The following is a 141,646-nucleotide window of genomic DNA, read 5'->3' as shown; positions in this document are numbered from 1 at the left end:
CACTCGTATACACACCCACCCACTCGTATACTCACCCACCCACTCGTATACACACCCACCCACTCGTATACACACCCACCCACTCGTATACTCACCCACCCACTCGTATACACCCACACCCTCTCGTATACACACCCACCCACTCGTATACACACCCACCCACTCGTATACACACACACCCACTCGTATACACACCCACCCACTCGTATACACACACACCCATTCGTATTCACACACACCCACTCGTATACACACCCACCCACTTGTATACACACCCACCCACTCGTATACACACCCACCCACTTGTATACACACCCACCCACTCGTATACACACCCACCCACTTGTATACACACCCACCCACTCGTATAAATACGCTCCCACTCGTATACACACACACACACCCACTCGTATACAAACCCACCTAATCATATAAACACCCACCCACTCGTATACACACCCACCCACTTGTATACACAACCACCCACTCGTATATACACACACCCTCTCGTATACACACCCACCCACTCGTATACACACACACACCCACTCGTATACACACCCACCCACTCGTATACACACCCACCCACTTGTATACACACCCACCCACTCGTATATACACACACCCACTCGTATTCACACCCACCCACTCGTATACACACCCACCCACTCGTATACACACACACACCCACTCGTATACAACCCCACCCACTCATATAAACACCCACCGACTCGTATACACACACACCCACTCGTATACAAACCCACCCACTCATATAAACACCCACCCACTCGTATACACACACACCCGCTCGTATACACACACACCCACTCGAATACACACCCACCCACTCGTATACACATCCACCCACTCGTATTCACTCCCACCCACTTGTATAGACACCCACCCATCATATAAACACCCACTCACTCATATTCACACCCACCCACTCGTATTCACACACACCCACTCGTATACACACCCACCTACTCGTATACTCACCCACCCACTCGTATACACACCCACCCACTCGTATACACACCCACCCACTCGTATACTCACCCACCCACTCGTATACACACACACCCACTCATATACACACCCACCCACTCGTAAACACACCCACCCACTCGTATACACACACACACACTCGTATACACACCCACCCACTCGTATATACACCCACCCACTCGTATTTAAACACACCCACTCGTATACACACACACTCACTCGTATACACACCCACCCACTCGTATACACACCCACCCACTTGTATACACACCCACCCACTCATATACACACCCACCCACTTGTATGCACACCCACCCACTCTTATAAATACCCACCCTCTCGTATACACACACACCCACTCGTATACAAACCCACCCACTCATATAAACACCCACCCACTCGTATACACACCCACCCACTTGTATACACACCCACCCACTCGTATATACACACACCCACTCGTATTCACACCCACCCACTCGTATACGCACCCACCCACTCGTATACACACACACCCACTCGTATACAAACCCACCCACTCATATAAACACCCACCCACTCGTATACACACACATCCACTCGTATACACACACACCCACTCGTATACACACCCACCCACTCGTATACACACCAACCCACTCGTATTCACACCCACCCACTCGTATAGACACCCACCCATCATATAAACACCCACCCACTCATATTCACACCCACCCACTCGTATTCACACACACCCACTCGTATACACACCCACCCACTCGTATACTCACCCACCCACTCGTATACACACCCACCCACTCGTATACACACCCACCCACTCGTATACTCACCCACCCACTCGTATACACCCACACCCTCTCGTATACACACCCACCCACTCGTATACACACCCACCCACTCGTATACACACACACCCACTCGTATACACACCCACCCACTCGTATACACACCCACCCATTCGTATTCACACACACCCACTCGTATACACACCCACCCACTTGTATACACACCCACCCACTCGTATACACACCCACCCACTTGTATACACACCCACCCACTCGTATACACACCCACCCACTTGTATACACACCCACCCACTCGTATAAATACGCTCCCACTCGTATACACACACACACACCCACTCGTATACAAACCCACCTAATCATATAAACACCCACCCACTCGTATACACACCCACCCACTTGTATACACAACCACCCACTCGTATATAGACACACCCACTCGTATTCACACCCACCCACTCGTATACTCATCCACCCACTCGTATACACCCACACCCACTCGTATACACACCCACCCACTCGTATACACACCCACCCACTCGTATACACACACACCCACTCGTATACAAACCCACCCACTCATATAAACACCCACCCACTCGTATACACACACACCCACTCGTATACACACACACCTACTCGTATACACACACACCCACTCGTATACACACACACCCACTCGTATTCACACCCACCCACTCGTATACACACCCACCCTTCATATAAACACCCACCCACTCATATTCCCACCCACCCACTCGTATACACACACACCCACTCGTATACACACCCACCCACTCGTATACTCACCCACCCACTCGTATGCACACCCACCCACTCGTATACACACCCACCCACTCGTATACTCACCCACCCACTCGTATACACACCCACCCACTCGCATTCACACGCACTCACTCATATAAACACCCACCCGCTCGTATACACACCCACCCACTCGTATACTCACCCACCCACTCGTATACACACCTACCCACTCGTATACACACCCACCCACTCGTATACTCACCCACCTACTCGTATACACACCCACCCACTCGTATACACACCCACCCACTTGTATACACACCCACCCACTCGTATATACACACACCCACTCGTATTCACACCCACCCACTCGTATACACACCCACCCACTCGTATACACACACACACCCACTCGTATACAAACCCACCCACTCATATAAACACCCACCCACTCGTATACACACACACCCACTCGTATACAAACCCACCCACTCATATAAACACCTACCCACTCGTATACACACACACCCGCTCGTATACACACACACCCACTCGTATACACACCCACCCACTCGTATTCACATCCACCCACTCGTATTCACACCCACCCACTTGTATACACACCCACCCATCATATAAACACCCACCCACTCATATTCAGACCCACCCACTCGTATTCACACACACCCACTCGTATGCACACCCACCTATTCGTATACTCACCCACCCACTCGTATACACACCCACCCACTCGTATACACACCCACCCACTCGTATACTCACCCACCCACTCGTATACACACACACCCACTCATATACACACCCACCCACTCGTATACACACCCACCCACTCGTATACACACACACACTCGTATACACACCCACCCACTCGTATACACACTCACCCACTCGTATTTACACACACCCACTCGTATACACACACACCCACTCGTATACACACCCACCCACTCGTATACACACCCACCCACTTGTATACACACCCACCCACTCATATACACACCCACCCACTTGTATGCACACCCACCCACTCTTATAAATACCCACCCACTCGTATACACACACACCCACTCGTATACAAACCCACCCACTCATATAAAGACCCACCCACTCGTATACACACCCACCCACTTGTATACACACCCACCCACTCGTATATACACACACCCACTCGTATTCACACCCACCCACTCGTATACACACCCACCCACTCGTATACACACACACCCACTCGTATACAAACCCACCCACTCATATAAACACCCACCCACTCGTATACACACCCACCTACTCGTATACACACACACCCACTCGTATACACACCCACCCACTCGTATACACACCCACCCATTCGTATTCACACACACCCACTCGTATACACACCCACCCACTTGTATACACACCCACCCACTCGTATACACACCCACCCACTTGTATACACACCCACCCACTCGTATACACACCCACCCACTTGTATACACATCCACCCACTCGTATAAATACGCACCCACTCGTATACACACACACCCACTCGTATACAAACCCACCTACTCATATAAACACCCACCCACTCGTATACACACCCACCCACATGTATACACACCCACCCACTCGTATATACACACACCCACTCGTATTCACACCCACCCACTCGTATACACACCCACCAACTCGTATACACACACACACCCACTCGTATACAAACCCACCCACTCATATAAACACCCAGCCACTCGTATACACACACACCCAATCGTATACAAACCCACCCACTCATATAAACACCCACCCACTCGTATACACACACACCCGCTCGTATACACACACACCCACTCGTATACACACCCACCCACTCGTATACACATCCACCCACTCGTATTCACACCCACCCACTTGTATACACACCCACCCATCATATAAACACCCACCCACTCATTTTCACACCCACCCACTCGTATTCACACACACCCACTCGTATACACACCCACCTACTCGTATACTCACCCACCCACTCGTATACACACCCACCCACTCGTATACACACCCACCCACTCGTATACTCACCCACCCACTCGTATACACACACCCACTCATATACACACCCACCCACTCGTATACACACCTACCCACTCGTATACACACACACACACTCGTATACAAACCCACCCACTCATATAAACACCCACCCACTCGTATACACACACATCCACTCGTATACACACACACCCACTCGTATACACACCCACCCACTCGTATACACACCAACCCACTCGTATTCACACCCACCCACTCGTATACACACCCACCCACCATATAAACACCCACCCACTCACATTCACACCCACCCACTCGTATACTCACCCACCCACTCGTATACACACACACCCACTCGTATACACACCCACCCACTCGTATACACACCCACCTACTCGTATACACACACACCCACTCGTATACACACCCACCCACTCGTATACACACCCACCCATTCGTATTCACACACACCCACTCGTATACACACCCACCCACTTGTATACACACCCACCCACTCGTATACACACCCACCCACTTGTATACATACCCACCCACTCGTATACACACCCACCCACTTGTATACACACCCACCCACTCGTATAAATACGCACCCACTCGTATACACACACACCCACTCGTATACAAACCCACCTACTCATATAAACACCCACCCACTCGTATACACACCCACCCACTTGTATAAACACCCACCCACTCGTATATACACACACCTACTCGTATTCACACCCACCCACTCGTATACACACCCACCCACTCGTATACACACACACACCCACTCGTATACAAACCCACCCACTCATATAAACACCCACCCACTCGTATACACACACACCCACTCGTATACAAACCCACCCACTCGTATACACACCCACCCACTCGTATACACACACACACCCACTCGTATACAAACCCACCCACTCATATAAACACCCACCCACTCGTATACACACACACACCCACTCGTATACAAACACACCCACTCATATAAACACCCACCCACTCGTATACACACACACCCGCTCGTATACACACACACCCACTCGTATACACACCCACCCACTCGTATACACATCCACCCACTCGTATTCACACCCACCCACTTGTATACACACCCACCCATCATATAAACACCCACCCACTCATATTCACACCCACCCACTCGTATTCACACACACCCACTCGTTTACACACCCACCTACTCGTATACTCACCCACCCACTCGTATACACACCCACCCACTCGTATACACACCCACACACTCGTATACTCACCCACCCACTCGTATACACACACACCCACGTATATACACACCCACCCACTCTTATACACACCCACCCACTCGTATACACACACACACACTCGTATACACACCCACCCACTCGTATACACACCCACCCACTCGTATTTACACACACCCACTCGTATACACACACACCCACTCGTATACACACCCACCCACTCGTATACACACCCGCCCACTTGTATACACACCCACCCACTCATATACACACCCACCCACTTGTATGCACACCCACCCACTCTTATAAATACCCACCCACTCGTATACACACACACCCACTCGTATACAAACCCACCCACTCATATAAACACCCACCCACTCGTATACACACCCACCCACTTGTATACACACCCACCCACTCGTATATACACACACCCACTCGTATTCACACCCACCCACTCGTATACACACCCACCCACTCGTATACACACACACCCACTCGTATACAAACCCACCCACTCATATAAACACCCACCCACTCGTATACACACACATCCACTCGTATACACACACACCCACTCGTATACACACCCACCCACTCGTATACACACCAACCCACTCGTATTCACACCCACCCACTCGTATACACACCCACCCATCATATAAATACCCACCCACTCATATTCACACCCACCCACTCGTATTCACACACACCCACTCGTATACACACCCACCCACTCGTATACTCACCCACCCACTCGTATACACACCCACCCACTCGTATACACACCCACCCACTCGTATACTCACCCACCCACTCGTATACACCCACACCCACTCGTATACACACCCACCCACTCGTATACACACCCACCCACTCGTATACACACACACCCACTCGTATACACACCCACCCACTCGTATACACACCCACCCATTCGTATTCACACACACCCACTCGTATACACACCCACCCACTTGTATACACACCCACCCACTCGTATACACACCCACCCACTTGTATACACACCCACCCACTCGTATACACACCCACCCACTTGTATACACACCCACCCACTCGTATAAATACGCTCCCACTCGTATACACACACACCCACTCGTATACAAACCCACCTAATCATATAAACACCCACCCACTCGTATACACACCCACCCACTTGTATACACAACCACCCACTCGTATATACACACACCCACTCGTATTCACACCCACCCACTCGTATACTCACCCACCCACTCGTATACACCCACACCCACTCGTATACACACCCGCCCACTCGTATACACACCCACCCACTCGTATACACACACACCCACTCGTATACAAACCCACCCACTCATATAAACACCCACCCACTCGTATACACACACACCCACTCGTATACACACACACCTACTCGTATACACACACACCCACTCGTATACACACACACCCACTCGTATTCACACCCACCCACTCGTATACACACCCACCCTTCATATAAACACCCACCCACTCATATTCCCACCCACCCACTCGTATACACACACACCCACTCGTATACACACCCACCCACTTGTATACTCACCCACCCACTCGTATGCACACCCACCCACTCGTATACACACCCACCCACTCGTATACTCACCCACCCACTCGTATACACACCCACCCACTCGTATTCACACGCACTCACTCATATAAACACCCACCCGCTCGTATACACACCCACCCACTCGTATACACACATACCCACTCGTAAACACATACACCTACTCGTATACACACCCACCCACTCGTATACTCACCCACCCACTCGTATGCACACCCACCCACTCGTATACACACCCACCCACTCGTATACTCACCCACCCACTCGAATACACACCCACCCACTCGTATTCACACCCACTCACTCATATAAACACCCACCCGCTCGTATACACACCCACCCACTCGTATACACACACACCCACTCGTATTCACACCCACTCACTCGTATAAACACCCACCCGCTCGTATTCACACACACCCACTCATATACACACCCACCCACTCGTATTCACACCCAATCACTCATATCAACACCCACCCGCTCGTATACACACCCACCCACTCGTATACACACATACCCACTCGTATACACACCCACCCACTCGTATACACACCCACCCACTCGTATACACACACACACACTCGTATACACACAAACCCACTCGTATAAACACCCACCCACTTGTATACACACCCACCCACTCGTATACACACACACCCACTCGTATAAAAACCCACACACTCGTATTCACACCCACCCACTCGTATAAACACCCACCCACTTGTATACACACACACCCTCTCGTATACACACACACCCACTCGTATACACACCCACCCACTCGTATACACACATACCCACTCGTATACACTCCCACCCACTTGTATAAACACCCACCCACTTGTATACACAGACACCCACTCGTATAAAAACCCACACACTCGTATAAACACCCACCCACTCGTATAAACACACACCCACTCGTATACACACCCACCCACTTGTATAAACACCCACCCACTCGTATAAACACACACCCACTCGTATACACACCCACCCACTCGTATAAACACACACCCACTCGTATACACACACACCCACTCGTATACACACCCACCCACTCGTATACACACCCACCCACTCGTATAAATACCCACCCACTTGTATACACACACACCCACTCGTATAAAAACCCACACACTCGTATAAACATCCACCCACTCGTATAAACACACACCCACTCGTATTCACACCCACTCACTCGTATACATACACACCCACTCACTCGTATACTCACCCACCCACTCACTCGTATACTCACCCACCCACTCGTATACACACCCACCCACTCGTATGCACACACACCCACTCGTATACACACCCACCCACTCGTATACTCACCCACCCACCCAGTCGTATACTCACACACCCACTCGTATACACACACACTAACTCGTATAAACACTCACCCACTCGTATACACACCCACCTACTCGTATACACACCCACACACACGGTACCACACGACCACACACTCACAGTAACACTGGTGAGGTTTTTTTATTATTATTATTCACTACCACAGACGTGGCCACACATTTACAATGCTAACCAGCATATATACATTTTCTTCTGTCCTCCATGGACAGAGTTAGAGAAGTGTTAAACATACAGTTCAGGGATTTATTGAACAATCAACCACAGAAGGTGATTCGGTGCTTTTAAAATGCTAAGCTAACCTACAAACGTAAATACACAGATTTACTTTTGTCCTCCATAAAGTGTTTTATGTGTCTTTTACATAGTGTCATTAATGTGCAGTTACAAAGGTGAAATGTAATTCTGATCAGCTTCCATATATACTTTATGCACATACACACACACATATACGTGTATATACATATATATATACTCACACATGCATTCACATTCATTTGTCTCTTCTACTCTGACATGGTGAGATAGCTGATAGAGAAACTAGTGTGCAATTAAGCACTTAATCACTGAAGGTGATTAAGGTGCCTTTACAAGCTCAGGTTATATAGTTACATCACATACATACATTGTATAATTGATACATTACATGGTCAATCTTGGATACAAGTCCAATATATCATCAAGTGTTCCAGTTCTCATATAGTAATTACACAGTTCAGCATACCTTAGCCCAGGAGGGCGAAAGTCAGTCAGTATGGGACATTCTACAATATAATGTTGAAGTGAGTGCATGTTTTCTTTTTCACAAAGTTGACACATTGTGTATTCGACATTTGGGTTTTGAGAAAGCTGCCAGATACGTCTATATCCCAGGCGTATTCTGGCCACTATAACATCACATTGCCGGGTTCTTGTTCTATTAGTCCCATATGTGAATGTCTCCTCACGATATCTATCATAATATTTAATGCTAACTCTTTCAGGTCTTTGTGAATTTGTTAGGTCGGTGAGATCTTCATTAGATATTTGTTTAAGTATTCTCTTTGTCACTGCTAATGAAACACCCATACCAATGTCTACCACTGGTTTTCTACAGGCTGTCTTAGCAAGCATATCAACAGTGTCATGCCTTGAGATGCCAACATGTGATGGTATCCATAGGAATTTAATTTCAAATCTGTTTTCTTTAACAGCTAAAACATTCATTCGAATATCACTGACTATTTTCTGGGTGTCACTACTATGTGCGTTCAATGCCAGGAGTGCACTCTGCGAGTCACAGTATATAAGTCCACTGCCTTTGTCTTTTAAAAATTTAGTGGCAAGGTATATTACCTGCAAGTTCGGTTTGAGTTGTACTTGCCCAGTCACTGACGCGCTTCATTGCTGTATGAACGAGAGAAGATTGTTCAAATATATTACATGCACATCCGGTACATCGTCCACCTTCTTTTAAAGAGCCGTCGGTATAGCACTGATACACATCGTTACCCATACTCTGAGTACTTTCAGTAATGCTTTTCAGTGTTAACTGTTTTAATAATGTAGAGTGTACACTATCTTTCTTGCATTTACAAAATCAACTGATAGATCCCAGTTATCCCATGGAGTAATTGGTTGATTAATCAATAATTGAGATGGGTACATATTTAATATTTTAATGGAGTTGGCTACCTAGTAGAACCAAAATACATAATCAGATTTCGTTCTTCTTCTATAAACCTCAGGTGACTGCAGCATATTAAAATGTTTAACTTGAAACTTCATGTGTTGTCCAGATCTACTCAATGCCTTCACGCCGAAAACTGTGCTAATAGACAGAATTTTCTCACTTATGGTTGGTAATTTTAACTCTGCTCTCATATTGACTATTCTCGTGGACTTTGGAGCCGCAAGGATGAGACGCATAGCTTCATTTTGCAAGGTTTCAAGAGATTTCAGCTCTTTGTCAGTATACAGTGTGAGATGTAGAGCATTGTAGTCAATCACAGAGCGTATAAATGATACATAAAACATGCTAGCAAGTCTCACGTTAATTCCATGATTGACACCAACAAGGTCCCGCAAGGGTTTTAATCTCTCTCACAGTCTCCTCTTGAGAGAAGAAAGGTACCCGGGGTCGTTAATGGGGACACCAAGGTATCTGTAAGACTCGCAGTTCTCAAGTGCTCGCCCATCTATATGATAATTGAGTGGTGGAATACCACATGGAATGAGGGCACGAGTTTTCTGTACAGAGATAAGGAGGCCACATTCCTCAGCTCTAGTAGCAAAAGCGTCGAGCAGAACTTGCATTCTAGGCTCGGAGGCAGCCTGTAAACATATATCATCAGCATAACAAATGACAGTGTCTTCATTAGTAGTTGGAAGATCTTTAATAAGTTTATGCATCAGAACGGTGAACAACAAGGGGCTGAGGACCCCTCCTTGTGGAGTTCCCAGTTCAAAGTGTTTGCTCTTTGTGCTTTTAACACCATTAAACAAAACATATGCTGTTCGATTAGACAAATAGCCCTTTATCCATTTCAGTAATTTGTGCGGGCAGTTCTTGTTTGAATACTCGGGTGGATTTTATTGTACGTAAACAGTTTTGTTTTTAATTGTTTTTTAAAACTATAATATCAATATAGCTATAGGTTAAGTAGTAATTGTCATTAAGAAGCAATAAAATGCTTATCTTCAAAAACTAAGACGGTTAGGTTAGGTCGTAGTTTTCTATTCAGCTTTTCAGGTAAACTCAAACATTCACAATATATTTACCTGTACGGTTTAATACTTAAGTGAAAATAAGTACAATTCCTGATTGTCATACATAGTACATAATTGCACTTATTGGGCTGTTACATTTACCTCCCCATTTTTGAAGGACGGGCTGGTTATTGTTACCATGTGGCTGAGGGGGGGGGGGTGAGAGTAGGGGCAGGTGTTATTGTGAGTATGAGGGCGAGGTAAGGTAATTATGAGGCGAAAACACTAAACTATTACTACTATATAACACTTGGAGACGATAGATAAGTATTTGGGAAGGTATGGGGGTAGTAACGGAGAACAACCACTTCGACTGGAAGGTTAATTAACTATCTAGATTCATGCAGGTCGGAGTTTAATCCCCGACCGTCCTAGTGGTTAGGAACCATTCCTGTCTTAATCATTACCCCTCACACACTCACAGTAATACCCGCTCACACACTCACAATAATACCCACTCACACTCACAATAATACCCAATCACACACTTACAATAATACCCACACACACACTCACAATAATGCCCATTCATATACACTCACAATAATACCCAGTCACACACTCACAATTTTGTTAGACTGTGGAAAAGCCTATGACACAGTACCCCATAAAAGGCTGATCCATAAGCTGGAGAAACAGGCAGGAGTAACTGGTAGGGCGCTCCAGTGGATAAGGGAGTACCTAAGCAATAGAAAGCAGAGAGTTACAGTGAGGGGTGAGACCTGAGATTAGCGTGAAGTCACCAGTGGAGTCCCACAGGGCTCTACTCGGTCCTATCCTGTTTCTGATATACGTGAACGATCTCCCAGAGGGTATAGACTCATTCCTCTCAATGTTTGCTGACGATGCCAAAATTATGAGAAGGATTAAGACAGAGGAGAACAGCTTGAGGCTTCAAGAAGACCTGACCAAGCCGCAGGAATGGTCGAACAAATGGTTGTTAGAGTTTAACACAAGCAAATGCAATGTAATGAAGATAGGTATAGGGAGCAGGAGACCAGATACTAGGTATCATCTGGGAGATGAAATATTTCAAGAGTCGAAAAGAGAGAAAGACCTGGGGGTTGATATCACGCCAGACCTGTCCCCTGAAGCTCATATCAAGAGGATAATATCAGCGGCATATGCCAGGTTGGCTAACATAAGAACGGCATTTAGAAACTTTTGTAAGGAATCTTTTAGAACTTTGTATACCACATATGTCAGACCAATCCTGGAGTATGTGGCTCCAGCATGGAGTCCATATCTAGTCAAGCATAAGACTAAACTGGAAAAGGTTCAAAGGTTTACTTCAAGACTAGTACCCGAACTGAGGGGTATGAGCTACGAGGAGAGACTACGGGAATTAAACCTCACGTCACTGGAAGACAAAAAAGCAAGAGGGGACATGATCACCACATACAAAATTCCCAGAGGAAATGATAGGATAAATAAAGACAGACTATTTACCACAAGGGGCACACACACTAGGGGACACGGGGTGGAAATTGAGTTCCCAAATGAGCCATAGAGACGCTAGAAAGAATTTTGTCAGGGTCAGAGTAGTAGACAAATGGAATGCATTAGGCAGTGATGTGGTGGAGGCTGACTCCATACACAGCTTCAAGAGTAAATATGATAGAGCCCAATTGGCTCAGGAACCTGTATAATAGTTGATTGACAGTTGAGAGGCGGGACCAAAGAGCCAGAGCTCAACCCCCGCAAGCACAACTAGGTAAGAACAATTAGGTAAGTAGAATAGTACCCACACGCACACACACACACAATAATACCCACACACACACTCACAATAATACCCACTCACACACTCACAATAATACCCACACACACACTCACAATAATACCCACACACACACACTCACAATAATACCCACACACACACTCACATTAATACCCACTCACACACTCCCAATAATACCCACTCACACACTCACAATAATACCCACTCACACACTCACAATAATACCCACACACACACTCACAATAATACCCACACACACACCCACAATAATACCCACTCACACACTCACAATAATACCCACACACACACTCACAATAATACCCACTCACACACTCACAATAATACCCACTCACACACTCACAATAATACCCACTCACACACTCACAATAATACCCACTCACACTCTCACAATAATACCCACTCACACACTCACAATAATACCCACTCACACACTCACAATAATACCCACACACACACTCACAATAATACCCACACACACACTCACAATAATACCCACACACACACTCACAATAATGCCCACACTCACACTCACAATAATACCCACACACACACTCACAATAATACCCACTCACACACTCATCGCCATCTAGTGAGGCTGTTCACACCCTTCTCCAGGAAGACGTTTATCTCAACCAATCACGTGTCAGGGATTTGGAGGACTGAGGTAAGCGTCGCAGTCCTGGCAACACGATTGGCTGTAAGAGAAATGTGCGGTAACGTGATTGGCTGAGAGAGAAATGTGATGAGCTGGGATTCCAGTTTCAGTGGTTAATCATTCATCACTTTCGATCAATGGTCGTGAAGGTCTTTGGGGAGAGAGAGAGAGAGAGAGAGAGAGAGAGAGAGAGAGAGAGAGAGAGAGAGAGAGAGAGAGAGAGAGAGAGAGAGGTAGAGAGAGACAGAGAGAGAGACAGAGAGAGAGAGAGAGACAGAGAGAGAGAGAGAGAGAGAGAGAGAGAGAGAGAGAGAGAGAGAGAGAGAGAGAGAGAGAGAGAGAGAGAGAGAGAGAGAGAGAGAGAGAGAGAGAGAGAGAGACAGACAGACAGACAGAGAGAGAGAGAGAGAGAGAGAGAGAGAGAGAGAGAGAGAGAGAGAGAGAGAGAGAGAGAGAGAGAGAGAGAGAGAGAGAGAGAGAGAGAGAGAGAGAGAGAGAGAGAGAGAATGGTATCTACTTCTGAGCCTGTATCCTCTTCTCCTGGTCCCCTCATGTGTCCTCTTCTCCTGGTCCCTTCATGTGTCCTCTTCTCCTGGTCCCCTCATGTGTCCTCTTCTCCTGGTCCCCTCATGTGTCCTCTTCTCGTGGTCCCTCCATGTGTCCTCTTCTCCTGGTCCCCTCATGTGTCCTCTTCTCCTGGTCCCCTCATGTGTCCTCTTTTCCTGGTCCCCTTACGTATCCTCTTCTCCTGGTCCCCTCATGTGTCCTCTTCTCGTGGTCCCTCCATGTGTCCTCTTCTCCTGGTCCCCTCATGTGTCCTCTTCTCCTGGTCCCTTCATGTGTCGTCTTCTCCTGGTCCCCTCATGTGTCCTCCTCTCCTGGTCCCCTCATGTGTCCTCTTCTCCTGGTCTCCTCATGTGTCCTCTTCTCCTGGTCCCCCATGTGTCCTCTTCTCCTGGTCCCCTCATGTGTCCTCTTCTCCTGGTCCCCTTATGTGTCCTCTTCTCCTGGTCCCCTCACGTATCCTCTTCTCCTGGTCCCCTCATGTGTCCTCTTCTCCTGGTCCCCTCATGTGTCTTCTTCTCCTGGTCCCCCCATGTGTCCTCTTCTCCTGGTCCCCTCATGTGTCCTCTTCTCCTGGTCCCCTCATGTGTCCTCTTCTCCTGGACTCCCATGTGTCCTCTTCTCCTGGTCCCCTCATGTGTCCTCTTCTGGTCCCCTCATGTGTCCTCTTCTCCTGGTCCCCTCATGTGTCCTCTTCTCCTGGACCCCCATGTGTCCTCTTCTCCTGGTCCCCTCATGTGTCCTCTTCTCCTGGTCCACTCATGTGTCCTCTTCTCCTGGTCCCCTCATGTGTCCTCTTCTCCTGGTCCCCTCATGTGTCCTCTTCTCCTGGTCCCCTCATGTGTCCTCTTCTCCTGGTCCCCTCATGTGTCCTCTTCTCCTGGTCCCCTCATGTGTTCTCTTCTGGTCCCCTCATGTGTCATCTTCTGATCCCATCATGTGTCCTCTTCTCCTGGTCCCCTCATGTGTCCTCTTCTCCTGGTCCCCTCATGTGTCCTCTTCTCCTGGTCCCCTCATGTGTCCTCTTCTCCTGGTCCCCTCATGTGTCCTCTTCTCCTGGACCCCCATGTGTCCTCTTCTCCTGGTCCCCTCATGTGTCCTCTTCTCCTGGTCCCCTCATGTGTCCTCTTCTGATCCCATCATGTGTCCTCTTCTCCTGGTCCCCTCATGTGTCCTCTTCTCCAGGACCCCCCATGTGTCCTCTTCTCCTGGTCCCCTCATGTGTCCTCTCCTGGTCCCCTCATGTGTCCTCTTCTCCTGGTCCCCTCATGTGTCCTCTTCTCCTGGTCCCCTCATGTGTCCTCTTCTCCTGGTCCCCTCATGTGTCTTCTTCTCCTGGTCCCCCCATGTGTCCTCTTCTCCTGGTCCCCTCATGTGTCCTCTTCTCCTGGTCCCCTCATGTGTCCTCTTCTCCTGGACTCCCATGTGTCCTCTTCTCCTGGTCCCCTCATGTGTCCTCTTCTGGTCCCCTCATGTGTCCTCTTCTCCTGGTCCCCTCATGTGTCCTCTTCTCCTGGACCCCCATGTGTCCTCTTCTCCTGGTCCCCTCATGTGTCCTCTTCTCCTGGTCCACTCATGTGTCCTCTTCTCCTGGTCCCCTCATGTGTCCTCTTCTCCTGGTCCCCTCATGTGTCCTCTTCTCCTGGTCCCCTCATGTGTCCTCTTCTCCTGGTCCCCTCATGTGTTCTCTTCTGGTCCCCTCATGTGTCCTCTTCTGATCCCATCATGTGTCCTCTTCTCCTGGTCCCCTCATGTGTCCTCTTCTCCTGGTCCCCTCATGTGTCCTCTTCTCCTGGTCCTCTCATGTGTCCTCTTCTCCTGGACCCCCATGTGTCCTCTTCTCCTGGTCCCCTCATGTGTCCTCTTCTCCTGGTCCCCTCATGTGTCCTCTTCTGATCCCATCATGTGTCCTCTTCTCCTGGTCCCCTCATGTGTCCTCTTCTCCAGGACCCCCCATGTGTCCTCTTCTCCTGGTCCCCTCATGTGTCCTCTCCTGGTCCCCTCATGTGTCCTCTTCTCCTGGTCCCCTCATGTGTCCTCTTCTCCTGGTCCCCTCATGTGTCCTCTTCTCCTGGTCCCTTCATGTGTCCTCTTCTCCTGGTCCCTTCATGTGTCCTCTTCTCCTGGTCCCCTTATGTGTCCTCTTCTCCTGGTCCCTTCATGTGTCCTCTTCTCCTGGTCCCATTATGTGTCCTCTTCTCCTGGTCCCCTCATGAGTCCTCTTCTCCTGGTCCCTTCATGTGTCCTCTTCTCCTGGTCCCCTCATGTGTCCTCTTCTCCTGGTCCCCTTATGTGTCCTCTTCTCCTGGTCCCTTCATGTGTCCTCTTCTCCTGGTCCCCTTATGTGTCCTCTTCTCCTGGTCCCTTCATGTGTCCTCTTCTCCTGGTCCCCTTATGTGTCCTCTTCTCCTGGTCCCTTCATGTGTCCTCTTCTCCTGGTCCCCACATGTGTCCTCTTCTCCTGGTCCCTTCATGTGTCCTCTTCTCCTGGTCAGCTTATGTGTCCTCTTCTCCTGGTCTCCTCATGTGTCCTCTTCTCCTGGTCCCCCATGTGTCCTCTTCTCCTGGTCCCCTCATGTGTCCTCTTCTCCTGGTCCCCTCATGTGTCCTCTTCTCCTGGTCCCCTCACGTATCCTCTTCTCCTGGTCCCCTCATGTGTCCTCTTCTCCTGGTCCCCTCATGTGTCTTCTTCTCCTGGTCCCCCCATGTGTCCTCTTCTCCTGGTCCCCTCATGTGTCCTCTTCTCCTGGTCCCCTTATGTGTCCTCTTCTCCTGGACTCCCATGTGTCCTCTTCTCCTGGTCCCCTCATGTGTCCTCTTCTGGTCCCCTCATGTGTCCTCTTCTCCTGGTCCCCTCATGTGTCCTCTTCTCCTGGACCCCCATGTGTCCTCTTCTCCTGGTCCCCTCATGTGTCCTCTTCTCCTGGTCCACTCATGTGTCCTCTTCTCCTGGTCCCTTCATGTGTCCTCTTCTCCTGGTCCCCTCATGTGTCCTCTTCTCCTGGTCCCCTCATGTGTCCTCTTCTCCTGGTCCCCTCATGTGTCCTCTTCTCCTGGTCCCCTCATGTGTTCTCTTCTGGTCCCCTCATGTGTCCTCTTCTGATCCCATCATGTGTCCTCTTCTCCTGGTCCCCTCATGTGTCCTCTTCTCCTGGTCCCCTCATGTGTCCTCTTCTCCTGGTCCCCTCATGTGTCCTCTTCTCCTGGACCCCCATGTGTCCTCTTCTCCTGGTCCCCTCATGTGTCCTCTTCTCCTGGTCCCCTCATGTGTCCTCTTCTGATCCCATCATGTGTCCTCTTCTCCTGGTCCCCTCATGTGTCCTCTTCTCCAGGACCCCCCATGTGTCCTCTTCTCCTGGTCCCCTCATGTGTCCTCTCCTGGTCCCCTCATGTGTCCTCTTCTCCTGGTCCCCTCATGTGTCCTCTTCTCCTGGTCCCCTCATGTGTCCTCTTCTCCTGGTCTCCTCATGTGTCATCTTCTCCTGGTCCCCCCATGTGTCCTCTTCTCCTGGTCCCCTCATGTGTCCTCTTCTCCTGGTCCCCTCATGTGTCCTCTTCTCCTGGTCCCCTCATGTGTCCTCTTCTCCTGGTCCCCTCATGTGTCCTCTTCTGGTCCCCTCATGTGTCCTCTTCTCCTGGTCCCCTCATGTGTCCTCTTCTCCTGGACCCCCATGTGTCCTCTTCTCCTGGTCCCCTCATGTGTCCTCTTCTCCTGGTCCACTCATGTGTCCTCTTCTCCTGTTCCCCTCATGTGTCCTCTTCTCCTGGTCCCCTCATGTGTCCTCTTCTCCTGGTCCCCTCATGTGTCCTCTTCTCCTGGTCCCCTCATGTGTCCTCTTCTCCTGGTCCCCTCATGTGTCCTCTTCTCCTGGACCCCCATGTGTCCTCTTCTCCTGGTCCCCTCATGTGTCCTCTTCTCCTGGTCCACTCATGTGTCCTCTTCTCCTGTTCCCCTCATGTGTCCTCTTCTCCTGGTCCCCTCATGTGTCCTCTTCTCCTGGTCCCCTCATGTGTCCTCTTCTCCTGGTCCCCTCATGTGTCCTCTTCTCCTGGTCCCCTCATGTGTTCTCTTCTGGTCCCCTCATGTGTCCTCTTCTGATCCCATCATGTGTCCTCTTCTCCTGGTCCCCTCATGTGTTCTCTTCTGGTCCCCTCATGTGTCCTCTTCTGATCCCATCATGTGTCCTCTTCTCCTGGTCCCCTCATGTGTTCTCTTCTGGTCCCCTCATGTGTCCTCTTCTGATCCCATCATGTGTCCTCTTCTCCTGGTCCCCTCATGTGTCCTCCTCTCCTGGTCCCCTCATGTGTCCTCTTCTCCTGGTCTCCTCATGTGTCCTCTTCTCCTGGTCCCCCATGTGTCCTCTTCTCCTGGTCCCCTCATGTGTCCTCTTCTCCTGGTCCCCTTATGTGTCCTCTTCTCCTGGTCCCCTCACGTATCCTCTTCTCCTGGTCCCCTCATGTGTCCTCTTCTCCTGGTCCCCTCATGTGTCTTCTTCTCCTGGTCCCCCCATGTGTCCTCTTCTCCTGGTCCCCTCATGTGTCCTCTTCTCCTGGTCCCCTCATGTGTCCTCTTCTCCTGGACTCCCATGTGTCCTCTTCTCCTGGTCCCCTCATGTGTCCTCTTCTGGTCCCCTCATGTGTCCTCTTCTCCTGGTCCCCTCATGTGTCCTCTTCTCCTGGACCCCCATGTGTCCTCTTCTCCTGGTCCCCTCATGTGTCCTCTTCTCCTGGTCCACTCATGTGTCCTCTTCTCCTGGTCCCCTCATGTGTCCTCTTCTCCTGGTCCCCTCATGTGTCCTCTTCTCCTGGTCCCCTCATGTGTCCTCTTCTCCTGGTCCCCTCATGTGTCCTCTTCTCCTGGTCCCCTCATGTGTTCTCTTCTGGTCCCCTCATGTGTCATCTTCTGATCCCATCATGTGTCCTCTTCTCCTGGTCCCCTCATGTGTCCTCTTCTCCTGGTCCCCTCATGTGTCCTCTTCTCCTGGTCCCCTCATGTGTCCTCTTCTCCTGGTCCCCTCATGTGTCCTCTTCTCCTGGACCCCCATGTGTCCTCTTCTCCTGGTCCCCTCATGTGTCCTCTTCTCCTGGTCCCCTCATGTGTCCTCTTCTGATCCCATCATGTGTCCTCTTCTCCTGGTCCCCTCATGTGTCCTCTTCTCCAGGACCCCCCATGTGTCCTCTTCTCCTGGTCCCCTCATGTGTCCTCTCCTGGTCCCCTCATGTGTCCTCTTCTCCTGGTCCCCTCATGTGTCCTCTTCTCCTGGTCCCCTCATGTGTCCTCTTCTCCTGGTCCCCTCATGTGTCTTCTTCTCCTGGTCCCCCCATGTGTCCTCTTCTCCTGGTCCCCTCATGTGTCCTCTTCTCCTGGTCCCCTCATGTGTCCTCTTCTCCTGGACTCCCATGTGTCCTCTTCTCCTGGTCCCCTCATGTGTCCTCTTCTGGTCCCCTCATGTGTCCTCTTCTCCTGGTCCCCTCATGTGTCCTCTTCTCCTGGACCCCCATGTGTCCTCTTCTCCTGGTCCCCTCATGTGTCCTCTTCTCCTGGTCCACTCATGTGTCCTCTTCTCCTGGTCCCCTCATGTGTCCTCTTCTCCTGGTCCCCTCATGTGTCCTCTTCTCCTGGTCCCCTCATGTGTCCTCTTCTCCTGGTCCCCTCATGTGTCATCTTCTCCTGGTCCCCTCATGTGTTCTCTTCTGGTCCCCTCATGTGTCCTCTTCTGATCCCATCATGTGTCCTCTTCTCCTGGTCCCCTCATGTGTCCTCTTCTCCTGGTCCCCTCATGTGTCCTCTTCTCCTGGTCCTCTCATGTGTCCTCTTCTCCTGGACCCCCATGTGTCCTCTTCTCCTGGTCCCCTCATGTGTCCTCTTCTCCTGGTCCCCTCATGTGTCCTCTTCTGATCCCATCATGTGTCCTCTTCTCCTGGTCCCCTCATGTGTCCTCTTCTCCAGGACCCCCCATGTGTCCTCTTCTCCTGGTCCCCTCATGTGTCCTCTCCTGGTCCCCTCATGTGTCCTCTTCTCCTGGTCCCCTCATGTGTCCTCTTCTCCTGGTCCCCTCATGTGTCCTCTTCTCCTGGTCCCTTCATGTGTCCTCTTCTCCTGGTCCCTTCATGTGTCCTCTTCTCCTGGTCCCCTTATGTGTCCTCTTCTCCTGGTCCCTTCATGTGTCCTCTTCTCCTGGTCCCATTATGTGTCCTCTTCTCCTGGTCCCCTCATGAGTCCTCTTCTCCTGGTCCCTTCATGTGTCCTCTTCTCCTGGTCCCCTCATGTGTCCTCTTCTCCTGGTCCCCTTATGTGTCCTCTTCTCCTGGTCCCTTCATGTGTCCTCTTCTCCTGGTCCCCTTATGTGTCCTCTTCTCCTGGTCCCTTCATGTGTCCTCTTCTCCTGGTCCCCTTATGTGTCCTCTTCTCCTGGTCCCTTCATGTGTCCTCTTCTCCTGGTCCCCACATGTGTCCTCTTCTCCTGGTCCCTTCATGTGTCCTCTTCTCCTGGTCAGCTTATGTGTCCTCTTCTCCTGGTCTCCTCATGTGTCCTCTTCTCCTGGTCCCCCATGTGTCCTCTTCTCCTGGTCCCCTCATGTGTCCTCTTCTCCTGGTCCCCTCATGTGTCCTCTTCTCCTGGTCCCCTCACGTATCCTCTTCTCCTGGTCCCCTCATGTGTCCTCTTCTCCTGGTCCCCTCATGTGTCTTCTTCTCCTGGTCCCCCCATGTGTCCTCTTCTCCTGGTCCCCTCATGTGTCCTCTTCTCCTGGTCCCCTTATGTGTCCTCTTCTCCTGGACTCCCATGTGTCCTCTTCTCCTGGTCCCCTCATGTGTCCTCTTCTGGTCCCCTCATGTGTCCTCTTCTCCTGGTCCCCTCATGTGTCCTCTTCTCCTGGACCCCCATGTGTCCTCTTCTCCTGGTCCCCTCATGTGTCCTCTTCTCCTGGTCCACTCATGTGTCCTCTTCTCCTGGTCCCTTCATGTGTCCTCTTCTCCTGGTCCCCTCATGTGTCCTCTTCTCCTGGTCCCCTCATGTGTCCTCTTCTCCTGGTCCCCTCATGTGTCCTCTTCTCCTGGTCCCCTCATGTGTTCTCTTCTGGTCCCCTCATGTGTCCTCTTCTGATCCCATCATGTGTCCTCTTCTCCTGGTCCCCTCATGTGTCCTCTTCTCCTGGTCCCCTCATGTGTCCTCTTCTCCTGGTCCCCTCATGTGTCCTCTTCTCCTGGACCCCCATGTGTCCTCTTCTCCTGGTCCCCTCATGTGTCCTCTTCTCCTGGTCCCCTCATGTGTCCTCTTCTGATCCCATCATGTGTCCTCTTCTCCTGGTCCCCTCATGTGTCCTCTTCTCCAGGACCCCCCATGTGTCCTCTTCTCCTGGTCCCCTCATGTGTCCTCTCCTGGTCCCCTCATGTGTCCTCTTCTCCTGGTCCCCTCATGTGTCCTCTTCTCCTGGTCCCCTCATGTGTCCTCTTCTCCTGGTCTCCTCATGTGTCATCTTCTCCTGGTCCCCCCATGTGTCCTCTTCTCCTGGTCCCCTCATGTGTCCTCTTCTCCTGGTCCCCTCATGTGTCCTCTTCTCCTGGTCCCCTCATGTGTCCTCTTCTCCTGGTCCCCTCATGTGTCCTCTTCTGGTCCCCTCATGTGTCCTCTTCTCCTGGTCCCCTCATGTGTCCTCTTCTCCTGGACCCCCATGTGTCCTCTTCTCCTGGTCCCCTCATGTGTCCTCTTCTCCTGGTCCACTCATGTGTCCTCTTCTCCTGTTCCCCTCATGTGTCCTCTTCTCCTGGTCCCCTCATGTGTCCTCTTCTCCTGGTCCCCTCATGTGTCCTCTTCTCCTGGTCCCCTCATGTGTCCTCTTCTCCTGGTCCCCTCATGTGTCCTCTTCTCCTGGACCCCCATGTGTCCTCTTCTCCTGGTCCCCTCATGTGTCCTCTTCTCCTGGTCCACTCATGTGTCCTCTTCTCCTGTTCCCCTCATGTGTCCTCTTCTCCTGGTCCCCTCATGTGTCCTCTTCTCCTGGTCCCCTCATGTGTCCTCTTCTCCTGGTCCCCTCATGTGTCCTCTTCTCCTGGTCCCCTCATGTGTTCTCTTCTGGTCCCCTCATGTGTCCTCTTCTGATCCCATCATGTGTCCTCTTCTCCTGGTCCCCTCATGTGTCCTCTTCTCCTGGTCCCCTCATGTGTCCTCTTCTCCTGGTCCCCTCATGTGTCCTCTTCTCCTGGACCCCCATGTGTCCTCTTCTCCTGGTCCCCTCATGTGTCCTCTTCTCCTGGTCCCCTCATGTGTCCTCTTCTGATCCCATCATGTGTCCTCTTCTCCTGGTCCCCTCATGTGTCCTCTTCTCCAGGACCCCCCATGTGTCCTCTTCTCCTGGTCCCCTCATGTGTCCTCTCCTGGTCCCCTCATGTGTCCTCTTCTCCTGGTCCCCTCATGTGTCCTCTTCTCCTGGTCCCCTCATGTGTCCTCTTCTCCTGGTCCCTTCATGTGTCCTCTTCTCCTGGTCCCTTCATGTGTCCTCTTCTCCTGGTCCCCTTATGTGTCTTCTTCTCCTGGTCCCTTCATGTGTCCTCTTCTCCTGGTCCCATTATGTGTCCTCTTCTCCTGGTCCCCTCATGTGTCCTCTTCTCCTGGTCCCTTCATGTGTCCTCTTCTCCTGGTCCCCTCATGTGTCCTCTTCTCCTGGTCCCCTTATGTGTCCTCTTCTCCTGGTCCCTCCATGTGTCCTCTTCTCCTGGTCCCCTTATGTGTCCTCTTCTCCTGGTCCCTTCATGTGTCCTCTTCTCCTGGTCCCCTCATGTGTTCTCTTCTCCTGGTCCCTTCATGTGTCCTCTTCTCCTGGTCCCCTCATGTGTCCTCTTCTCCTGGTCCCTTCATGTGTTCTCTTCTCCTGGTCCCTTCATGTGTCCTCTTCTCCTGGTCCCCTCATGTGTCCTCTTCTCCTGGTCCCTTCATGTGTTCTCTTCTGGTCCCTTCATGTGTCCTCTTCTCCTGGTCCCCTCATGTGTCCTCTTCTCCTGGTCCCTTCATGTGTTCTCTTCTCCTGGTCCCCTCTCATCAGTCAGTGCCCGTTTGTTCCTCCGTTCAGTTCCCAACACCTCACAGCACACACTATGTCCCCATCTCCTCCCTCCCTGCCCACACATACCCTTCAACAGCCTCCTCCCTCCCTCCCTGCCCACACATACCCTTCAATAGCCTCCTCCCTCCCTCCCTGCCCACACATACCTTCAATAGCCTCCTCCCTCCCTCCCTGCCCACACATACCTTCAATAGCCTCCTCCCTCCCTCCCTGCCCACACATACCCTTCAACAGCCTCCTCCCTCCCTCCCTCCCTGCCCACACATGCCCTTCAACAGCCTCCTCCCTCCCTCCCTGCCCACACATACCCTTCAATAGCCTCCTCCATCCCTCCCTACCCACACATACCCTTCAATAGCCTCCTCCCTCCCTCCCTACCCACACATACCCTTCAATAGCCTCCTCCCTCCCTCCCTGCCCACACATACCCTTCAACAGCCTCCTCCCTCCCTCCCTCCCTGCCCACACATGCCCTTCAACAGCCTCCTCCCTCCCTCCCTGCCCACACATACCCTTCAACAGCCTCCTCCCTCCCTCCCTGCCCACACATGCCCTTCAACAGCCTCCTCCCTCCCTCCCTGCCCACACATACCCTTCAACAGCCTCCTCCCTCCCTCCCTGCCCACACATACCCCTCAATAGTCTCCTCCCTCCCTCCCTGCCCACACATACCCTTCAACAGCCTCCTCCCTCCCTCCCTGCCCACACATGCCCTTCAATAGTCTCCTCCCTCCCTGCCCACACATGACCTTCCCTCATCAATGTAACACAAAGGTTGCACCCATAACAAAGGTGCCATCTGAACATATATTTTGACAACTGTTATCTCCTCAACACGTCCTGCTGATGGCAGTAACTCTGGTAACTGTGAGCACCATCGTACACATGTCGCTGGACCACACACTTCAACCATTGTACAGACACACAATAGAATTGGGAACTATTTATTTAACAGCCTGCAAATATATAGCTAAAAACAAACTAAAATATTACTAGGCCTAATAAAGCTCTAATATATATATATATATATATATATATATATATATATATATATATATATATATATATATATATATATATATATATATATATATATATATATATAAATATATATATACTATAAGCTATAGTTTAGTATTAGATATACTATCTAATACTATAAGCATGTTGTGACAACCGCAATTGTAAGGACTTTCCTGTTTGTCCAAGGTACACAGAATCACAATCATTGCAGGGAATCGAATACACACAACCTGCTGTATCAGGGGAGTTTTTTATTAAATTGGATTTGATCGTACTATTAGTAAACACCAAATTTATATTAAGTTTCTTAAAAATCAGAGACAATTTTTCAAGTCCACTCGCATAAGGTACCACCAATGAGTTAATAATTTTTGGTTTCGCCTTAAGGACGTGATTATAAAACGTACGCTTGGCTTGTACAAACGAGAAATCTGGTGTTGACAAAGGCTTTAACAAAGCCGAAACGTTCACCTCATTTCATATTTCTCTGTGGATTTTCCGCATATATATATATATATATATATATATATATATATATATATATATATATATATATATATATATATATATATATATATATATATAATATTTATATATATATATATATATATATATATATATATATATATATATATATATATATATATATATATATATATATATATATATATAATATATATATATATAATATATATATATATATTGTTGGGGTTTCAGCTCTCTATTATTCTCTACCCTTACTCTGGGGTGAGCAATAGTTATGCTCAAGGTAACTCACCGTAGCCCTGCGGGTCTTCCCTCGATCCTCACGGCGCCACTGCACGCCAAGAGAGTCTCCCAGTCAATCTTAACGGCCTCTTATTAAGAAAGAGTGAGAACACGACTCGATCACATCGACCGTCGTGTGCCCTCCCCAACAATAGGGCTCTACGGTTAATCACAAAGTCGCCAACTGGTGTTTAAGGTGGCCAGTAACACCATCAGTGGACTGGTGTATTCAGTGGTAGCCTTGGCAAGGACACACTCAAAAGATCAGGAATCAGGCAGGTACTTATTGTTATCACTCTAGGTTTACCAGTATAATATAGCCACAAGATCAATGGAGGGGATGATAAAACACTAAGATAGTTTTGTATTTTACTTAAAATGTATGAAAGATGTCACAAAGCCAAACAACAACAAATAAATCAGCAAATCCTGACGCGGCCGGAAGTTCCCACGAATAGTCCGCGATCATTAGGTGGCAACACCTCCCCCTCCTCATCAAGTGTCAAGAACAGCTGATCGCAATGGACTCTCCGCGCTAAATTTGCTTGTTTGCTAGATTCACGCGCGCGGTTTCTTTAAATTCTCCAATATTACTAGAAACTCGCACACTCGATATTGGCACAAATAAACCGAATTACTTAGTTACACTGTACTCAGGCTCAGACAGTCTTTTCTACAATCAATTCTACAATGATTCACTGTAATGGTCTTACACTGTTATTTATCCAACAATATATTATGAAATATTAACACTGGAGTTTTCAATACTTTCTCTCGTGGGCGATAACGCAATAATTCACTGTACTCACAAATGATTATTCACTGAATGAACATAGACATATATATGGTATATAAATCAATCATCAATACATGGAAAATAAATAGTTTCTGGGCACATAGCCTAACCTCCAAATACTGGCATAATATTATATATAATTCACCACTATATGTTCATATCAAAATCTATAGAAAGATATACACAACACAGTAAATTTATCACTGGTTCCTGGTGCCTGCACACACCAATAATCAACATGAATATTACAAGTACTCTTGATAGTACTGTCTAGCACACTGGTGCTTTATCGTGACATAGGTGAGACTTGCTCACGACATATAAAATCTTCAGGCTAGATAATATGGCCAAATAATATAGCTAACTAAAGGGGAATGGGGAGGGAACTAGAACCACCTACTTCACTCTATCCTCCGATGAGAGTCGAGATGTAGCTCCTGGTCCTCGTGTCGGGAACGCCCCCACACTACACGTCGTCGTGTCCTACCAGAGCCTCTCGTCGTCCCACCGTTTAGCGCGTCGTCTCCGTGCCTCCTCACTGCAGGTCCGTCCTCCTCCTTGACTTCTTGAAGGTTGGAGTCGGTCTCCTGGCCGTCGTCTTCTCCCAGCAACGGCTGTCGCCTACGTCTCAGCTCCAGTCGTCCGGTTCCCCAAATAGTCCTCTCTTCCTCAGCTACCCAGTGGCTCTGTCAGCCACTACGCTGTCACGAACTGGTGAATTGCCACAGACGTCACGTACGTCACTGCACGGCTTCACTGCTACTGGCACAGTACCTGACTGGAGCACTTGTTGCTCAAATAACCGTCAACTCCCTCTTCTGGTTCAACACATGAACTAGGGAAGACTTCTCAGAGTACTGGCGGACTTCAGGTGACGCGTAAATCCACGGGAGGGAGGTACAACTGTCCTACTGACAAGACCATCCGTCGCACGTCCGACCTCTATGACGTGTTGTGTCTGACTGCTGGCGCCAGCCCGGCGCGCTGGCCGGACCTCCTTCCTTCGTGACGTCACTTTTACTATGGGAGGTTTTCATTGGCTCCCGGTGCCACACTGCTGTCGGTGACCAATCCGGTGCCACTGACGTCACACGGTTTTGGCGGGAGATCAGAGAGGTAAGCGCCATCTTGGCTCCCTAAAGGGCCTAAACCACAGGCCAAAATATTACTATTTCACAAATTTCTCGGCTCTCCGAGAACACTTCACTCTCTCCCATATATCAAATTGTAGCCTGCAACGTAGAGAACGCTTGGGAAAAGTAGACATGACTCTTACTGCAGGCGTGGGAGAATTATAAAGGGGGGGAACACCGTCACAATATATATATTATATTTATATATATAAATATATATATATATATATATATATATTATATTTATATATATATATATATATATATATATATATATATATATATATATATATATATATATATGCAAACAAGCCTGAATGGTTCCCAGGACTATATGCAACTGAAAACTCACACCCCAGATGTGACTCGAATCCATACTGCCAGGAGCACTCTGCTGGCGTACAGGATCCCTTAACTGCTCGACCAACACGACCGGACAAAAGAGGATTTCAAGTTCATGTCGAAACCGGCCATATACTGCAGGTATGTTGACAACATTTTTACACAGGTACCTGATGTCAGACATCTGCAGGAGCTGAAGGAGGCATTTGAGCAGAATTCTGTGTTGCGTTTCACTTACGAGATGGAGAAGGATGGGAAGCTGCCCTTTCTAGATGTAACAGTCATGGAAAGGAGCGGAGTTTTCCACACTGCAGTCTACACTAAGGAAACAAACATAGGAATGTGCCTGAATGCATACAGTGACTGCCCGGACAGGTACAAGAGGAGTGTTGTTAACGCTTATGTCGACCGTGCCCTCAGCCACAGCTCAGAATGGAAGCAAGTCGACGAAGAACTCTGTAGGGTAAGGCAGGTCCTAGTCAACAACGGCTTCTCCAATGGTTTTGTGGAAGACATCATAAGAAGGAAAGTGAAACGCCATGCAACCTCTGAAGAGACAACTAACACAACACCTATACCCCCTATTAGACTATTTTACAGGAACTTCTTTTCCACAGCCCATAAAACGGAGGAAAGGGTCCTGAAAGATATTGTCAGTAGAAACGTTATCCCTACAGACAAAAATCAGAATATACAACTGACGATTTACTATAAAACCAGAAAAACGGCCAGCCTAGTTATGAGAAACTCTCCAGACACAAAGCAGAACGCTTTAAAAGAGACCAACGTCGTCTATGCCTTCAAATGCCCTCTTGGGGACTGTAAGCCTCAAAAAACCCAGTATATAGGCAAGACAACAACATCTCTTTCCAGGCGTTTAACGATGCATAAGCAACAGGGCTCCATTAAGGAACATATAATCTCTTCCCACAAACAAACCATCACCAGAGAAATCTTAGCAAACAACACAGAAATCATCGATAGACACAACGATAGCAGGCGGCTTGACGTCTGCGAGGCACTACACACCAAGAAGTCAACTCCAGCAATCAACAACCAATTAATGCACAACTATATTCTACCCACTTCAAGACTCCACTCCAATATAGAAGCATCAAGAAATATGGACCAATAGGCTTTCTACAATTACTTCCATTCAATACCCATTGTTTCGTGTTCTGTCTTGTGTTTGAATTTAATACTCATTCTATACCCATTGTTGAAAGTTTGTTTTCACCTCATCCACCTCACCCAAATGTAGATATAAAATCGAAGATGTGTAAGCTTTATTCAGTTTCAGTTGTGTGTTTGTAAACTAAAGTCTTTGAAAATGTAATTAGTTTTACGAAACGCGCTCAAGTGTCGCGTCAGACTAGAAATAAAAATGAATTTTGGAGAATTGATCTTTGAATTACCATCAACAGTGAAAAGAAACGTAAGAAAGATCGAGAAAATTCGTGTTAGAATTATTAATGTTACTTTTTCGGTCATATTTAATAATATATGTCTATATATATATATATATATATATATATATATATATATATATATATATATATATATATATATATACATATATATATATATATATATATATATATATATATATATATATATATATATATATATATATATATATATATATACATATATATATATATATCGTCATCTTATTCTCAAATGTATCCGTCCCATCTGGGTCATCTCTCCATCCTTCCTCTCTCTTCCCCTTTACACCATCTCCCCTTCATTTAAAATCCAAGAGGAAATTAAGAATTAAAGTCTCGAGGAAATGGGATGAGATTTCCCCTCATCAGTGACTCATCTTCCATTACTGATTCCTCTCTGGGGGGGTGTATCACTCATGATTCATCATCATGAGTGATACACCCCTCCCCCCCAAAAGGATCAACCAGGCTATGGTGGCTGTGGCAGGCAGCGAGTTGCAAGCAACAACAGGCTGGTTGAGAAGGGAGGCCTAGTCAAATCCGGAATTACTCTCTTTTTCTCTATTACTCATCCCAATTATTGACTCAACTTGCAGTACTGACTCATCTTCCTCACTGGTATCCCAATTACTGACTCATCTCTCTCACTGAACTATAACCCAACACTGACTCATCCCGCTACTACAGCATCATCTCCTATCACAGACTCATTCCCCATCATTGATTCATCACCCCATCACTTACTCATCTCCCAATTTCTGACTCATTCTTAATCACTGACTCGTCCCCTGAAACTGACTCATCCCCTATCGTTGATTCATCCTCCAGTCACTCACCTATTCATCACACAAGAGTGTCGCTACTCATCTACGCCCAGACGACAAGAGCACCGGGATTAACAGGGATTCGAACGAGTGTGTTTATTTCCCCTCGTAACTACCTGAGAGAGAGGGGAAAGAGAGGGAGGAGGCGACCCACAGTGGTGGGACGAGAGTGGAGGCGACCCACAGTGGTGGGACGAGAGTGGAGGCCACCCACAGTGGTGGGACGAGGGTGGAGGCCACCCACAGTGGTGGGACGAGGGTGGAGGCCACCCACAGTGGTGGGACGAGGGTGGAGGCCACCCACAGTGGTGGGACGAGGGTGGAGGCCACCCACAGTGGTGGGACGAGGGTGGAGGCCACCCACAGTGGTGGGACGAGGGTGGAGGCCACCCACAGTGGTGGGACGAGGGTGGAGGCCACCCACAGTGGTGGGACGAGGGTGGAGGCCACCCACAGTGGTGGGACGAGGGTGGAGGCCACCCACAGAGCAGTCTCAAGGCGCGGCTTCGTAGCCATCATCATTGTCTGCTTATAATCCTAAGATCAATATCATTCAAAAAGCCAGAAATGAACATGATTATAAATTATTATTAACCATCCATACATCCAACTATATATCAAAATATCCGTCCATCTATATATAGCAATATATCCGTCCATCTATATATAGCAATATATCCGTCCATCTATATATAGCAATATATCCGTCCATCTATCAATCCGTCCATCAATTTACCTGTCCGTTCATGTAACCGACTCTCTCCACCAAGAGACACCACTCAGGTATCCAACTGAGACTTTAACCCTCTCCCGGGGTACCACTTGAGTCTAGTGACCCACGTGTCAGTCATAAATTGTAAACCTCTATAAACATCGAACTCAGACAGCCAAGCTTGTTAGCATTAGTGCTGGTCACGTAGCCCCACAAAGTGAGGTGACTTGGTGAAATAACTATGGCCAAGTTGACCACCGAGCACTGTCGTATCTTGGATAAATAGTCTCACGACTACCAAGATTTTTGTACAGTCATGTAGTCTAGTGGTTAAGGTATATATATATATATATATCCATATAAATAAAAATGTAAATGTTCGTTTGTTTGAAATCGCTGATCTGCGAAAGTTTTTCACCGATTGCTTTGAAATTTTCACTGAACTTTCCATTCGAATCCGAACGGGTTTATATATACATACTATACAGATGTCACGTCTAGGACGGGAAAACTGTTTTTTTTTTTATTTTACGAACCGAGTGCCGGCGGGGGGATCGAAATAGCCTCGGATACCATCCTCTTTTGTCCGGTCGTGTTGAGTATCTATATATATATATATATATATATATATATATATATATATATATATATATATATATATATATATATATATATATATATATATATATATATATATAATTAAATATGACCGAAAAAGTAAGATTAATAATTCTAACACGAATTTTCTCAATCTTTCGTACATTTCTTTTCACTGCTGGTGGTAATTCAAAAATCAATTCTCCAAAATTCATTTTTATTTCTAGTCTGACGCGACACTTGAGCGCGTTTCGTAAAACTTATTACATTTTCAAAGACTTTAGTTTACACATACACAACTGAATAGAACTTACACATCTTCGATTTGTTTATATCTACATTTGAGTGAGGTGGATGGGTGAGGTGGTATTAATAGGGTATTAAATTCCTAAACACAAGACAGAACACGAAACAATGGGTATTGAATGGAAGTGATTGCAGAAAGCCTATTGGTCCATATTTCTTGATGCTTCTATATTGGAGCGGAGTCTTGAGGTGGGTAGAATATAGTTGGGCATTAATTGGCTGTTGATTGCTGGTGTTGACTTCTTGATGTGTAGTGCCTCGCAGACGTCAAGCCGCCTGCTATCGCTGTATCTATCGATGATTTCTGTGTTGTTTACTAGGATTTCTCTGGCGATGGTTTGGTTGTGGGAAGAGATTATATGTTCCTTAATGGAGCTCTGTTGCTTATGCATCGTTAAACGCATAGAAAGAGATGTTGTTGTCTTGCCTATATACTGGGTTTTTTGGAGCTTACAGTCCCCAAGAGGGCATTTGAAGGCATAGACGACGTTGGTCTCTTTTAAAGTGTTCTGCTTTGTGTCTGGAGAGTTTCTCATAACTAGGCTGGCCGTTTTTCTGGTTTTATAGTAAATCGTCAGTTGTAGCCTCTGATTTTTGTCTGTAGGGATAACGTTTCTATTAACAATATCTTTCAGGACCCTTTCCTCCGTTTTATGAGCTGTGGAAAAGAAGTTCCTGTAAAATAGTCTAATAGGGGTTATAGGTGTTGTGTTAGTTGTCTCTTCAGAGGTTGCATGGCGTTTCACTTTCCTTCTTATGATGTCTTCGACGAAACCATTGGAGAAGCCGTTGTTGACTAGGACCTGCCTTATCCTACAAAGTTCTTCGTCGACTTGCTTCCATTCTGAGCTGTGGCTGAGAGCACGGTCGACATAAGCGTTAACAACACTCCTCTTGTACCTGTCTGGGCAGTCGCTGTTGGCATTTAGGCACATTCCTATGTTCGTTTCCTTAGTGTAGATTGCAGTGTGGAAACCTCCGCTCTTTTCCATGACTGTTACATCTAGAAAGGGCAGCTTCCCATCCTTTTCCATCTCGTAAGTGAAACGCAGCACGGAACTCTGCTCAAATGCCTCCTTCAGCTCCTGCAGATGTCTGACATCAGGTACCCGTGTAAAAATGTCGTCAACATACCTGCAGTATATGGCCGGTTTCAAGTTCATGTCGACTAAGACTTTTTTGCTCAATGGTACCCATGTAGAAGTTTGCAAACAGGACACCTAGGGGAGAACCCATGGCGACCCCATCTACTTGCTTATACATGTGCCTATCCGGGCTCAAGAAGGGTGCCTCTTTAGTACAAGCTTAGAGTAGTTTCCTTAGAATATTTTCTGGTATGTCAAGAGGAGTACAGGCCGGATCACGATACACTCTGTCGGCTATCATCCCGATTGTCTCGTCCACAGGTACGTTGGTAAACAGTGATTCTACATCCAACGAGGCTCTTATCCCTGTGGCCCGTGTGCCCCGCAGTAAGTCAACAAATTCCTTTGGAGACTTCAGGCTGAAGGCGCAAGGGACATAAGGAGTCAGCAGGCCGTTGAGTCGCTTCGCCAGTCTGTACGTGGGTGTGGGTATCTGGCTAATGATTGGCCGAAGTGGGTTTCCAGACTTGTGTGTCTTGACATTTCCATACGCATATCCAGGTTTATATTCCCCAATAATCTTTGGCCGGTGGAGTCCGGATTTCTTGGCATTCACAGTTTCAATCAGTTTGTTGACCTTTGCTTTCAATTCGGCTGTAGTGTCCTTCGTTACCCTTTGGAATTTAGTTTGGTCAGAGAGTATGAGGTTCATTTTCGCCAGATATTCGTCTTTTTTAAGAATGACATATATTGGCGACTTGTCACCTCTCCTGACAACTATCTCCTTGTTCTCATGAAGGCTTTTAGCTGCCGCTTTGAGCTCGGGGGACAGTATGGTGCTACTGTAATTGCCTCGATTCTTTCCTCCTTCCGCAATAAGTCCTGCTTGTAAGGTATCTTTGGTAGTGACCTTCTTTTGTGTCTCGAGGTCGAATATGTCGTCCAACACAATTTCCAACTCCACTTTCCGGGCCATCTCACTCGGTCTGGACATAACGTGACAGTTTATGCCCAGATTTAGGAGAGTGACTTGGTCCTCAGTGAGGTTAATTCCTGCAAGGTTCAGGAAGCCATCTCTTGGTCGTGGAATTGTCATAGGTCCTCCATATAATGTTGTTAGTTTCTTGATAATCCTTGTTTCAGTGCTGAGGTGTTGTCGGTCTGTGAGGATGTCGAGGTGTTGTTCAATGCGGGTACGGATACTTTCGTCGATGTTGCTATTTCTCCACTCGTTTGTGGCATGAAGTAGTTGCGTTTTGTTGTCTTTGATTTCATCCTCTGCCTTGTATATCTGATCACGAATCAGATCCTGGCGATATTTTATCGTGAAGGCTTGATTCCTTGCTGCTGGGTCGTGCGTTTTAATATTCGTATATTTTGGTAGCAGTCTTTCCTATAGACATATATTATTAAATATGACCGAAAAAGTAAGATTAATAATTCTAACACAAATTTTCTCAATCTTTGGTACATTTCTTTTCACTGTTGGTGGTAATTCAAAAATCAATTCTCCAAAATTCATTTTTATTTCTAGTCTGACGCGACACTTGAGCACGTTTCGTAAAACTTATTACATTTTCAAAGACTTTAGTTAGACATACACAACTGAATAGAACTTACACATCTCCGATTTGTTTATATCTACATTTGAGTGAGGTGGATGGGGTGAGGTGGTATTTAATAGGGTATTAATTTCATCAACACAAGACAAGACACGAAACAATGGGTATTGAATAGAAGTGATTGTTGAAAGCCTATTGGTCCATATTTCTTGATGCTTCTATATTGGAGCGGAGTCTTGAGGTGGGTAGAATATAGTTGTGCATTAATTGGCTGTTGATTGCTGGTGTTGACTTTTTAATGTGTAGTGCCTCGCAAACGTCAAGCCGTCTGCTATCGCTGTATCTATCGATGATTTCTGTGTTGTTTACTAGGATTTCTCGGGCGATGGTTTGGTTGTGGGAAGAGATTATATGTTCCTTAATGGAGCCCTGTTGCTTATGCATCGTTAAACGCCTAGAAAGAGATGTTGTTGTCTTGCCTATATACTGGGTTTTTTGGAGCTTACAATCCCCAAGTGGGCATTTGAAGGCATAGACGACGTTGGTCTCTTTTAAAGCGTTCTGCTTTGTGTCTGGAGAGTTTCTCATGAGTAGGCTGGCCATTTTTCTGGTTTTATAGTAAATCGTCAATTGTATCCTCTGATTTTTGTCTGTAGGGATAACGTTTCTATTAACAATATCTTTCAGGACCCTTTCCTCCGTTTTATGAGCTGTGGAAACGAAGTTCCTGTAAAATAGTCTAATAGGGGGTATAGGTGTTGTGTTAGTTGCCTCTTCAGAGGTTGCATGGCGTTTCACTTTCCTTCTTATGATGTCTTCGACGAAACCATTGGAGAACCCGTTGTTGACTAGGACCTGCCTTACCCTACAGAGTTCTTCGGCGACTTGCTTCCATTCTGAGCTGTGGCTGAGAGCACGGTCGACATATGCGTTAACAACACTCCTCTTGTACCTGTCTGGGCAGTCGCTGTTGGCATTTAGGCACATTCCTATGTTCGTTTCCTTAGTGTAGACTGCAGTGTGGAAACCTCCGCTCTTTTCCATGACTGTTACATCTAGAAAGGGCAGCTTCCCATCCTTTTCCATCTCGTAAGTGAAACGCAGCACGGAACTCTGCTCAAATGCCTCCTTCAGCTCCTGCAGATGTCTGACATCAGGTGCCCGTGTAAAAATGTCGTCAACATACCTGCAGTATATGGCCGGTTTCAAGTTCATGTCGACTAAGACTTTTTGCTCGATGGTACCCATGTAGAAGTTTGCAAACAGGACACCTAGGGGAGAACCCATGGCGACCCCATCCACTTGCTTATACATGTGCCCATCCGGGCTCAAGAAGGGTGCCTCTTTAGTACAAGCATGGAGTAGTTTCCTTAGAATATTCTCTGGTATGTGAAGAGGAGTACAGGCTGGATCACGATACACTCTGTTGGCTATCATCCCGATTGTCTCGTCCACAGGTACGTTGGTGAACAGTGATTCTACGTTGAACGAGGCTCTTATCCCTGTGGCCCGTGTGCCCCGCAGTAAGTCAACAAGTTCTTTTGGAGACTTCAGGCTGAAGGCGCAAGGGACATAAGGAGTCAGCAGGCCGTTGAGTCGCTTCGCCAGTCTGTACGTGGGTGTGGTTATCTGGCTAATGATTGGCCGAAGTGGGTTTCCCGGCTTGTGTGTCTTGACATTTCCATACGCAAATCCAGGTTTATATTCCCCAATAATCTTTGGCCGGTGGAGTCCGGATTTCTTGGCATTCACAGTTTCAATCAGTTTGTTGACCTTTGCTTTCAATTCGGCTGTAGTGTCCTTCGTTACCCTTTGGAATTTAGTTTGGTCAGAGAGTATGAGGTTCATTTTCGCCAGATATTCGTCTTTTTTAAGAATGACATATATTGGCGACTTGTCACCTCTCCTGACAACTATCTCCTTGTTCTCACGAAGGCTTTTAGCTGCCGCTTTGAGCTCGGGGGACAGTATGGTGCTTCTGTAATTGCCTCGATTCTTTCCTCCTTCCGCAATAAGTTCTGCTTGTAAGGTATCTTTGGTAGTGACCTTCTTTTGTGTCTCGAGGTCGAATATGTCGTCCAACACAATTTCCAACTCCACTTTCCGGGCCATCTCACTCGGTCTGGACATAAGGTGACAGTTTATGCCCAGATTTAGGAGAGTGACTTGGTCTTCAGTGAGGTTAATTCCTGCAAGGGTTCAGGAAGCCATCTCTTGGTCGTGGAATTGCCATAGGTCCTCCATATAATGTTGTTAGTTTCTTGATAATCCTTGTTTCAGTGCTGAGGTGTTGTCGGTCTGTGAGGATATCGAGGTGTTGTTCAATGCGGGTACGGATACTTTCGTCGATGTTGCTATTTCTCCACTCGTTTGTGGCATGAAGTAGTTGCGTTTTGTTGTCTTTGATTTCATTCTCTGCCTTGTATATCTGATCACGAATCAGATCCTGGCGATATTTTATCGTGAATGCTTGATTCCTTGCTGCTGGGTCGTGCGGTTTAATATTAGTATATTTTGGTAGCAGTCTTTCCTGTAGACATATATTATTAAATATGACCGAAAAAGTAAGATTAATAATTCTAACACGAATTTTCTCAATCTTTCGTACATTTCTTTTCACTGTTGGTGGTAATTCAAAAATCAATTCTCCAAAATTCATTTTTATTTTTAGTCTGACGCGACACTTGAAAGCGTTTCTTAACACTTATTACATTTTCAAAGACTTTACTTACACATACACAACTGAATAGAACTTACACATCTCTGATTTGTTTATATCTACATTTGAGTGAGGTGGATGGGGTGAGGTGGTATTTAATAGGGTATTAATTTCATCAACACAAGACAGAACACGAAACAATGGGTATTGAATAGAAGTGATTGTAGAAAGCCTATTGGTCCATATTTCTTGATGCTTCTATATTGGAGCGGAGTCTTGAGGTGGGTAGAATATAGTTGGGCATTAATTGGCTGTTGATTGCTGGTGTTGACTTTTTAATGTGTAGTGCCTCGCAAACGTCAAGCCGTCTGCTATCGCTGTATCTATCGGTGATTTCTGTGTTGTTTACTAGAATTTCTCGGGCGATGGTTTGGTTGTGGGAAGAGATTATATGTTCCTTAATGGAGCCCTGTTGCTTATGCATCGTTAAACGCCTAGAAAGAGATGTTGTTGTCTTGCCTATATACTGGGTTTTTTGGAGCTTACAATCCCCAAGTGGGCATTTGAAGGCATAGACGACGTTGGTCTCTTTTAAAGCGTTCTGCTTTGTGTCTGGAGAGTTTCTCATGAGTAGGCTGGCCATTTTTCTAGTTTTATAGTAAATCGTCAATTGTATCCTCTGATTTTTGTCTGTAGGGATAACGTTTCTATTAACAATATCTTTCAGGACCCTTTCCTCCGTTTTATGAGCTGTGGAAACGAAGTTCCTGTAAAATAGTCTAATAGGGGGTATAGGTGTTGTGTTAGTTGCCTCTTCAGAGGTTGCATGGCGTTTCACTTTCCTTCTTATGATGTCTTCGACGAAACCATTGGAGAACCCGTTGTTGACTAGGACCTGCCTTACCCTACAGAGTTCTTCGGCGACTTGCTTCCATTCTGAGCTGTGGCTGAGAGCACGGTCGACATATGCGTTAACAACACTCCTCTTGTACCTGTCTGGGCAGTCGCTGTTGGCATTTAGGCACATTCCTATGTTCGTTTCCTTAGTGTAGACTGCAGTGTGGAAACCTCCGCTCTTTTCCATGACTGTTACATCTAGAAAGGGCAGCTTCCCATCCTTTTCCATCTCGTAAGTGAAACGCAGCACGGAACTCTGCTCAAATGCCTCCTTCAGCTCCTGCAGATGTCTGACATCAGGTGCCCGTGTAAAAATGTCGTCAACATACCTGCAGTATATGGCCGGTTTCAAGTTCATGTCGACTAAGACTTTTTGCTCGATGGTACCCATGTAGAAGTTTGCAAACAGGACACCTAGGGGAGAACCCATGGCGACCCCATCCACTTGCTTATACATGTGCCCATCCGGGCTCAAGAAGGGTGCCTCTTTAGTACAAGCATGGAGTAGTTTCCTTAGAATATTCTCTGGTATGTGAAGAGGAGTACAGGCTGGATCACGATACACTCTGTTGGCTATCATCCCGATTGTCTCGTCCACAGGTACGTTGGTGAACAGTGATTCTACGTCGAACGAGGCTCTTATCCCTGTGGCCCGTGTGCCCCGCAGTAAGTCAACAAGTTCTTTTGGAGACTTCAGGCTGAAGGCGCAAGGGACATAAGGAGTCAGCAGGCCGTTGAGTCGCTTCGCCAGTCTGTACGTGGGTGTGGTTATCTGGCTAATGATTGGCCGAAGTGGGTTTCCCGGCTTGTGTGTCTTGACATTTCCATACGCAAATCCAGGTTTATATTCCCCAATAATCTTTGGCCGGTGGAGTCCGGATTTCTTGGCATTCACAGTTTCAATCAGTTTGTTGACCTTTGCTTTCAATTCGGCTGTAGTGTCCTTCGTTACCCTTTGGAATTTAGTTTGGTCAGAGAGTATGAGGTTCATTTTCGCCAGATATTCGTCTTTTTTAAGAATGACATATATTGGCGACTTGTCACCTCTCCTGACAACTATCTCCTTGTTCTCACGAAGGCTTTTAGCTGCCGCTTTGAGCTCGGGGGACAGTATGGTGCTTCTGTAATTGCCTCGATTCTTTCCTCCTTCCGCAATAAGTTCTGCTTGTAAGGTATCTTTGGTAGTGACCTTCTTTTGTGTCTCGAGGTCGAATATGTCGTCCAACACAATTTCCAACTCCACTTTCCGGGCCATCTCACTCGGTCTGGACATAAGGTGACAGTTTATGCCCAGATTTAGGAGAGTGACTTGGTCTTCAGTGAGGTTAATTCCTGCAAGGGTTCAGGAAGCCATCTCTTGGTCGTGGAATTGCCATAGGTCCTCCATATAATGTTGTTAGTTTCTTGATAATCCTTGTTTCAGTGCTGAGGTGTTGTCGGTCTGTGAGGATATCGAGGTGTTGTTCAATGCGGGTACGGATACTTTCGTCGATGTTGCTATTTCTCCACTCGTTTGTGGCATGAAGTAGTTGCGTTTTGTTGTCTTTGATTTCATTCTCTGCCTTGTATATCTGATCACGAATCAGATCCTGGCGATATTTTATCGTGAAGGCTTGATTCCTTGCTGCTGGGTCGTGCGGTTTAATATTAGTATATTTTGGTAGCAGTCTTTCCTGTAGACATATATTATTAAATATGACCGAAAAAGTAAGATTAATAATTCTAACACGAATTTTCTCAATCTTTCGTACATTTCTTTTCACTGTTGGTGGTAATTCAAAAATCAATTCTCCAAAATTCATTTTTATTTTTAGTCTGACGCGACACTTGAACGCGTTTCTTAACACTTATTACATTTTCAAAGACTTTACTTACACATACACAACTGAATAGAACTTACACATCTCTGATTTGTTTATATCTACATTTGAGTGAGGTGGATGGGGTGAGGTGGTATTTAATAGGGTATTAATTTCATCAACACAAGACAGAACACGAAACAATGGGTATTGAATAGAAGTGATTGTAGAAAGCCTATTGGTCCATATTTCTTGATGCTTCTATATTGGAGCGGAGTCTTGAGGTGGGTAGAATATAGTTGGGCATTAATTGGCTGTTGATTGCTGGTGTTGACTTTTTAATGTGTAGTGCCTCGCAAACGTCAAGCCATCTGCTATTGCTGTATCTATCGATGATTTCTGTGTTGTTTACTAGGATTTCTCGGGCGATGGTTTGGTTGTGGGAAGAGATTATATGTTCCTTAATGGAGCCCTGTTGCTTATGCATCGTTAAACGCCTAGAAAGAGATGTTGTTGTCTTGCCTATATACTGGTTTTTTTGGAGCTTACAATCCCCAAGTGGGCATTTGAAGGCATAGACGACGTTGGTCTCTTTTAAAGCGTTCTGCTTTGTGTCTGGAGAGTTTCTCATGAGTAGGCTGGCCATTTTTCTAGTTTTATAGTAAATCGTCAATTGTATCCTCTGATTTTTGTCTGTTGGGATAACGTTTCTATTAACAATATCTTTCAGGACCCTTTCCTCCGTTTTATGAGCTGTGGAAACGAAGTTCCTGTAAAATAGTCTAATAGGGGGTATAGGTGTTGTGTTAGTTGCCTCTTCAGAGGTTGCATGGCGTTTCACTTTCCTTCTTATGATGTCTTCGACGAAACCATTGGAGAACCCGTTGTTGACTAGGACCTGCCTTACCCTACAGAGTTCTTCGGCGACTTGCTTCCATTCTGAGCTGTGGCTGAGAGCACGGTCGACATATGCGTTAACAACACTCCTCTTGTACCTGTCTGGGCAGTCGCTGTTGGCATTTAGGCACATTCCTATGTTCGTTTCCTTAGTGTAGACTGCAGTGTGGAAACCTCCGCTCTTTTCCATGACTGTTACATCTAGAAAGGGCAGCTTCCCATCCTTTTCCATCTCGTAAGTAAAACGCAGCACGGAACTCTGCTCAAATGCCTCCTTCAGCTCCTGCAGATGTCTGACATCAGGTGCCCGTGTAAAAATGTCGTCAACATACCTGCAGTATATGGCCGGTTTCAAGTTCATGTCGACTAAGACTTTTTGCTCGATGGTACCCATGTAGAAGTTTGCAAACAGGACACCTAGGGGAGAACCCATGGCGACCCCATCCACTTGCTTATACATGTGCCCATCCGGGCTCAAGAAGGGTGCCTCTTTAGTACAAGCATGGAGTAGTTTCCTTAGAATATTCTCTGGTATGTGAAGAGGAGTACAGGCTGGATCACGATACACTCTGTTGGCTATCATCCCGATTGTCTCGTCCACAGGTACGTTGGTGAACAGTGATTCTACGTCGAACGAGGCTCTTATCCCTGTGGCCCGTGTGCCCCGCAGTAAGTCAACAAGTTCTTTTGGAGACTTCAGGCTGAAGGCGCAAGGGACATAAGGAGTCAGCAGGCCGTTGAGTCGCTTCGCCAGTCTGTACATGGGTGTGGTTATCTGGCTAATGATTGGCCGAAGTGGGTTTCCCGGCTTGTGTGTCTTGACATTTCCATACGCAAATCCAGGTTTATATTCCCCAATAATCTTTGGCCGGTGGAGTCCGGATTTCTTGGCATTCACAGTTTCAATCAGTTTGTTGACCTTTGCTTTCAATTCGGCTGTAGTGTCCTTCGTTACCCTTTGGAATTTAGTTTGGTCAGAGAGTATGAGGTTCATTTTCGCCAGATATTCGTCTTTTTTAAGAATGACATATATTGGCGACTTGTCACCTCTCCTGACAACTATCTCCTTGTTCTCACGAAGGCTTTTAGCTGCCGCTTTGAGCTCGGGGGACAGTATGGTGCTTCTGTAATTGCCTCGATTCTTTCCTCCTTCCGCAATAAGTTCTGCTTGTAAGGTATCTTTGGTAGTGACCTTCTTTTGTGTCTCGAGGTCGAATATGTCGTCCAACACAATTTCCAACTCCACTTTCCGGGCCATCTCACTCGGTCTGGACATAAGGTGACAGTTTATGCCCAGATTTAGGAGAGTGACTTGGTCTTCAGTGAGGTTAATTCCTGCAAGGGTTCAGGAAGCCATCTCTTGGTCGTGGAATTGCCATAGGTCCTCCATATAATGTTGTTAGTTTCTTGATAATCCTTGTTTCAGTGCTGAGGTGTTGTCGGTCTGTGAGGATATCGAGGTGTTGTTCAATGCGGGTACGGATACTTTCGTCGATGTTGCTATTTCTCCACTCGTTTGTGGCATGAAGTAGTTGCGTTTTGTTGTCTTTGATTTCATTCTCTGCCTTGTATATCTGATCACGAATCAGATCCTGGCGATATTTTATCGTGAAGGCTTGATTCCTTGCTGCTGGGTCGTGCGGTTTAATATTAGTATATTTTGGTAGCAGTCTTTCCTGTAGACATATATTATTAAATATGACCGAAAAAGTAAGATTAATAATTCTAACACGAATTTTCTCAATCTTTCGTACATTTCTTTTCACTGTTGGTGGTAATTCAAAAATCAATTCTCCAAAATTCATTTTTATTTTTAGTCTGACGCGACACTTGAACGCGTTTCTTAACACTTATTACATTTTCAAAGACTTTACTTACACATACACAACTGAATAGAACTTACACATCTCTGATTTGTTTATATCTACATTTGAGTGAGGTGGATGGGGTGAGGTGGTATTTAATAGGGTATTAATTTCATCAACACAAGACAGAACACGAAACAATGGGTATTGAATAGAAGTGATTGTAGAAAGCCTATTGGTCCATATTTCTTGATGCTTCTATATTGGAGCGGAGTCTTGAGGTGGGTAGAATATAGTTGGGCATTAATTGGCTGTTGATTGCTGGTGTTGACTTTTTAATGTGTAGTGCCTCGCAAACGTCAAGCCATCTGCTATTGCTGTATCTATCGATGATTTCTGTGTTGTTTACTAGGATTTCTCGGGCGATGGTTTGGTTGTGGGAAGAGATTATATGTTCCTTAATGGAGCCCTGTTGCTTATGCATCGTTAAACGCCTAGAAAGAGATGTTGTTGTCTTGCCTATATACTGGTTTTTTTGGAGCTTACAATCCCCAAGTGGGCATTTGAAGGCATAGACGACGTTGGTCTCTTTTAAAGCGTTCTGCTTTGTGTCTGGAGAGTTTCTCATGAGTAGGCTGGCCGTTTTTCTGGTTTTATAGTAAATCGTCAGTTGTATCCTCTGATTTTTGTCTGTAAGGATAACGTTTCTATTAACAATATCTTTCAGGACCCTTTCCTCCGTTTTATGAGCTGTGGAAAAGAAGTTCCTGTAAAATAGTCTAATAGGGGTTATAGGTGTTGTGTTAGTTGTCTCTTCAGAGGTTGCATGGCGTTTCACTTTCCTTCTTATGATGTCTTCGACGAAACCATTGGAGAAGCCGTTGTTGACTAGGACCTGCCTTATCCTACAAAGTTCTTCGTCGACTTGCTTCCATTCTGAGCTGTGGCTGAGAGCACGGTCGACATAAGCGTTAACAACACTCCTCTTGTACCTGTCTGGGCAGTCGCTGTTGGCATTTAGGCACATTCCTATGTTCGTTTCCTTAGTGTAGACTGCAGTGTGGAAACCTCCGCTCTTTTCCATGACTGTTACATCTAGAAAGGGCAGCTTCCCATCCTTTTCCATCTCGTAAGTGAAACACAGCACGGAACTCTGCTCAAATGCCTCCTTCAGCTCCTGCAGATGTCTGACATCAGGTACCCGTGTAAAAATGTCGTCAACATACCTGCAGTATATGGCCGGTTTCAAGTTCATGTCGACTAAGACTTTTTGCTCGATGGTACCCATGTAGAAGTTTGCAAACAGGACACCTAGGGGAGAACCCATGGCGACCCCATCCACTTGCTTATACATGTGCCCATCTGGGCTCAAGAAGGGTGCCTCTTTAGTACAAGCATGGAGTAGTTTCCTTAGAATATTCTCTGGTATGTGAAGAGGAGTACAGGCTGGATCACGATACACTCTGTTGGCTATCATCCCGATTGTCTCGTCCACAGGTACGTTGGTGAACAGTGATTCTACGTCGAACGAGGCTCTTATCCCTGTGGCCCGTGTGCCCCGCAGTAAGTCAACAAGTTCTTTTGGAGACTTCAGGCTGAAGGCGCAAGGGACATAAGGAGTCAGCAGGCCGTTGAGTCGCTTCGCCAGTCTGTACGTGGGTGTGGTTATCTGGCTAATGATTGGCCGAAGTGGGTTTCCCGGCTTGTGTGTCTTGACATTTCCATACGCAAATCCAGGTTTATATTCCCCAATAATCTTTGGCCGGTGGAGTCCGGATTTCTTGGCATTCACAGTTTCAATCAGTTTGTTGACCTTTGCTTTCAATTCGGCTGTAGTGTACTTCGTTACCCTTTGGAATTTAGTTTGGTCAGAGAGTATGAGGTTCATTTTCGCCAGATATTCGTCTTTTTTAAGAATGACATATATTGGCGACTTGTCACCTCTCCTGACAACTATCTCCTTGTTCTCACGAAGGCTTTTAGCTGCCGCTTTGAGCTCGGGGGACAGTATGGTGCTTCTGTAATTGCCTCGATTCTTTCCTCCTTCCGCAATAAGTTCCGCTTGTAAGGTATCTTTGGTAGTGACCTTCTTTTGTGTCTCGAGGTCGAATATGTCGTCCAACACAATTTCCAACTCCACTTTCCGGGCCATCTCACTCGGTCTGGACATAAGGTGACAGTTTATGCCCAGATTTAGGAGAGTGACTTGGTCTTCAGTGAGGTTAATTCCTGCAAGGGTTCAGGAAGCCATCTCTTGGTCGTGGAATTGCCATAGGTCCTCCATATAATGTTGTTAGTTTCTTGATAATCCTTGTTTCAGTGCTGAGGTGTTGTCGGTCTGTGAGGATATCGAGGTGTTGTTCAATGCGGGTACGGATACTTTCGTCGATGTTGCTATTTCTCCACTCGTTTGTGGCATGAAGTAGTTGCGTTTTGTTGTCTTTGATTTCATTCTCTGCCTTGTATATCTGATCACGAATCAGATCCTGGCGATATTTTATCGTGAAGGCTTGATTCCTTGCTGCTGGGTCGTGCGTTTTAATATTAGTATATTTTGGTAGCAGTCTTTCCTGTAGACATATATTATTAAATATGACCGAAAAAGTAAGATTAATAATTCTAACACGAATTTTCTCAATCTTTCGTACATTTCTTTTCACTGTTGGTGGTAATTCAAAAATCAATTCTCCAAAATTCATTTTTATTTTTAGTCTGACGCGACACTTGAACGCGTTTCTTAACACTTATTACATTTTCAAAGACTTTAGTTACACATACACAACTGAATAGAACTTACACATCTCTGATTTGTTTATATCTACATTTGAGTGAGGTGGATGGGGTGAGGTGGTATTTAATAGGGTATTAATTTCATCAACACAAGACAGAACACGAAACAATGGGTATTGAATAGAAGTGATTGTAGAAAGCCTATTGGTCCATATTTCTTGATGCTTCTATATTGGAGCGGAGTCTTGAGGTGGGTAGAATATAGTTGGGCATTAATTAGCTGTTGATTGCTGGTGTTGACTTTTTAATGTGTAGTGCCTCGCAAACGTCAAGCCATCTGCTATTGCTGTATCTATCGATGATTTCTGTGTTGTTTACTAGGATTTCTCGGGCGATGGTTTGGTTGTGGGAAGAGATTATATGTTCCTTAATGGAGCCCTGTTGCTTATGCATCGTTAAACGCCTAGAAAGAGATGTTGTTGTCTTGCCTATATACTGGCTTTTTTGGAGCTTACAATCCCCAAGTGGGCATTTGAAGGCATAGACGACGTTGGTCTCTTTTAAAGCGTTCTGCTTTGTGTCTGGAGAGTTTCTCATGAGTAGGCTGGCCGTTTTTCTGGTTTTATAGTAAATCGTCAGTTGTATCCTCTGATTTTTGTCTGTAAGGATAACGTTTCTATTAACAATATCTTTCAGGACCCTTTCCTCCGTTTTATGAGCTGTGGAAAAGAATTTCCTTTAAAATAGTCTAATAGGGGGTATAGGTGTTGTGTTAGTTGTCTCTTCAGAGGTTGCATGGCATTTCACTTTCCTTCTAATGATGTCTTCGACGAAACCATTGGAGAAGCCGTTGTTGACTAGGACCTGCCTTACCCTACAGAGTTCTTCGTCGACTTGCTTCCATTCTGAGCTGTGGCTGAGAGCACGGTCGACATATGCGTTAACAACACTCCTCTTGTACCTGTCTGGGCAGTCGCTGTTGGCATTTAGGCACATTCCTATGTTCGTTTCCTTAGTGTAGACTGCAGTGTGGAAACCTCCGCTCTTTTCCATGACTGTTACATCTAGAAAGGGCAGCTTCCCATCCTTTTCCATCTCGTAAGTGAAACGCAGCACGGAACTCAGCTCAAACGCCTCCTTCAGCTCCTGCAGATGTCTGACATCAGGTACCCGTGTAAAAATGTCGTCAACATACCTGCAGTGTATGGCCGGTTTCAAGTTCATGTCAACTAAGACTTTTTGCTCGATGGTACCCATGTAGAAGTTTGCAAACAGGACACCTAGGGGAGAACCCATGGCGACCCCATCCACTTGCTTATACATGTGCCCATCCGGGCTCAAGAAGGGTGCCTCTTTAGTACAAGCTTGGAGTAGTTTCCTTAGAATATTCTCTGGTAAGTCAAGAGGAATACAGGCTGGATCACAATACACTCTGTCGGCTATCATCCCGATTGTCTCGTCCACAGGTACGTTGGTGAACAGTGATTCTACGTCCAACGAGGCTCTTATCCCTGTGGCCCGTGTGCCACTTACCTTGAGGTTACCTTGAGGTGCTTCCGGGGCTTAGCGTCCCCGCGGCCCGGTCGTCGACCAGGCCTCCTGGTTGCCGGACTAATCAACCAGGCTGTTGGATGCGGCTGCTCGCAGCCTGACGTACGAGTCACAGCCTGGTTGATCAGGTATCCTTTGGAAGTGCTTATATAGTTCTCTCTTGAACACTGTGAGGGGTCGGCCAGTTATGCCCCTTATGTGTAGTGGAAGCGTGTTGAACAGTCTCGGACCTCTGATGTTGATAGAGTTCTCTCTCAGAGTACTAGTTGCACCTCTGTTTTTCAACGGGGGTATTCAGCACATCCTGCCATGTCTTCTGGTCTCATGTGATGTTATTTCTGTGTGCAGGTTTGGGACCAGCCCTGCAGGTTTGGGACCAGCCCCGCAGTAAGTCAACAAATTCTTTTGGAGACTTCAGGCTGACGGTGCAAGGGACATAAGGAGTCAGCAGGCCGTTGAGTCACTTCGCCAGTCTGTACGTGGGTGTGGGTATCTGGCTAATGATTGGCCGAAGTGGGTTTCCAGTCTTGTGTGTCTTGACATTTCCATACGCATATCCAGGTTTATATTCCCCAATAATCTTTGGCAGGTGGAGTCTGGATTTCTTGGCGTTCTCAGTTTCAATCAGTTTGTTGACCTTTGCTTTCAATTCGGCTGTAGTGTCCTTCGTTACCCTTTGGAATTTAGTTTGGTCAGAGAGTATGAGGTTCATTTTCGCCAGATATTCGTCTTTTTTAAGAATGACATATATTGGCGACTTGTCACCTCTCCTGACAACTATCTCCTTGTTCTCACGAAGGCTTTTAGCTGCCGCTTTGAGCTCGGGGGACAGTATGGTGCTTCTGTAATTGCCTCGATTCTTTCCTCCTTCCGCAATAAGTTCTGCTTGTAAGGTATCTTTGGTAGTGACCTTCTTTTGTGTCTCGAGGTCGAATATGTCGTCCAACACAATTTCCAACTCCACTTTCCGGGCCATCTCACCCGGTCTGGACATAACGTGACAGTTTATGCCCAGATTTAGGAGAGTGACTTGGTCCTCAGTGAGGTTAATTCCTGCAAGGTTCAGGAAGCCATCTCTTGGTCGTGGAATTGCCATAGGTCCTCCATATAATGTTGTTAGTTTCTTGATAATCCTTGTTTCAATGCTGAGGTGTTGTCGGTCTGTGAGGATGTCGAGGTGTTGTTCAATGCGGGTACGGATACTTTCGTCGATGTTGCTATTTCTCCACGCGTTTGTGGCATGAAGTAGTTGCGTTTTGTTGTCTTTGATTTCATTCTCTGCCTTGTATATCTGATCACGAATCAGATCCTGGCGATATTTTATCGTGAAGGCTTGATTCCTTGCTGCTGGGTCGTGCGTTTTAATATTAGTATATTTTGGTAGCAGTGTTTCCTGTAGACATATATTATTAAATATTACCGAAAAAGTAAGATTAATAATTCTAACACGAATTTTCTCAATCTTTCGTACATTTCTTTTCACTGTTGGTGGTAATTCAAAAATCAATTCTCCAAAATTCATTTTTATTTCTAGTCTGACGCGACACTTGAGCGCGTTTCGAAACTTTATTACATTTTCAAAGACTTTAGTTACACATACACAACTGAATAGAACTTACACATCTCCGATTTGTTTATATCTACATTTGAGTGAGGTGGATGGGGTGAGGTGGTATTTAATAGGGTATTAATTTCATCAACACAAGACAGAACACGAAACAATGGGCATTGAATAGAAGTGATTGTAGAAAGCCTATTGGTCCATATTTCTTGATGCTTCTATATTGGAGCGGAGTCTTGAGGTGGGTAGAATATAGTTGTGCATTAATTGGCTGTTGACTTTTTAATGTGTAGTGCCTCGCAAACGTCAAGCCGTCTGCTATCGCTGTATCTATCGATGATTTCTGTGTTGTTTACTAGGATTTCTCGGGCGATGGTTTGGTTGTGGGAAGAGATTATATGTTCCTTAATGGAGCCCTGTTGCTTATGCATCGTTAAACGCCTAGAAAGAGATGTTGTTGTCTTGCCTATATTCTGGGTTTTTTGGAGCTTACAATCCCCAAGTGGGCATTTGAAGGCATAGACGACGTTGGTCTCTTTTAAAGCGTTCTGCTTTGTGTCTGGAGAGTTTCTCATGAGTAGGCTGGCCGTTTTTCTGGTTTTATAGTAAATCGTCAGTTTTATCCTCTGATTTTTGTCTGTAGTGATAACGTTTCTATTAACAATATCTTTCAGGACCCTTTCCTCCGTTTTATGAGCTGTGGAAAAGAAGTTCCTGTAAAATAGTCTAATAGGGGGTATAGGTGTTGTGTTAGTTGTCTCTTCAGAGGTTGCATGGCGTTTCACTTTCCTTCTTATGATGTCTTCGATGAAACCATTGGAGAAGCCGTTGTTGACTAGGACCTGCCTTACCCTACAGAGTTCTTCGTCGACTTGCTTCCATTCTGAGCTGTGGCTGAGAGCACGGTCGACATATGCGTTAACAACACTCCTCTTGTACCTGTCTGGGCAGTCGTTGTTGGCATTTAGGCACATTCCTATGTTCGTTTCCTTAGTGTAGACTGCAGTGTGGAAACCTCCGCTCTTTTCCATGACTGTTACATCTAGAAAGGGCAGCTTCCCATCCTTTTCCATCTCGTAAGTGAAACGCAGCACGGAACTCAGCTCAAACGCCTCCTTCAGCTCCTGCAGATGTCTCACATCAGGTACCCGTGTAAAAATGTCGTCAACATACCTGCAGTATATGGCCGGTTTCAAGTTCATGTCGACTAAGACTTTTTGCTCGATGGTACCCATGTAGAAGTTTGCAAACAGGACACCTAGGGGAGAACCCATGGCGACCCCATCCACTTGCTTATACATGTGCCCATCCGGGCTCAAGAAGGGTGCCTCTTTAGTACAAGCTTGGAGTAGTTTCCTTAGAATATTCTCTGGTATGTCAAGAGGAGTACAGGCTGGATCACGATACATTCTGTCGGCTATCATCCCGATTGTCTCGTCCACAGGTACGTTGGTGAACAGTGATTCTACGTCCAACGAGGCTCTTATCCCTGTGGCCCGTGTGCCCCGCAGTAAGTCAACAAATTCTTTTGGAGACTTCAGGCTAAAGGCGCAAGGGACATAAGGAGCCAGCAGGCCGTTGAGTCGCTTCGCCAGTCTGTACGTGGGTGTGGGTATCTGGCTAATGATTGGCCGAAGTGGGTTTCCAGGCTTGTGTGTCTTGACATTTCCATACGCATATCCAGGTTTATATTCCCCAATAATCTTTGGCAGGTGGAGTCTGGATTTCTTGGCGTTCACAGTTTCAATCAGTTTGTTAACCTTTGCTTTCAATTCGGCTGTAGTGTCCTTCGTTACCCTTTGGAATTTAGTTTGGTCAGAGAGTATGAGGTTCATTTTCGCCAGATATTCGTCTTTTTTAAGAATGACATATATTGGCGACTTGTCACCTCTCCTGACAACTATCTCCTTGTTCTCACGAAGGCTTTTAGCTGCCGCTTTGAGCTCGGGGGACAGTATGGTGCTTCTGTAATTGCCTCGATTCTTTCCTCCTTCCGCAATAAGTTCTGCTTGTAAGGTATCTTTGGAAGTGACCTTCTTTTGTGTCTCGAGGTCGAATATGTCGTCCAACACAATTTCCAACTCCACTTTCCGGGCCATCTCACCCGGTCTGGACATAACGTGACAGTTTATGCCCAGATTTAGGAGAGTGACTTGGTCCTCAGTGAGGTTAATTCCTGCAAGGTTCAGGAAGCCATCTCTTGGTCGTAGAATTGCCATAGGTCCTCCATATAATGTTGTTAGTTTCTTGATAATCCTTGTTTGAGTGCTGAGGTGTTGTCGGTCTGTGAGGATGTCGAGGTGTTGTTCAATGCGGGTACGGATACTTTCGTCGATGTTGCTATTTCTCCACTCGTTTGTGGCATGAAGTAGTTGCGTTTTGCTGTCTTTGATTTCATTCTCTGCCTTGTATATCTGATCACGAATCAGATCCTGGCGATATTTTGTCGTGAAGGCTTGATTCCTTGCTGCTGGGTCGTGCGTTTTAATATTAGTATATTTTGGTAGCAGTCTTTCCTGTAGACATATATTATTAAATATGACCGAAAAAGTAAGATTAATAATTCTAACACGAATTTTCTCAATCTTTCGTACATTTCTTTTCACTGTTGATTGTAATTCAAAAATCAATTCTCCAAAATTCATTTTTATTTCTAGTCTGACACGACACTTGAGCGCGTTTCGTTAAACTTATTACATTTTCAAAGACTTTAGTTACACATACACAACTGAATAGAACTTACACATCTCCGATTTGTTTATATCTACATTTGAGTGAGATGGATGGGGTGAGGTGGTATTTAATAGGGTATTAATTTCATCAACACAAGACAGAACACGAAACAATGGGTATTGAATAGAAGTGATTGTAGAAAGGCTATTGGTCCATATTTCTTGATGCTTCTATATTGGATATATACAAGGCAGAGAATGAAATCAAAGACAACAAAACGCAACTACTTCATGCCACAAACGAGTGGAGAAATAGCAACATCGACGAAAGTATCCGTACCCGCATTGAACAACACCTCGACATCCTCACAGACCGACATCACCTCAGCACTGAAAGTCACTCTCCTAAATCTGGGCATAAACTGTCACCTTATGTCCAGACCGAGTGAGATGGCCCGGAAAGTGGAGTTGGAAATTGTGTTGGACGACATATTCGACCTCGAGACACAAAAGAAGGTCACTACTAAAGATACCTTACAAGCAGAACTTATTGCGGAAGGAGGAAAGAATCGAGGCAATTACAGAAGCACCATACTGTTCCCCGAGCTCAAAGCGGCAGCTAAAAGCCTTCGTGAGAACAAGGAGATAGTTGTCAGGAGAGGTGACAAGTCGCCAATATATGTCATTCTTAAAAAAGACGAATATATGGCGAAAATGAACCTCATACTCTCTGACCAAACTAAATTCCAAAGGGTAACGAAGGACACTACAGCCGAATTGAAAGCAAAGGTCAACAAACTGATTGAAACTGTGTACGCCAAGAAATCCAGACTCCACCTGCTAAAGATTATTGGGGAATATAAACCTGGATATGCGTATGGAAATGTCAAGACACACAAGCCTGGAAACCCACTTCGGCCAATCATTAGCCAGATACCCACACCCATGTACAGACTGGCGAAGCGACTCAACGGCCTGCTGACTCCTTATGTCCCTTGCGCCTTCAGCCAGAAGTCTCCAAAAGAATTTGTTGACTTACTGCGGGGCACACGGGCCACAGGGATAAGAGCCTCGTTGGACGTAGAATCACTGTTCACCAACGTACCTGTGGACGAGACAATCGGAATGATAGCCGACAGAGTGTATCGTGATCCAGCCTGTACTCCTCTTGACATACCAGAGAATATTCTAAGGAAACTACTCCAAGCTTGTACTAAAGAGGCACCCTTCTTGAGCCCGGTTGGGCACATGTATAAGGAAGTTAATGGGGTCGCCATGGGTTCTCCCCTAGGTGTCCTGTTTGCAACCTTCTACATGGGTACCATCGAGCAAAAAGTCTTAGTCGACATGAACTTGAAACCGGCCATATACTGCAGATATGCTGACAACATTTTTACACGGGTACCTGATGTCAGACATCTGCAGGAGCTGAAGGGGGCGTTTGAGCTGAGTTCCGTGCTGCGTTTCACTTACGAGATGGAAAAGAATGGGAAGCTGCCCTTTCTAGATGTAACAGTCATGGAAAAGAGCGGAGGTTTCCACACTGCAGTCTACACTAAGGAAGAGAACATAGGAATGTGCCTAAATGCCAACAGCGACTGCCCAGACAGGTACAAGAGGAGTGTTGTTAACGCATATGTCGACCGTGCTCTCAGCCACAGCTCAGAATGGAAGCAAGTCGACGAAGAACTCTGTAGGGTAAGGCAGGTCCTAGTCAACAACGGCTTCTCCAATGGTTTCGTCGAAGACATCATAAGAAGGAAAGTGAAACGCCATGCAACCTCTGAAGAGACAACTAACACAACACCTATACCCCCTATTAGACTATTTTACAGGAACTTCTTTTCCACAGCTCATAAAACGGAGGAAAGGGTCCTGAAAGATATTGTTAATAGAAACGTTATCCCTACAGACAAAAATCAGAGGATACAACTGACGATTTACTATAAAACCAGAAAAACGGCCAGCCTACTCATGAGAATCTCTCCAGACACAAAGCAGAACGCTTTAAAAGAGACCAACGTCGTCTATGCCTTCAAATGCCCACTTGAGGATTGTAAGCTCCAAAAAACCCTGTATATAGGCAAGACAACAACATCTCTTTCTAGGCGTTTAACGATGCATAAGCAACAGGGCTCCATTAAGGAACATATAATCTCTTCCCACAACCAAACCATCGCCAGAGAAATCCTAGTAAACAACACAGAAATCATCGATAGATAAAGCGATAGCAGACGGCTTGACGTTTGCGAGGCACTACACATTAAAAAGTCAACACCAGCAATCAACAGCCAATTAATGCACAACTATATTCTACCCACCTCAAGACTCCGCTCCAATATAGAAGCATCAAGAAATATGGACCAATAGGCTTTCTACAATCACTTCTATTCAATACCCATTGTTTCGTGTTCTGTCTTGTGTTGATGAAATTAATACCCTATTAAATACCACCTCACCCCATCCACCTCACTCAAATGTAGATATAAACAAATCGGAGATGTGTAAGTTCTATTCAGTTGTGTATGTGTAACTAAAGTCTTTGAAAATGTAATAAGTTTTACGAAACGCGCTCAAGTGTCGCGTCAGACTAGAAATAAAAATGAATTTTGGAGAATTGATTTTTGAATTACCACCAACAGTGAAAAGAAATGTACGAGAGATTGAGAAAATTCGTGTTAGAATTATTAATCTTACTTTTTCGGTCATATTTAATAATATATGTCTACAGGAAAGACTGCTACCAAAATATATATATATATATATATATATATATATATATATATATATATATATATATATATATATATATATATATATATATATATATATATATATATATATATATATATATATATGTTAACTTAAATACAAAATAAAAATTAAACTGTGAACAGCGAGGCAAATTTGGCGTAAAGAAAACACATAATATGGAAACATTTCAGAAGTTCAATGCTTTTCGATAACGAGTTTTGGCCAAATGTTACCAACGAGGTTCCAAAAATGTTGCTCCGGCTTTTGTTTAGTCTGCAAACATTTTTGGCATTTTGTCATTTATTTTTAGTTACAAGTAAGGAAAATAGGATATAGTTGCTAGTTTTATATAATTGTAAAGTCGCGGATGTGATGTTCGTGCTGTGGAACGAAATGTTCCACATGCTTACTGCCTCTCATCTACCACGTGTTCCACCTGCTGACTGCCTCTCATCTACCACATGTTCCACCTGCTCACTGCCTCTCATCTTCCACGTGTTCCATCTGCTCACTGCCTCTCATCTACCACGTGTTCCACTTGCTCACTGCCTCTCATCTCTCACGTGTTCCACCTGCTTACTGCCTCTCATCTACCACGTGTTCCATCTGCTCATTGCCTCTCATCTACCACGTGTTCCACCTGCTTACTGCCTCTCATCTACCACATGTTCCACCTACTCACTGCCTCTCATCTACCACGTGTTCCACCTGCTCATTGCCTCTCATCTACCACATGTTCCACCTGCTCATTGCCTCTCATCTACCACGTGTTCCACCTGCTCATTGCCTCTCATCTACCACATGTTCCACCTGCTCATTGCCTCTCATCTACCACATGTTCCACCTACTCACTGCCTCTCATCTACCACGTGTTCCACCTGCTCATTGCCTCTCATCTACCACATGTTCCACCTGCTCACTGCCTCTCATCTACCACATGTTCCACCTACTCACTGCCTCTCATCTACCACATGTTCCACCTACTCACTGCCTCTCATCTACCACGTGTTCCACCTACTCACTGCCTCTCATCTACCACGTGTTCCACCTACTCACTGCCTCTCATCTACCACATGTTCCACCTACTCACTGCCTCTTATCTTTCTCAACTTGTACAAACTAAAAATTGTGTGTCCAACTTCATGAAAAATTAAGTAGATTATTTATTTCACTGAATGTAAAGACGACCACCTAAAAACTAAATATTATTTTTGGAGAGCCTGAATAATATCAGGAAAAAATAAAAAAAAAATAGCATAACGGTAAAAAAATCTTTAATTGATATTACGCCTAATTTTTATATTTTCCAGTATAAGCAAATTTCTTAGTAAAAAAAAATAGAGCATAAAAACAGTCATCGCCTCAGCGCTGTTTTATGAGGGAATTATGCTGAGTTGGAGGCTCTCAGGACCCGAGCTCAGCCTGATTCCCGTTTTCTTTGCCTGGCAGCGAGCCGCGCATGCGCAGTGTTTACCTCGGCCCTCTTCCCGGGGCTAAGCTTTCCTAAGCTTAAGCAGACTCAAGGACATGGACCCGCTTTTACACAAATTACATTTACCAATAATTTTAACCATCGATGCCAGAATAATTTGGTCTCAGTACTGGATAAGTTTAGCGATAATGTATCTAGACATTTGCTGGTTTTTATTGAGAGGGTTGAGGCGAGCGAAGGGGGGGGGGGGGGTGAAACGTTGCTGGTAACTATATTACTTGTATAGGAATGTAATGCTGGAATTTATGTTGTGGTTGTGCACGCTCACTAAACATGTACACTGATGACTATTGTGGGGAATTCTGACACGCAGGATTTTATTATCTATTTTAATGAATTTAATTAATAATTTATAATTAATTTATTAGTATATTATGATATATTTAATATCATATATATTTAATTTATATTTATTTTATTAGTATATTATGTGTATATTTAACTGAGTGGAATATATGTTATTAAATTTTTCCACAAGTCCTATCTCAACAGAAGTAGTTGGGGGGGGGGGGGTAATTAATTATAGCCTATCAATCAAACAATTATCGAATGATATGAAAATTTGTACTAATTGGTTAGTAGGATATTTTACTTGGGTTAATTTGAGAACTTAATAGCTTTATCTGGTTTGAAGGCTTCAATATGGGTACTAGTGTGGTACAGGTGGACACTCAGCCAGGCACGGCCCTCGTGACTGTGGCGTCGAGGCGTCCTCACGTGATGCAACAGGTTGATGTCACAAATTTCTTTAGGTTGCCACAGAAGACCTGACGGAAGAACACAGTAGAACTATAGCAAATAACCACAGTTATTATCTGGTAAATATTAAGTTAAATGATTGTGAGAGACTCTGCCTATATTGGGTGTTGTCGCGCCTCATCACCGGTTGTCTGTAAAATGTAAGAAAATGTAAATTATTTTGACAACCAGAAAGGAGACACTCCCGTGACGATGATGTTGCGACAGCTGAGGAAGGTAAAGATGGCTGGGATTAACGAGTATTAACGTGGCTGGCAAGAGAGCCCCGTCACCAGAGAGTCACTGGGTGTACACTGGCCTCCTCCATCTTCCCCCGCTATAGTGACGCCACTAAGAACGGTTCGGTTTGCTGTCCAATTATGGACGAAGGTCGGGAAGGCGTTGACTTAATTTATTAATTTATTTGATCGTGTCATAACATTTGTGTTATTAAATTTAATGTTAGACTGGGGATTTTAAGTAATTGATTTATATTGATTGTAGATATTTTAATGACGTGGCAATAATATCCTTTGTTTAAGGGAAATTTCCACTGTAATCTCGTTTTCTTTGTGTTAAAAGTATTGGTTAATTGATTAGTACAAGAACAGCAACGCAGTTAGTTACCAATTGTATTAAAGAATATATAAATGGTGCCATTATTTTCCTGACACATGTCTGTAAGAGACAATGTTATTTTTGTTCGAGGTTAGACCAGACGCCTGTGGTTAGCCTCACGAAACTTTGCAGGTTCATATGAGGTTGAATGAGGAGTTCCCCGGGGGGGGGGGGGGGCAGACTGCCTTTCCCCTTTTTAAGAAGATTCGGCTCCTATTCCAAACCCAGAGATTCCTACTATGGATGGAAAGTGGGGTTGATGTTCCATAACAAAAAGATTTTACGGCTATTATTGATGTTGCAATATGGTAAACACTGAGTCATCTTTGATAATGTGGCAACAATATGTTTGATCCAAGATGATAGTTTTAAGTGGTGCTGCTGGAGCTCCCGGTGCTGAGGGGTACTGCTGGAGCTCCCGGTGCTTAGTGGTGCTGCTGGAGCTCCCGGTGCTGAGTGGTGCTGCTGGAGGTCCCGGTGCTGATTGGTGCTGCTGGAGCTCCCGGTGCTGAGTGGTGTTGCTGGAGGTCCCGGTGCTGATTGGTGCTGCTGGAGCTACCGGTGCTTAGTGGTGCTGCTGGAGGTCCCGGTGCTGAGTGGTGCTGCTAGAGCTCCCGGTGCTGAGTGGTGCTGCTGGAGCTCCCGGTGCTTAGTGGTGCTGCTGGAGGTCCCGGTGCTGAGTGGTGCTGCTGGAGGTCCCGGTGCTGATTGGTGCTGCTGGAGCTCCCGGTGCTGAGTGGTGTTGCTGGAGGTCCCGGTGCTGATTGGTGCTGCTGGAGCTACCGGTGCTTAGTGGTGCTGCTGGAGGTCCCGGTGCTGAGTGGTGCTGCTAGAGCTCCCGGTGCTGAGTGGTGCTGCTGGAGCTCCCGGTGCTTAGTGGTGCTGCTGGAGGTCCCGGTGCTGAGTGGTGCTGCTGGAGCTCCCGGTGCTGAGTGGTGCTGCTGGAGTTCCCGGTGCTGAGTGGTGCTGCTGGAGCTCCCGGTGCTTAGTGGTGCTGCTGGAGGTCCCGGTGCTGAGTGGTGCTGCTGGAGCTCCCGGTGCTGAGTGGTGCTGCTGGAGGTCCCGGTGCTGAGTGGTGCTGCTGGAGCTCCTGGTGCTGAGTAGTGCTGCTGGAGCTCCGGGTGCTGAGTGGTGCTGTTGGAGCTCCCGGTGCTTAGTGGTGCTGCTGGAGCTCCTGGTGCTTAGTGGTGCTGCTGGAGCTCCCGGTGCTTAGTGGTGCTGCTGGAGCTCCCGGTGTTGAGTGGTGCTGCTGGAGCTCCCGGTGCTGAGTGGTGCTGCTGGAGCTGCTGGTGCTTAGTGATGCTGCTGGAGGTCCCGGTGCTACTGGAGCTCCCGGTGCTGAGTGATGCTGCTGGAGTTCCCGGTGCTGAGTGATGCTGCTGGAGGTCCCGGTGCTGAGTGGTGCTGTTGGAGCTCCCGGTGCTGAGTGATGCTGCTGGAGCTCCCGGTGCTGAGTCATGCTGCTGGAGCTCCGGGTGCTGAGTGGTGCTGTTGGAGCTCCCGGTGCTGAGTGATGCTGCTGGAGCTCCCGGTGCTGAGTGCAGGTGCTGCTGGAGCTCCCGGTGCTTAGTGGTGCTGCTGGAGGTCCCGGTGCTGAGTGGTGCTGCTGGAGCTCCTGGTGCTGAGTGGTGCTGCTGGAGCTCCCGGTACTGAGTGATGCTACTGGAGGTCCCGGTGCTGAGTGATGCTGCTGGAGCCCCCGGTGCTGAGTGGTGCTGCTGGAGCTCCCGGTGCTGAGTGGTGCTGCTGGAGCTCCCGGTACTGAGTGATGCTGTTGGAGCTCCCGGTGCTGAGTGGTGCTGTTGGAGCTCCCGGTGCTGAGTGGTGCTGCTGGAGCTCCCGGTGCTTAGTGGTGCTGCTGGAGGTCCCGGTGCTGAGTGGTGCTGCTGGAGCTCCCGGTGCTGAGTGGTGCTGCTGGAGGTCCCGGTGCTGAGTGGTGCTGCTGGAGGTCCCGGTGCTGAGTGGTGCTGCTGGAGCTCCCGGTGCTGAGTGGTGCTGCTGGATCTCCCGGTGCTGTGTAGTGCTGCTGGAGGTCCCGGTGCTTAGTGGTGCTGCTGGAGCTCCCGGTGCTGAGTGGTGCTGCTGGAGGTCCCGGTGTTGAGTGGTGCTGCTGGAGCTCCTGGTGCTGAGTGGTGCTGCTGGAGCTCCCGGTGTTGAGTGGTGCTGCTGGAGCTCCCGGTGCTGAGTGGTGCTGCTGGAGCTCCCGGTGCTGCTGGAGCTCCCGGTGCTTAGTGGTGCTGCTGGAGCTCCCGGTGCTGAGTGGTGCTGCTGGAGCTCCCGGTGTTGAGTGGTGCTGCTGGAGCTCCTGGTGCTTAGTGGTGCTGCTGGAGCTCCCGGTGCTGCTGGAGCTCCCGGTGCTGCTGGAGCTCCCGGTGCTGCTGGAGCTCCCGGTGCTGAGTGGTGCTGCTGGAGCTCCCGGTGCTGAGTTGTGCTGCTGGAGCTCCCGGTGCTGAGTGGTGCTGCTGGAGCTCCCGGTGTTGAGTGGTGCTGCTGGAGCTCCCGGTGCTGAGTGGTGCTGCTGGAGCTCCCGGTGCTGCTGGAGCACCCGGTGCTGAGTGGTGCTGCTGGAGCTCCCGGTGCTGAGTGGTGCTGCTGGAGCTCCCGGTGCTGAGTGGTGCTGCTGGAGCTCCCGGTGCTGCGGGAGCTCCCGGTGCTGCTGGAGCTCCCGGTGCTGAGTGGTGCTGCTGGAGCTCCCGGTGCTGAGTGGTGCTGCTGGAGCTCCCGGTGCTGCTGGAGCACCCGGTGCTGAGTGGTGCTGCTGGAGCTTCTGGTGCTGCTGGAGCTCCCGGTGCTTAGTGGTGCTGTTGGAGCTCCCGGTGCTGAGTGGTGCTGCTGGAGCTCCCGGTGCTGAGTGGTGCTGCTGGAGCTCCCGGTGCTGCTGGAGCTCCCGGTGCTGAGTGGTGCTGCTGGAGCTTCTGATGCTGCTGGAGCTCCCGGTGCTTAGTGGTGCTGTTGGAGCTCCTGGTGCTGCTGGAGCTCCCGGTGCTGCTGGAGCTCCCGGTGCTGAGTGGTGCTGCTGGAGCTTCTGATGCTGCTGGAGCTCCCGGTGCTGAGTGGTGCTGCTGGAGGTCTCGGTGCTTAGTGGTGCTGCTGGAGGTCCCAGTGCTGAGTGGTGCTGCTGGAGCTCCCGGTGCTGCTGGAGCTCCCGGTGCTTAGTGGTGCTGCTGGAGCTTCTGAAGCTGCTGGAGCTCCCGGTGCTTAGTGGTGCTGCTGGAGCTCCCGGTGCTGAGTGGTGCTGCTGGAGCTCCCGGTGCTGCTGGAGCTCCCGGTGCTGAGTGGTGCTGCTGGAGCTTCTGATGCTGCTGGAGCTCCCGGTGCTTAGTGGTGCTGTTGGAGCTCCTGGTGCTGCTGGAGCTCCCGGTGCTGCTGGAGCTCCCGGTGCTGAGTGGTGCTGCTGGAGCTTCTGATGCTGCTGGAGCTCCCGGTGCTGAGTGGTGCTGCTGGAGGTCTCGGTGCTTAGTGGTGCTGCTGGAGGTCCCGGTGCTGAGTGGTGCTGCTGGAGCTCCCGGTGCTGCTGGAGCTCCCGGTGCTTAGTGGTGCTGCTGGAGCTTCTGAAGCTGCTGGAGCTCCCGGTGCTTAGTGGTGCTGCTGGAGGTCCCGGTGCTGAGTGGTGCTGCTGGAGCTCCCGGTACTGAGTGATGCTGTTGGAGCTCCCGGTGCTGAGTGGTGCTGCTGGAGGTCCCGGTGCTGAGTGGTGCTGTTGGAGCTCCCGGTGCTGAGTGGTGCTGCTGGAGCTCCCGGTGCTGAGTGGTGCTGCTGGAGCTCCCGGTGCTGAGTGATGCTTTTGGAGCTCCTGGTGCTGAGTGGTGCTGCTGGAGCTCCCGGTGCTTAGTGGTGCTGCTGGAGGTCCCGGTGCTGAGTGGTGCTGCTGGAGCTCCCGGTGCTGAGTGGTGCTGCTGGAGCTCCCGGTGCTGAGTGGTGCTGCTGGAGCTCCCGGTGCTTAGTGGTGCTGCTGGAGGTCCCGGTGCTGAGTGGTGCTGCTGGAGCTCCCGGTGCTGAGTGGTGCTGCTGGAGGTCCCGGTGCTGAGTGGTGCTGCTGGAGCTCCCGGTGCTGAGTAGTGCTGCTGGAGCTCCCGGTACTGAGTGATGCTGTTGGAGCTCCCGGTGCTGAGTGGTGCAGCTGGAGATCCTGGTGCTTAGTGGTGCTGCTGGAGCTCCCGGTGCTTAGTGGTGCTGCTGGAGGTTCCGGTGCTGAGTGGTGCTGCTGGAGCTCCCGGTGCTGCTGGAGCTCCCGGTGCTGAGTGGTGCTGCTGAAGCTCCTGGTGTTTAGTGGTGCTGCTGGAGGTCCCGGTGCTGCTGGAGCTCCCGGTGCTGAGTGATGCTGCTGGAGCTCCCGGTGCTGAGTGGTGCTGTTGGAGCTCCCGGTGCTGAGTGATGCTGCTGGAGGTCCCGGTGCTGAGTCATGCTGCTGGAGCTCCCGGTGCTGAGTGGTGCTGTTGGAGCTCCCGGTGCTGAGTGATGCTGCTGGAGCTCCCGGTGCTGAGTGGTGCTGCTGGAGCTCCCGGTGCTTAGTGGTGCTGCTGGAGGTCCCGGTGCTGAGTGGTGCTGCTGGAGCTCCCGGTGCTGAGTGGTGCTGCTGGAGCTCCCGGTACTGAGTGATGCTGCTGGAGGTCCCGGTGCTGAGTGATGCTGCTGGAGCTCCCGGTGCTGAGTGGTGCTGCTGGAGCTCCCGGTCCTGAGTGGTGCTGCTGGAGCTCCCGGTACTGAGTGATGCTGTTGGAGCTCCCGGTGCTGAGTGGTGCTGCTGGAGGTCCCGGTGCTGAGTGGTGCTGCTGGAGCTCCCGATGCTTAGTGGTGCTGCTGGAGGTCCCGGTGCTGAGTGGTGCTGCTGGAGCTCCCGGTGCTGAGTGGTGCTGCTGGAGGTCCCGGTGCTGAGTGGTGCTGCTGGAGGTCCCGGTGCTGAGTGGTGCTGCTGGAGCTCCTGGTGCTGAGTGGTGCTGCTGGAGCTCCCGGTGCTTAGTGGTGCTGTTGGAGCTCCCGGTGCTGAGTGGTGCTGTTGCAGTTCCCGGTGCTGAGTGGTGGTGCTGGAGCTCCCGGTGCTGCAGGAGCTCCCGGTGCTGCTGGAGCTCCCGATGCTGAGTCGTGCTGCTGGAGCTCCCACTGCTTAGTGGTGCTGTTGGAGTTCCCGGTGCTTAGTGGTGCTGCTGGAGCTCCCGGTTCTTAGTGGTGCTGCTGGAGGTCCCGGTGCTGAGTGGTGCTGCTGGAGCTCCCGGTGCTTAGTGGTGCTGCTGGAGCTCCCGGTGCTGAGTGGTGCTGCTGGAGCTCCTGGTGCTGAGTGGTGCTGCTGGAGCTCCCGGTGTTGAGTGGTGCTGCTGGAGGTTCCGGTGCTGAGTGGTGCTCCTGGAGCTCCTGGTGCTGAGTGGTGCTGCTGGAGCTCCTGGTGCTGAGTGGTGCTGCTGGAGGTCCCGGTGCTGAGTGGTGCTCCTGGAGCTCCGGGTGCTGAGTGGTGCTGCTGGAGGTCTCGGTGTTGAGTGGTGCTGCTGGAGCTCCTGGTGCTTAGTGGTGCTCCTGGAGCTCCCGGTGCTGCTGGAGCTCCCTGTGCTTAGTGGTGCTGCTGGAGCTCCCGGTGCTGCTGGAGCTCCCGTTGCTGAGTGGTGCTGCTGGAGCTCCCGGTGCTGAGTGGTGCTGCTGGAGCTCCCGGTGCTGAGTGGTGCTGCTGGAGCTCACGGTGCTGAGTGGTGCTCCGGGAGCTCCTGGTGCTTAGTGGTGCTGTTGGAGGTCCAGGTGCTGAGTGGTGCTGCTGGAGCTCCCGGTGCTGAGTGGTGCTGCTGGAGCTCCCGGTGCTGAGTGGTGCTGCTGGAGCTTCTGATGCTGCTGGAGCTCCCGGTGCTTAGTGGTGCTGTTGGAGCTCCCGGTGCTGCTGGAGCTCCCGGTGCTGAGTGGTGCTGCTGGAGCTCCCGGTGCTGCTGGAGCTCCCGGTGCTGAGTGGTGCTGCTGGACCTTCTGATGCTGCTGGAGCTCCCAGTGCTTAGTGGTGCTGTTGGAGCTCCTGGTGCTGCTGGAGTTCCCGGTGCTGCTGGAGCTCCCGGTGCTGAGTGGTGCTGCTGGAGCTTCTGATGCTGCTGGAGCTCCCGGTGCTGAGTGGTGCTGCTGGAGGTCCCGGTGCTTAGTGGTGCTGCTGGAGGTCCCGGTGCTGAGTGGTGCTGCTGGAGCTCCCGGTACTGAGTGATGCTGTTGGAGCTCCCGGTGCTGAGTGGTGCTGCTGGAGGTCCCGGTGCTGAGTGGTGCTGTTGGAGCTCCCGGTGCTGAGTGGTGCTGCTGGAGCTCCCGGTGCTTAGTGGTGCTGCTGGAGGTCCCGGTGCTGAGTGGTGCTGCTGGAGCTCCCGGTGCTGAGTGATGCTTTTGGAGCTCCTGGTGCTGAATGGTGCTGCTGGAGCTCCCGGTGCTGAGTGGTGCTCCTGGAGCTCCCGGTGCTGAGTGGTGCTGCTGCAGTTCCCGGTGCTGAGTGGTGTTGCTGGAGCTCCCGGTGCTGCTGGAGCTCCCGGTGTTGAGTCGTGCTGCTGGAGCTCTCGGTGCTTAGTGGTGCTGTTGGAGCTCCCGGTGCTTAGTGGTGCTGCTGGAGCTCCCGGTGCTTAGTGGTGCTGCTGGAGGCCCCGGTGCTGAGTGGTGCTGCTGGAGCTCCCGGTGCTGAGTGGTGCTCCTGGAGCTCCCGGTGCTAAGTGGTGCTGCTGGAGCTCCCGGTGCTGAGTGGTGCTACTGGAGCTCCCGGTGCTGAGTGGTGCTGTTGGAGCTCCCGGTGCTGCTGAAGCTCCCGGTGCTGATTGGTGCTCCTGGAGCTCCCGGTGCTGAGTGGTGCTGCTGGAGCTCCCGGTGCTGAGTGGTGCTGCTGGAGCTCCCGGTGCTGAGTGGTGCTGCTGGAGCTCCCAGTGCTTAGTGGTGCTGCTGGAGGTCCCGGTGCTGAGTGGTGCTGCTGGAGCTCCCGGTGCTGAGTGGTGCTGCTGGAGGTCCCAGTGCTGAGTGGTGCTGCTGGAGCTCCTGGTGCTGAGTGGTGCTGCTGGAGCTCCCGGTGCTTATTGGTGCTGTTGGAGCTCCCGGTGCTGAGTGGTGCTGTTGCAGCTCCCGGTGCTTAGTGGTGCTGCTGGAGCTCCCGGTGCTGAGTCGTGCTGCTGGAGCTCCCGGTGCTTAGTGATGCTGTTGGAGCTCCCGGTGCTTAGTGGTGCTGCTGGAGCTCTCGGTGCTTAGTGGTGCTGCTGGAGCTCCCGGTGTTGAGTGGTGCTGCTGGAGCTCCCGGTGCTTAGTGGTGCTGCTGGAGCTCCCGGTGCTGAGTGGTGCTGCTGGAGGTCCCGGTGTTGAGTGGTGCTGCTGGAGCTCCCGGTGCTGAGTGGTGCTGTTGGAGGTCCCGGTGCTGAGTGGTGCTGCTGGAGGTCCCGGTGCTGAGTGGTGCTGCTGGAGCTCCCGGTGCTTAGTGGTGCTGCTGGAGCTCCTGGTGCTGAGTGGTGCTGCTGGAGCTACCGGTGCTTAGTGGTGCTGTTGGAGCTCCCGGTGCTGAGTGGTGCTGTTGCAGCTCCCGGTGCTGAGTGGTGCTGCTGGAGCTCCCGGTGCTGCTGGAGCTCCCGGTGCTGCTGGAGCTCCCGGTGCTGAGTCGTGCTGCTGGAGCTCCCGGTGCTTAGTGATGCTGTTGGAGCTCCCGGTGCTTAGTGGTGCTGCTGGAGGTTCCGGTGCTGAGTGGTGCTGCTGGAGCTCCCGGTGTTGAGTGGTGCTGCTGGAGCTCCCGGTGCTGCTGGAGCTCCCGGTGCTGAGTGGTGCTGCTGAAGCTCCTGGTGCTTAGTGGTGCTGCTGGAGGTCCCGGTGCTGCTGGAGCTCCCGGTGCTGAGTGATGCTGCTGGAGCTACCGGTGCTGAGTGGTGCTGTTGGAGCTCCCGGTGCTGAGTGATGCTGCTGGAGGTCCCGGTGCTGAGTCATGCTGCTGGAGCTCCCGGTGCTGAGTGGTGCTGTTGGAGCTCCCGGTGCTGAGTGGTGCTGCTGGAGGTCCCGGTGCTGAGTGGTGCTGCTGGAGCTCCCGGTGCTGAGTGGTGCTGTTGGAGCTCCAGGTGCTGAGTGGTGCTGCTGGAGGTCCCGGTGCTGAGTGGTGCTGTTGGAGCTCCCGGTGCTTAGTGGTGCTGCTGGAGGTCCCGGTGCTGAGTGGTGCTGCTGGAGCTCCCGGTGCTGAGTGGTGCTGCTGGAGCTCCCGGTACTGAGTGATGCTGCTGGAGGTCCCGGTGCTGAGTGATGCTGCTGGAGCTCCCGGTGCTGAGTGGTGCTGCTGGAGCTCCCGGTCCTGAGTGGTGCTGCTGGAGCTCCCGGTACTGAGTGATGCTGTTGGAGCTCCCGGTGCTGAGTGGTGCTGCTGGAGGTCCCGGTGCTGAGTGGTGCTGCTGGAGCTCCCGATGCTTAGTGGTGCTGCTGGAGGTCCCGGTGCTGAGTGGTGCTGCTGGAGCTCCCGGTGCTGAGTGGTGCTGCTGGAGGTCCCGGTGCTGAGTGGTGCTGCTGGAGGTCCCGGTGCTGAGTGGTGCTGCTGGAGCTCCTGGTGCTGAGTGGTGCTGCTGGAGCTCCCGGTGCTGAGTGGTGCTGTTGGAGCTCCCGGTGCTGAGTGGTGCTGCTGGAGCTCCCGGTGCTGCTGGAGCTCCCGGTGCTGAGTCGTGCTGCTGGAGCTCCCGGTGCTTAGTGATGCTGTTGGAGCTCCCGGTGCTTAGTGGTGTTGCTGGAGGTTCCGGTGCTGAGTGGTGCTGCTGGAGCTCCCGGTGTTGAGTGGTGCTGCTGGAGCTCCCGGTGCTGAGTGGTGCTGCTGAAGCTCCTGGTGCTTAGTGGTGCTGCTGGAGGTCCCGGTGCTGCTGGAGCTCCCGGTGCTGAGTGATGCTGCTGGAGCTCCCGGTGCTGAGTGGTGCTGTTGGAGCTCCCGGTGCTGAGTGATGCTGCTGGAGGTCCCGGTGCTGAGTCATGCTGCTGGAGGTCCCGGTGCTGAGTGGTGCTGTTGGAGCTCCCGGTGCTTAGTGGTGCTGCTGGAGGTCCCGGTGCTGAGTGGTGCTGCTGGAGCTCCCGGTGCTGAGTGGTGCTGCTGGAGCTCCCGGTACTGAGTGATGCTGCTGGAGGTCCCGGTGATGAGTGATGCTGCTGGAGCTCCCGGTGCTGAGTGGTGCTGCCGGAGCTCCCGGTCCTGAGTGGTGCTGCTGGAGCTCCCGGTACTGAGTGATGCTGTTGGAGCTCCCGGTGCTGAGTGGTGCTGCTGGAGGTCCCGGTGCTGAGTGGTGCTGCTGGAGCTCCCGATGCTTAGTGGTGCTGCTGGAGGTCCCGGTGCTGAGTGGTGCTGCTGGAGCTCCCGGTGCTGAGTGGTGCTGCTGGAGGTCCCGGTGCTGAGTGGTGCTGCTGGAGGTCCCGGTGCTGAGTGGTGCTGCTGGAGCTCCTGGTGCTGAGTGGTGCTGCTGGAGCTCCCGGTGCTTAGTGGTGCTGTTGGAGCTCCCGGTGCTGAGTGGTGCTGTTGCAGCTCCCGGTGCTGAGTGGTGGTGCTGGAGCTCCCGGTGCTGCAGGAGCTCCCGGTGCTGCTGGAGCTCCCGATGCTGAGTCGTGCTGCTGGAGCTGCCACTGCTTAGTGGTGCTGTTGGAGCTCCCGGTGCTTAGTGGTGCTGCTGGAGCTCCCGGTTCTTAGTGGTGCTGCTGGAGGTCCCGGTGCTGAGTGGTGCTGCTGGAGCTCCCGGTGCTTAGTGGTGCTGCTGGAGCTCCCGGTGCTGAGTGGTGCTGCTGGAGCTCCTGGTGCTGAGTGGTGCTGCTGGAGCTCCCGGTGTTGAGTGGTGCTGCTGGAGGTTCCGGTGCTGAGTGGTGCTCCTGGAGCTCCTGGTGCTGAGTGGTGCTGCTGGAGCTCCTGGTGCTGAGTGGTGCTGCTGGAGCTCCTGGTGCTGAGTGGTGCTGCTGGAGCTCCCGGTGTTGAGTGGTGCTGCTGGAGGTCCCGGTGCTGAGTGGTGCTCCTGGAGCTCCGGGTGCTGAGTGGTGCTGCTGGAGGTCTCGGTGTTGAGTGGTGCTGCTGGAGCTCCTGGTGCTTAGTGGTGCTCCTGGAGCTCCCGGTGCTGCTGGAGCTCCCTGTGCTTAGTGGTGCTGCTGGAGCTCCCGGTGCTGCTGGAGCTCCCGTTGCTGAGTGGTGCTGCTGGAGCTCCCGGTGCTGAGTGGTGCTGCTGGAGCTCCCGGTGCTGAGTGGTGCTGCTGGAGCTCACGGTGCTGAGTGGTGCTCCGGGAGCTCCTGGTGCTTAGTGGTGCTGTTGGAGGTCCAGATGCTGATTGGTGCTGCTGGAGCTCCCGGTGCTGAGTGGTGCTGCTGGAGCTCCCGGTGCTGAGTGGTGCTGCTGGAGCTTCTGATGCTGCTGGAGCTCCCGGTGCTTAGTGGTGCTGTTGGAGCTCCCGGTGCTGCTGGAGCTCCCGGTGCTGAGTGGTGCTGCTGGAGCTCCCGGTGCTGCTGGAGCTCCCGGTGCTGAGTGGTGCTGCTGGACCTTCTGATGCTGCTGGAGCTCCCAGTGCTTAGTGGTGCTGTTGGAGCTCCTGGTGCTGCTGGAGTTCCCGGTGCTGCTGGAGCTCCCGGTGCTGAGTGGTGCTGCTGGAGCTTCTGATGCTGCTGGAGCTCCCGGTGCTGAGTGGTGCTGCTGGAGGTCCCGGTGCTTAGTGGTGCTGCTGGAGGTCCCGGTGCTGAGTGGTGCTGCTGGAGCTCCCGGTACTGAGTGATGCTGTTGGAGCTCCCGGTGCTGAGTGGTGCTGCTGGAGGTCCCGGTGCTGAGTGGTGCTGTTGGAGCTCCCGGTGCTGAGTGGTGCTGCTGGAGCTCCCGGTGCTTAGTGGTGCTGCTGGAGGTCCCGGTGCTGAGTGGTGCTGCTGGAGCTCCCGGTGCTGAGTGATGCTTTTGGAGCTCCTGGTGCTGAATGGTGCTGCTGGAGCTCCCGGTGCTGAGTGGTGCTCCTGGAGCTCCCGGTGCTGAGTGGTGCTGCTGCAGTTCCCGGTGCTGAGTGGTGCTGCTGGAGCTCCCGGTGCTGCTGGAGCTCCCGGTGCTGAGTCGTGCTGCTGGAGCTCTCGGTGCTTAGTGGTGCTGTTGGAGCTCCCGGTGCTTACTGGTGCTGCTGGAGCTCCCGGTGCTTAGTGGTGCTGCTGGAGGTCCCGGTGCTGAGTGGTGCTGCTGGAGCTCCCGGTGCTGAGTGGTGCTCCTGGAGCTCCCGGTGCTAAGTGGTGCTGCTGGAGCTCCCGGTGCTGAGTGGTGCTACTGGAGCTCCCGGTGCTGAGTGGTGCTGTTGGAGCTCCCGGTGCTGCTGGAGCTCCTGGTGCTGATTGGTGCTCCTGGAGCTCCCGGTGCTGAGTGGTGCTGCTGGAGCTCCCGGTGCTGAGTGGTGCTGCTGGAGCTTCCGGTGCTGAGTGGTGCTGCTGGAGCTCCCGGTGCTTAGTGGTGCTGCTGGAGGTCCCGGTGCTGAGTGGTGCTGCTGGAGCTCCCGGTGCTGAGTGGTGCTGCTGGAGGTCCCGGTGCTGAGTGGTGCTGCTGGAGCTCCTGGTGCTGAGTGGTGCTGCTGGAGCTCCCGGTGCTTAGTGGTGCTGTTGGAGCTCCCGGTGCTGAGTGGTGCTGTTGCAGCTCCCGGTGCTGAGTGGTGCTGCTGGAGCTCCCGGTGCTGAGTCGTGCTGCTGGAGCTCCCGGTGCTTAGTGATGCTGTTGAAGCTCCCGGTGCTTAGTGGTGCTGCTGGAGCTCTCGGTGCTTAGTGGTGCTGCTGGAGGTCCCGGTGCTGAGTGGTGCTGCTGGAGCTCCCGGTGCTTAGTGGTGCTGCTGGAGCTCCCGGTGCTGAGTGGTGCTGCTGGAGGTCCCGGTGTTGAGTGGTGCTGCTGGAGCTCCCGGTGCTGAGTGGTGCTGTTGGAGGTCCCGGTGCTGAGTGGTGCTGCTGGAGGTCCCGGTGCTGAGTGGTGCTGCTGGAGCTCCCGGTGCTTAGTGGTGCTGCTGGAGCTCCTGGTGCTGAGTGGTGCTGCTGGAGCTACCGGTGCTTAGTGGTGCTGTTGGAGCTCCCGGTGCTGAGTGGTGCTGTTGCAGCTCCCGGTGCTGAGTGGTGCTGCTGGAGCTCCCGGTGCTGAGTCGTGCTGCTGGAGCTCCCGGTGCTTAGTGATGCTGTTGGAGCTCCCGGTGCTTAGTGGTGCTGCTGGAGCTCTCGGTGCTTAGTGGTGCTGCTGGAGGTCCCGGTGCTGAGTGGTGCTGCTGGAGCTCCCGGTGCTGCTGGAGCTCCCGGTGCTGAGTCGTGCTGCTGGAGCTCCCGGTGCTTAGTGATGCTGTTGGAGCTCCCGGTGCTTAGTGGTGCTGCTGGAGCTCTCGGTGCTTAGTGGTGCTGCTGGAGGTCCCGGTGCTGAGTGGTGCTGCTGGAGCTCCCGGTGCTTAGTGGTGCTGCTGGAGCTCCCGGTGCTGAGTGGTGCTGCTGGAGGTCCCGGTGTTGAGTGGTGCTGCTGGAGCTCCCGGTGCTGAGTGGTGCTGCTGGAACTCCCGGTGCTGAGTGGTGCTGCTGGAGGTCCCGGTGTTGAGTGGTGCTGCTGGAGCTCCCGGTGCTGAGTGGTGCTGCTGGAGCTCCCGGTGCTGAGTGGTGCTGCTGGAGCTCCCGGTGCTGAGTGGTGCTGCTGGAGTTCCCGGTGCTGTGTGGTGCTGCTGGAGCTCCCGGTGCTGAGTGGTGCTGCTGGAGCTCCTGGTGCTGAGTGGTGCTGCTGGAGCTCCCGGTGCTGAGTGGTGCTGCTGGAGCTCCCGGTGCTGAGTGGTGCTGCTGGAGCTCCCGGTGCTGAGTGGTGCTGCTGGAGCTCCCGGTGCTGAGTGGTGCTGCTGGAGCTCCCGGTGTTGAGTGGTGCTGCTGGAGGTCCCGGTGCTGAGTGGTGCTCCTGGAGCTCCCGGTGCTGAGTGGTGCTGCTGGAGGTCTCGGTGTTGAGTGGTGCTGCTGGAGCTCCTGGTGCTTAGTGGTGCTGCTGGAGCTCCCGGTGCTGCTGGAGCTCCCGGTGCTTAGTGGTGCTGCTGGAGCTCCCGGTGCTGAGTGGTGCTGCTGGAGCTCCCGGTGCTGAGTGGTGCTGCTGGAGCTCCCGGTGCTGAGTGGTGCTGCTGGAGCTCCCGGTGCTGAGTGGTGCTGCTGGAGCTCCTGGTGCTTAGTGATGCTGCTGGAGCTCCCGGTGTTGAGTGGTGCTGCTGGAGCTCCCGGTGCTGAGTGGTGCTGCTGGAGCTCCCGGTGCTGTTGGAGCTCCCGGTGCTGAGTGGTGCTGCTGGAGCTCCCGGTGCTGAGTGGTGCTGCTGGAGCTCCCGGTGTTGAGTGGTGCTGCTGGAGCTCACGGTGCTGAGTGGTGCTGTTGGAGGTCCCGGTGTTGAGTGGTGCTGCTGGAGCTCCTGGTGCTTAGTGGTGCTGTTGGAGCTCCCGGTGTTGAGTGGTGCTGCTGGAGCTCCTGGTGCTGAGTGGTGCTGCTGGAGCTCCCGGTGCTGTTGGAGCTCCCGGTGCTGAGTGGTGCTGCTGGAGCTCCCGGTGCTGAGTGGTGCTGCTGGAGCTCCCGGTGTTGAGTGGTGCTGCTGGAGCTCACGGTGCTGAGTGGTGCTGTTGGAGGTCCCGGTGTTGAGTGGTGCTGCTGGAGCTCCTGGTGCTTAGTGGTGCTGTTGGAGCTCCCGGTGTTGAGTGGTGCTGCTGGAGCTCCTGGTGCTTAGTGGTGCTGCTGGAGCTCACGGTGCTGAGTGGTGCTGTTGGAGGTCCCGGTGCTGCTGGAGCTCCTGGTGCTTAGTGGTGTTCCGGGAGCTCCCGGTGCTTAGTGGTGCTGATGGAGGTCCTGGTGCTGAGTGGTGCTGCTGGAGCTCCCGGTACTGAGTGGTGCTGCTGGAGCTCCCGGTGCTGAGTGGTGCTGCTGGAGCTTCTGATGCTGCTGGAGCTCCCGGTGCTTAGTGGTGCTGTTGGAGCTCCTGGTGCTGAGTGGTGCTGCTGGAGCTCCCGGTGCTGAGTGGTGCTGCTGGAGCTCCCGGTGCTGCTGGAGCTCCCGGTGCTGAGTGGTGCTGCTGGAGCTTCTGATGCTGCTGGAGCTCCCGGTGCTTAGTGGTGCTGTTGGAGCTCCCGTTGCTGAGTGGTGCTGCTGGAGCTCCCGGTGCTGAGTGGTGCTGCTGGAGCTCCCGGTGCTGCTGGAGCTCCCGGTGCTGAGTGGTGCTGCTGGAGCTTCTGATGATGCTGGAGCTCCCGGTGCTTAGTGGTGCTGTTGGAGCTCCTGGTGCTCCTGGAGCTCCCGGTGCTGCTGGAGCTCCCGGTGCTGAGTGGTGCTGCTGGAGCTTCTGATGCTGCTGGAGGTCCGGTGCTGAGTGGTGCTGCTGGAGGTCCCGGTGCTTAGTGGTGCTGCTGGAGGTCCCGGTGCTGAGTGGTGCTGCTGGAGCTCCCGGTACTGAGTGATGCTGTTGGAGCTCCCGGTGCTGAGTGGTGCTGCTGGAGGTCCCGGTGCTGAGTGGTGCTGTTGGAGCTCCCGGTGCTGAGTGGTGCTGCTGGAGCTCCCGGTGCTTAGTGGTGCTGCTGGAGGTCCCGGTGCTGAGTGGTGCTGCTGGAGCTCCCGGTGCTGAGTGATGCTTTTGGAGCTCCTGGTGCTGAGTGGTGCTGCTGGAGCTCCCGGTGCTGAGTGGTGCTCCTGGAGCTCCCGGTGCTGAGTGGTGCTGCTGGAGCTCCCGGTGCTGAGTGGTGCTGCTGGAGCTCCCGGTGCTGATTGGTGCTGTTGGAGCTCCCGGTGCTGCTGGAGCTCCAGGTGCTGCTGGAGCTCCCGGTGCTGCTGGAGCTCCCGGTGCTGAGTGGTGCTGCTGGAGCTTCTGATGCTGCTGGAGCTCCCGGTGCTTAGTGGTGCTGCTGGTGCTCCCGGTGGTGAGTGGTGCTGCTGGAGCTCCCGGTGCTTAGTGGTGCTGTTGGAGCTCCCGGTGCTGCTGGAGCTCCGGGTGCTGCTGGAGGTCACGGTGCTGAGTGGTGCTGCTGGAGCTCCCGGTGCTGAGTGATGCTTTTGGAGCTCCCGGTGCTGCTGGAGCTCACGGTGCTGAGTGGTGCTGCTGGAGCTCCCGGTGCTGCTGAAGCTCCCGGTGCTGAGTGATGCTTTTGGAGCTCCCGGTGCTGCTGGAGCTCACGGTGCTGAGTGGTGCTGCTGGAGCTCCCGGTGCTGCTGAAGCTCCCGGTGCTGAGTGGTGCTGCTGGAGCTCCCGGTGCTGAGTGGTGCTGCTGGAGGTCCCGGTGCTGAGTGGTGCTGCTGGAGCTCCCGGTGCTGAGTGGTGCTGCTGTAGCTCCCGGTGCTGAGTGGTGCTGCTGGAGCTCCCGGTGCTGAGTGGTGCTGCTGGAGCTCCCGGTGCTGAGTGGTGCTGTTGCAGCTCCCGGTGCTGAGTGGTGCTGCTGGAGCTCCCGGTGCTGCTGGAGCTCCCGGTGCTGAGTCGTGCTGCTGGAGCTCCCGGTGCTTAGTGGTGCTGTTGGAGCTCCCGGTGCTGCTGGAGCTCCCGGTGCTGAGTGATGCTTTTGGAGCTCCTGGTGCTGAGTGGTGCTGCCGGAGCTCCCGGTGCTGAGTGGTGCTGCTGGAGGTCCCGGTGCTGAGTGGTGCTGCTGGAGCTCCCGGTGCTGAGTGGTGCTGTTGGAGCTCCCGGTGCTGAGTGATGGTGTTGGAGCTCCCGGTGCTGATGGAGCTCCCGGTGCTGAGTGGTGCTGCTGGAGCTCCCGGTGCTGAGGGATGCTGTTGGAGCTCCCGGTGCTGAGTGGTGCTGCTGGAGCTCCCGATGCTAAGTGGTGCTGCTGGAGCTCCCGATGCTGAGGGATGCTGTTGGAGCTCCCGGTGCTGAGTGGTGCTGCTGGAGCTCCCGATGCTGAGTGGTGCTGCTGCAGCTCCCGGTGCTGAGTGATGCTGTTGGAGCTCCCGGTGCTGAGTGGTGCTGCTGGAGCTCCCGGTGCTGAGTGGTGCTGCTGGAGCTCCCAGTGCTGAGTGGTGCTGCTGGAGCTCCCAGTGCTGAGTGGTGCTGCTGGAGCTCCCAGTGCTGAGTGGTGCTGCTGGAGCTCCCGGTGCTCAGTGGTGCTGCTGGAGCTCCCGGTGCTGCTGGAGCTCCTGACGCTGAGTGGTGCTGCTGGAGCTCCCGGTGCTGAGTGGTGCTGCTGGAGCTCCCGGTGCTGCTGGAGCTCCCGGTGCTGAGTGGTGCTGCTGGAGCTCCCGGTGCTGCTGGAGCTCCCGGTGCTGAGTGGTTCTGCTGGAGCTCCCGGTGCTGAGTGATGCTGCTGGAGGTCCCGGTGCTGAGTGGTGCTGCTTGAGCTCCCGGTGCTGCTGGAGCTCCCGGTGCTTAGTGGTGCTGCTGGAGGTCCCGGTGCTTAGTGGTGCTGCTGGAGGTCCCGGTGCTGAGTGGTGCTGCTGGAGCTCCCGGTACTGAGTGATGCTGTTGGAGCTCCCGGTGCTGAGTGGTGCTGCTGGAGGTCCCGGTGCTGAGTGGTGCTGTTGGAGCTCCCGGTGCTGAGTGGTGCTGCTGGAGCTCCCGGTGCTTAGTGGTGCTGCTGGAGGTCCCGGTGCTGAGTGGTGCTGCTGGAGCTCCCGGTGCTGAGTGATGCTTTTGGAGCTCCTGGTGCTGAATGGTGCTGCTGGAGCTCCCGGTGCTGAGTGGTGCTCCTGGAGCTCCCGGTGCTGAGTGGTGCTGCTGCAGTTCCCGGTGCTGAGTGGTGCTGCTGGAGCTCCCGGTGCTGCTGGAGCTCCCGGTGCTGAGTCGTGCTGCTGGAGCTCTCGGTGCTTAGTGGTGCTGTTGGAGCTCCCGGTGCTTAGTGGTGCTGCTGGAGCTCCCGGTGCTTAGTGGTGCTGCTGGAGCTCTCGGTGCTTAGTGGTGCTGCTGGAGGTCCCGGTGCTGAGTGGTGCTGCTGGAGCTCCCGGTGCTTAGTGGTGCTGCTGGAGCTCCCGGTGCTGAGTGGTTCTGCTGGAGGTCCCGGTGTTGAGTGGTGCTGCTGGAGCTCCCGGTGCTGAGTGGTGCTGTTGGAGGTCCCGGTGCTGAGTGGTGCTGCTGGAGGTCCCGGTGCTGAGTGGTGCTGCTGGAGCTCCCGGTGCTTAGTGGTGCTGCTGGAGCTCCTGGTGCTGAGTGGTGCTGCTGGAGCTACCGGTGCTTAGTGGTGCTGTTGGAGCTCCCGGTGCTGAGTGGTGCTGTTGCAGCTCCCGGTGCTGAGTGGTGCTGCTGGAGCTCCCGGTGCTGCTGGAGCTCCCGGTGCTGAGTCGTGCTGCTGGAGCTCCCGGTGCTTAGTGATGCTGTTGGAGCTCCCGGTGCTTAGTGGTGCTGCTGGAGCTCTCGGTGCTTAGTGGTGCTGCTGGAGGTCCCGGTGCTGAGTGGTGCTGCTGGAGCTCCCGGTGCTGCTGGAGCTCCCGGTGCTGAGTCGTGCTGCTGGAGCTCCCGGTGCTTAGTGATGCTGTTGGAGCTCCCGGTGCTTAGTGGTGCTGCTGGAGCTCTCGGTGCTTAGTGGTGCTGCTGGAGGTCCCGGTGCTGAGTGGTGCTGCTGGAGCTCCCGGTGCTTAGTGGTGCTGCTGGAGCTCCCGGTGCTGAGTGGTGCTGCTGGAGGTCCCGGTGTTGAGTGGTGCTGCTGGAGCTCCCGGTGCTGAGTGGTGCTGCTGGAGCTCCCGGTGCTGAGTGGTGCTGCTGGAGCTCCCGGTGCTGAGTGGTGCTGCTGGAGCTCCCGGTGCTGAGTGGTGCTGCTGGAGGTCCCGGTGTTGAGTGGTGCTGCTGGAGCTCCCGGTGCTGAGTGGTGCTGCTGGAGCTCCCGGTGCTGAGTGGTGCTGCTGGAGCTCCCGGTGCTGAGTGGTGCTGCTGGAGCTCCCGGTGCTGTGTGGTGCTGCTGGAGCTCCCGGTGCTGAGTGGTGCTGCTGGAGCTCCTGGTGCTGAGTGGTGCTGCTGGAGCTCCCGGTGCTGAGTGGTGCTGCTGGAGCTCCCGGTGCTGAGTGGTGCTGCTGGAGCTCCCTGTGCTGAGTTTTGCTGCTGGAGCTCCCGGTGCTGAGTGGTGCTGCTGGAGCTCCCGGTGTTGAGTGGTGCTGCTGGAGGTCCCGGTGCTGAGTGGTGCTCCTGGAGCTCCCGGTGTTGAGTGGTGCTGCTGGAGGTCTCGGTGTTGAGTGGTGCTGCTGGAGCTCCTGGTGCTTAGTGGTGCTGCTGGAGGTCCCGGTGTTGAGTGGTGCTGCTGGAGCTCCCGGTGCTGAGTGGTGCTGTTGGAGGTCCCGGTGCTGAGTAGTGCTGCTGGAGGTCCCGGTGCTGAGTGGTGCTGCTGGAGCTCCCGGTGCTTAGTGGTGCTGCTGGAGCTCCTGGTGCTGAGTGGTGCTGCTGGAGCTACCGGTGCTTAGTGGTGCTGTTGGAGCTCCCGGTGCTGAGTGGTGCTGTTGCAGCTCCCGGTGCTGAGTGGTGCTGCTGGAGCTCCCGGTGCTGAGTCGTGCTGCTGGAGCTCCCGGTGCTTAGTGATGCTGTTGGAGCTCCCGGTGCTTAGTGGTGCTGCTGGAGGTTCCGGTGCTGAGTGGTGCTGCTGGAGCTCCCGGTGTTGAGTGGTGCTGCTGGAGCTCCCGGTGCTGCTGGAGCTCCCGGTGCTGAGTGGTGCTGCTGAAGCTCCTGGTGCTTAGTGGTGCTGCTGGAGGTCCCGGTGCTGCTGGAGCTCCCGGTGCTGAGTGATGCTGCTGGAGCTCCCGGTGCTGAGTGGTGCTGTTGGAGCTCCCGGTGCTGAGTGATGCTGCTGGAGGTCCCGGTGCTGAGTCATGCTGCTGGAGCTCCCGGTGCTGAGTGGTGCTGTTGGAGCTCCCGGTGCTGAGTGGTGCTGCTGGAGGTCCCGGTGCTGAGTGGTGCTGCTGGAGCTCCCGGTGCTGAGTGGTGCTGTTGGAGCTCCCGGTGCTGAGTGGTGCTGCTGGAGGTCCCGGTGCTGAGTGGTGCTGTTGGAGCTCCCGGTGCTTAGTGGTGCTGCTGGAGGTCCCGGTGCTGAGTGGTGCTGCTGGAGCTCCCGGTGCTGAGTGGTGCTGCTGGAGCTCCCGGTACTGAGTGATGCTGCTGGAGGTCCCGGTGCTGAGTGATGCTGCTGGAGCTCCCGGTGCTGAGTGGTGCTGCTGGAGCTCCCGGTCCTGAGTGGTGCTGCTGGAGCTCCCGGTACTGAGTGATGCTGTTGGAGCTCCCGGTGCTGAGTGGTGCTGCTGGAGGTCCCGGTGCTGAGTGGTGCTGCTGGAGCTCCCGATGCTTAGTGGTGCTGCTGGAGGTCCCGGTGCTGAGTGGTGCTGCTGGAGCTCCCGGTGCTGAGTGGTGCTGCTGGAGGTCCCGGTGCTGAGTGGTGCTGCTGGAGGTCCCGGTGCTGAGTGGTGCTGCTGGAGCTCCTGGTGCTGAGTGGTGCTGCTGGAGCTCCCGGTGCTTAGTGGTGCTGTTGGAGCTCCCAGTGCTGAGTGGTGCTGTTGCAGCTCCCGGTGCTGAGTGGTGGTGCTGGAGCTCCCGGTGCTGCAGGAGCTCCCGGTGCTGCTGGAGCTCCCGATGCTGAGTCGTGCAGCTGGAGCTGCCACTGCTTAGTGGTGCTGTTGGAGCTCCCGGTGCTTAGTGGTGCTGCTGGAGCTCCCGGTTCTTAGTGGTGCTGCTGGAGGTCCCGGTGCTGAGTGGTGCTGCTGGAGCTCCCGGTGCTTAGTGGTGCTGCTGGAGCTCCCGGTGCTGAGTGGTGCTGCTGGAGCTCCTGGTGCTGAGTGGTGCTGCTGGAGCTCCCGGTGTTGAGTGGTGCTGCTGGAGGTTCCGGTGCTGAGTGGTGCTCCTGGAGCTCCTGGTGCTGAGTGGTGCTGCTGGAGCTCCTGGTGCTGAGTGGTGCTGCTGGAGCTCCTGGTGCTGAGTGGTGCTGCTGGAGCTCCCGGTGTTGAGTGGTGCTGCTGGAGGTCCCGGTGCTGAGTGGTGCTCCTGGAGCTCCGGGTGCTGAGTGGTGCTGCTGGAGGTCTCGGTGTTGAGTGGTGCTGCTGGAGCTCCTGGTGCTTAGTGGTGCTCCTGGAGCTCCCGGTGCTGCTGGAGCTCCCTGTGCTTAGTGGTGCTGCTGGAGCTCCCGGTGCTGCTGGAGCTCCCGTTGCTGAGTGGTGCTGCTGGAGCTCCCGGTGCTGAGTGGTGCTGCTGGAGCTCCCGGTGCTGAGTGGTGCTGCTGGAGCTCACGGTGCTGAGTGGTGCTCCGGGAGCTCCTGGTGCTTAGTGGTGCTGTTGGAGGTCCAGGTGCTGATTGGTGCTGCTGGAGCTCCCGGTGCTGAGTGGTGCTGCTGGAGCTCCCGGTGCTGCTGGAGCTCCCGGTGCTGAGTGGTGCTGCTGGAGCTTCTGATGCTGCTGGAGCTCCCGGTGCTTAGTGGTGCTGTTGGAGCTCCCGGTGCTGCTGGAGCTCCCGGTGCTGAGTGGTGCTGCTGGAGCTCCCGGTGCTGCTGGAGCTCCCGGTGCTGAGTGGTGCTGCTGGACCTTCTGATGCTGCTGGAGCTCCCAGTGCTTAGTGGTGCTGTTGGAGCTCCTGGTGCTGCTGGAGTTCCCGGTGCTGCTGGAGCTCCCGGTGCTGAGTGGTGCTGCTGGAGCTTCTGATGCTGCTGGAGCTCCCGGTGCTCAGTGGTGCTGCTGGAGGTCCCGGTGCTTAGTGGTGCTGCTAGAGGTCCCGGTGCTGAGTGGTGCTGCTGGAGCTCCCGGTACTGAGTGATGCTGTTGGAGCTCCCGGTGCTGAGTGGTGCTGCTGGAGGTCCCGGTGCTGAGTGGTGCTGTTGGAGCTCCCGGTGCTGAGTGGTGCTGCTGGAGCTCCCGGTGCTTAGTGGTGCTGCTGGAGGTCCCGGTGCTGAGTGGTGCTGCTGGAGCTCCCGGTGCTGAGTGATGCTTTTGGAGCTCCTGGTGCTGAATGGTGCTGCTGGAGCTCCCGGTGCTGAGTGGTGCTCCTGGAGCTCCCGGTGCTGAGTGGTGCTGCTGCAGTTCCCGGTGCTGAGTGGTGCTGCTGGAGCTCCCGGTGCTGAGTCGTGCTGCTGGAGCTCTCGGTGCTTAGTGGTGCTGTTGGAGCTCCCGGTGCTTACTGGTGCTGCTGGAGCTCCCGGTGCTTAGTGGTGCTGCTGGAGGTCCCGGTGCTGAGTGGTGCTGCTGGAGCTCCCGGTGCTGAGTGGTGCTCCTGGAGCTCCCGGTGCTAAGTGGTGCTGCTGGAGCTCCCGGTGCTGAGTGGTGCTACTGGAGCTCCCGGTGCTGAGTGGTGCTGTTGGAGCTCCCGGTGCTGCTGGAGCTCCCGGTGCTGAGTGGTGCTCCTGGAGCTCCCGGTGCTGAGTGGTGCTGCTGGAGCTCCCGGTGCTGAGTGGTGCTGCTGGAGCTCCCGGTGCTGATTGGTGCTGTTGGAGCTCCCGGTGCTGCTGGAGCTCCAGGTGCTGCTGGAGCTCCCGGTGCTGCTGGAGCTCCCGGTGCTGAGTGGTGCTGCTGGAGCTTCTGATGCTGCTGGAGCTCCCGGTGCTTAGTGGTGCTGCTGGTGCTCCCGGTGGTGAGTGGTGCTGCTGGAGCTCCCGGTGCTTAGTGGTGCTGTTGGAGCTCCCGGTGCTGCTGGAGCTCCGGGTGCTGCTGGAGGTCACGGTGCTGAGTGGTGCTGCTGGAGCTCCCGGTGCTGAGTGATGCTTTTGGAGCTCCCGGTGCTGCTGGAGCTCACGGTGCTGAGTGGTGCTGCTGGAGCTCCCGGTGCTGCTGAAGCTCCCGGTGCTGAGTGATGCTTTTGGAGCTCCCGGTGCTGCTGGAGCTCACGGTGCTGAGTGGTGCTGCTGGAGCTCCCGGTGCTGCTGAAGCTCCCGGTGCTGAGTGGTGCTGCTGGAGCTCCTGGTGCTGAGTGGTGCTGCTGGAGGTCCCGGTGCTGAGTGGTGCTGCTGGAGCTCCCGGTGCTGAGTGGTGCTGCTGTAGCTCCCGGTGCTGAGTGGTGCTGCTGGAGCTCCCGGTGCTGAGTGGTGCTGCTGGAGCTCCCGGTGCTGAGTGGTGCTGTTGCAGCTCCCGGTGCTGAGTGGTGCTGCTGGAGCTCCCGGTGCTGCTGGAGCTCCCGGTGCTGCTGGAGCTCCCGGTGCTGAGTCGTGCTGCTGGAGCTCCCGGTGCTTAGTGGTGCTGTTGGAGCTCCCGGTGCTGCTGGAGCTCCCGGTGCTGAGTGATGCTGTTGGAGCTCCCGGTGCTGAGTGGTGCTGCCGGAGCTCCCGGTGCTGAGTGGTGCTGCTGGAGGTCCCGGTGCTGAGTGGTGCTGCTGGAGCTCCCGGTGCTGAGTGGTGCTGTTGGAGCTCCCGGTGCTGAGTGATGGTGTTGGAGCTCCCGGTGCTGATGGAGCTCCCGGTGCTGAGTGGTGCTGCTGGAGCTCCCGGTGCTGAGGGATGCTGTTGGAGCTCCCGGTGCTGAGTGGTGCTGCTGGAGCTCCCGATGCTAAGTGGTGCTGCTGGAGCTCCCGATGCTGAGGGATGCTGTTGGAGCTCCCGGTGCTGAGTGGTGCTGCTGGAGCTCCCGATGCTGAGTGGTGCTGCTGCAGCTCCCGGTGCTGAGTGATGCTGTTGGAGCTCCCGGTGCTGAGTGGTGCTGCTGGAGCTCCCGGTGCTGAGTGGTGCTGCTGGAGCTCCCAGTGCTGAGTGGTGCTGCTGGAGCTCCCAGTGCTGAGTGGTGCTGCTGGAGCTCCCAGTGCTGAGTGGTGCTGCTGGAGCTCCCGGTGCTCAGTGGTGCTGCTGGAGCTCCCGGTGCTGCTGGAGCTCCTGACGCTGAGTGGTGCTGCTGGAGCTCCCGGTGCTGAGTGGTGCTGCTGGAGCTCCCGGTGCTGCTGGAGCTCCCGGTGCTGAGTGGTGCTGCTGGAGCTCCCGGTGCTGCTGGAGCTCCCGGTGCTGAGTGGTTCTGCTGGAGCTCCCGGTGCTGAGTGATGCTGCTGGAGGTCCCGGTGCTGAGTGGTGCTGCTTGAGCTCCCGGTGCTGCTGGAGCTCCCGGTGCTTAGTGGTGCTGCTGGAGGTCCCGGTGCTTAGTGGTGCTGCTGGAGGTCCCGGTGCTGAGTGGTGCTGCTGGAGCTCCCGGTACTGAGTGATGCTGTTGGAGCTCCCGGTGCTGAGTGGTGCTGCTGGAGGTCCCGGTGCTGAGTGGTGCTGTTGGAGCTCCCGGTGCTGAGTGGTGCTGCTGGAGCTCCCGGTGCTTAGTGGTGCTGCTGGAGGTCCCGGTGCTGAGTGGTGCTGCTGGAGCTCCCGGTGCTGAGTGATGCTTTTGGAGCTCCTGGTGCTGAATGGTGCTGCTGGAGCTCCCGGTGCTGAGTGGTGCTCCTGGAGCTCCCGGTGCTGAGTGGTGCTGCTGCAGTTCCCGGTGCTGAGTGGTGCTGCTGGAGCTCCCGGTGCTGCTGGAGCTCACGGTGCTGAGTCGTGCTGCTGGAGCTCTCGGTGCTTAGTGGTGCTGTTGGAGCTCCCGGTGCTTAGTGGTGCTGCTGGAGCTCCCGGTGCTTAGTGGTGCTGCTGGAGCTCTCGGTGCTTAGTGGTGCTGCTGGAGGTCCCGGTGCTGAGTGGTGCTGCTGGAGCTCCCGGTGCTGAGTGGTGCTGCTGGAGCTCCCGGTACTGAGTGATGCTGCTGGAGGTCCCGGTGCTGAGTGATGCTGCTGGAGCTCCCGGTGCTGAGTGGTGCTGCTGGAGCTCCCGGTCCTGAGTGGTGCTGCTGGAGCTCCCGGTACTGAGTGATGCTGTTGGAGCTCCCGGTGCTGAGTGGTGCTGCTGGAGGTCCCGGTGCTGAGTGGTGCTGCTGGAGCTCCCGATGCTTAGTGGTGCTGCTGGAGGTCCCGGTGCTGAGTGGTGCTGCTGGAGCTCCCGGTGCTGAGTGGTGCTGCTGGAGGTCCCGGTGCTGAGTGGTGCTGCTGGAGGTCCCGGTGCTGAGTGGTGCTGCTGGAGCTCCTGGTGCTGAGTGGTGCTGCTGGAGCTCCCGGTGCTTAGTGGTGCTGTTGGAGCTCCCGGTGCTGAGTGGTGCTGTTGCAGCTCCCGGTGCTGAGTGGTGGTGCTGGAGCTCCCGATGCTGCAGGAGCTCCAGGTGCTGCTGGAGCTCCCGATGCTGAGTCGTGCAGCTGGAGCTGCCACTGCTTAGTGGTGCTGTTGGAGCTCCCGGTGCTTAGTGGTGCTGCTGGAGCTCCCGGTTCTTAGTGGTGCTGCTGGAGGTCCCGGTGCTGAGTGGTGCTGCTGGAGCTCCCGGTGCTTAGTGGTGCTGCTGGAGCTCCCGGTGCTGAGTGGTGCTGCTGGAGCTCCTGGTGCTGAGTGGTGCTGCTGGAGCTCCCGGTGTTGAGTGGTGCTGCTGGAGGTTCCGGTGCTGAGTGGTGCTCCTGGAGCTCCTGGTGCTGAGTGGTGCTGCTGGAGCTCCTGGTGCTGAGTGGTGCTGCTGGAGCTCCTGGTGCTGAGTGGTGCTGCTGGAGCTCCCGGTGTTGAGTGGTGCTGCTGGAGGTCCCGGTGCTGAGTGGTGCTCCTGGAGCTCCGGGTGCTGAGTGGTGCTGCTGGAGGTCTCGGTGTTGAGTGGTGCTGCTGGAGCTCCTGGTGCTTAGTGGTGCTCCTGGAGCTCCCGGTGCTGCTGGAGCTCCCTGTGCTTAGTGGTGCTGCTGGAGCTCCCGGTGCTGCTGGAGCTCCCGTTGCTGAGTGGTGCTGCTGGAGCTCCCGGTGCTGAGTGGTGCTGCTGGAGCTCCCGGTGCTGAGTGGTGCTGCTGGAGCTCACGGTGCTGAGTGGTGCTCCGGGAGCTCCTGGTGCTTAGTGGTGCTGTTGGAGGTCCAGGTGCTGATTGGTGCTGCTGGAGCTCCCGGTGCTGAGTGGTGCTGCTGGAGCTCCCGGTGCTGCTGGAGCTCCCGGTGCTGAGTGGTGCTGGTGGAGCTTCTGATGCTGCTGGAGCTCCCGGTGCTTAGTGGTGCTGTTGGAGCTCCCGGTGCTGCTGGAGCTCCCGGTGCTGAGTGGTGCTGCTGGAGCTCCCGGTGCTGCTGGAGCTCCCGGTGCTGAGTGGTGCTGCTGGACCTTCTGATGCTGCTGGAGCTCCCAGTGCTTAGTGGTGCTGTTGGAGCTCCTGGTGCTGCTGGAGTTCCCGGTGCTGCTGGAGCTCCCGGTGCTGAGTGGTGCTGCTGGAGCTTCTGATGCTGCTGGAGCTCCCGGTGCTGAGTGGTGCTGCTGGAGGTCCCGGTGCTTAGTGGTGCTGCTAGAGGTCCCGGTGCTGAGTGGTGCTGCTGGAGCTCCCGGTACTGAGTGATGCTGTTGGAGCTCCCGGTGCTGAGTGGTGCTGCTGGAGGTCCCGGTGCTGAGTGGTGCTGTTGGAGCTCCCGGTGCTGAGTGGTGCTGCTGGAGCTCCCGGTGCTTAGTGGTGCTGCTGGAGGTCCCGGTGCTGAGTGGTGCTGCTGGAGCTCCCGGTGCTGAGTGATGCTTTTGGAGCTCCTGGTGCTGAATGGTGCTGCTGGAGCTCCCGGTGCTGAGTGGTGCTCCTGGAGCTCCCGGTGCTGAGTGGTGCTGCTGCAGTTCCCGGTGCTGAGTGGTGCTGCTGGAGCTCCCGGTGCTGCTGGAGCTCCCGGTGCTGAGTCGTGCTGCTGGAGCTCTCGGTGCTTAGTGGTGCTGTTGGAGCTCCCGGTGCTTACTGGTGCTGCTGGAGCTCCCGGTGCTTAGTGGTGCTGCTGGAGGTCCCGGTGCTGAGTGGTGCTGCTGGAGCTCCCGGTGCTGAGTGGTGCTCCTGGAGCTCCCGGTGCTAAGTGGTGCTGCTGGAGCTCCCGGTGCTGAGTGGTGCTACTGGAGCTCCCGGTGCTGAGTGGTGCTGTTGGAGCTCCCGGTGCTGCTGGAGCTCCCGGTGCTGAGTGGTGCTCCTGGAGCTCCCGGTGCTGAGTGGTGCTGCTGGAGCTCCCGGTGCTGAGTGGTGCTGCTGGAGCTCCCGGTGCTGATTGGTGCTGTTGGAGCTCCCGGTGCTGCTGGAGCTCCAGGTGCTGCTGGAGCTCCCGGTGCTGCTGGAGCTCCCGGTGCTGAGTGGTGCTGCTGGAGCTTCTGATGCTGCTGGAGCTCCCGGTGCTTAGTGGTGCTGCTGGTGCTCCCGGTGGTGAGTGGTGCTGCTGGAGCTCCCGGTGCTTAGTGGTGCTGTTGGAGCTCCCGGTGCTGCTGGAGCTCCGGGTGCTGCTGGAGGTCACGGTGCTGAGTGGTGCTGCTGGAGCTCCCGGTGCTGAGTGATGCTTTTGGAGCTCCCGGTGCTGCTGGAGCTCACGGTGCTGAGTGGTGCTGCTGGAGCTCCCGGTGCTGCTGAAGCTCCCGGTGCTGAGTGATGCTTTTGGAGCTCCCGGTGCTGCTGGAGCTCACGGTGCTGAGTGGTGCTGCTGGAGCTCCCGGTGCTGCTGAAGCTCCCGGTGCTGAGTGGTGCTGCTGGAGCTCCCGGTGCTGAGTGGTGCTGCTGGAGGTCCCGGTGCTGAGTGGTGCTGCTGGAGCTCCCGGTGCTGAGTGGTGCTGCTGTAGCTCCCGGTGCTGAGTGGTGCTGCTGGAGCTCCCGGTGCTGAGTGGTGCTGCTGGAGCTCCCGGTGCTGAGTGGTGCTGTTGCAGCTCCCGGTGCTGAGTGGTGCTGCTGGAGCTCCCGGTGCTGCTGGAGCTCCCGGTGCTGCTGGAGCTCCCGGTGCTGAGTCGTGCTGCTGGAGCTCCCGGTGCTTAGTGGTGCTGTTGGAGCTCCCGGTGCTGCTGGAGCTCCCGGTGCTGAGTGATGCTGTTGGAGCTCCCGGTGCTGAGTGGTGCTGCCGGAGCTCCCGGTGCTGAGTGGTGCTGCTGGAGGTCCCGGTGCTGAGTGGTGCTGCTGGAGCTCCCGGTGCTGAGTGGTGCTGTTGGAGCTCCCGGTGCTGAGTGATGGTGTTGGAGCTCCCGGTGCTGATGGAGCTCCCGGTGCTGAGTGGTGCTGCTGGAGCTCCCGGTGCTGAGGGATGCTGTTGGAGCTCCCGGTGCTGAGTGGTGCTGCTGGAGCTCCCGATGCTAAGTGGTGCTGCTGGAGCTCCCGATGCTGAGGGATGCTGTTGGAGCTCCCGGTGCTGAGTGGTGCTGCTGGAGCTCCCGATGCTGAGTGGTGCTGCTGCAGCTCCCGGTGCTGAGTGATGCTGTTGGAGCTCCCGGTGCTGAGTGGTGCTGCTGGAGCTCCCGGTGCTGAGTGGTGCTGCTGGAGCTCCCAGTGCTGAGTGGTGCTGCTGGAGCTCCCAGTGCTGAGTGGTGCTGCTGGAGCTCCCAGTGCTGAGTGGTGCTGCTGGAGCTCCCGGTGCTCAGTGGTGCTGCTGGAGCTCCCGGTGCTGCTGGAGCTCCTGACGCTGAGTGGTGCTGCTGGAGCTCCCGGTGCTGAGTGGTGCTGCTGGAGCTCCCGGTGCTGCTGGAGCTCCCGGTGCTGAGTGGTGCTGCTGGAGCTCCCGGTGCTGCTGGAGCTCCCGGTGCTGAGTGGTTCTGCTGGAGCTCCCGGTGCTGAGTGATGCTGCTGGAGGTCCCGGTGCTGAGTGGTGCTGCTTGAGCTCCCGGTGCTGCTGGAGCTCCCGGTGCTTAGTGGTGCTGCTGGAGGTCCCGGTGCTTAGTGGTGCTGCTGGAGGTCCCGGTGCTGAGTGGTGCTGCTGGAGCTCCCGGTACTGAGTGATGCTGTTGGAGCTCCCGGTGCTGAGTGGTGCTGCTGGAGGTCCCGGTGCTGAGTGGTGCTGTTGGAGCTCCCGGTGCTGAGTGGTGCTGCTGGAGCTCCCGGTGCTTAGTGGTGCTGCTGGAGGTCCCGGTGCTGAGTGGTGCTGCTGGACCTTCTGATGCTGCTGGAGCTCCCAGTGCTTAGTGGTGCTGTTGGAGCTCCTGGTGCTGCTGGAGTTCCCGGTGCTGCTGGAGCTCCCGGTGCTGAGTGGTGCTGCTGGAGCTTCTGATGCTGCTGGAGCTCCCGGTGCTCAGTGGTGCTGCTGGAGGTCCCGGTGCTTAGTGGTGCTGCTAGAGGTCCCGGTGCTGAGTGGTGCTGCTGGAGCTCCCGGTACTGAGTGATGCTGTTGGAGCTCCCGGTGCTGAGTGGTGCTGCTGGAGGTCCCGGTGCTGAGTGGTGCTGTTGGAGCTCCCGGTGCTGAGTGGTGCTGCTGGAGCTCCCGGTGCTTAGTGGTGCTGCTGGAGGTCCCGGTGCTGAGTGGTGCTGCTGGAGCTCCCGGTGCTGAGTGATGCTTTTGGAGCTCCTGGTGCTGAATGGTGCTGCTGGAGCTCCCGGTGCTGAGTGGTGCTCCTGGAGCTCCCGGTGCTGAGTGGTGCTGCTGCAGTTCCCGGTGCTGAGTGGTGCTGCTGGAGCTCCCGGTGCTGAGTCGTGCTGCTGGAGCTCTCGGTGCTTAGTGGTGCTGTTGGAGCTCCCGGTGCTTACTGGTGCTGCTGGAGCTCCCGGTGCTTAGTGGTGCTGCTGGAGGTCCCGGTGCTGAGTGGTGCTGCTGGAGCTCCCGGTGCTGAGTGGTGCTCCTGGAGCTCCCGGTGCTAAGTGGTGCTGCTGGAGCTCCCGGTGCTGAGTGGTGCTACTGGAGCTCCCGGTGCTGAGTGGTGCTGTTGGAGCTCCCGGTGCTGCTGGAGCTCCCGGTGCTGAGTGGTGCTCCTGGAGCTCCCGGTGCTGAGTGGTGCTGCTGGAGCTCCCGGTGCTGAGTGGTGCTGCTGGAGCTCCCGGTGCTGATTGGTGCTGTTGGAGCTCCCGGTGCTGCTGGAGCTCCAGGTGCTGCTGGAGCTCCCGGTGCTGCTGGAGCTCCCGGTGCTGAGTGGTGCTGCTGGAGCTTCTGATGCTGCTGGAGCTCCCGGTGCTTAGTGGTGCTGCTGGTGCTCCCGGTGGTGAGTGGTGCTGCTGGAGCTCCCGGTGCTTAGTGGTGCTGTTGGAGCTCCCGGTGCTGCTGGAGCTCCGGGTGCTGCTGGAGGTCACGGTGCTGAGTGGTGCTGCTGGAGCTCCCGGTGCTGAGTGATGCTTTTGGAGCTCCCGGTGCTGCTGGAGCTCACGGTGCTGAGTGGTGCTGCTGGAGCTCCCGGTGCTGCTGAAGCTCCCGGTGCTGAGTGATGCTTTTGGAGCTCCCGGTGCTGCTGGAGCTCACGGTGCTGAGTGGTGCTGCTGGAGCTCCCGGTGCTGCTGAAGCTCCCGGTGCTGAGTGGTGCTGCTGGAGCTCCTGGTGCTGAGTGGTGCTGCTGGAGGTCCCGGTGCTGAGTGGTGCTGCTGGAGCTCCCGGTGCTGAGTGGTGCTGCTGTAGCTCCCGGTGCTGAGTGGTGCTGCTGGAGCTCCCGGTGCTGAGTGGTGCTGCTGGAGCTCCCGGTGCTGAGTGGTGCTGTTGCAGCTCCCGGTGCTGAGTGGTGCTGCTGGAGCTCCCGGTGCTGCTGGAGCTCCCGGTGCTGCTGGAGCTCCCGGTGCTGAGTCGTGCTGCTGGAGCTCCCGGTGCTTAGTGGTGCTGTTGGAGCTCCCGGTGCTGCTGGAGCTCCCGGTGCTGAGTGATGCTGTTGGAGCTCCCGGTGCTGAGTGGTGCTGCCGGAGCTCCCGGTGCTGAGTGGTGCTGCTGGAGGTCCCGGTGCTGAGTGGTGCTGCTGGAGCTCCCGGTGCTGAGTGGTGCTGTTGGAGCTCCCGGTGCTGAGTGATGGTGTTGGAGCTCCCGGTGCTGATGGAGCTCCCGGTGCTGAGTGGTGCTGCTGGAGCTCCCGGTGCTGAGGGATGCTGTTGGAGCTCCCGGTGCTGAGTGGTGCTGCTGGAGCTCCCGATGCTAAGTGGTGCTGCTGGAGCTCCCGATGCTGAGGGATGCTGTTGGAGCTCCCGGTGCTGAGTGGTGCTGCTGGAGCTCCCGATGCTGAGTGGTGCTGCTGCAGCTCCCGGTGCTGAGTGATGCTGTTGGAGCTCCCGGTGCTGAGTGGTGCTGCTGGAGCTCCCGGTGCTGAGTGGTGCTGCTGGAGCTCCCAGTGCTGAGTGGTGCTGCTGGAGCTCCCAGTGCTGAGTGGTGCTGCTGGAGCTCCCAGTGCTGAGTGGTGCTGCTGGAGCTCCCGGTGCTCAGTGGTGCTGCTGGAGCTCCCGGTGCTGCTGGAGCTCCTGACGCTGAGTGGTGCTGCTGGAGCTCCCGGTGCTGAGTGGTGCTGCTGGAGCTCCCGGTGCTGCTGGAGCTCCCGGTGCTGAGTGGTGCTGCTGGAGCTCCCGGTGCTGCTGGAGCTCCCGGTGCTGAGTGGTTCTGCTGGAGCTCCCGGTGCTGAGTGATGCTGCTGGAGGTCCCGGTGCTGAGTGGTGCTGCTTGAGCTCCCGGTGCTGCTGGAGCTCCCGGTGCTTAGTGGTGCTGCTGGAGGTCCCGGTGCTTAGTGGTGCTGCTGGAGGTCCCGGTGCTGAGTGGTGCTGCTGGAGCTCCCGGTACTGAGTGATGCTGTTGGAGCTCCCGGTGCTGAGTGGTGCTGCTGGAGGTCCCGGTGCTGAGTGGTGCTGTTGGAGCTCCCGGTGCTGAGTGGTGCTGCTGGAGCTCCCGGTGCTTAGTGGTGCTGCTGGAGGTCCCGGTGCTGAGTGGTGCTGCTGGAGCTCCCGGTGCTGAGTGATGCTTTTGGAGCTCCTGGTGCTGAATGGTGCTGCTGGAGCTCCCGGTGCTGAGTGGTGCTCCTGGAGCTCCCGGTGCTGAGTGGTGCTGCTGCAGTTCCCGGTGCTGAGTGGTGCTGCTGGAGCTCCCGGTGCTGCTGGAGCTCACGGTGCTGAGTCGTGCTGCTGGAGCTCTCGGTGCTTAGTGGTGCTGTTGGAGCTCCCGGTGCTTAGTGGTGCTGCTGGAGCTCCCGGTGCTTAGTGGTGCTGCTGGAGCTCTCGGTGCTTAGTGGTGCTGCTGGAGGTCCCGGTGCTGAGTGGTGCTGCTGGAGCTCCCGGTGCTGAGTGGTGCTGCTGGAGCTCCCGGTACTGAGTGATGCTGCTGGAGGTCCCGGTGCTGAGTGATGCTGCTGGAGCTCCCGGTGCTGAGTGGTGCTGCTGGAGCTCCCGGTCCTGAGTGGTGCTGCTGGAGCTCCCGGTACTGAGTGATGCTGTTGGAGCTCCCGGTGCTGAGTGGTGCTGCTGGAGGTCCCGGTGCTGAGTGGTGCTGCTGGAGCTCCCGATGCTTAGTGGTGCTGCTGGAGGTCCCGGTGCTGAGTGGTGCTGCTGGAGCTCCCGGTGCTGAGTGGTGCTGCTGGAGGTCCCGGTGCTGAGTGGTGCTGCTGGAGGTCCCGGTGCTGAGTGGTGCTGCTGGAGCTCCTGGTGCTGAGTGGTGCTGCTGGAGCTCCCGGTGCTTAGTGGTGCTGTTGGAGCTCCCGGTGCTGAGTGGTGCTGTTGCAGCTCCCGGTGCTGAGTGGTGGTGCTGGAGCTCCCGGTGCTGCAGGAGCTCCCGGTGCTGCTGGAGCTCCCGATGCTGAGTCGTGCAGCTGGAGCTGCCACTGCTTAGTGGTGCTGTTGGAGCTCCCGGTGCTTAGTGGTGCTGCTGGAGCTCCCGGTTCTTAGTGGTGCTGCTGGAGGTCCCGGTGCTGAGTGGTGCTGCTGGAGCTCCCGGTGCTTAGTGGTGCTGCTGGAGCTCCCGGTGCTGAGTGGTGCTGCTGGAGCTCCTGGTGCTGAGTGGTGCTGCTGGAGCTCCCGGTGTTGAGTGGTGCTGCTGGAGGTTCCGGTGCTGAGTGGTGCTCCTGGAGCTCCTGGTGCTGAGTGGTGCTGCTGGAGCTCCTGGTGCTGAGTGGTGCTGCTGGAGCTCCTGGTGCTGAGTGGTGCTGCTGGAGCTCCCGGTGTTGAGTGGTGCTGCTGGAGGTCCCGGTGCTGAGTGGTGCTCCTGGAGCTCCGGGTGCTGAGTGGTGCTGCTGGAGGTCTCGGTGTTGAGTGGTGCTGCTGGAGCTCCTGGTGCTTAGTGGTGCTCCTGGAGCTCCCGGTGCTGCTGGAGCTCCCTGTGCTTAGTGGTGCTGCTGGAGCTCCCGGTGCTGCTGGAGCTCCCGTTGCTGAGTGGTGCTGCTGGAGCTCCCGGTGCTGAGTGGTGCTGCTGGAGCTCCCGGTGCTGAGTGGTGCTGCTGGAGCTCACGGTGCTGAGTGGTGCTCCGGGAGCTCCTGGTGCTTAGTGGTGCTGTTGGAGGTCCAGGTGCTGATTGGTGCTGCTGGAGCTCCCGGTGCTGAGTGGTGCTGCTGGAGCTCCCGGTGCTGCTGGAGCTCCCGGTGCTGAGTGGTGCTGGTGGAGCTTCTGATGCTGCTGGAGCTCCCGGTGCTTAGTGGTGCTGTTGGAGCTCCCGGTGCTGCTGGAGCTCCCGGTGCTGAGTGGTGCTGCTGGAGCTCCCGGTGCTGCTGGAGCTCCCGGTGCTGAGTGGTGCTGCTGGACCTTCTGATGCTGCTGGAGCTCCCAGTGCTTAGTGGTGCTGTTGGAGCTCCTGGTGCTGCTGGAGTTCCCGGTGCTGCTGGAGCTCCCGGTGCTGAGTGGTGCTGCTGGAGCTTCTGATGCTGCTGGAGCTCCCGGTGCTGAGTGGTGCTGCTGGAGGTCCCGGTGCTTAGTGGTGCTGCTAGAGGTCCCGGTGCTGAGTGGTGCTGCTGGAGCTCCCGGTACTGAGTGATGCTGTTGGAGCTCCCGGTGCTGAGTGGTGCTGCTGGAGGTCCCGGTGCTGAGTGGTGCTGTTGGAGCTCCCGGTGCTGAGTGGTGCTGCTGGAGCTCCCGGTGCTTAATGGTGCTGCTGGAGGTCCCGGTGCTGAGTGGTGCTGCTGGAGCTCCCGGTGCTGAGTGATGCTTTTGGAGCTCCTGGTGCTGAATGGTGCTGCTGGAGCTCCCGGTGCTGAGTGGTGCTCCTGGAGCTCCCGGTGCTGAGTGGTGCTGCTGCAGTTCCCGGTGCTGAGTGGTGCTGCTGGAGCTCCCGGTGCTGCTGGAGCTCCCGGTGCTGAGTCGTGCTGCTGGAGCTCTCGGTGCTTAGTGGTGCTGTTGGAGCTCCCGGTGCTTACTGGTGCTGCTGGAGCTCCCGGTGCTTAGTGGTGCTGCTGGAGGTCCCGGTGCTGAGTGGTGCTGCTGGAGCTCCCGGTGCTGAGTGGTGCTCCTGGAGCTCCCGGTGCTAAGTGGTGCTGCTGGAGCTCCCGGTGCTGAGTGGTGCTACTGGAGCTCCCGGTGCTGAGTGGTGCTGTTGGAGCTCCCGGTGCTGCTGGAGCTCCCGGTGCTGAGTGGTGCTCCTGGAGCTCCCGGTGCTGAGTGGTGCTGCTGGAGCTCCCGGTGCTGAGTGGTGCTGCTGGAGCTCCCGGTGCTGATTGGTGCTGTTGGAGCTCCCGGTGCTGCTGGAGCTCCAGGTGCTGCTGGAGCTCCCGGTGCTGCTGGAGCTCCCGGTGCTGAGTGGTGCTGCTGGAGCTTCTGATGCTGCTGGAGCTCCCGGTGCTTAGTGGTGCTGCTGGTGCTCCCGGTGGTGAGTGGTGCTGCTGGAGCTCCCGGTGCTTAGTGGTGCTGTTGGAGCTCCCGGTGCTGCTGGAGCTCCGGGTGCTGCTGGAGGTCACGGTGCTGAGTGGTGCTGCTGGAGCTCCCGGTGCTGAGTGATGCTTTTGGAGCTCCCGGTGCTGCTGGAGCTCACGGTGCTGAGTGGTGCTGCTGGAGCTCCCGGTGCTGCTGAAGCTCCCGGTGCTGAGTGATGCTTTTGGAGCTCCCGGTGCTGCTGGAGCTCACGGTGCTGAGTGGTGCTGCTGGAGCTCCCGGTGCTGCTGAAGCTCCCGGTGCTGAGTGGTGCTGCTGGAGCTCCCGGTGCTGAGTGGTGCTGCTGGAGGTCCCGGTGCTGAGTGGTGCTGCTGGAGCTCCCGGTGCTGAGTGGTGCTGCTGTAGCTCCCGGTGCTGAGTGGTGCTGCTGGAGCTCCCGGTGCTGAGTGGTGCTGCTGGAGCTCCCGGTGCTGAGTGGTGCTGTTGCAGCTCCCGGTGCTGAGTGGTGCTGCTGGAGCTCCCGGTGCTGCTGGAGCTCCCGGTGCTGCTGGAGCTCCCGGTGCTGAGTCGTGCTGCTGGAGCTCCCGGTGCTTAGTGGTGCTGTTGGAGCTCCCGGTGCTGCTGGAGCTCCCGGTGCTGAGTGATGCTGTTGGAGCTCCCGGTGCTGAGTGGTGCTGCCGGAGCTCCCGGTGCTGAGTGGTGCTGCTGGAGGTCCCGGTGCTGAGTGGTGCTGCTGGAGCTCCCGGTGCTGAGTGGTGCTGTTGGAGCTCCCGGTGCTGAGTGATGGTGTTGGAGCTCCCGGTGCTGATGGAGCTCCCGGTGCTGAGTGGTGCTGCTGGAGCTCCCGGTGCTGAGGGATGCTGTTGGAGCTCCCGGTGCTGAGTGGTGCTGCTGGAGCTCCCGATGCTAAGTGGTGCTGCTGGAGCTCCCGATGCTGAGGGATGCTGTTGGAGCTCCCGGTGCTGAGTGGTGCTGCTGGAGCTCCCGATGCTGAGTGGTGCTGCTGCAGCTCCCGGTGCTGAGTGATGCTGTTGGAGCTCCCGGTGCTGAGTGGTGCTGCTGGAGCTCCCGGTGCTGAGTGGTGCTGCTGGAGCTCCCAGTGCTGAGTGGTGCTGCTGGAGCTCCCAGTGCTGAGTGGTGCTGCTGGAGCTCCCAGTGCTGAGTGGTGCTGCTGGAGCTCCCGGTGCTCAGTGGTGCTGCTGGAGCTCCCGGTGCTGCTGGAGCTCCTGACGCTGAGTGGTGCTGCTGGAGCTCCCGGTGCTGAGTGGTGCTGCTGGAGCTCCCGGTGCTGCTGGAGCTCCCGGTGCTGAGTGGTGCTGCTGGAGCTCCCGGTGCTGCTGGAGCTCCCGGTGCTGAGTGGTTCTGCTGGAGCTCCCGGTGCTGAGTGATGCTGCTGGAGGTCCCGGTGCTGAGTGGTGCTGCTTGAGCTCCCGGTGCTGCTGGAGCTCCCGGTGCTTAGTGGTGCTGCTGGAGGTCCCGGTGCTTAGTGGTGCTGCTGGAGGTCCCGGTGCTGAGTGGTGCTGCTGGAGCTCCCGGTACTGAGTGATGCTGTTGGAGCTCCCGGTGCTGAGTGGTGCTGCTGGAGGTCCCGGTGCTGAGTGGTGCTGTTGGAGCTCCCGGTGCTGAGTGGTGCTGCTGGAGCTCCCGGTGCTTAGTGGTGCTGCTGGAGGTCCCGGTGCTGAGTGGTGCTGCTGGAGCTCCCGGTGCTGAGTGATGCTTTTGGAGCTCCTGGTGCTGAATGGTGCTGCTGGAGCTCCCGGTGCTGAGTGGTGCTCCTGGAGCTCCCGGTGCTGAGTGGTGCTGCTGCAGTTCCCGGTGCTGAGTGGTGCTGCTGGAGCTCCCGGTGCTGCTGGAGCTCCCGGTGCTGAGTCGTGCTGCTGGAGCTCTCGGTGCTTAGTGGTGCTGTTGGAGCTCCCGGTGCTTAGTGGTGCTGCTGGAGCTCCCGGTGCTTAGTGGTGCTGCTGGAGCTCTCGGTGCTTAGTGGTGCTGCTGGAGGTCCCGGTGCTGAGTGGTGCTGCTGGAGCTCCCGGTGCTTAGTGGTGCTGCTGGAGCTCCCGGTGCTGAGTGGTGCTGCTGGAGGTCCCGGTGTTGAGTGGTGCTGCTGGAGCTCCCGGTGCTGAGTGGTGCTGTTGGAGGTCCCGGTGCTGAGTGGTGCTGCTGGAGGTCCCGGTGCTGAGTGGTGCTGCTGGAGCTCCCGGTGCTTAGTGGTGCTGCTGGAGCTCCTGGTGCTGAGTGGTGCTGCTGGAGCTACCGGTGCTTAGTGGTGCTGTTGGAGCTCCCGGTGCTGAGTGGTGCTGTTGCAGCTCCCGGTGCTGAGTGGTGCTGCTGGAGCTCCCGGTGCTGCTGGAGCTCCCGGTGCTGAGTCGTGCTGCTGGAGCTCCCGGTGCTTAGTGATGCTGTTGGAGCTCCCGGTGCTTAGTGGTGCTGCTGGAGCTCTCGGTGCTTAGTGGTGCTGCTGGAGGTCCCGGTGCTGAGTGGTGCTGCTGGAGCTCCCGGTGCTGCTGGAGCTCCCGGTGCTGAGTCGTGCTGCTGGAGCTCCCGGTGCTTAGTGATGCTGTTGGAGCTCCCGGTGCTTAGTGGTGCTGCTGGAGCTCTCGGTGCTTAGTGGTGCTGCTGGAGGTCCCGGTGCTGAGTGGTGCTGCTGGAGCTCCCGGTGCTTAGTGGTGCTGCTGGAGCTCCCGGTGCTGAGTGGTGCTGCTGGAGGTCCCGGTGTTAAGTGGTGCTGCTGGAGCTCCCGGTGCTGAGTGGTGCTGCTGGAGCTCCCGGTGCTGAGTGGTGCTGCTGGAGGTCCCGGTGTTGAGTGGTGCTGCTGGAGCTCCCGGTGCTGAGTGGTGCTGCTGGAGCTCCCGGTGCTGAGTGGTGCTGCTGGAGCTCCCGGTGCTGAGTGGTGCTGCTGGAGCTCCCGGTGCTGTGTGGTGCTGCTGGAGCTCCCGGTGCTGAGTGGTGCTGCTGGAGCTCCTGGTGCTGAGTGGTGCTGCTGGAGCTCCCGGTGCTGAGTGGTGCTGCTGGAGCTCCCGGTGCTGAGTGGTGCTGCTGGAGCTCCCTGTGCTGAGTTTTGCTGCTGGAGCTCCCGGTGCTGAGTGGTGCTGCTGGAGCTCCCGGTGTTGAGTGGTGCTGCTGGAGGTCCCGGTGCTGAGTGGTGCTCCTGGAGCTCCCGGTGTTGAGTGGTGCTGCTGGAGGTCTCGGTGTTGAGTGGTGCTGCTGGAGCTCCTGGTGCTTAGTGGTGCTGCTGGAGGTCCCGGTGTTGAGTGGTGCTGCTGGAGCTCCCGGTGCTGAGTGGTGCTGTTGGAGGTCCCGGTGCTGAGTAGTGCTGCTGGAGGTCCCGGTGCTGAGTGGTGCTGCTGGAGCTCCCGGTGCTTAGTGGTGCTGCTGGAGCTCCTGGTGCTGAGTGGTGCTGCTGGAGCTGCCGGTGCTTAGTGGTGCTGTTGGAGCTCCCGGTGCTGAGTGGTGCTGTTGCAGCTCCCGGTGCTGAGTGGTGCTGCTGGAGCTCCCGGTGCTGAGTCGTGCTGCTGGAGCTCCCGGTGCTTAGTGATGCTGTTGGAGCTCCCGGTGCTTAGTGGTGCTGCTGGAGGTTCCGGTGCTGAGTGGTGCTGCTGGAGCTCCCGGTGTTGAGTGGTGCTGCTGGAGCTCCCGGTGCTGCTGGAGCTCCCGGTGCTGAGTGGTGCTGCTGAAGCTCCTGGTGCTTAGTGGTGCTGCTGGAGGTCCCGGTGCTGCTGGAGCTCCCGGTGCTGAGTGATGCTGCTGGAGCTCCCGGTGCTGAGTGGTGCTGTTGGAGCTCCCGGTGCTGAGTGATGCTGCTGGAGGTCCCGGTGCTGAGTCATGCTGCTGGAGCTCCCGGTGCTGAGTGGTGCTGTTGGAGCTCCCGGTGCTGAGTGGTGCTGCTGGAGGTCCCGGTGCTGAGTGGTGCTGCTGGAGCTCCCGGTGCTGAGTGGTGCTGTTGGAGCTCCCGGTGCTGAGTGGTGCTGCTGGAGGTCCCGGTGCTGAGTGGTGCTGTTGGAGCTCCCGGTGCTTAGTGGTGCTGCTGGAGGTCCCGGTGCTGAGTGGTGCTGCTGGAGCTCCCGGTGCTGAGTGGTGCTGCTGGAGCTCCCGGTACTGAGTGATGCTGCTGGAGGTCCCGGTGCTGAGTGATGCTGCTGGAGCTCCCGGTGCTGAGTGGTGCTGCTGGAGCTCCCGGTCCTGAGTGGTGCTGCTGGAGCTCCCGGTACTGAGTGATGCTGTTGGAGCTCCCGGTGCTGAGTGGTGCTGCTGGAGGTCCCGGTGCTGAGTGGTGCTGCTGGAGCTCCCGATGCTTAGTGGTGCTGCTGGAGGTCCCGGTGCTGAGTGGTGCTGCTGGAGCTCCCGGTGCTGAGTGGTGCTGCTGGAGGTCCCGGTGCTGAGTGGTGCTGCTGGAGGTCCCGGTGCTGAGTGGTGCTGCTGGAGCTCCTGGTGCTGAGTGGTGCTGCTGGAGCTCCCGGTGCTTAGTGGTGCTGTTGGAGCTCCCGGTGCTGAGTGGTGCTGTTGCAGCTCCCGGTGCTGAGTGGTGGTGCTGGAGCTCCCGGTGCTGCAGGAGCTCCCGGTGCTGCTGGAGCTCCCGATGCTGAGTCGTGCAGCTGGAGCTGCCACTGCTTAGTGGTGCTGTTGGAGCTCCCGGTGCTTAGTGGTGCTGCTGGAGCTCCCGGTTCTTAGTGGTGCTGCTGGAGGTCCCGGTGCTGAGTGGTGCTGCTGGAGCTCCCGGTGCTTAGTGGTGCTGCTGGAGCTCCCGGTGCTGAGTGGTGCTGCTGGAGCTCCTGGTGCTGAGTGGTGCTGCTGGAGCTCCCGGTGTTGAGTGGTGCTGCTGGAGGTTCCGGTGCTGAGTGGTGCTCCTGGAGCTCCTGGTGCTGAGTGGTGCTGCTGGAGCTCCTGGTGCTGAGTGGTGCTGCTGGAGCTCCTGGTGCTGAGTGGTGCTGCTGGAGCTCCCGGTGTTGAGTGGTGCTGCTGGAGGTCCCGGTGCTGAGTGGTGCTCCTGGAGCTCCGGGTGCTGAGTGGTGCTGCTGGAGGTCTCGGTGTTGAGTGGTGCTGCTGGAGCTCCTGGTGCTTAGTGGTGCTCCTGGAGCTCCCGGTGCTGCTGGAGCTCCCTGTGCTTAGTGGTGCTGCTGGAGCTCCCGGTGCTGCTGGAGCTCCCGTTGCTGAGTGGTGCTGCTGGAGCTCCCGGTGCTGAGTGGTGCTGCTGGAGCTCCCGGTGCTGAGTGGTGCTGCTGGAGCTCACGGTGCTGAGTGGTGCTCCGGGAGCTCCTGGTGCTTAGTGGTGCTGTTGGAGGTCCAGGTGCTGATTGGTGCTGCTGGAGCTCCCGGTGCTGAGTGGTGCTGCTGGAGCTCCCGGTACTGCTGGAGCTCCCGGTGCTGAGTGGTGCTGCTGGAGCTTCTGATGCTGCTGGAGCTCCCGGTGCTTAGTGGTGCTGTTGGAGCTCCCGGTGCTGCTGGAGCTCCCGGTGCTGAGTGGTGCTGCTGGAGCTCCCGGTGCTGCTGGAGCTCCCGGTGCTGAGTGGTGCTGCTGGACCTTCTGATGCTGCTGGAGCTCCCAGTGCTTAGTGGTGCTGTTGGAGCTCCTGGTGCTGCTGGAGTTCCCGGTGCTGCTGGAGCTCCCGGTGCTGAGTGGTGCTGCTGGAGCTTCTGATGCTGCTGGAGCTCCCGGTGCTGAGTGGTGCTGCTGGAGGTCCCGGTGCTTAGTGGTGCTGCTAGAGGTCCCGGTGCTGAGTGGTGCTGCTGGAGCTCCCGGTACTGAGTGATGCTGTTGGAGCTCCCGGTGCTGAGTGGTGCTGCTGGAGGTCCCGGTGCTGAGTGGTGCTGTTGGAGCTCCCGGTGCTGAGTGGTGCTGCTGGAGCTCCCGGTGCTTAGTGGTGCTGCTGGAGGTCCCGGTGCTGAGTGGTGCTGCTGGAGCTCCCGGTGCTGAGTGATGCTTTTGGAGCTCCTGGTGCTGAATGGTGCTGCTGGAGCTCCCGGTGCTGAGTGGTGCTCCTGGAGCTCCCGGTGCTGAGTGGTGCTGCTGCAGTTCCCGGTGCTGAGTGGTGCTGCTGGAGCTCCCGGTGCTGCTGGAGCTCCCGGTGCTGAGTCGTGCTGCTGGAGCTCTCGGTGCTTAGTGGTGCTGTTGGAGCTCCCGGTGCTTACTGGTGCTGCTGGAGCTCCCGGTGCTTAGTGGTGCTGCTGGAGGTCCCGGTGCTGAGTGGTGCTGCTGGAGCTCCCGGTGCTGAGTGGTGCTCCTGGAGCTCCCGGTGCTAAGTGGTGCTGCTGGAGCTCCCGGTGCTGAGTGGTGCTACTGGAGCTCCCGGTGCTGAGCGGTGCTGTTGGAGCTCCCGGTGCTGCTGGAGCTCCCGGTGCTGATTGGTGCTCCTGGAGCTCCCGGTGCTGAGTGGTGCTGCTGGAGCTCCCGGTGCTGAGTGGTGCTGCTGGAGCTCCCGGTGCTGAGTGGTGCTGCTGGAGCTCCCGGTGCTTAGTGGTGCTGCTGGAGGTCCCGGTGCTGAGTGGTGCTGCTGGAGCTCCCGGTGCTGAGTGGTGCTGCTGGAGGTCCCGGTGCTGAGTGGTGCTGCTGGAGCTCCTGGTGCTGAGTGGTGCTGCTGGAGCTCCCGGTGCTTAGTGGTGCTGTTGGAGCTCCCGGTGCTGAGTGGTGCTGTTGCAGCTCCCGGTGCTGAGTGGTGCTGCTGGAGCTCCCGGTGCTGAGTCGTGCTGCTGGAGCTCCCGGTGCTTAGTGATGCTGTTGGAGCTCCCGGTGCTTAGTGGTGCTGCTGGAGCTCTCGGTGCTTAGTGGTGCTGCTGGAGGTCCCGGTGCTGAGTGGTGCTGCTGGAGCTCCCGGTGCTTAGTGGTGCTGCTGGAGCTCCCGGTGCTGAGTGGTGCTGCTGGAGGTCCCGGTGTTGAGTGGTGCTGCTGGAGCTCCCGGTGCTGAGTGGTGCTGTTGGAGGTCCCGGTGCTGAGTGGTGCTGCTGGAGGTCCCGGTGCTGAGTGGTGCTGCTGGAGCTCCCGGTGCTTAGTGGTGCTGCTGGAGCTCCTGGTGCTGAGTGGTGCTGCTGGAGCTACCGGTGCTTAGTGGTGCTGTTGGAGCTCCCGGTGCTGAGTGGTGCTGTTGCAGCTCCCGGTGCTGAGTGGTGCTGCTGGAGCTCCCGGTGCTGCTGGAGCTCCCGGTGCTGAGTCGTGCTGCTGGAGCTCCCGGTGCTTAGTGATGCTGTTGGAGCTCCCGGTGCTTAGTGGTGCTGCTGGAGCTCTCGGTGCTTAGTGGTGCTGCTGGAGGTCCCGGTGCTGAGTGGTGCTGCTGGAGCTCCCGGTGCTGAGTGGTGCTGCTGGAGGTCCCGGTGTTGAGTGGTGCTGCTGGAGCTCCCGGTGCTGAGTGGTGCTGCTGGAGCTCCCGGTGCTGAGTGGTGCTGCTGGAGGTCCCGGTGTTGAGTGGTGCTGCTGGAGCTCCCGGTGCTGAGTCGTGCTGCTGGAGCTCCCGGTGCTTAGTGATGCTGTTGGAGCTCCCGGTGCTTAGTGGTGCTGCTGGAGCTCTCGGTGCTTAGTGGTGCTGCTGGAGGTCCCGGTGCTGAGTGGTGCTGCTGGAGCTCCCGGTGCTTAGTGGTGCTGCTGGAGCTCCCGGTGCTGAGTGGTGCTGCTGGAGGTCCCGGTGTTGAGTGGTGCTGCTGGAGCTCCCGGTGCTGAGTGGTGCTGCTGGAGCTCCCGGTGCTGAGTGGTGCTGCTGGAGGTCCCGGTGTTGAGTGGTGCTGCTGGAGCTCCCGGTGCTGAGTGGTGCTGCTGGAGCTCCCGGTGCTGAGTGGTGCTGCTGGAGCTCCCGGTGCTGAGTGGTGCTGCTGGAGCTCCCGGTGCTGTGTGGTGCTGCTGGAGCTCCCGGTGCTGAGTGGTGCTGCTGGAGCTCCTGGTGCTGAGTGGTGCTGCTGGAGCTCCCGGTGCTGAGTGGTGCTGCTGGAGCTCCCGGTGCTGAGTGGTGCTGCTGGAGCTCCCGGTGCTGAGTGGTGCTGCTGGAGCTCCCGGTGCTGAGTGGTGCTGCTGGAGCTCCCGGTGTTGAGTGGTGCTGCTGGAGGTCCCGGTGCTGAGTGGTGCTCCTGGAGCTCCCGGTGCTGAGTGGTGCTGCTGGAGGTCTCGGTGATGAGTGGTGCTGCTGGAGCTCCTGGTGCTTAGTGGTGCTGCTGGAGCTCCCGGTGCTGCTGGAGCTTCCGGTGCTTAGTGGTGCTGCTGGAGCTCCCGGTGCTGAGTAGTGCTGCTGGAGCTCCCGGTGCTGAGTGGTGCTGCTGGAGCTCCCGGTGCTGAGTGGTGCTGCTGGAGCTCCCGGTGCTGAGTGGTGCTGCTGGAGCTCCTGGTGCTTAGTGATGCTGCTGGAGCTCCCGGTGTTGAGTGGTGCTGCTGGAGCTCCCGGTGCTGAGTGTTGCTGCTGGAGCTCCCGGTGCTGTTGGAGCTCCCGGTGCTGAGTGGTGCTGCTGGAGCTCCCGGTGCTGAGTGGTGCTGCTGGAGCTCCCGGTGTTGAGTGGTGCTGCTGGAGCTCACGGTGCTGAGTGGTGCTGTTGGAGGTCCCGGTGTTGAGTGGTGCTGCTGGAGCTCCTGGCGCTTAGTGGTGCTGTTGGAGCTCCCGGTGTTGAGTGGTGCTGCTGGAGCTCCTGGTGCTGAGTGGTGCTGCTGGAGCTCCCGGTGCTGTTGGAGCTCCCGGTGCTGAGTGGTGCTGCTGGAGCTCCCGGTGCTGAGTGGTGCTGCTGGAGCTCCCGGTGTTGAGTGGTGCTGCTGGAGCTCACGGTGCTGAGTGGTGCTGTTGGAGGTCCCGGTGTTGAGTGGTGCTGCTGGAGCTCCTGGTGCTTAGTGGTGCTGTTGGAGCTCCCGGTGTTGAGTGGTGCTGCTGGAGCTCCTGGTGCTTAGTGGTGCTGCTGGAGCTCACGGTGCTGAGTGGTGCTGTTGGAGGTCCCGGTGCTGCTGGAGCTCCTGGTGCTTAGTGGTGCTCCGGGAGCTCCCGGTGCTTAGTGGTGCTGTTGGAGGTCCTGGTGCTGAGTGGTGCTGCTGGAGCTCCCGGTGCTGAGTGGTGCTGCTGGAGCTCCCGGTGCTGCTGGAGCTCCCGGTGCTGAGTGGTGCTGCTGGAGCTTCTGATGCTGCTGGAGCTCCCGGTGCTTAGTGGTGCTGTTGGAGCTCCTGGTGCTGAGTGGTGCTGCTGGAGCTCCCGGTGCTGAGTGGTGCTGCTGGAGCTCCCGGTGCTGCTGGAGCTCCCGGTGCTGAGTGGTGCTGCTGGAGCTTCTGATGCTGCTGGAGCTCCCGGTGCTTAGTGGTGCTGTTGGAGCTCCCGTTGCTGAGTGGTGCTGCTGGAGCTCCCGGTGCTGAGTGGTGCTGCTGGAGCTCCCGGTGCTGCTGGAGCTCCCGGTGCTGAGTGGTGCTGCTGGAGCTTCTGATGATGCTGGAGCTCCCGGTGCTTAGTGGTGCTGTTGGAGCTCCTGGTGCTCCTGGAGCTCCCGGTGCTGCTGGAGCTCCCGGTGCTGAGTGGTGCTGCTGGAGCTTCTGATGCTGCTGGAGGTCCGGTGCTGAGTGGTGCTGCTGGAGGTCCCGGTGCTTAGTGGTGCTGCTGGAGGTCCCGGTGCTGAGTGGTGCTGCTGGAGCTCCCGGTACTGAGTGATGCTGTTGGAGCTCCCGGTGCTGAGTGGTGCTGCTGGAGGTCCCGGTGCTGAGTGGTGCTGTTGGAGCTCCCGGTGCTGAGTGGTGCTGCTGGAGCTCCCGGTGCTTAGTGGTGCTGCTGGAGGTCCCGGTGCTGAGTGGTGCTGCTGGAGCTCCCGGTGCTGAGTGATGCTTTTGGAGCTCCTGGTGCTGAGTGGTGCTGCTGGAGCTCCCGGTGCTGAGTGGTGCTCCTGGAGCTCCCGGTGCTGAGTGGTGCTGCTGGAGCTCCCGGTGCTGAGTGGTGCTGCTGGAGCTCCCGGTGCTGATTGGTGCTGTTGGAGCTCCCGGTGCTGCTGGAGCTCCAGGTGCTGCTGGAGCTCCCGGTGCTGCTGGAGCTCCCGGTGCTGAGTGGTGCTGCTGGAGCTTCTGATGCTGCTGGAGCTCCCGGTGCTTAGTGGTGCTGCTGGTGCTCCCGGTGGTGAGTGGTGCTGCTGGAGCTCCCGGTGCTTAGTGGTGCTGTTGGAGCTCCCGGTGCTGCTGGAGCTCCGGGTGCTGCTGGAGCTCCCGGTGCTTAGTGGTGCTGCTGGAGCTCCCGGTGCTGCTGGAGCTCCCGGTGCTGCTGGAGGTCACGGTGCTGAGTGGTGCTGCTGGAGCTCCCGGTGCTGAGTGATGCTTTTGGAGCTCCCGGTGCTGCTGGAGCTCACGGTGCTGAGTGGTGCTGCTGGAGCTCCCGGTGCTGCTGAAGCTCCCGGTGCTGAGTGGTGCTGCTGGAGCTCCCGGTGCTGAGTGGTGCTGCTGGAGGTCCCGGTGCTGAGTGGTGCTGCTGGAGCTCCCGGTGCTGAGTGGTGCTGCTGTAGCTCCCGGTGCTGAGTGGTGCTGCTGGAGCTCCCGGTGCTGAGTGGTGCTGCTGGAGCTCCCGGTGCTGAGTGGTTCTGTTGCAGCTCCCGGTGCTGAGTGGTGCTGCTGGAGCTCCCGGTGCTGCTGGAGCTCCCGGTGCTGAGTCGTGCTGCTGGAGCTCCCGGTGCTTAGTGGTGCTGTTGGAGCTCCCGGTGCTGCTGGAGCTCCCGGTGCTGAGTGATGCTGTTGGAGCTCCCGGTGCTGAGTGGTGCTGCCGGAGCTCCCGGTGCTGAGTGGTGCTGCTGGAGGTCCCGGTGCTGAGTGGTGCTGTTGGAGCTCCCGGTGCTGAGTGGTGCTGCTGGAGCTCCCGGTGCTGAGTGGTGCTGCTGGAGCTCCCGGTGTTGAGTGGTGCTGCTGGAGCTCACGGTGCTGAGTGGTGCTGTTGGAGGTCCCGGTGTTGAGTGGTGCTGCTGGAGCTCCTGGTGCTTAGTGGTGCTGTTGGAGCTCCCGGTGTTGAGTGGTGCTGCTGGAGCTCCTGGTGCTTAGTGGTGCTGCTGGAGCTCACGGTGCTGAGTGGTGCTGTTGGAGGTCCCGGTGCTGCTGGAGCTCCTGGTGCTTAGTGGTGCTCCGGGAGCTCCCGGTGCTTAGTGGTGCTGTTGGAGGTCCTGGTGCTGAGTGGTGCTGCTGGAGCTCCCGGTGCTGAGTGGTGCTGCTGGAGCTCCCGGTGCTGCTGGAGCTTCCGGTGCTGAGTGGTGCTACTGGAGCTTCTGATGCTGCTGGAGCTCCCGGTGCTTAGTGGTGCTGTTGGAGCTCCTGGTGCTGAGTGGTGCTGCTGGAGCTCCCGGTGCTGAGTGGTGCTGCTGGAGCTCCCGGTGCTGCTGGAGCTCCCGGTGCTGCTGGAGCTCCCGGTGCTGAGTGGTGCTGCTGGAGCTTCTGATGCTGCTGGAGCTCCCGGTGCTTAGTGGTGCTGTTGGAGCTCCCGTTGCTGAGTGGTGCTGCTGGAGCTCCCGGTGCTGAGTGGTACTGCTGGAGCTCCCGGTGCTGCTGGAGCTCCCGGTGCTGAGTGGTGCTGCTGGAGCTTCTGATGATGCTGGAGCTCCCGGTGCTTAGTGGTGCTGTTGGAGCTCCTGGTGCTCCTGGAGCTCCCGGTGCTGCTGGAGCTCCCGGTGCTGAGTGGTGCTGCTGGAGCTTCTGATGCTGCTGGAGGTCGGGTGCTGAGTGGTGCTGCTGGAGGTCCCGGTGCTTAGTGGTGCTGCTGGAGGTCCCGGTGCTGAGTGGTGCTGCTGGAGCTCCCGGTACTGAGTGATGCTGTTGGAGCTCCCGGTGCTGAGTGGTGCTGCTGGAGGTCCCGGTGCTGAGTGGTGCTGTTGGAGCTCCCGGTGCTGAGTGGTGCTGCTGGAGCTCCCGGTGCTTTGTGGTGCTGCTGGAGGTCCCGGTGCTGAGTGGTGCTGCTGGAGCTCCCGGTGCTGAGTGATGCTTTTGGAGCTCCTGGTGCTGAGTGGTGCTGCTGGAGCTCCCGGTGCTGAGTGGTGCTCCTGGAGCTCCCGGTGCTGAGTGGTGCTGCTGGAGCTCCCGGTGCTGAGTGGTGCTGCTGGAGCTCCCGGTGCTGATTGGTGCTGTTGGAGCTCCCGGTGCTGCTGGAGCTCCAGGTGCTGCTGGAGCTCCCGGTGCTGCTGGAGCTCCCGGTGCTGAGTGGTGCTGCTGGAGCTTCTGATGCTGCTGGAGCTCCCGGTGCTGAGTGGTGCTGCTGGAGGTCCCGGTGCTGAGTGGTGCTGTTGGAGCTCCCGGTGCTGAGTGGTGCTGCTGGAGCTCCCGGTGCTTAGTGGTGCTGCTGGAGGTCCCGGTGCTGAGTGGTGCTGCTGGAGCTCCCGGTGCTGAGTGATGCTTTTGGAGCTCCTGGTGCTGAGTGGTGCTGCTGGAGCTCCCGGTGCTGAGTGGTGCTCCTGGAGCTCCCGGTGCTGAGTGGTGCTGCTGGAGCTCCCGGTGCTGAGTGGTGCTGCTGGAGCTCCCGGTGCTGATTGGTGCTGTTGGAGCTCCCGGTGCTGCTGGAGCTCCAGGTGCTGCTGGAGCTCCCGGTGCTGCTGGAGCTCCCGGTGCTGAGTGGTGCTGCTGGAGCTTCTGATGCTGCTGGAGCTCCCGGTGCTTAGTGGTGCTGCTGGTGCTCCCGGTGGTGAGTGGTGCTGCTGGAGCTCCCGGTGCTTAGTGGTGCTGTTGGAGCTCCCGGTGCTGCTGGAGCTCCGGGTGCTGCTGGAGCTCCCGGTGCTTAGTGGTGCTGCTGGAGCTCCCGGTGCTGCTGGAGCTCCCGGTGCTGCTAGAGGTCACGGTGCTGAGTGGTGCTGCTGGAGCTCCCGGTGCTGAGTGATGCTTTTGGAGCTCCCGGTGCTGCTGGAGCTCACGGTGCTGAGTGGTGCTGCTGGAGCTCCCGGTGCTGCTGAAGCTCCCGGTGCTGAGTGGTGCTGCTGGAGCTCCCGGTGCTGAGTGGTGCTGCTGGAGGTCCCGGTGCTGAGTGGTGCTGCTGGAGCTCCCGGTGCTGAGTGGTGCTGCTGTAGCTCCCGGTGCTGAGTGGTGCTGCTGGAGCTCCCGGTGCTGAGTGGTGCTGCTGGAGCTCCCGGTGCTGAGTGGTGCTGTTGCAGCTCCCGGTGCTGAGTGGTGCTGCTGGAGCTCCCGGTGCTGCTGGAGCTCCCGGTGCTGAGTCGTGCTGCTGGAGCTCCCGGTGCTTAGTGGTGCTGTTGGAGCTCCCGGTGCTGCTGGAGCTCCCGGTGCTGAGTGATGCTGTTGGAGCTCCCGGTGCTGAGTGGTGCTGCCGGAGCTCCCGGTGCTGAGTGGTGCTGCTGGAGGTCCCGGTGCTGAGTGGTGCTGTTGGAGCTCCCGGTGCTGAGTGGTGCTGCTGGAGCTCCCGGTGCTGAGTGGTGCTGCTGGAGCTCCCGGTGTTGAGTGGTGCTGCTGGAGCTCACGGTGCTGAGTGGTGCTGTTGGAGGTCCCGGTGTTGAGTGGTGCTGCTGGAGCTCCTGGTGCTTAGTGGTGCTGTTGGAGCTCCCGGTGTTGAGTGGTGCTGCTGGAGCTCCTGGTGCTTAGTGGTGCTGCTGGAGCTCACGGTGCTGAGTGGTGCTGTTGGAGGTCCCGGTGCTGCTGGAGCTCCTGGTGCTTAGTGGTGCTCCGGGAGCTCCCGGTGCTTAGTGGTGCTGTTGGAGGTCCTGGTGCTGAGTGGTGCTGCTGGAGCTCCCGGTGCTGAGTGGTGCTGCTGGAGCTCCCGGTGCTGCTGGAGCTTCCGGTGCTGAGTGGTGCTGCTGGAGCTTCTGATGCTGCTGGAGCTCCCGGTGCTTAGTGGTGCTGTTGGAGCTCCTGGTGCTGAGTGGTGCTGCTGGAGCTCCCGGTGCTGAGTGGTGCTGCTGGAGCTCCCGGTGCTGCTGGAGCTCCCGGTGCTGAGTGGTGCTGCTGGAGCTTCTGATGCTGCTGGAGCTCCTGGTGCTTAGTGGTGCTGTTGGAGCTCCCGTTGCTGAGTGGTGCTGCTGGAGCTCCCGGTGCTGAGTGGTGCTGCTGGAGCTCCCGGTGCTGCTGGAGCTCCCGGTGCTGAGTGGTGCTGCTGGAGCTTCTGATGATGCTGGAGCTCCCGGTGCTTAGTGGTGCTGTTCGAGCTCCTAGTGCTCCTGGAGCTCCCGGTGCTGCTGGAGCTCCCGGTGCTGAGTGGTGCTGCTGGAGCTTCTGATGCTGCTGGAGGTCCGGTGCTGAGTGGTGCTGCTGGAGGTCCCGGTGCTTAGTGGTGCTGCTGGAGGTCCCGGTGCTGAGTGGTGCTGCTGGAGATCCCGGTACTGAGTGATGCTGTTGGAGCTCCCGGTGCTGAGTGGTGCTGCTGGAGGTCCCGGTGCTGAGTGGTGCTGTTGGAGCTCCCGGTGCTGAGTGGTGCTGCTGGAGCTCCCGGTGCTTAGTGGTGCTGCTGGAGGTCCCGGTGCTGAGTGGTGCTGCTGGAGCTCCCGGTGCTGAGTGATGCTTTTGGAGCTCCTGGTGCTGAGTGGTGCTGCTGGAGCTCCCGGTGCTGAGTGGTGCTCCTGGAGCTCCCGGTGCTGAGTGGTGCTGCTGGAGCTCCCGGTGCTGAGTGGTGCTGCTGGAGCTCCCGGTGCTGATTGGTGCTGTTGGAGCTCCCGGTGCTGCTGGAGCTCCAGGTGCTGCTGGAGCTCCCGGTGCTGCTGGAGCTCCCGGTGCTGAGTGGTGCTGCTGGAGCTTCTGATGCTGCTGGAGCTCCCGGTGCTTAGTGGTGCTGCTGGTGCTCCCGGTGGTGAGTGGTGCTGCTGGAGCTCCCGGTGCTTAGTGGTGCTGTTGGAGCTCCCGGTGCTGCTGGAGCTCCGGGTGCTGCTGGAGCTCCCGGTGCTTAGTGGTGCTGCTGGAGCTCCCGGTGCTGCTGGAGCTCCCGGTGCTGCTGGAGGTCACGGTGCTGAGTGGTGCTGCTGGAGCTCCCGGTGCTGAGTGATGCTTTTGGAGCTCCCGGTGCTGCTGGAGCTCACGGTGCTGAGTGGTGCTGCTGGAGCTCCCGGTGCTGCTGAAGCTCCCGGTGCTGAGTGGTGCTGCTGGAGCTCCCGGTGCTGAGTGGTGCTGCTGGAGGTCCCGGTGCTGAGTGGTGCTGCTGGAGCTCCCGGTGCTGAGTGGTGCTGCTGTAGCTCCCGGTGCTGAGTGGTGCTGCTGGAGCTCCCGGTGCTGAGTGGTGCTGCTGGAGCTCCCGGTGCTGAGTGGTGCTGTTGCAGCTCCCGGTGCTGAGTGGTGCTGCTGGAGCTCCCGGTGCTGCTGGAGCTCCCGGTGCTGCTGGAGCTCCCGGTGCTGAGTCGTGCTGCTGGAGCTCCCGGTGCTTAGTGGTGCTGCTGGAGCTCCCGGTGCTGCTGGAGCTCCCGGTGCTGAGTGATGCTGTTGGAGCTCCCGGTGCTGAGTGGTGCTGCCGGAGCTCCCGGTGCTGAGTGGTGCTGCTGGAGGTCCCGGTGCTGAGTGGTGCTGCTGGAGCTCCCGGTGCTGAGTGGTGCTGTTGGAGCTCCCGGTGCTGAGTGATGCTTTTGGAGCTCCCGGTGCTGCTGGAGCTCCCGGTGCTGAGTGGTGCTGCTGGAGCTCCCGGTGCTGAGGGATGCTGTTGGAGCTCCCGGTGCTGAGTGGTGCTGCTGGAGCTCCCGATGCTAAGTGGTGCTGCTGGAGCTCCCGATGCTGAGGGATGCTGTTGGAGCTCCCGGTGCTGAGTGGTGCTGCTGGAGCTCCCGATGCTGAGTGGTGCTGCTGCAGCTCCCGGTGCTGAGTGATGCTGTTGGAGCTCCCGGTGCTGAGTGGTGCTGCTGGAGCTCCCGGTGCTGAGTGGTGCTGCTGGAGCTCCCAGTGCTGAGTGGTGCTGCTGGAGCTCCCAGTGCTGAGTGGTGCTGCTGGAGCTCCCAGTGCTGAGTGGTGCTGCTGGAGCTCCCGGTGCTCAGTGGTGCTGCTGGAGCTTCCGGTGCTGCTGGAGCTCCTGACGCTGAGTTTGCTGCTGGAGCTCCCGGTGCTGCTGGAGCTCCCGGTGCTGAGTGGTGCTGCTGGAGCTCCCGGTGCTGCTGGAGCTCCCGGTGCTGAGTGGTGCTGCTGGAGCTCCCGGTGCTGCTGGAGCTCCCGGTGCTGAGTGGTTCTGCTGGAGCTCCCGGTGCTGAGTGATGCTGCTGGAGGTCCCGGTGCTGAGTGGTGCTGCTTGAGCTCCCGGTGCTGCTGGAGCTCCCGGTGCTTAGTGGTGCTGCTGGAGGTCCCGGTGCTTAGTGGTGCTGCTGGAGGTCCCGGTGCTGAGTGGTGCTGCTGGAGCTCCCGGTACTGAGTGATGCTGTTGGAGCTCCCGGTGCTGAGTGGTGCTGCTGGAGGTCCCGGTGCTGAGTGGTGCTGTTGGAGCTCCCGGTGCTGAGTGGTGCTGCTGGAGCTCCCGGTGCTTAGTGGTGCTGCTGGAGGTCCCGGTGCTGAGTGGTGCTGCTGGAGCTCCCGGTGCTGAGTGACGCTTTTGGAGCTCCTGGTGCTGAATGGTGCTGCTGGAGCTCCCGGTGCTGAGTGGTGCTCCTGGAGCTCCCGGTGCTGAGTGGTGCTGCTGCAGTTCCCGGTGCTGAGTGGTGCTGCTGCAGTTCCCGGTGCTGAGTGGTGCTGCTGGAGCTCCCGGTGCTGCTGGAGCTCCCGGTGCTGAGTCGTGCTGCTGGAGCTCTCGGTGCTTAGTGGTGCTGTTGGAGCTCCCGGTGCTTAGTGGTGCTGCTGGAGCTCCCGGTGCTTAGTGGTGCTGCTGGAGCTCTCGGTGCTTAGTGGTGCTGCTGGAGGTCCCGGTGCTGAGTGGTGCTGCTGGAGCTCCCGGTGCTCAGTGGTGCTGCTGGAGCTCCCGGTGCTGAGTGGTGCTGCTGGAGGTCCCGGTGTTGAGTGGTGCTGCTGGAGCTCCCGGTGCTGAGTGGTGCTGTTGGAGGTCCCGGTGCTGAGTGGTGCTGCTGGAGGTCCCGGTGCTGAGTGGTGCTGCTGGAGCTCCCGGTGCTTAGTGGTGCTGCTGGAGCTCCTGGTGCTGAGTGGTGCTGCTGGAGCTACCGGTGCTTAGTGGTGCTGTTGGAGCTCCCGGTGCTGAGTGGTGCTGTTGCAGCTCCCGGTGCTGAGTGGTGCTGCTGGAGCTCCCGGTGCTGCTGGAGCTCCCGGTGCTGAGTCGTGCTGCTGGAGCTCCCGGTGCTTAGTGATGCTGTTGGAGCTCCCGGTGCTTAGTGGTGCTGCTGGAGCTCTCGGTGCTTAGTGGTGCTGCTGGAGGTCCCGGTGCTGAGTGGTGCTGCTGGAGCTCCCGGTGCTGAGTCGTGCTGCTGGAGCTCCCGGTGCTTAGTGATGCTGTTGGAGCTCCCGGTGCTTAGTGGTGCTGCTGGAGCTCTCGGTGCTTAGTGGTGCTGCTGGAGGTCCCGGTGCTGAGTAGTGCTGCTGGAGCTCCCGGTGCTTAGTGGTGCTGCTGGACCTCCCGGTGCTGAGTGGTGCTGCTGGAGGTCCCGGTGTTGAGTGGTGCTGCTGGAGCTCCCGGTGCTGAGTGGTGCTGCTGGAGCTCCCGGTGCTGAGTGGTGCTGCTGGAGGTCCCGGTGTTGAGTGGTGCTGCTGGAGCTCCCGGTGCTGAGTGGTGCTGCTGGAGCTCCCGGTGCTGAGTGGTGCTGCTGGAGGTCCCGGTGCTGAGTGGTGCTGCTGGAGCTCCCGGTGCTGTGTGGTGCTGCTGGAGCTCCCGGTGCTGAGTGGTGCTGCTGGAGCTCCTGGTGCTGAGTGGTGCTGCTGGAGCTCCCGGTGCTGAGTGGTGCTGCTGGAGCTCCCGGTGCTGAGTGGTGCTGCTGGAGCTCCCGGTGCTGAGTGGTGCTGCTGGAGCTCCCGGTGCTGAGTGGTGCTGCTGGAGCTCCCGGTGTTGAGTGGTGCTGCTGGAGGTCCCGGTGCTGAGTGGTGCTGCTGGAGCTCCCGGTGCTGAGTGGTGCTGCTGGAGGTCTCGGTGTTGAGTGGTGCTGCTGGAGCTCCTGGTGCTTAGTGGTGCTGCTGGAGCTCCCGGTGCTGCTGGAGCTCCCGGTGCTTAGTGGTGCTGCTGGAGCTCCCGGTGCTGAGTGGTGCTGCTGGAGCTCCCGGTGCTGAGTGGTGCTGCTGGAGCTCCCGGTGCTGAGTGGTGCTGCTGGAGCTCCCGGTGCTGAGTGGTGCTGCTGGAGCTCCTGGTGCTTAGTGATGCTGCTGGAGCTCCCGGTGTTGAGTGGTGCTGCTGGAGCTCCCGGTGCTGAGTGGTGCTGCTGGAGCTCCCGGTGCTGTTGGAGCTCCCGGTGCTGAGTGGTGCTGCTGGAGCTCCCGGTGCTGAGTGGTGCTGCTGGAGCTCCCGGTGTTGAGTGGTGCTGCTGGAGCTCACGGTGCTGAGTGGTGCTGTTGGAGGTCCCGGTGTTGAGTGGTGCTGCTGGAGCTCCTGGTGCTTAGTGGTGCTGTTGGAGCTCCCGGTGTTGAGTGGTGCTGCTGGAGCTCCTGGTGCTGAGTGGTGCTGCTGGAGCTCCCGGTGCTGTTGGAGCTCCCGGCGCTGAGTGGTGCTGCTGGAGCTCCCGGTGCTGAGTGGTGCTGCTGGAGCTCCCGGTGTTGAGTGGTGCTGCTGGAGCTCACGGTGCTGAGTGGTGCTGTTGGAGGTCCCGGTGTTGAGTGGTGCTGCTGGAGCTCCTGGTGCTTAGTGGTGCTGTTGGAGCTCCCGGTGTTGAGTGGTGCTGCTGGAGCTCCTGGTGCTTAGTGGTGCTGCTGGAGCTCACGGTGCTGAGTGGTGCTGTTGGAGGTCCCGGTGCTGCTGGAGCTCCTGGTGCTTAGTGGTGCTCCGGGAGCTCCCGGTGCTTAGTGGTGCTGTTGGAGGTCCTGGTGCTGAGTGGTGCTGCTGGAGCTCCCGGTGCTGAGTGGTGCTGCTGGAGCTCCCGGTGCTGCTGGAGCTCCCGGTGCTGAGTGGTGCTGCTGGAGCTTCTGATGCTGCTGGAGCTCCCGGTGCTTAGTGGTGCTGTTGGAGCTCCTGGTGCTGAGTGGTGCTGCTGGAGCTCCCGGTGCTGAGTGGTGCTGCTGGAGCTCCCGGTGCTGCTGGAGCTCCCGGTGCTGAGTGGTGCTGCTGGAGCTTCTGATGCTGCTGGAGCTCCCGGTGCTTAGTGGTGCTGTTGGAGCTCCCGTTGCTGAGTGGTGCTGCTGGAGCTCCCGATGCTGAGTGGTGCTGCTGGAGCTCCCGGTGCTGCTGGAGCTCCCGGTGCTGAGTGGTGCTGCTGGAGCTTCTGATGATGCTGGAGCTCCCGGTGCTTAGTGGTGCTGTTGGAGCTCCTGGTGCTCCTGGAGCTCCCGGTGCTGCTGGAGCTCCCGGTGCTGAGTGGTGCTGCTGGAGCTTCTGATGCTGCTGGAGGTCCGGTGCTGAGTGGTGCTGCTGGAGGTCCCGGTGCTTAGTGGTGCTGCTGGAGGTCCCGGTGCTGAGTGGTGCTGCTGGAGCTCCCGGTACTGAGTGATGCTGTTGGAGCTCCCGGTGCTGAGTGGTGCTGCTGGAGGTCCCGGTGCTGAGTGGTGCTGTTGGAGCTCCCGGTGCTGAGTGGTGCTGCTGGAGCTCCCGGTGCTTAGTGGTGCTGCTGGAGGTCCCGGTGCTGAGTGGTGCTGCTGGAGCTCCCGGTGCTGAGTGATGCTTTTGGAGCTCCTGGTGCTGAGTGGTGCTGCTGGAGCTCCCGGTGCTGAGTGGTGCTCCTGGAGCTCCCGGTGCTGAGTGGTGCTGCTGGAGCTCCCGGTGCTGAGTGGTGCTGCTGGAGCTCCCAGTGCTGAGTGGTGCTGCTGGAGCTCCCAGTGCTGAGTGGTGCTGCTGGAGCTCCCAGTGCTGAGTGGTGCTGCTGGAGCTCCCGGTGCTCAGTGGTGCTGCTGGAGCTTCCGGTGCTGCTGGAGCTCCTGACGCTGAGTTTGCTGCTGGAGCTCCCGGTGCTGCTGGAGCTCCCGGTGCTGAGTGGTGCTGCTGGAGCTCCCGGTGCTGCTGGAGCTCCCGGTGCTGAGTGGTGCTGCTGGAGCTCCCGGTGCTGCTGGAGCTCCCGGTGCTGAGTGGTTCTGCTGGAGCTCCCGGTGCTGAGTGATGCTGCTGGAGGTCCCGGTGCTGAGTGGTGCTGCTTGAGCTCCCGGTGCTGCTGGAGCTCCCGGTGCTTAGTGGTGCTGCTGGAGGTCCCGGTGCTTAGTGGTGCTGCTGGAGGTCCCGGTGCTGAGTGGTGCTGCTGGAGCTCCCGGTACTGAGTGATGCTGTTGGAGCTCCCGGTGCTGAGTGGTGCTGCTGGAGGTCCCGGTGCTGAGTGGTGCTGTTGGAGCTCCCGGTGCTGAGTGGTGCTGCTGGAGCTCCCGGTGCTTAGTGGTGCTGCTGGAGGTCCCGGTGCTGAGTGGTGCTGCTGGAGCTCCCGGTGCTGAGTGATGCTTTTGGAGCTCCTGGTGCTGAATGGTGCTGCTGGAGCTCCCGGTGCTGAGTGGTGCTCCTGGAGCTCCCGGTGCTGAGTGGTGCTGCTGCAGTTCCCGGTGCTGAGTGGTGCTGCTGCAGTTCCCGGTGCTGAGTGGTGCTGCTGGAGCTCCCGGTGCTGCTGGAGCTCCCGGTGCTGAGTCGTGCTGCTGGAGCTCTCGGTGCTTAGTGGTGCTGTTGGAGCTCCCGGTGCTTAGTGGTGCTGCTGGAGCTCCCGGTGCTTAGTGGTGCTGCTGGAGCTCTCGGTGCTTAGTGGTGCTGCTGGAGGTCCCGGTGCTGAGTGGTGCTGCTGGAGCTCCCGGTGCTTAGTGGTGCTGCTGGAGCTCCCGGTGCTGAGTGGTGCTGCTGGAGGTCCCGGTGTTGAGTGGTGCTGCTGGAGCTCCCGGTGCTGAGTGGTGCTGTTGGAGGTCCCGGTGCTGAGTGGTGCTGCTGGAGGTCCCGGTGCTGAGTGGTGCTGCTGGAGCTCCCGGTGCTTAGTGGTGCTGCTGGAGCTCCTGGTGCTGAGTGGTGCTGCTGGAGCTACCGGTGCTTAGTGGTGCTGTTGGAGCTCCCGGTGCTGAGTGGTGCTGTTGCAGCTCCCGGTGCTGAGTGGTGCTGCTGGAGCTCCCGGTGCTGCTGGAGCTCCCGGTGCTGAGTCGTGCTGCTGGAGCTCCCGGTGCTTAGTGATGCTGTTGGAGCTCCCGGTGCTTAGTGGTGCTGCTGGAGCTCTCGGTGCTTAGTGGTGCTGCTGGAGGTCCCGGTGCTGAGTGGTGCTGCTGGAGCTCCCGGTGCTGAGTCGTGCTGCTGGAGCTCCCGGTGCTTAGTGATGCTGTTGGAGCTCCCGGTGCTTAGTGGTGCTGCTGGAGCTCTCGGTGCTTAGTGGTGCTGCTGGAGGTCCCGGTGCTGAGTAGTGCTGCTGGAGCTCCCGGTGCTTAGTGGTGCTGCTGGAGCTCCCGGTGCTGAGTGGTGCTGCTGGAGGTCCCGGTGTTGAGTGGTGCTGCTGGAGCTCCCGGTGCTGAGTGGTGCTGCTGGAGCTCCCGGTGCTGAGTGGTGCTGCTGGAGGTCCCGGTGTTGAGTGGTGCTGCTGGAGCTCCCGGTGCTGAGTGGTGCTGCTGGAGCTCCCGGTGCTGAGTGGTGCTGCTGGAGCTCCCGGTGCTGAGTGGTGCTGCTGGAGCTCCCGGTGCTGTGTGGTGCTGCTGGAGCTCCCGGTGCTGAGTGGTGCTGCTGGAGCTCCTGGTGCTGAGTGGTGCTGCTGGAGCTCCCGGTGCTGAGTGGTGCTGCTGGAGCTCCCGGTGCTGAGTGGTGCTGCTGGAGCTCCCGGTGCTGAGTGGTGCTGCTGGAGCTCCCGGTGCTGAGTGGTGCTGCTGGAGCTCCCGGTGTTGAGTGGTGCTGCTGGAGGTCCCGGTGCTGAGTGGTGCTGCTGGAGCTCCCGGTGCTGAGTGGTGCTGCTGGAGGTCTCGGTGTTGAGTGGTGCTGCTGGAGCTCCTGGTGCTTAGTGGTGCTGCTGGAGCTCCCGGTGCTGCTGGAGCTCCCGGTGCTTAGTGGTGCTGCTGGAGCTCCCGGTGCTGAGTGGTGCTGCTGGAGCTCCCGGTGCTGAGTGGTGCTGCTGGAGCTCCCGGTGCTGAGTGGTGCTGCTGGAGCTCCCGGTGCTGAGTGGTGCTGCTGGAGCTCCTGGTGCTTAGTGATGCTGCTGGAGCTCCCGGTGTTGAGTGGTGCTGCTGGAGCTCCCGGTGCTGAGTGGTGCTGCTGGAGCTCCCGGTGCTGTTGGAGCTCCCGGTGCTGAGTGGTGCTGCTGGAGCTCCCGGTGCTGAGTGGTGCTGCTGGAGCTCCCGGTGTTGAGTGGTGCTGCTGGAGCTCACGGTGCTGAGTGGTGCTGTTGGAGGTCCCGGTGTTGAGTGGTGCTGCTGGAGCTCCTGGTGCTTAGTGGTGCTGTTGGAGCTCCCGGTGTTGAGTGGTGCTGCTGGAGCTCCTGGTGCTGAGTGGTGCTGCTGGAGCTCCCGGTGCTGTTGGAGCTCCCGGCGCTGAGTGGTGCTGCTGGAGCTCCCGGTGCTGAGTGGTGCTGCTGGAGCTCCCGGTGTTGAGTGGTGCTGCTGGAGCTCACGGTGCTGAGTGGTGCTGTTGGAGGTCCCGGTGTTGAGTGGTGCTGCTGGAGCTCCTGGTGCTTAGTGGTGCTGTTGGAGCTCCCGGTGTTGAGTGGTGCTGCTGGAGCTCCTGGTGCTTAGTGGTGCTGCTGGAGCTCACGGTGCTGAGTGGTGCTGTTGGAGGTCCCGGTGCTGCTGGAGCTCCTGGTGCTTAGTGGTGCTCCGGGAGCTCCCGGTGCTTAGTGGTGCTGTTGGAGGTCCTGGTGCTGAGTGGTGCTGCTGGAGCTCCCGGTGCTGAGTGGTGCTGCTGGAGCTCCCGGTGCTGCTGGAGCTCCCGGTGCTGAGTGGTGCTGCTGGAGCTTCTGATGCTGCTGGAGCTCCCGGTGCTTAGTGGTGCTGTTGGAGCTCCTGGTGCTGAGTGGTGCTGCTGGAGCTCCCGGTGCTGAGTGGTGCTGCTGGAGCTCCCGGTGCTGCTGGAGCTCCCGGTGCTGAGTGGTGCTGCTGGAGCTTCTGATGCTGCTGGAGCTCCCGGTGCTTAGTGGTGCTGTTGGAGCTCCCGTTGCTGAGTGGTGCTGCTGGAGCTCCCGGTGCTGAGTGGTGCTGCTGGAGCTCCCGGTGCTGCTGGAGCTCCCGGTGCTGAGTGGTGCTGCTGGAGCTTCTGATGATGCTGGAGCTCCCGGTGCTTAGTGGTGCTGTTGGAGCTCCTGGTGCTCCTGGAGCTCCCGGTGCTGCTGGAGCTCCCGGTGCTGAGTGGTGCTGCTGGAGCTTCTGATGCTGCTGGAGGTCCGGTGCTGAGTGGTGCTGCTGGAGGTCCCGGTGCTTAGTGGTGCTGCTGGAGGTCCCGGTGCTGAGTGGTGCTGCTGGAGCTCCCGGTACTGAGTGATGCTGTTGGAGCTCCCGGTGCTGAGTGGTGCTGCTGGAGGTCCCGGTGCTGAGTGGTGCTGTTGGAGCTCCCGGTGCTGAGTGGTGCTGCTGGAGCTCCCGGTGCTTAGTGGTGCTGCTGGAGGTCCCGGTGCTGAGTGGTGCTGCTGGAGCTCCCGGTGCTGAGTGATGCTTTTGGAGCTCCTGGTGCTGAGTGGTGCTGCTGGAGCTCCCGGTGCTGAGTGGTGCTCCTGGAGCTCCCGGTGCTGAGTGGTGCTGCTGGAGCTCCCGGTGCTGAGTGGTGCTGCTGGAGCTCCCGGTGCTGATTGGTGCTATTGGAGCTCCCGGTGCTGCTGGAGCTCCAGGTGCTGCTGGAGCTCCCGGTGCTGCTGGAGCTCCCGGTGCTGAGTGGTGCTGCTGGAGCATCTGATGCTGCTGGAGCTCCCGGTGCTTAGTGGTGCTGCTGGTGCTCCCGGTGGTGAGTGGTGCTGCTGGAGCTCCCGGTGCTTAGTGGTGCTGTTGGAGCTCCCGGTGCTGCTGGAGCTCCGGGTGCTGCTGGAGCTCCCGGTGCTTAGTGGTGCTGCTGGAGCTCCCGGTGCTGCTGGAGCTCCCGGTGCTGCTGGAGGTCACGGTGCTGAGTGGTGCTGCTGGAGCTCCCGGTGCTGAGTGATGCTTTTGGAGCTCCCGGTGCTGCTGGAGCTCACGGTGCTGAGTGGTGCTGCTGGAGCTCCCGGTGCTGCTGAAGCTCCCGGTGCTGAGTGGTGCTGCTGGAGCTCCCGGTGCTGAGTGGTGCTGCTGGAGGTCCCGGTGCTGAGTGGTGCTGCTGGAGCTCCCGGTGCTGAGTGGTGCTGCTGTAGCTCCCGGTGCTGAGTGGTGCTGCTGGAGCTCCCGGTGCTGAGTGGTGCTGCTGGAGCTCCCGGTGCTGAGTGGTGCTGTTGCAGCTCCCGGTGCTGAGTGGTGCTGCTGGAGCTCCCGGTGCTGCTGGAGCTCCCGGTGCTGCTGGAGCTCCCGGTGCTGCTGGAGCTCCCGGTGCTGAGTCGTGCTGCTGGAGCTCCCGGTGCTTAGTGGTGCTGTTGGAGCTCCCGGTGCTGCTGGAGCTCCCGGTGCTGAGTGATGCTGTTGGAGCTCCCGGTGCTGAGTGGTGCTGCCGGAGCTCCCGGTGCTGAGTGGTGCTGCTGGAGGTCCCGGTGCTGAGTGGTGCTGCTGGAGCTCCCGGTGCTGAGTGGTGCTATTGGAGCTCCCGGTGCTGAGTGATGCTGTTGGAGCTCCCGGTGCTGCTGGAGCTCCCGGTGCTGAGTGGTGCTGCTGGAGCTCCCGGTGCTGAGGGATGCTGTTGGAGCTCCCGGTGCTGAGTGGTGCTGCTGGAGCTCCCGATGCTAAGTGGTGCTGCTGGAGCTCCCGATGCTGAGGGATGCTGTTGGAGCTCCCGGTGCTGAGTGGTGCTGCTGGAGCTCCCGATGCTGAGTGGTGCTGCTGCAGCTCCCGGTGCTGAGTGATGCTGTTGGAGCTCCCGGTGCTGAGTGGTGCTGCTAGAGCTCCCGGTGCTGAGTGGTGCTGCTGGAGCTCCCAGTGCTGAGTGGTGCTGCTGGAGCTCCCAGTGCTGAGTGGTGCTGCTGGAGCTCCCAGTGCTGAGTGGTGCTGCTGGAGCTCCCGGTGCTCAGTGGTGCTGCTGGAGTTCCCGGTGCTGCTGGAGCTCCTGACGCTGAGTGGTGCTGCTGGAGCTCCCGGTGCTGCTGGAGCTCCCGGTGCTGAGTGGTGCTGCTGGAGCTCCCGGTGCTGCTGGAGCTCCCGGTGCTGAGTGGTGCTGCTGGAGCTCCCGGTGCTGCTGGAGCTCCCGGTGCTGAGTGGTTCTGCTGGAGCTCCCGGTGCTGAGTGATGCTGTTGGAGGTCCCGGTGCTGAGTGGTGCTGCTTGAGCTCCCGGTGCTGAGTGATGCTGCTGGAGGTCCCGGTGCTGAGTGGTGCTGCTTGAGCTCCCGGTGCTGAGTGATGCTGCTGGAGGTCCCGGTGCTGAGTGGTGCTGCTGGAGCTCCCGGTGCTGAGTGGTGCTGCTTGAGCTCCCGGTGCTGCTGGAGCTCCCGGTGCTGCTGGAGCTCCCGGTGCTTAGTGGTGCTGTTGGAGCTCCCGGTGTTGAGTGGTGCTGCTGGAGCTCCCGGTGCTGAGTGGTGCTGCTGGAGCTCCCGGTGCTGCTGGAGCTCCCGGTGCTGCTGGAGGTCCCGGTGCTGAGTGGAGAGAAGAGAAGGAGCGATAGCAGGAGGAAGAGCAGAAGGCAGAGCAGGAGGAAGAGCAAGAGGGAGAACAGGAGGGAGAGCAGGAGGAAGAGCAGGAGGGAGAACAGGAGGGAGAGCAGGAGGAAGAGCAGGAGGGAGAACAGGAGGAAGAGAAGGAGGGAGAACAGGAGGGAGAACAGGAGGAAGAGCTGGAGGGAGAACAGGAGAAAGAGCAGGAGGAAGAACAGGAGGAAGAGCAGGAGGAAGAGCAGAAGGCAGAGTAGGAGGAAGAGCAAGAGGGAGAACAGGAGGAAGAGCAGGAGGAAGAGCAGGAGGGAGAGTAAAAGGGAGAGCAGGAGGAAGATCAGGAGGGAGAACAGGAGGAAGAGCAGGAGAAAGAGCCGAAGGGAGAGCAGGAGGAAGAGCAGGAGGGAGAGCAGGAAGGAGAATAGGAGGAAGAGCAGGAGGGAAAGCAGGAGGGAGAGCAGAAGGGAGAACAGGAGGGACAGCAGGAGGAAGAGCAGAAGGGTGAGCAGGAGGGAGAGTAGGATGAGGGAAAGTAGGAGGAAGGAGAGCAGGATGAGTTAGAACAGGTTGAGAGAGCAAGAGCGAACAGGAAGAGGGAGAACAGTTGTAGGAAGAGCCCAAATGCAAACAGGAGAGGAAGAGGAGCAGGAGGAGGAAGAGCAGGCGGGAAAAGGGAAGGAAGGAAGGAAGGACAATGTTTAAGGAAATATAAAGTTACAGTAATTATCAGTAGTTATCACCAAGCCATTTGTCCTCATACCACCAGGACAGAGTGAGGGAATTACTACCAACCGCTTGGACGCTCGGGGATTGAACGCAGACTGGCAAGAAGGAAGACCGTCCGTCCACGTCGATGCGGTTGTGCACAAAGCCCGGGGGGGGGGGGGGGGGGTGTAGGATGGTCCTCGCCTTCGCTCAACAATCACTGATGGGACTACAACAGCCTGGCGCTTGTGCCGCTTTTCCACTCACTTAATTCTCCGTTAGTGCATCATCCCTGTTTATGTTAACATGGTGACGATAGTGATGATGGTGATGGTGATGATGGAGATGGTGATGATGGTGACGATAGTGATGATGGTGATGGCGATGGTGATGATGGTGACGATAGTGATGATGGCGATGATGGTGATGGTGACGATGGTGAGGATGACGATGGTGATGGTGACGATGATGGTGATGGTGACGATGATGGTGAGGATGACGATGGTGATGGTGACGATGATGGTGATGGTGACGATGATGGTGAGGATGACGATGGTGATGGTGACGATGATGGTGATGGTGACGATGATGGTGAGGATGACGATGGTGATGGTGACGATGATGGTGATGGTGACGATGATGATGAGGATGACGATGGTGATGGTGACGATGATGGTGATGGTGACGATGATGGTGAGGATGACGATGGTGATGGTGATGATGAGCTTTGCATCAGTAGTCGCTGTACCAACTGGCGAATCATTTGTATTCGTTGTAGTCTGGACTAATCAACGTTTTGGAAATGAATTCCCCTTTATTAGTTTGGACCAATCTCTGTCTGTGTTTTAAAACTTTGTGTCTTGGTCGGCCCCAATCACCATTAACGTGTGAACGCTCCACTTATAGCCTGGACCAATCATTTTCCCCGTACTAAAACTTTCCTTATGATCTAAACTAATCACATTTTTTTCCTAGTGCGCATTGCTGCAAAACCAATCAGGTTCCCTGCACTAGGTCGCCATGCTGCATGTGAACCAATCAGATTGCACCGCTACCCCTAACGTCTCTATTCCTTGGAGGTGATTGGCTCTCCGCTCCCCAAGATTTACCGCCAAAATATATGTAAGAGTCAGTGGCAATAAATCCTGACGCAGTGGTTATTGGCGGACGGAGCAGACAACACGCACGACGCTCCTCACATATTCTTGCTCCCAAGAACACTAAAAAAGTGAATTATAATGCAAGATGTAACTTTAAGAGAAATGTTTGGAAACGCGAGAACAATATCATGTAACCATGGAGTAAGTGGTGGTAAGACATGGCAAGTGGTCCTCAAGATGGTATGAATGAATAATTCGGCGTTGACGCGCCCACACAGACATTCACACGTATATGCATTCAAGCACGCACGCATACTCGAGCAGACACACACACACACACACACTACGGGGCCTCGTAGCCTGGTGGATAGCGCGCAGGACTCGTAATTCTGTGGCGCGGGTTCGATTCCCGCACGAGGCAGAAAAAAATGGGCAAAGTTTCTTTCACCCTAAGTGCCCCTGTTACCTAGCAGTAAATAGGTACGTGGGAGTTAGTCAGCTGTCACGGGCTGCTTCCTGGGGTGTGTGTGTGTGTGTAGTGTGGGGAAAAAAAAAAAAAAAAGTAGTTAGTAAGTTAGTAGTTAGCTAGTAAACAGTTGATTGACAGTTGAGAGGTGGGCCGAAAGAGCAAAGCTCAACCCCGCAAAAACACAACTAGTAAACACAACTAGTAAACACACACACACACACACACACACAAACAGAAACATGGAGAGCTAAGCTGCTGGACGTGGCAACAAGACACACTCTAAGCCAGCACATCAAGGAACCAACAAAAATGAGAGGAGAAGATGAACCAGCCATGCTCGATCTGATATTTACCCTAAATGAGTGGGATATAAGGGAATTTAAGATGGAAGCGCCCTTGGGAATGAGTGACCACAGTGTATTAAACTTTGAGTACCTGGTAGAGCTAGGAATTATCTCCCCCCAAAAAGAACTAGGAAACAAAAGGCTGGCATACCGAAATGGGAACTATGAGGAGATGAGACGTTTCCTGAGGGAAATACCTTAGGACACAGACCTCAGAGATAAGTCTGTACAAGATATGATGGACTATGTCACCCAAAAGTGTCAGGAGGCAGTAAACAGGTTCATCCCGTCCCAAAGGGAAAAATCCGAGAAGCAACAGAAGAATCATGGTATAATAGGGCATTTATGGAAGCAAAGGGACTGAACAAAAGGGCGTGGAGGAACTTCCGGAATAACAGAACACCAGAAAGCAGAGAGAGATACCAGAGAACCAGGAATGAGTATGTTAGGGTGAGAAGAGAAGCAGAGAAAAATTATGAAAATGATATAGGAAACAAAGCCAAAACCGAACCAAAGCTGCTCCATACTCACATCAGGAGGAAAACAACAGTGAAAGAACAGGTAATGAAACTTAGAACAAGCGAGGACAGGTATACAAAGAATGACAAAGAGGTGTGTGAAGAACTGAACAAGAGGTTCCAGGAGGTCTTCACAATAGAACAAGGTGGGGTCACTGTGCTAGAAGAACGGGAAGTAAACCAGGCGGCCTTGGAAGGGTTCGAAATTACGAGTGAGAAGGTCAAGAGACACCTGCTGGATCTAGACGTTAGAAAGGCTGTTGGTCCAGAAGGGATCTCACCATGGGTACTGAAAGAGTGTGCAGAGACACTTTGCTTGCCACTCTCCATAGTGTATAGTAGGTCACTGGAGACGGGAAACCTACCAGAAATATGGAAGACGGCAAATGTGGTCCTAATATACAAAAAGGGCAACAGGCAAGAGGCACTGAACTACAGGCCAGTGTCCTTGACTTGTATACCATGCAAGGTGATGGAGAATATCGCGAGAAAAAACCTAGTAACACATCTGGAGAGAAGAGACTTCGTGACAAATCGCCAACATGGGTTCAGGGAGGGTAAATCTTGCCTTACAGGCTTAATAGAATTCTACGACCAGGTAACACAAATTAAGCAAGAAAGAGAAGGCTGGGCAGACTGCATTTTCTTGGATTGTCGGAAAGCCTTTGACACAGTTCCGCATAAGAGGCTGGTACATAAGCTGGAGAGACAGGCAGGTGTAGCTGGTAAGGTGCTCCAGTAGATAAGGGAGTACCTAAGCAATAGGAAGCAGAGTTACGGCGAGGGGTGAGACCTCAGATTGGCGTGAAGTCACCAGTGGAGTCCCACAGGGTTCTGTACTCGGTCCTATCTTGTTTCTGATATATGTAAATGATCTCCCGGAGGGTATAGATTAATTTCTCTCAATGTTTGCTGACGATGCCAAAATTATGAGAAGGATTAAGACAGAGGAGGACTGCTTGTGGCTTCAAGAAGACCTAGACAAGCTGAAGGAATGGTCGAACAAATGGTTGTTAGAGTTTAACCCAAGCAAATGTTAGTAATGAAGATAGGCGTAGGGAGCAGGAGGCCAGATACGAAGTATCATCTGGGAGATGAAATTCTTCAAGAGTCAGAGAGAGAAAAATCTTTTTTTCCTTTTCTCACATATTCCTGAGCCTACTGGGCTCTATCATATCTACATTTAAAACTGTGTATGGAGTCAGCCTCCACCCACATCTCTGCCTAATGCATTCCACCTGTTAACTACTCTGACACTGAAAAAGTTCTTTCTGACATCCCTGTGGATCATTTGGGTACTCAGTTTCCACCTGTGTCCCCTTGTTCACGTACCGCCAGTGTTGAATAGTTTATCCTTGTCTACCCCTGTCAATTCCCCTGAGGATTTTGTAGGTAGTGATCATGTCTCCCCTCACTCTTCTGTCTTCCAGTGTCGTAAGGTGCATTTCCCGTAGCCTTTCCTAGTAACTCTTGCCTCTTAGTTCTGGGACTAGCCTAGTGGCATACCTCTGAACTTTTTCCAGCTTCGTCTTGTGCTTGACAAGGTACGGGCTCCATGCTGGGGCCGCATACTCCAGAATTGGTCTTACGTATGTGGTGTACAAGATTCTAAACGATTCCTTACACAGGTTCCTGAAGGTTGTTCTGATGTTAGCCAGCCTCGCATATGCCGCAGACGTAATTCTTTTTATGTGGGCTTCAGGAGACAGGTTTGGTGTGATATTAATTCCTAGATCATTCTCTCTGTCCGTTTCATTAAGTACTTCATCTCCTATTCTGTATCTTGTGTCTGGCCTCCTGTTTTCACCGCCTAGTTTCATTACTTTGCATTTACTCGGGTTAAACTTTAGCAGCCATTTGTTGGACCATTCATTCAGTCTGTCCAGGTCGTCTTGTAGCCTCCTACTATCATTCTCTGTTTCAATCCGCCTCATAATTTTTGCATCATCAGCAAACATTGAGAGAAACGATTCTATACCCTCTGGGAGATCATTTACATATATCAGAAAAAGTATTGGTCCAAGGACTAACCCCTGGGGACTCCACTTGTAACGTCTCGCCAATCCGAGACCTCATCCCTCACAGTGACTTGTTGTCGTCTGTTACTTAGGTACTCCCTTATCCAACGGAGTACCTTCCCTTTCACTCCAGCCTGCATCTCCAGCTTTTTCACTAGCCTCTTGTGTAGTACTGTATCAAAGGCTTTTTGGCAATCCAAAAATATGAAGTCTGCCCACCCCTCTGTTTCTTGCCTGATTTTTGTTGCCTGGTCGTAGAATTCAATTACCCCTGTGAGGCAGGACTTGCCATCTCTGAACCCATGTTGATGCTGTGTTACAAAGTTCTTTCGCTCCAGATGTTCCACTAGCTTTCTTCGCACAATCTTCTCCATCAGCTTGCATGGTATGCAGGTTAGGGACACTGGCCTGTAGTTCAGTGCTTCCTGCCTATCCCCTTTCTTGTATATTGGAACTACATTAGCTGCCTTCCAAATTTCTGGCAGTTCCCCTGTTGCCAGTGATTTGTTATACACTATGGAGAGTGGCAAGCACAGTGCTTCTGCTCCTTCCATTAGTATCCAAGGAGAGATTCCATCTGGGCCTATAGCCTTTGTCACATCCATCTCTAGTAAACACTTCTTTACTTCCCCGCTGGTAATCTTAAACTCTTCTAGTGGTTCCTGGTTAACTATTCCCTCTCTTATCTCTGGAATCTCTCTCTGCTCTAAGGAGAAGACCTGGAATTTTTTATTCAGTTCCTCACACACTTCTGTCGTTTGTTGTGAATCCTTCTGCCCCTATCCTTATATTCATTACCTGTTCCTTTACTGTTGTTTTTCTCCTGATGTGGCTGTGCAGCAATTTAGGTTGAGTCTTTGCCTTCCTTGCGATGTCATTTTTGTATTGTTTTTCTGCCTCTGTTCTCATCCTGACATATTCATTCCTGGCACTCTGGTATCTTTCTCTGCTCTCCAGTGTCCTGTTATTCCTATAGTTCCTCCATGCCCTTTTACTTTGCTGCTTAGCTAGCCTACATCTCTGAATAAACCATTGGTTTCGCATATTCATTTCAATGGTTTCCTTTTGGACTGGGACAAACTTGTTTGCTGCTTCCTTGCACTTGTGCGTGATGAAGTCCGTCATGTCTTGGGCCGTCTTTCCCCTGAGCTCTGTTTCCCATGTTATATCTGTTATGAATATTCTTAACTCCACATAGTTTCCCTTTTGGAATGTCAGTTTTTTGTTTTCAGTATCCCTCCTCGAGTTCAATAACCCTTCCTCATCCAGATACTCAAACGCCAGTAAACTGTGGTCGCTCATTCCTACCGGGGCCTCATAGCCGATTTCCCTTGTGTCGGAGTCGTTCAAAGTGAAGACTAGGTCGAGTCTCGCTGGTTCATCGTTTCCTCTCATCCTAGTGGGTTCCCTTTTTGAGTCCGTCTCTCAACTGTCAATCAATCAACAGTTTTTTTCCACACACACACACACACACACACACACACACACACACACACACACACACACACACACACACACACACACACACACACACACACACACACACACACACACACACACACACACACACACACACACAAGCGGATAACATCAGCGGCATATGCCAGGCTGGCCAACATACGAACGGCATTCAGAAACTTGTGTAAAGAATCATTCAGAACTTTGTATACCACATATGTCAGGCCAATCCTGGAGTATGCAGCCCCAGCATGGAGTCCATATCTAGTCAAGGATAAGACTAAACTGGAAAAGGTTCAAAGGTTTGCCACCAGACTAGTACCCGAGCTGAGAGGTATGAGCTACGAGGAGAGACTACGGGAATTAAACCTCACTTCGCTGGAAGACAGAAGAGTTAGGGGGGACATTATCACCACATTCAAGATTCTGAAGGGGATTGATAGGGTAGATAAAGACAGTCTATTTAACACAAGGGGAACACGCACAAGGGGACACAGGTGGAAACTGAGTGCCCAAATGAGCCACAGAGATATTAGAAAGAACTTTTTTAGTGTCAGAGTGGTTGACAAATGGAATGCATTAGGAAGTGATGTGGTGGAGGCTGACTCCATACACAGTTTCAAGTGTAGATATGACAGAGCCCGATAGGCTCATGAATCTGTACACCTGTTGATTGACGGTTGAGAGGCGGGACCAAAGAGCCAGAGCTCAACCCCCGCAAACACAACTAGGTGAGTACAACTAGGTGAGTACACACTCTCACACACACACACACATACACATACCCGCCTCCCTCCTCTGCATAGAAAACCCCCCTACCCCAAACCCTCCCTGCCCCCACTCAAATGTTCAGCCAAATCTCCCTCCTCCCACACCCAATCCCCACCCTTCTACCCCTCCCCTCCTCCCGAGTCCTCCCTCCCCCCCTTTCCTTCCCGTCCTCCCTCCCCTTTCACCCCATACCCTCCCTGTCCCTCCCCCTTCACTGGATCCCCCGCCCCTCATCCCAGTATCCTCTGAGACCCTGTTTTCCACCTCACAGGTCCTCACACCCATGGAACAGCCTCCCCCACCAGCAGAACGCTCACCAAGGAGGCGATTTGAGAAGGGACAGAAGAAAGTGAGCCTCAAAGCGATGTACACTAACATAGATGGAATTACAAATAAAGCAAATGAGCTTGGAGAACTGGTACTAGAGGAAAACCCAGACATAATAGCCCTCACAGAAACAAAGATCACGAAAACGATAACAAATGCAGTGTTCCGACAGGACTATTATGTTATGAGGAAAGAGAGAGAAGGAAGAGGTGGGGGTGGTGTAGCTCTGCTGGTAAGAAAAGGCTGGGATTTTGAGGAGATGGATATTCAGGGCTGTGAAGGTTTCAGTGACTACATAGCAGGTACTGTAACAAATGGAGGGAAAAAAATTATAGTCGCAGTCATATATAATCCACCACCAAATGACAGAAGACCTAGACAGCAATATGATAGAAACAACATGGCCACCATTAACATAATAGAAAGAGCAGCTTCTGTTGCTAGCAGGAATGGATCTGGACTACTAATTATGGGAGACTTCAACCATGGGAAGATAGATTGGAAGAACAGAGACCCGCATGGAGGACCAGAAACATGGAGAGCTAAGCTGCTGGACGTGGCAGCAAGAAACTTTCTAAGCCAGCACACCAAAGAACCAACAAGAATGAGAGGAGAAGATGAACCAGCAATGCTTGATTTGATATTTACCCTAAATGAATGGGATATAAGGGAAGTTAAGATGGAAGCGCCCTTGGGAATGAGTGACCACAGTGTATTGAACTTTGAGTACCTGGTAGAACTAGGACTTATCTCCCCCCAAAAAGAACTAGGAATCAAAAGGCTGGCATACCGAAAGGGGAATTATGAACAGATGAGAAGTTTCCTAAGTGAAATACCTTGGGACACAGACCTCAGAGACAAGTCTGTACAGGGTATGATGGACTATGTTACCCAAAAGTGTTAGGAGGCAGTAAACAGGTTCATCCCGGCCCAAAGGGAAAAATCCGAGAAGCAACAGAAGAATCCATGGTATAATAGGGCATGTATGGAAGCGAAGAAACTGAACAAAAAGGCGTGGAGGAACTTCCGGAATAACAGAACACCAGAAAGCAGAGAGAGATACCAGAGAACCAGGAATGAGTACGTCAGGGTGAGAAGAGAAGCAGAGAAAAATTTTGAAAATTATATAGCAAACAAAGCCAAGACCGAACCAAAGCTACTCCACAGTCACATCAGAAGGAAAACAACAGTGAAAGAACAGGTATTGAAACTTAGAACAGGCGAGGACAGGTATACAGAGAATGACAGAGAGGTGTGTGAGGAACTCAACAAGAGGTTCCAGGAGGTCTTCACAATAGAACAGGGTGAGGTCACTGTGCTAGGAGAAAGGGAGGTAAACCAGGCGGCCTTGGAGGAGTTCGAAATTACGAGAGAGGAGGTCAAGAGACACCTGCTGGATCTGGATGTTAGAAAGGCTGTTGGTCCAGATGGGATCTCACCATGGGTACTGAAAGAGTGTGCAGAGGCACTTTGCTTGCCACTCTCCATAGTGTATAGTAAGTCAGTGGAGACGGGAGACCTACCAGAAATATGGAAGACGGCGAATGTGGTCCCAATATACAAAAAGGGCGACAGACAAGAGGCACTGAACTACAGGCCAGTGTCCTTGACTTGTATACCATGCAAGGTGATGGAGAAGATCGTGAGAAAAAACCTGGTAACACATCTGGAGAGAAGGGACTTCGTGACAAATCGCCAACATGGATTCAGGGAGGGTAAATCTTGCCTTACAGGCTTGATAGAATTCTACGATCAGGTGACACAGATTAAGCAAGAAAGAGAGGGCTGGGCGGACTGCATTTTCTTGGATTGTCGGAAAGCCTTTGACACAGTACCGCATAAGAGGCTGGTACATAAGTTGGAGAGACAGGCAGGTGTAGCTGGTAAGGTGCTTCAGTGGATAAGGGAGTATCTAAGCAATAGGAAGCAGAGAGTTACGGTGAGGGGTGAGACCTCCGATTGGCGTGAAGTCACCAGTGGAGTCCCACAGGGCTCTGTACTCGGTCCTATCTTGTTTCTGATATATGTAAATGATCTCCCGGAGGGTATCGATTCATTTCTCTCAATGTTTGCGGACGATGCTAAAATTATGAGAAGGATTAAAACAGAAGAGGACTGTTTGAGGCTTCAAGAAGACCTAGACAAGCTGAAGGAATGGTCGAACAAATGGTTGTTAGAGTTTAACCCAACCAAATGTAATGTAATGAAGATAGGTGTAGGGAGCAGGAGGCCAGATACAAGGTATCATCTGGGAGAGGAAATTCTTCAGGAGTCAGAGAAGGAAAAAGACTTGGGGGTTGATATCACGCCAGACCTGTCTCCTGCAGCACATATCAAGCAGATAACATCAGCGGCATATGCCAGGCTGGCCAACATACGAACGGCATTCAGAAACTTGTGTAAAGAATCATTCAGAACTTTGTATACCACATATGTCAGGCCAATCCTGGAGTTTGCAGCCCCAGCATGGAGTCCATATCTAGTCAAGGATAAGACTAAACTGGAAAAGGTTCAAAGGTTTGCCACCAGACTAGTACCCGAGCTGAGAGGTATGAGCTACGAGGAGAGACTACGGGAATTAAACCTCACTTCGCTGGAAGACAGAAGAGTTAGGGGGGACATGATCACCACATTCAAGATTCTGAAGGGGATTGATAGGGTAGATAAAGACAGTCTATTTAACACAAGGGGAACACGCACAAGGGGACACAGGTGGAAACTGAGTGCCCAAATGAGCCACAGAGATATTAGAAAGAACTTTTTTAGTGTCAGAGTGGTTGACAAATGGAATGCATTAGGGGGTGATGTGGTGGAGGCTGACTCCATACACAGTTTCAAGTGTAGATATGACAGAGCCCGATAGGCTCAGGAATCTGTACACCTGTTGATTGACGGTTGAGAGGCGGGACCAAAGAGCCAGAGCTCAACCCCCGCAAACACAACTAGGTGAGTACACACACACACACACACACACACACACACACACACACACACACACACACACACACACACACACACACACACACACACACACAAACACACACACACAGAACTACACTGTAATAAGGAAACAAGATAACCTCAAGATAACCTCCCTGACATGTTGGCTTAGAAAGTTTCTTGTCGCCACCTCCATTAGTTTGGCTCTCCATGTATCCTCTCCTCCATGTGATTCCTTGTTTCTCGCAGTCTGTCTTTCCGTGATTGAAGTCGCCCATGATGAGCAGGTGGGATCTATTTCTACAGGCAGCAGAGGCTGCCTTCTCATTTATAATGTTAACTGCCATGTTTTTGTTGTCATACTCTTGCCTTGGTCTTCTGTCATTTGGTGGAGGGTTATATATCACTGCTGCTATTACTTTTGGTCCTCCCAATGTCATGATGCCTGTTATGTAGTCTCTGAATCCCTCGCAGCCCGGGATGACCATCTCCTTGCAGTTCCATTCCTTTCTCATTAGTAGGGCCACTCCATCTCCTCCCCGTCCTTCCCTCTTTTTCCTTATTACAGTGTAGTTCTGTGTGTGTGTGTGTGTGTGTGTGTGTGTGTGTGTGTGTGTGTGTGTGTGTGTGTGTGTGTGTGTGTGTGTGTGTGTGTGTGTGTGTGTGTGTGTGTGTGTGTGTGTGTGTGTGTGTGGAAAAAAACTGTTGATTGATTGACAGTTGAGAGACGGACTCAAAAAGCCAGAGCTCAATCCTTGCATGCACAGCTAGATGAGTACACATACACAAACATGGATGCTAAAGAGGGAGCAGAAGCACTTTGAGTGCAACTATTTACAATGTATAACAAGTCACTGGAAACAGAAGATCTACCAGAGAGTTGAAAGACAGTTAACGAGTCCCAACATAGAAAAAAAGGTGACAGGCAGGAGGCACTAAACTCCAGGCCGGTGTCCTTAACTTGTATACCATGCAAGGTGATGGAGAAGATCGTGAGAAAAAGCCTGGTAACACATCTGGAGAGACGAGACTGTATGACCAAACAACAAGCATTAAGTAAGAATTAAAGAATGGGCAGACTGCATTTTCTTAGACTGTCAGAAAGCTGCAATGCTTTCACATGCTACTCCGCCTTCTCACTTAAAACCCCAGCTTAACACTGCTTGCAAGCTCACTGTGACCCGCACTGAACTCCCAGCTTATATTAAACTGAAATATTAAATGGGGGAGCAACAAAATGAAGGGTTAAGATTTTAAATAATAATTAATACTTAAACTTACACTGCCACCGCCTTCCTGAAACCTGAATGTGCCAACACTGCTGATTTCCCAGGAAGGACAGAAATAATTAATTATGAAACCTGAAGGATGTAGGACGACTCTCTCCCTCCCTCTCTCTCTCTCTCTCTCTCTCTCTCTCTCTCTCTCTCTCTCTCTCTCTCTCTCTCTCTCTCTCTCTCTCTCTCTCTCTCTCTCTCTCTCTCTCTCTCTCTCTCTCTCTCCCTCTCTCCCTCTCTCTCTCTCTCTCTCTCTCTCTCTCTCTCTCTCTCTCTCTCTCTCTCTCGCTCTCTGTCTGTCTGTCTGTCTGTCTGTCTGTCTGTCTGTCTGTCTGTCTGTCTGTCTCTCTCTCTCTCTCTCTCTCTCTCTCTCTCTCTCTCTCTCTCTCTCTCTCTCTCTCTCTCTCTCTCTCTCTCTCTCTCTCTCTCTCTCTCTCTCTCTCTCTCTCTCTCTCTCTCTCTCTCTCTCTCTCCCTCCTCCTTCATCTCTCTGATCCTTGTGGTCTAACACTAACCATATGTACCAAAAAAATGGCTCAAGCATGATGGCAGGACAACAGAACACAGGTGGACGAGTCATGTATGGAGATGATCGCTCAAGCATGGAGGGAAATCAGCGGGGAATTGAAAGACATAAGTAAACAACAGATGGAACTAAGAGCAGTACAGGAGGAGATAAAAAACCCTAAAAAGAAACCTTCCCCAGACTCCCACCCAAGCAACCATTCCCTAAGTAGCAGGGAATATAGAAATGATAGGGACCTCTACAATGGGTGCCACCTTTGCTGAGATGCTGAGAAAGAGCCCAGAAGCCATGTCCATAGTTAAGGAGGTGGCAATGAAAGTAGTAACGTCATGAGAGGCAGCTAGATGCACAAGCCAGCTAATGGAAAGGAAAAGAGCTGTAGTCGTGGTAGGTATTATGGAACAAGAAGGTTCCAGGCAGGAAGAGAAGAAGGCTAACGACAAAGCTGCAGTGCTAGGGATACTGAAGGAGATACAAATGAAAGGGCTGAGTAATGCATAGAGAAGGTTTTCTGGCTTGGACAGTGCAAGAAAGACAAAAATAAATTAATAAAGGTAGTATTCAGGAACGAGGCCACCAAAGAGGACATTCAAGTAAAGAAGAGGAAACTGCAGTAAGTAGGGGAATAAAGAGAGATATTCGTTTAGAGGGACATGACCAGGGGACAAGATAATACAGGCAGCAGATGCAAGGAAAAGGTGCAGGTAGAGGGAAGGTCCAGACAAGATCTAAGCCCATCATCCACAGGAGGATGAGCCCTCACCCCGAGCATCCCCTGCCTCCCCCCTCCTACCACGGGCACCCCTGCCCCCCCCCTACCACGGGCATCCCTGCCCCGACCCAGCACCAAGAGCACTAAGCCCCCACTGCCCCCCCCCCCTTCCAGAGCATTCCCGTCCCCCCCGCCCCACCCCGAGCACTCCTTGCCCCCCCCCCCCCCTATCCCACAAACACTGGTCTTCTTCCTGCCCCAAGAAGGCCTAGACAAGAGCTAAGCCCTCCATCCTCCCCTCAAACCCATGGTAACTACACCACAAGAGGATGAGCCTATCCAAGTAGCTCTGCCCATGGAAGTTCTTCCTACACCAATGGGGTATATGTGTGTGATATGTGATATATTTCAACAATGAAAGATAGACTGGGAGAATGGGGACCCACATTGAGGTGAAGATACATGGAGAGCTAAACTCTTGGAAGTGGCAACAAGGAACTTACTGAGTCAACATGTCAGGGAACCCACAAGAGTGAGAGGCAATGACGAACCAGCTAGACTCGACCTGATATTCACATTGATTGAGTCAGAAATAAGGGAAGTCAAATTTGAAGCCTCCATGGGAATGAGTGACTACAGTGTATTGACATTTGAGTATCTGGTGGAGGGAGGGATAACCTATCCAAGGAAGGGGTCGGAAATGAAAAGGCTAAATTACCGATGAGGAAAATATAATGAGATGAGGAACTTCCTAATGGGAATACCATGGGAAACAGAACTCAGAGAAAAGACTGTACTGGAAATGATGGACTATATATCACCCAGAAGTGCCAGGAAGCTGCAGACAGGCTTATCCCGCCCCAAAAGGAGAAAAATGAAAAGCAACTGAAGAATCCATGGTTCAGTCAGAAATGTAAGATAGCGAAGCAATTGAGTACAAGAACATGGAGAAACTACAGGAATAACAGAACACCAGAGAGCAGGGAGAGATACCAGAGGGCCAGAAATGAGTACCTCAGAGTGAGGAGGGAAGCAGAAAGACAGTATGAAAATGACATTGCAAGTAAAGCCAAGCCCCAACCAAAACTGCTCTACAGCCACATCAGGAGGAAAACAGCAGTAAAGGAACAAGTGATGAAACTGAGAAAAGGGAAGAACAGATACACAAAGAATGACAAGGAGGTGTGTGTGAAGAGCTCAACACGAGATTCCTGGAAGTCTTAACAATAAAACAAGGAAACAATAACAACAATAAACAAACCTTTTGACCTCACCAGTGATGAGGTCAAAAGGTGTCTGTTGGAGCTGAATGTGTCAAAGGCTGTTGGGCCTGACAGAATCTCACCATGGATACTAAAGGAAGGTGCAGAAGCACTAAGTGTGCCTCTCTCTATGGTGTATAACAGGTCACTGGAAATAGGAGACCTACCGGAAAGTTGGAAGACAGCTAATGCAGTCCCAATATACAAAACGGGTGACAGGCAAGAGGCACTGAACTATAGGCCAGTTTCCCTAACTTGTATACCATGATAGGTGATGGAGAAGATCGTGAGGAAAAGGCTTGTAGGGCATCTGGAGGGGAATAGCTTTGTAACACATTACCAGCATAGGTTCAGAGATGGTAAATCGTGCCTCACAGGTTTAGAATTCTATGACCAAGCAACAAAAATTAGGCAAAAAGAGAAGGGTGGGCAGACTGCATTTTCTTAGACTGTTTTTTAGTGTCATAGTGATTGACAAATGGAATGCACTAGGAAGTGATGTGGTGGAGTCTGACTCCATACACAGTTTGAAGCGTAGAAGTGATAGAGCCCAATAGGCTCAGGAACTTGTACATCAGTCGATTTACGGTTGAGAGGTGGGGCCAAAGAGCCAGAGCTCAACCTCCGCAAGTACAATTAGATGAGTACACACATTCCCTGACCGAGCCTGCTCCCTGATTCCTCCTGGTTCCTTTACCCTTCACCCCTTCTCAGACCCCCCCCCCCCACCTTCTCCCTGACCTCCGCCCACTCCATACTCCCACCATTCACACCCCTGTTCCCCAATTACTCCCTGACCCCGCCCACTCAGTGACTGCCTCCAACTTCCTTACCTCTGCCCTATCCCTGACCACCGCCAGTTTCCTGATCCCTTTCGTCTCCCTATCCCCCACCCACTTCCAGACCCCTCACTCACTCCCTGACCCTCACTCAGTCCCTGACCCTCACTCAGTCCCTGACCCTCACTCTGTCCCTGACCCCCACCTGACTGAGACTAAAATCTCTGGCAATAAGGTGTCCAGGAAGAGCCTGAAGATTTGGTACACGAACGCCGACGGAGTTACAAACAAAGCTGAGGAAATTAAAGAACGAGTAAGTGAAAATAACCCAGATTTGATTGCAATAGTGGAAACGAAAATAAATGATATGATCTCTGATGCAATATTCCCAAGGGGATTAAAAGTGATAAGGGCAGAAAGACAACAAAGGCAAGGAGGAGGAGTCGCAATCCTAGTAAAACGGAAGTGGAAGTTCAAAGAACTCAAGAATCAGAGTGAAAACATATATAATTTACCACCCCACCAAACAACAGAAAACCCAGGTAGGAATATGATGACAACAACAAACCCTGCATAGAGACATTGCAGAGAGCAGCAACAGTGGCACACACAATGAGAGCTAAAACTTCTGGTCATGGGGGACCTAAATCATAGAGCGAGTTACTGGGATTCCAGAAGTCCTCATGGTGGGGAAGAAACGTGGGGAGCGAAATTAGTGGAAGTTGTAGAAATAATTTTCTTAACGCAACATGTAAAGGAGGCTACAGGGGAAAGGGGAGGATGTACACTAAGTCTACTGGACTTGATCCAGTAGACTTATATATCATACTGGAGGTATGATATACCACTAGGAGCAAGTGACTATTGTATCCACTACGAGCAAGGGACTATTGTGTCCACTAGGAGCAAGAGACTATTGTGTCCACTAGGAGCAAGGGACTATTGTGTCCACTAGGAGCAAGAGACTATTGTGTCCACTAGGAGCAAGAGACTATTCTGTCCACTAGGAGCAAGTGACCATTGTGTCCACTAGGAGCAAGTGACCATTGTGTACACTTGGAGCAAGTGTCCATTGTGTCCACTAGGAGCAAGGGACTATTGTGTCCACTAGGAGCAAGTGACCATTGTGTCCACTAGGAGCAAGTGACCATTGTGTCAACTAGGACCAAGTGATCATTGTGTCCACTAGGAGCAAAAGACCATTGGGTCCACTAGGAGCAAGTCACCATTGTGTCCACTAGAAGCAAGTGACCATTGTGTCCACTAGGAGCAAGTGACCATTGTGTCCACTAGAAACAAGTGACCATTGTGTCCACGAGGAACAAGTGACCATTGTGTCCACTAGGAGCAGGTGACCATTGTGTGCACTAGGAGCAAGTGACCATTGTGTCCACTAGGAGCAAGTGACCATTGTGTCCACTAGGAACAAGTGACCATTGTGTCCACTAGGAGCAAGTGACCATTGTGTCCACTAGGAGCAAGTGACCATTGTGTCCACTAAGAGCAAGTGACCATTATGTCCACTAGGAGCAAGTGACCACTGTGTCCACTAGGAACAAGTGACCATTGTGTCCACTAGGAACAAGTGACCATTGTGTTCACTAAGAGCAGGTGACCATTGTGTCCACTAGGAACAGGTGACCATTGTGTCCACTAGGAGCAAGTGACCATTGTGTCCACTAGGAGCAAGTGACCATTGTGTCCACTAGGAGAAAGTGACCATTGTATCCACTAGGAGCAAGTGACCATTGTGTCCACTAGGAGCAAGTGACCATTGTGTCCACTAGGAGCAAGTGACCATTGTGTCCACTAGGAGCAAGTCACCATTGTGGCCACTAGGAGAAAGTGACCATTGTACCCACAAGGAGCAAGTGACCATTATGCCAACTAGGAGCAAGTGACCATTGGGTCCACTAGGAGGAAGTGACCATTGTGTCCACAAGGAGCAAGTGACCATTGTGTCCACTAGGAGCAAGTGACCATTGTGTCCACTAGGAACAAGTGATCATTGTGTCCACTAGGAGCAAGTGACCATTGTGTCCACTAGGAGCAAGTGACCATTGTGTCCACTAGGAGCAAGTGACAATTGTGTCCACTAGGAGCAAGTGACCATTGTGTCCACTAGGAGCAAGTGACCATTGTGTCCACTAGAAGCAAGTGACCATTGTGGCCAACTAGGAGTAAGTGACCATTTTGTCCACTAGGAGCAAGTGACCATTGTGTCCACTAGGAGCAAGTGACCATTGGGTCGACTAGGAGCAAGTGACCATTGGGTCGACTAGGAGCAAGTGACCATTGTGTGCACTAGGAGAAAGTGACCATTGTATCCACAAGGAGCAAGTGACCATTGTGTCCACTAGGAGCAAGTGACCATTATGCCAACTAGGAGCAAGTGACCATTGTGTCCACTAGGAGCAAGTGACCATTGTGTCCACTAGGAGCAAGTGACCATTGTGTCCACTACGAGAAAGTGACCATTGTATCCACAAGGAGGAGGTGACCATTGTGTCCACTAGGAGCAAGTGACCATTATGCCAACTAGGAGCAAGTGACCATTGTGTCCACTAGGAGCAAGTGACCATTGTCTCCACTAGGAGCAAGTGACCATTGTATCCACTAGGAGCAAGTGACCACTGTGTCCACTAGGAGCAAGTGACCATTGTGTCCACTAGGAACAAGTGATCATTGTGTCCACTAGGAGCAAGTGACCATTGTGTCCACTAGGAGCAAGTGACCATTGTGTACACTAGGAACAAGTGACCATTGTGTCCACTAGGAGCAAGTGACCATTGTGTCCACTAGGAACAAGTGATCATTGTGTCCACTAGGAGCAAGTGACCATTGTGTCCACTAGGAGCAAGTGACCATTGTGTCCACTAGGAGCAAGTAACCATTATGTCCACTAGGAGCAAGTGACCATTATGCCAACTAGGAGCAAGTGACCATTGTGTCCACTAGGAGCAAGTGACTATTGTGTCCACTAGGAGCAAGTGACCATTGTGTCCACTAGGAGCAAGTGACCATTGTGTCCACTAAGCGCAAGTGACCATTGTGTCCACTAGGAGCCAGTGACCATTGTGTCCACTAGGAGCAAGTGACCATTGTGTCCACTAGGAGCAAGTGACCATTGTGTCCACTAGGATCAAGTGACCATTGTGTCCACTAGGAGCAAGTGACCATTGTAGCCACTAGGAGCAAGTAACCATTGTGTCCACTAGGAGCAAGTGACCATTGTGTCCACTAGGAACAAGTGATCTTTGTGTCCACTAGGAGCAAGTAACCATTGTGTCCACTAGGAGCAAGTGACCATTGTGTCCACTAGGAGCAAGTGACCATTGTGTCCACTAGGAGCAAGTGACCATTGTGTCCACTAGGAGCAAGTGACCATTGTGTCCACTAATAGCAAGTGACCATTGTGTCCACTAGGAGCAAGTGACCATTGTAGCCACTAGGAGCAAGTGACCATTGTGTCCACTAGGAGCAAGTGACCATTGTGTCCACTAGGAACAAGTGATCTTTGTGTCCACTAGGAGCAAGTAACCATTGTGTCCACTAGGAGCAAGTGACCATTGTGTCCACTAGGAGCAAGTGACCATTGTGTCCACTAGGACCAAGTGACCATTGTGTCCACTAGGAGCAAGTGACCATTGTGTCCACTAGGAGCAAGTGACCATTGTGTCCACTAGGAGCAAGTGACCATTGTGTCCACTAGGAGCAAGTGACCATTGTGGCCACTAGGAGCAAGTGACCATTGTGTCCACATGGAGAAAGTGACCATTGTATCCACAAGGAGCAAGTGACCATTGTGTCCACGAGGAGCAAGTGACCATTATGCCAACAAGGAGCAAGTGACCATTGTGTCCACTAGGAGCAAGTGACCATTGTGTTCACTAGGAGCAAGTGACCATTGTGTCCACTAGGAGCAAGTGACCATTGTGTCCACTAGGAGCAAGTGACCATTGTGTCCACTAGGAAAAGGTGACCATTGTGTCCACTAGGAGCAAGTGACCATTGTGTCCACTAGGAGCAAGTGACCATTGTGGCCACTAGGAGCAAGTGACCATTGTGTCCACTTGGAGAAAATGACCATTGTATCCACAAGGAGCAAGTGACCATTGTGTCCACTAGGAGCAAGTGACCATTATGCCAACTAGGAGCAAGTGACCATTGTGTCCACTAGGAGCAAGTGACCATTGTGTCCACTAGGAGCAAGTGACCATTGTGTCCACTAGGAGCAAGTGACCATTGTGGCCACTAGGAGCAAGTGACCATTGTGTCCACTTGGAGAAAGTGACCATTGTATCCACAAGGAGCAAGTGACCATTGTGTCCACTAGGAGCAAGTGACCATTATGCCAACTAGGAGCAAGTGACCATTGTGTCCACTAGGAGCAAGTGACCATTGTGACCACTAGGAGCAAGTGACCATTGTGTCCACTAGGAGCAAGTGACCATTGTAGCCACTAGGAGCAAGTGACCATTGTGTCCACTAGGAGCAAGTGACCATTGTGTCCACTAGGAACAAGTGATCTTTGTGTCCACTAGGAGCAAGTAACTATTGTGTCCACTAGGAGCAAGTGACCATTGTGTCCACTAGGAGCAAGTGACCATTGTGTCCACTAGGAGCAAGTGACCATTGTGTCCACTAGGAGCAAGTGACCATTGTGTCCACTAATAGCAAGTGACCATTGTGTCCACTAGGAGCAAGTGACCATTGTAGCCACTAGGAGCAAGTGACCATTGTGTCCACTAGGAGCAAGTGACCATTATGTCCACTAGGAGCAAGTAACCATTGTGTCCACTAGGAACAAGTGATCTTTGTGTCCACTAGGAGCAAGTAACCATTGTGTCCACTAGGAGCAAGTGACCATTGTGTCCACTAGGAACAAGTGATCTTTGTGTCCACTAGGAGCAAGTAACCATTGTGTCCAATAGGAGCAAGTGACCATTGTGTCCACTAGGAGCAAGTGACCATTGTGTCCACTAGGAGCAAGTGACCATTGTGTCCACTAGGAGCAAGTGACCATTATGTCCACTAGGAGCAAGTGACCATTGTGTCCACTAGGAGCAAGTGACCATTGTGTCCACTAGGAGCAAGTGACCATTGTGGCCACTAGGAGCAAGTGACCATTGTGTCCACTTGGAGAAAGTGACCATTGTATCCACAAGGAGCAAGTGACCATTGTGTCCACTAGGAGCAAGTGACCATTATGCCAACTAGGAGCAAGTGACCATTGTGTCCACTAGGAGCAAGTGACCATTGTGTTCACTAGGAGCAAGTGACCATTGTGTCCACTAGGAGCAAGTGACCATTGTGTCCACTAGGAGCAAGTGACTATTGTGTCCACTAGGAGAAAGTGACCATTGTGTCCACTAGGAGCAAGTGACCATTGTGTCCACTAGGAGCAAGTGACCATTGGGTCGACTAGGAGCAAGTGACCATTGGGTCGACTAGGAGCAAGTGACCATTGTGTGCACTAGGAGAAAGTGACCATTGTATCCACAAGGAGCAAGTGACCATTGTGTCCACTAGGAGCAAGTGACCATTATGCCAACTAGGAGCAAGTGACCATTGTGTCCACTAGGAGCAAGTGACCATTGTGTCCACTAGGAGCAAGTGACCATTGTGTCCACTACGAGAAAGTGACCATTGTATCCACAAGGAGGAGGTGACCATTGTGTCCACTAGGAGCAAGTGACCATTATGCCAACTAGGAGCAAGTGACCATTGTGTCCACTAGGAGCAAGTGACCATTGTCTCCACTAGGAGCAAGTGACCATTGTATCCACTAGGAGCAAGTGACCACTGTGTCCACTAGGAGCAAGTGACCATTGTGTCCACTAGGAACAAGTGATCATTGTGTCCACTAGGAGCAAGTGACCATTGTGTCCACTAGGAGCAAGTGACCATTGTGTACACTAGGAACAAGTGACCATTGTGTCCACTAGGAGCAAGTGACCATTGTGTCCACTAGGAACAAGTGATCATTGTGTCCACTAGGAGCAAGTGACCATTGTGTCCACTAGGAGCAAGTGACCATTGTGTCCACTAGGAGCAAGTAACCATTATGTCCACTAGGAGCAAGTGACCATTATGCCAACTAGGAGCAAGTGACCATTGTGTCCACTAGGAGCAAGTGACTATTGTGTCCACTAGGAGCAAGTGACCATTGTGTCCACTAGGAGCAAGTGACCATTGTGTCCACTAAGCGCAAGTGACCATTGTGTCCACTAGGAGCCAGTGACCATTGTGTCCACTAGGAGCAAGTGACCATTGTGTCCACTAGGAGCAAGTGACCATTGTGTCCACTAGGATCAAGTGACCATTGTGTCCACTAGGAGCAAGTGACCATTGTAGCCACTAGGAGCAAGTAACCATTGTGTCCACTAGGAGCAAGTGACCATTGTGTCCACTAGGAACAAGTGATCTTTGTGTCCACTAGGAGCAAGTAACCATTGTGTCCACTAGGAGCAAGTGACCATTGTGTCCACTAGGAGCAAGTGACCATTGTGTCCACTAGGAGCAAGTGACCATTGTGTCCACTAGGAGCAAGTGACCATTGTGTCCACTAATAGCAAGTGACCATTGTGTCCACTAGGAGCAAGTGACCATTGTAGCCACTAGGAGCAAGTGACCATTGTGTCCACTAGGAGCAAGTGACCATTGTGTCCACTAGGAACAAGTGATCTTTGTGTCCACTAGGAGCAAGTAACCATTGTGTCCACTAGGAGCAAGTGACCATTGTGTCCACTAGGAGCAAGTGACCATTGTGTCCACTAGGACCAAGTGACCATTGTGTCCACTAGGAGCAAGTGACCATTGTGTCCACTAGGAGCAAGTGACCATTGTGTCCACTAGGAGCAAGTGACCATTGTGTCCACTAGGAGCAAGTGACCATTGTGGCCACTAGGAGCAAGTGACCATTGTGTCCACATGGAGAAAGTGACCATTGTATCCACAAGGAGCAAGTGACCATTGTGTCCACGAGGAGCAAGTGACCATTATGCCAACAAGGAGCAAGTGACCATTGTGTCCACTAGGAGCAAGTGACCATTGTGTTCACTAGGAGCAAGTGACCATTGTGTCCACTAGGAGCAAGTGACCATTGTGTCCACTAGGAGCAAGTGACCATTGTGTCCACTAGGAAAAGGTGACCATTGTGTCCACTAGGAGCAAGTGACCATTGTGTCCACTAGGAGCAAGTGACCATTGTGGCCACTAGGAGCAAGTGACCATTGTGTCCACTTGGAGAAAATGACCATTGTATCCACAAGGAGCAAGTGACCATTGTGTCCACTAGGAGCAAGTGACCATTATGCCAACTAGGAGCAAGTGACCATTGTGTCCACTAGGAGCAAGTGACCATTGTGTCCACTAGGAGCAAGTGACCATTGTGTCCACTAGGAGCAAGTGACCATTGTGGCCACTAGGAGCAAGTGACCATTGTGTCCACTTGGAGAAAGTGACCTTTGTATCCACAAGGAGCAAGTGACCATTGTGTCCACTAGGAGCAAGTGACCATTATGCCAACTAGGAGCAAGTGACCATTGTGTCCACTAGGAGCAAGTGACCATTGTGACCACTAGGAGCAAGTGACCATTGTGTCCACTAGGAGCAAGTGACCATTGTAGCCACTAGGAGCAAGTGACCATTGTGTCCACTAGGAGCAAGTGACCATTGTGTCCACTAGGAACAAGTGATCTTTGTGTCCACTAGGAGCAAGTAACTATTGTGTCCACTAGGAGCAAGTGACCATTGTGTCCACTAGGAGCAAGTGACCATTGTGTCCACTAGGAGCAAGTGACCATTGTGTCCACTAATAGCAAGTGACCATTGTGTCCACTAGGAGCAAGTGACCATTGTAGCCACTAGGAGCAAGTGACCATTGTGTCCACTAGGAGCAAGTGACCATTATGTCCACTAGGAGCAAGTAACCATTGTGTCCACTAGGAACAAGTGATCTTTGTGTCCACTAGGAGCAAGTAACCATTGTGTCCACTAGGAGCAAGTGACCATTGTGTCCACTAGGAACAAGTGATCTTTGTGTCCACTAGGAGCAAGTAACCATTGTGTCCAATAGGAGCAAGTGACCATTGTGTCCACTAGGAGCAAGTGACCATTGTGTCCACTAGGAGCAAGTGACCATTGTGTCCACTAGGAGCAAGTGACCATTATGTCCACTAGGAGCAAGTGACCATTGTGTCCACTAGGAGCAAGTGACCATTGTGTCCACTAGGAGCAAGTGACCATTGTGGCCACTAGGAGCAAGTGACCATTGTGTCCACTTGGAGAAAGTGACCATTGTATCCACAAGGAGCAAGTGACCATTGTGTCCACTAGGAGCAAGTGACCATTATGCCAACTAGGAGCAAGTGACCATTGTGTCCACTAGGAGCAAGTGACCATTGTGTTCACTAGGAGCAAGTGACCATTGTGTCCACTAGGAGCAAGTGACCATTGTGTCCACTAGGAGCAAGTGACTATTGTGTCCACTAGGAGAAAGTGACCATTGTGTCCACTAGGAGCAAGTGACCATTGTGTCCACTAGGAGCAAGTGACCATTGTGGCCACTAGGAGCAAGTGACCATTGTGTCCACTTGGAGAAAGTGACCATTGTATCCACAAGGAGCAAGTGACCATTGTGTCCACTAGGAGCAAGTGACCATTATGCCAACTAGGAGCAAGTGACCATTGTGTCCACTAGGAGCAAGTGACCATTGTGTCCACTAGGAGCAAGTGACCATTGTGTGCACTAGGAGCAAGTGACCATTGTGGCCACTAGGAGCAAGTGACCATTGTGTCCACTTAGAGAAAGTGACCATTGTATCCACAAGGAGCAAGTGACAATTGTGTCCACTAGGAGCAAGTGACCATTATGCCAACTAGGAGCAAGTGACCATTGTGTCCACTAGGAGCAAGTGACCATTGTGTTCACTAGGAGCAAGTGACCATTGTGTCCACTAGGAGTAAGTGACCGTTTTGTCCACTAGGAGCAAGTGACCATTGTGTCCACTAGGAGCAAGTGACCATTATGTCCACTAGGAGCAAGTGACCATTGTGTCCACTAGGAGCAAGTGACCATTGTGTCCACTAGGAGCAAGTGACCATTGTGTCCACTAGGAGCAAGTGACCATTGTGTCCACTAGGAGCAAGTGACCATTGTGTCCACTAGGAGCAAGTGACCATTGTGTCCACTAGGAACAAGTGATTATTTTGTCTACTATTAGCAAGTGACCATTGAGTTCACTAGGAGCAAGTGACCATTGTGTCCACTAGGAGCAAGTGACCATTGTGTCCACTAGGAGCAAGTGACCATTGTGTCCACTAGGAGCAAGTGACCATTGTCTCCACTAGGAGCAAGTGACCATTGTGTCCACTAGGATCAAGTGACCATTGTGTCCACTAGGAGCAGGTGACCATTGTGTCCAGTAGGAGTAAGTGACCATTGTGTCCACTAGGAGCAAGTGACCATTGTGTCCACTAGGAACAAGTGACCATTGTGTCCACTAGGAGCAAGTGACCATTGTGTCCACTAGAAGCACGTGACCATTGTGTCCACTAGGAGCAAGTGACCATTGTGTCCACTAGGAGCAAGTGACCATTGTGTCCACTAGGAGCAAGTGACCATTGTGTCCACTAAGAGCACGTGACCATTGTGTCCACTAGGAGCAAGTGACCATTGTGTCCACTAGGAGCAAGTGACCATTGTGTCCACTAGGAGCAAGTGACCATTGTGTCCACTAAGAGCAAGTGACCATTGTGTCCACTAGGAGCAAGTGACCATTGTGTCCACTAGGAGCAAGTGACCATTGTGTCCACTAGGAGCAAGTGACCATTGTGTCCACTAGGAGCAAGTGACCATTGTGTCCACTAGGAGCAAGTGACCATTGTGTCCACTAGGAGCAAGTGACCATTGTGTCCACTAGGAGCAAGTGACCATTGTGTCCACTAGGAGCAAGTGACCATTGTGTCCACTAGGAGCAAGTGACCATTGTGTCCACTAGGAGCAAGTGACCATTGTGGCCACTAGGAGCAAGTGACCATTGTGTCCACTTGGAGAAAGTGACCATTGTCCACAAGGAGCAAGTGACCATTGTGTCCACTAGGAGCAAGTACATTATGGCAGCACCACCATGTTATGCCAACTAGGAGCTAGTGACCATTGTGTCCACTAGGAGCAAGTGACCATTGTGTTCACTAGGAGCAAGTGACCATTGTGTCCACTAGGAGCAAGTGACCATTGTGTCCACTAGGAGCAAGTGACCATTGTAGCCACTAGGAGCAAGTGACCATTGTGTCCACTAGGAGCAAGTGACCATTATGTCCACTAGGAGCAAGTAACCATTGTGTCCACTAGGAACAAGTGATCTTTGTGTCCACTAGGAGCAAGTAACCATTGTGTCCACTAGGAGCAAGTGACCATTGTGTCCACTAGGAACAAGTGATCTTTGTGTCCACTAGGAGCAAGTAACCATTGTGTCCAATAGGAGCAAGTGACCATTGTGTCCACTAGGAGCAAGTGACCATTGTGTCCACTAGGAGCAAGTGACCATTGTGTCCACTAGGAGCAAGTGACCATTATGTCCACTAGGAGCAAGTGACCATTGTGTCCACTAGGAGCAAGTGACCATTGTGTCCACTAGGAGCAAGTGACCATTGTGGCCACTAGGAGCAAGTGACCATTGTGTCCACTTGGAGAAAGTGACCATTGTATCCACAAGGAGCAAGTGACCATTGTGTCCACTAGGAGCAAGTGACCATTATGCCAACTAGGAGCAAGTGACCATTGTGTCCACTAGGAGCAAGTGACCATTGTGTTCACTAGGAGCAAGTGACCATTGTGGCCACTAGGAGCAAGTGACCATTGTGTCCACTTGGAGAAAGTGACCATTGTATCCACAAGGAGCAAGTGACCATTGTGTCCACTAGGAGCAAGTGACCATTATGCCAACTAGGAGCAAGTGACCATTGTGTCCACTAGGAGCAAGTGACCATTGTGTTCACTAGGAGCAAGTGACCATTGTGTCCACTAGGAGCAAGTGACCATTGTGTCCACTAGGAGCAAGTGACTATTGTGTCCACTAGGAGAAAGTGACCATTGTGTCCACTAGGAGCAAGTGACCATTGTGTCCACTAGGAGCAAGTGACCATTGTGGCCACTAGGAGCAAGTGACCATTGTGTCCACTTGGAGAAAGTGACCATTGTATCCACAAGGAGCAAGTGACCATTGTGTCCACTAGGAGCAAGTGACCATTA

Source organism: Procambarus clarkii, chromosome 26 (genome assembly GCF_040958095.1).
Source record: "Procambarus clarkii isolate CNS0578487 chromosome 26, FALCON_Pclarkii_2.0, whole genome shotgun sequence".
Lineage (NCBI taxonomy): Eukaryota > Metazoa > Arthropoda > Malacostraca > Decapoda > Cambaridae > Procambarus > Procambarus clarkii.
This window is presented reverse-complemented; position numbering follows the sequence as displayed.